The sequence below is a fragment of the Hippichthys cyanospilos genome, chromosome 1, assembly GCF_059441005.1.
Source record: "Hippichthys cyanospilos isolate Australia breed blue-spotted pipefish chromosome 1, RoL_Hcya_1.0, whole genome shotgun sequence".
Lineage (NCBI taxonomy): Eukaryota > Metazoa > Chordata > Actinopteri > Syngnathiformes > Syngnathidae > Hippichthys > Hippichthys cyanospilos.
The window spans coordinates 6434132-6562000 of record NC_142369.1 but is presented as its reverse complement, the minus strand read 5'-3'; the positions used below and the strand labels follow the sequence as shown (position 1 = coordinate 6562000).

The 127869-nt window shown below is 40.9% G+C and overlaps 5 protein-coding genes and 1 non-coding gene across 8 annotated transcripts; all 6 read right to left on the bottom strand.

Annotated features, from left to right (window-relative positions):
* Positions 1-7221: 7221 nt before the first annotated feature.
* On the bottom strand, positions 7222-32869 carry dennd4c (DENN/MADD domain containing 4C). Of its 2 annotated transcripts, XM_088420150.1 has the most exons (34): positions 32614-32869; positions 23702-24014; positions 22850-23102; positions 21814-21883; positions 21543-21712; positions 21139-21380; positions 20995-21061; positions 20849-20907; positions 20521-20665; positions 19454-19629; positions 19269-19369; positions 18789-19013; positions 17542-17687; positions 17328-17366; positions 17036-17166; positions 15958-16090; positions 15670-15876; positions 15462-15590; positions 15252-15399; positions 14950-15054; positions 14732-14851; positions 13919-14050; positions 12819-13849; positions 12538-12730; positions 11797-11894; positions 11546-11721; positions 11308-11463; positions 10592-10784; positions 10403-10513; positions 9927-10064; positions 9729-9846; positions 9037-9193; positions 8895-8959; positions 7222-8802 (listed from the first exon to the last, which is right to left on the bottom strand). In XM_088420150.1, the coding sequence occupies exons 2-34, from the start codon at positions 23998-24000 to the stop codon at positions 8666-8668; spliced, it is 5670 nt and encodes a 1889-aa protein (XP_088276276.1). In that variant the 5' UTR covers positions 24001-24014; positions 32614-32869; the 3' UTR covers positions 7222-8665. The 2 variants fall into 2 exon arrangements, with proteins under 2 accessions (XP_088276276.1, XP_088276283.1); XM_088420157.1 differs by lacking the exon at positions 17328-17366.
* A 304-nt stretch (positions 32870-33173) lies between these two features.
* On the bottom strand, positions 33174-40773 carry haus6 (HAUS augmin-like complex, subunit 6). Its single transcript, XM_088422411.1, has 16 exons — positions 40471-40773; positions 40134-40229; positions 39979-40057; positions 39778-39910; positions 39571-39715; positions 38457-38519; positions 38309-38360; positions 38073-38246; positions 37826-38010; positions 36777-36894; positions 36602-36695; positions 36470-36530; positions 36086-36233; positions 35296-35382; positions 35086-35221; positions 33174-34423 (listed from the first exon to the last, which is right to left on the bottom strand). Exons 1-16 carry the CDS (start codon positions 40590-40592, stop codon positions 33960-33962), a joined length of 2157 nt encoding a protein of 718 aa, XP_088278537.1. The 5' UTR covers positions 40593-40773; the 3' UTR covers positions 33174-33959.
* Positions 36301-36431, bottom strand: LOC148428838 (small Cajal body-specific RNA 8). The gene has a single exon (XR_015867973.1).
* A 622-nt stretch (positions 40774-41395) lies between the features above and the next one.
* plaa (phospholipase A2-activating protein) lies at positions 41396-47799 on the bottom strand. Its single transcript, XM_088419605.1, has 14 exons — positions 47679-47799; positions 46974-47199; positions 46143-46336; positions 45847-46068; positions 45515-45682; positions 44488-44623; positions 43853-44022; positions 43624-43775; positions 42988-43207; positions 42837-42902; positions 42697-42768; positions 42516-42623; positions 42259-42423; positions 41396-42078 (listed from the first exon to the last, which is right to left on the bottom strand). Exons 2-14 carry the CDS (start codon positions 47132-47134, stop codon positions 41510-41512), a joined length of 2403 nt encoding a protein of 800 aa, XP_088275731.1. The 5' UTR covers positions 47135-47199; positions 47679-47799; the 3' UTR covers positions 41396-41509.
* Positions 47800-48000: 201 nt separating this feature from the next.
* rcor2 (REST corepressor 2) lies at positions 48001-57674 on the bottom strand. The gene is made up of 14 exons (XM_088420384.1): positions 57604-57674; positions 55117-55267; positions 54102-54158; positions 53715-53795; positions 53566-53618; positions 53327-53488; positions 53131-53255; positions 52062-52128; positions 51730-51969; positions 51561-51638; positions 51431-51488; positions 50329-50396; positions 50104-50253; positions 48001-49409 (listed from the first exon to the last, which is right to left on the bottom strand). The coding sequence occupies exons 1-14, from the start codon at positions 57661-57663 to the stop codon at positions 49068-49070; spliced, it is 1692 nt and encodes a 563-aa protein (XP_088276510.1). The 5' UTR covers positions 57664-57674; the 3' UTR covers positions 48001-49067.
* Positions 57675-59433: 1759 nt separating this feature from the next.
* On the bottom strand, positions 59434-121790 carry LOC148428834 (protein phosphatase 3 catalytic subunit alpha). 2 transcript variants are annotated; one of them, XM_088411661.1, is made up of 14 exons: positions 121453-121790; positions 94735-94935; positions 86667-86791; positions 85373-85484; positions 85124-85269; positions 83865-84004; positions 81432-81509; positions 79796-79890; positions 72492-72617; positions 72338-72409; positions 70323-70407; positions 68912-69009; positions 65548-65577; positions 59434-59678 (listed from the first exon to the last, which is right to left on the bottom strand). In XM_088411661.1, exons 1-14 carry the CDS (start codon positions 121511-121513, stop codon positions 59482-59484), a joined length of 1566 nt encoding a protein of 521 aa, XP_088267787.1. In that variant the 5' UTR covers positions 121514-121790; the 3' UTR covers positions 59434-59481. The 2 variants fall into 2 exon arrangements, with proteins under 2 accessions (XP_088267787.1, XP_088267795.1); XM_088411669.1 differs by lacking the exon at positions 65548-65577.
* Between the last annotated feature and the right edge of the window lie 6079 nt (positions 121791-127869).

Below are 127869 nucleotides of genomic sequence, written 5' to 3'. Positions count from 1 at the left end.
TTCCAATTGATTTACTTTCAATTTGAAAAGGATCCATCCTGTCACAGCATGAAAAAACTGAGCACCTCCCAGAATCGTCTAGCTGTCACGTTTTGTGGATATGAAGCAAATTGAAAAGGTAGCCTCAGTCCCGTCACCGTCTCTAACTTCCTGTTCTTAAAATAAGTTACAAGAAAAAGGCTTTTTTTTGTTTTTTAATTTCCAGAGTCTTCCGGCCGCCAAAGAAACTTTCATCGTCAACGCGAGCGCCATCAGAAAGCTCCCGTTGCTCGCTTGCATCCGTCCGTCCTCCACCTCTCCTTCCCGCTCTGCCCTTCATCCCTCGCTCCCCTTCTTTATCACACGCCACATAAAAGCCGCTCATCCAGAAAGAACGCGCTTGATAGAAAGAACGTCGGCAAACGGAACGAGAGGATGGCGCCCGCCAAAACTTGAAGAACGCCAACGACCGCTCGGAGAACTTTTGGCCGACCCGATGTGTCCTTTGCCTCGACTAAAGCCTCTTTCCTTCGCCCAAACGCAAAACGTGTTTCTGGTGCCGTTCTTGTTGCCTTTGCCAGCAGCCACGTCTCCGCGCTGATTGATGACGGTTGCCGTCGGTTACCGCGCTGTCCTGCTTTCTGTTTGTGCCACATAACTTCTTTGACTTTTTAAGGTTAAAACACACACTTTTATAGTCTCATATACATGTCTTTCGCCGCCACACACTAAACACACACACACCTTCCAGTTTTCCCAAATAAACAGTACACATGCACACACACCTTATGGTCTTCTATTCACACACAGACACACACACAACATGCAAACACAATTTATACACTCATACACACAGGTTTCTGTCACACACACAGCTACTCAATGTCATACTGCACAATTGCTTACACACACGCATGCAAAACTTGTGTCTTTCACACACATTTTCTGTAGCACACAGATACACACACCTACTCAATGTCACACAGCACAGTTGCTTATACGCATGCACACATGCACATATCTTAGCCTCTGTCTCTCACATACGCACAAAAACACACACACACACATGCGCAACTTACGTTGTTTCAGACACATACACAATTTCTGACACACACACAAATACACCCCCACTCAATATGTCTCTCTCGCTCGCACACACACACATGCACAAAACTTCATCTCTGTCTCACACACACACACACACGCAAGCACGCACACACACTTGCGCTCTTTCAGATGCATACAGTTTCTGACACACAGATACACCCCCACTTAATGTCTCTCTCTCACACACACACACACACACACACACACACACACACTATGTGTCTTAGTCTCTGTCTCTCACATACACACAATATGTGCACACACACATGCATGCACAACTTACGCTCTTTCAGACGCGTATACAATTTTCTGACACACATACGCACAGACCCACTCAATCTCTCTCTCTCTATCATACACACACACCTTATAACCCGTCACACACACACACACATCTATGGGGTACACTAAAATGGTCCCAAATAGTGCAAGAGGTCCCCACAAAGAGTAAAACCCCGAATTGGTCCCCAAACAAAAACCAAGGGTGCACGCAACTCTCTCTCTTTATCTCCCACACTTTACACACGCTCTCACTCACACACACACACATCGTATTGTCTGTCACTCCCACACACACACAGTCATGCACGTGCCCACACACACACACACACACACACACACACACGCACTTCTCTTTCTTTCTCTCCCACTTTAAACTCTCCCTTTCACACACACACATATTCTCGCTCACTCGCCTTTGACACACATATACACCCCCCATAGTCCCTCACACACACACACACTTTACTTTATCAATCAGACACACACACACACCTTAGTCCAAGTGTTCTCAATATGTCGATCACGGTTAATAGTCGATCGCGAAGGTAATATTGGTAGATCATATTAAAAAAAACAAAAAAAACAGGTGCCAACAAAGGGAATAAAAGCTAATGGATGCGCTGCTACTTCCCAGTCAATTTTGATGTTGCCATTTGTTACTTTTGCATCTGTACTTCAACCAATTAAAAAGTCGCCTGCAAGACTCACCAGAGAAAAAATCGACAAGATTTAAATGAGTTCTGATTTCTCAGTCACGGTGCAATGTAAAACTAATGTTGATTCATAAAATCCAAAAAAAAAAAAAAAAACATCACCTGATTCCTAACACTAAAATCCTTAGGAAAGTGGGTGACAATTGTTTTCAGTGGAATGGGCCTCCAAACTTGCCCCTCCAGTAAAGCTGGCCCCCACCTCCAAATTCCCGCAAATCACGCAGGCAGTTAGCATTAGCCACATCGTTTCCAAAATTCGACAAGCGTCTCCGAGGCCGAAGCGAGCCACGGCTAAGGAGCTTTAGAGGAGATTGTGTCATGTTTATTTCATTATTAACGTCTAATCAGCGCCATCCATCACTATGACAGCCACCTAGTGGCAGCCTGCTGTCACCATCCATGCCCAACCACTACTTGGGGTCACATGGGTCCGAGCAGTGCGCAAAAGGCAGCTTTACTTACTTTGGAGCGGAGTGGGGTACCCATGGGGATTTTTAGGTATCATTACTCACGCAGCCTACATTTAAATGCGGATCTGTACTTTGTGCTGCTCATTCAGTCAAAATCGACCAAAACATTTCAATCGTTTGTCCCTACTGAAAAAAATGGAAACACCATTCTTCTCTTTCAATACTACATTGTGCTCATTTTAGTGTGGAATCTTGGGCCACCAGGGGGCAGTAACCACGGGCAAACCGTTCCAAATAAACGCGTGTTTCACAACAAAACGACTCGGCTTTGTTAGCTGTTTCTTTGCTAGCCTTTCCTAGCATGTCAACTGCATTGTTTGCGTTGCATGCTAGCATTAGATTAGCATTTTTCAAACAAGTATTTATGAAGTACAGCGTGAATACTTTTGCTACCTGATTAAAATGAAGCTTGCCGATTGGTCGACAGGAATACTTGCTAAGAGTTTTAAAGGATGGAATCCACAAAACATTCTTGAGAATAATAGTTTTTGTGGAGCCTCACTTGTCTTCAAACGATATTCCGATTAATACTCCAGTCGTGGAAAATGAGTTACGCAGCAAAATACACCCGTTTTAACCATATCAGGGAGCCGCCATTTTGCCACTTGCTGTCGACTGAAAATGACATCACAGTTGCTCAGGTGACAACCAATCACAGTTCTGCAAGCAAACGTCACATGATCAATCATCAGCTGAGGCATGATTGGTTAGTACCTACTGCAACTGTGATGTCATTTTCAGGAGACGGCAAGGGGCAAAATGGCCACCTTCTGAGAAGGATAAAAAAGGGTGGTCAAATTCCACAAACATAACATTAATCCGAATATCACGTTTTGAGCAGTGAATAACATTTTTCAAAGTATCACCAGAGCTAAAATGAAAATAAGAGAGCATTCTCAAACACAAAGTCAACTCCCGTCAAACTCAACAAAAACGCGGGATGTGGCACGGGAAAAGTAGAATGCTGGAAAATTTGACTTGGAAAACTTTATTGATCCGAACGCCAGACAGAATTACAGACTGGGAGCCGGCGCTTTGAAGAGAAGTTTCGCTGTCGTTATCCGACGCTGCTATAATCCATCATATCTGTCAATCAAATTACCATATTTATACACACACGTGCGCGCGCTGAGGCCAAATGATTAGTGCTAGGTTAATTAGCGTTATAATTAATAAGCCAGCGGACGCGCGTGTGTAACGAGCGGTTAAATCATATTCATTCCAACATTGATAAAGCAATAAAAAAAAAGACTTTCAACTAGAAGGGTGGATATCACTTCAGCGCACATCACATAAATCGATGTATTAATTAAGTGTGCGTGAGTGTGTGAACGGCATCGGCCCAGTCGGCTGCGATAAGCAAAGAAAGGGAGGAGGGGAACATGGATGCCATTGAAGGAAAACCGAGAGGGCAAACGGATGCATCTTGGGAGTTTTACTGAAAATAAGATGGAATATTCGCCAAAAAAAACACACCTCATTTGTTTGCAAACAATTGAGTGTAAAGGTCGCGTCGACTTTCTCACCTAAATGGATTTTCAAAATAAAATCGGTAAAAACGCATACAATTTCAAACCAATAACATAACAATCCACGATGAAAAATTAATGCTACGGAAATAGCAGCCGAGGGTGACGTCAGCTAGCTTAGAATTGCCAATGCTGCTATTTTACTATCTTTGGTCCAACAATAATAAAATAGCCGCTTCATGAACAATGTTTCAAAGGTGTTACTTCTAAAATCTCAAAAGCCAATTTTAAAACGGCAAACTCAATATAGCAGTGTATAAAAAGAAGCGGGCACTTTGCTTACATGCTAAATTTCCTGCAGTTGGCTTCATTTAGCAAGTGCGGGCTACTTGATGTAATTTGCTTGTTGTAGAGCGTGCATTAATTGACGTAATAGCAAAATAGCAGCCAAGGCTAACGTCAGCTCGCTTAGGATTGCTAGCGCTGCTATTTTAATGAAGCTGGACAGGTGTTCCCGCAGAATCTCAAAAGCCAGTTTTAAAAACGCAAACTTCACACTGAAATGTAAATAAAGAAGCGGACGTTCAGCATACATGCTAACGTTGGGTCCATCGGCTTCATTCAGCAATTGCGGGCTACTTAATGTAACTTTTGCTGGTCGTGGAGCACACGTCAACATAATAGCATGATGTGATTTGAAGCAGAGCATTTTTGGGCTAGTTAGCATGTCATGCTAACAGCTAACACCAACACCTACGTCGCTATTGATTAAAAAGTAAACCAAGAATACCTTAATTGTTGTCACCGGTAACTGTTAGCTGATAAATAGCACATAAATAATAAATAGTGTGGCTGCTTCTGTAGAAAACGACCTCGTGAGCGCCAAAACTTTTCTCCGCGACTCGGAAGCGGCCAATAGGAAGCAGCGTGGAAATGATAATGTCCTGAGAACCTTGTTGCATGCCACTGTGAGTTATTGGCCCGCGTTAGCCCAGCAAGGTCGAGCCGGGACCTCCCGAGGCCTCCGTCAAGGTGAGCTCAATAAAACACTGGGAAGGTGAAACCTGCCGCCGGTCTTATCGGCCACCATCCCTCCCCGCGCTTCTGTCGTTCTAACGACCGCGATGGAAGGCCGGTGGGGGAGGAGGGCGTAATTCTCGCACCTTTATCGACACAATCGCGGACACCAAGCGCCACACAAAGACAAGCCGCTAATGAAAACGCATGTTAAACCTACCTCCCGTGACCACAAGAGGGCACTAGTGAGAACACATCTTTTTCTACAGTGCTGTGGTTTGTTGGAGGGTGAAATGATGAGATCAATCATGAGTTGTCAGAAGCAACTAATATACTATGGGCACAACATAATAATGATATGGACTCTCGCAATTTAATTGTTTTTAGGGTCAAAGAGAAACACAAAGACCTCATCAGGCCACATGACGCAACAGTGCACTGAACTGCAGGACAAAAAGGACTACGGAATATCTCAAAACGTTTCACTTGTTTGAACTATTATCTTCTGCTTTTATTGAAATTATTACATTTTTGTTGCTTTTGTGATTAGAATACAAATTCACAAAGTAGTAATTACATTTAAATTATATTTAAATACATTCGATCTGCACAAATATATATTTTTTTAATTTATTTTTTTCCTCATGTTAGTGCGACCGCAAAAAGTGAACAACAATATTTTGAGGGACGATTGAACTGTCATTTGACACATAAATGCGAGATCCTCGCAAAAGGTCTAATTGTATGTTAATTTTTTGTGTAAAAGATGACGAGAAACGCAGAGCTGCTGGAGGATCCGCTGCTGATGCGTGTGCGAGTGTTCTTGCGTGCGCGCGCTGACCTTTCGCAGCGTTAGCCGGTCTCAGCCATCACAGGAGGTATTAATGCACTAATCACATTAAACAGAGCATCATTAATCATCTCCGCTCAGCGCTGTCACCGCTACGCAACGCCTAATCAACTCTATTGTTTACGGACACACACTACTCACACACCACAGACGCAAACACACACACAAACGTGCAGATGCAATGGTGTTGGGAATTGCAGTAGCGATAAAGTCCGGGTACAGGAATTAAAAAATGCAGAAAACTGGAAGAAAACCAGTGAGCACTTTTTGACTATCGTTAATGTCACAACTTCTCAGTGAAGTGCTGTAATACGACTTGTATTATGTAGAAGATAAAGAATATATGCCAGCCAGTATTTACTGCGGTCTCCTTGTGTTGCTTCACTGTTATATTTGTTGCTTAAAGAAAAACAACACAGTAACACTGATGCTACTCATTAGCCTGCCTATGGTGTTTGGCATAGGTTGTTAGCACTAAGCTAAACAGACTTTCTATTGATGTAATTTCTTCTCCTGTCTCCCAGCTTTTAAGAGACAAGCAACCTGCCCTCTTTTTCTCTCCATCACCCTTCAACTTTCATCCTCTTCACTCTGCAGGCCCGCTGACTCAGCAGCAGCGTCATTAAGTACGGGCGAAGGGAAAGATGAGCACCTACACACACACACTGCATCTTTAATGATCTCGCACACACACCCAGGGTAGCGCGGTGCCCTCATTATGCCAAATTTATGCATATGCAGCCATTGTTCGTTCGAAGACCCCCCCCCCCCCCCCCCCCGTGCAGACTTATTTAATGTTATATATCCACATACAACATCGAAGAGAAAGAAAATGTGAAATATTTCACGGTGTGTGACTCACTTGTCGCTGTTGATTTGGTCAAACTTTCTCCAGAGACAACGGCTCAAAAACGGTCTGTGGCGTCCCCTGGTGGCCAATGTGCAAACGTCTATGAAACGCATGAATATGAAATGTTATTATTTTTACGTTTCATTTCAATCACTTATAGGTCGTTGTTTTTATATATACGTTCCGAATTACATAAATATAGTTTTTTTTTTTTTTTTTAGATGCTTTAACCCTGTGACCTTTGTTTCCTGACATTTTTCCCCTCCGGCTCTTCATATACTCTGCAAAACACATAAGCATAGAAACATTCAAAGCAAAAACGCAAAACAAAATGATGAAAACCCGTCCATGAGCAGTCACCTTACAACCATTGGCAAACAGGCCCAAGGTGAGAGACTAGAATAAGCCGAACCGACTCACTGGGGCCCCCCTCTGGATCTAGGCCCACCATGCACCCACAGCCCGAAACAAATACAATAACACATTTGTTTTCAGTCCGTCACATACTTGTTTATTGCAGCATATTTCTATGAAGACATTCAATTCCTTACCACAGGACGGTGAGAGATCACTTTTGACAAATCAATACAGGTTTTAAATCTCTCATTAAAAATTAAAACGGTTATTAGTCATTAAAAAAGTTCCTAGAATGACTGCAATCCATATGTCAATAATACAAAAATAAATAGAGAAACTCTTCTTTTTGTTGCTGTTTGCTTTGTTAAGACTCCAAGGTTGACGTCATCTCATCTTCACCGATCAGTTTGCAAAATGGAATGTGTTGGGTTACGGCCGTGCTCCTCTCCGTTGCGGCACTTGGCGTGGAATGTTTTCTAAATTTTAAATCAGCAGTACTAAAAAGCCCCCCCACAAACACGTTTCCAATGTCGCCACTGACGCAGCTTTTGTGTAGCAAGTGTAAAAAAAAAAAAAGCCTTTTCCAACCCAATGTGTCCACAGCGTATTTACTGGGAAAACTCTTGTGAATTTTAAGTAGTGATTGTCTACCTTTTTTACAAGGTGACACTTTACAAGCTTTACTATTCCAACAATAGCTTGAAAAATTGTTAAGACGTGAATCAAACAAAATGGAAAGGTAGACGCATGCCCCCCTTTAAAATATGTATTTATATATACACATGACAAGTGATCTTACAGAGCCCCAGATGTAAAATGGGATGAAAAAAAACAGTGAGAACCTCTGTTCGAAATACTTATTCGTGAGTCTGAAATATTAGTTTCCAGGAAGTAATTACATCTGCATACTGGAAAGACGGTATTTTGTAATGTAGTCTATAATATCTAGTTTCTGTATATTGTTGCCACGATATATTTTTTTTTTCACCAAATGTCACATCTGGAACTCCGTCCTAACTTAAGCTCTTGCTTTTTCTATTTTTAATTCTTTTTAGAAAGTGCACTAAGAACAGTATCTAGCAAACACACACAAATCGTTCATGTTCTGCCCAGTGAATAATCTGTGAACAGGGAAACAGCGCCACTAGCAGGCACTGCTTGGTATTGCATCCTCAGCGAATACTGAAGTACCGTCGAAGCGTTTCCAGTTCACTAGATGACAACTACGGGAAGCCGTTGGGGCATTTATGAATTATCTTTGAATTCCAGCTTAAGGCCTATGTACTATTATTATGCCATTTGTCCTTTACAGCCATTCTAGTAAGACATGTAAATGCTACTGGTGAAACAAAACTGTACTTGTTGACAACTACTACTAACGTACAGCTGTCCTAAAGTTGTGCAGAAATGTCAATGTAATTGAAAAAAAACAAAAAAAAAAAACACATACTTGTGAGCTTACTCTTCTTACCAGTGAGGGAAAAAAAGCACACAAACACATTAAGCTGGATTTCAAGGATGCAGAAAATTATCCAACCGGCTTTCCAAGAACACCCACTTGCCGGAAGGGATTAGATGAACGGGGTGCCGAAACATTTGAGGCACCGCTGGACGCTGGCACTGGGCGGCCGATCCATCTGGTGCAGAGACTTGAGCTGCTCTGCGCTCAGCTCTTCGTAGGCCAGCTGGTACTCCCTGTCGAAAGCCTCTGCGGGGACAGGAAATCGCAAGGTCCATTGAGAACAATGCTGGCAAAAACAAAAAAAACAAAAACAAAGGGCAGAACAAATGTTCGCTCACCGACGTCGATGTTCTCTCGTCCCAACGCCACAAGGGAGAGGAATAATATTTCTCTGTAAATACTCCTGGGGGAGAAAAAAAAAAAATCGAAAAATGGAATGACAGGTAACAGAAAAAACTAAAAGGCAGGAAAAGGGGGTACCTCTGCCGCTTGATGTCCTGCGGGCGGCGTTTGAGCTCCCGGATCAGCAGGTTGATGGGACCGTAGACGTCGTTGGTCTGGATGTTGCGGACGATGGTGTTGAGGAGCGTGCGGATCTCCTGGTGATCCGTCGGCGCCAAGGTCCCCTTCTTTTCCACTAAACAGAACATTTTATTTTTAAATTAAGAGCAAATGAATTGGAACACAAAGGACTTAATGTAATGGTCTCTTGGCTATTTTGTTATATGTAAACTATAACTAGTTTATTTTTTTCAGAGATTTTTTTTTCATGCTTTTTAGTGCCATAAAAGTCTTAACATATACAAAATCAACTTGATAACTTAATGCATGTTCACTCATTCAGTCCCAAAGACGTATTTTTACTCGCAGGAACCCCTGAATGGGCAAATGACACTTCTTTTTGTGTTTATCGTTACAATTGCCAAATATTTTGTTCTAATGTCGTAAAGTTTTGCTTAAATCAACACTTTGAACGCTGTTGCCGTGAAATGACTTGAGAGGAAAATGTAGCGCCATTTTTAATGGCAATGGGCAAGAAAAACGTTTTAAGAGTTCTGATTTGAAAGCAAGGGAAAAAAACTTTTTGTTGGGTGGAAGATTTTTTTTTTTTTTTTTTTTTAAGGTCTGGCATTAAAAGCATCGAAAGAATCTTATTTCCCACTTTCACCCACATAAGGTCCTCCAAAGCAGATAAAGGGGATCCCCGGCCTCTTGGTGGAGGTTGATGTTGTCCCACAGGATCTGGATGTATACTTGCTTACTGTCCTGGGAGAGCGACGCCAGGGAAAGCTACACAAACAGACAAACTTGAACACCTCTGGGAACAAAAGTCAAAACAGAACCAAGCGGTTTTTGGAAGAACATCTGACCTGCTTGCCGTTGTTGCAGTGTTCCGAGGTCAGGATGAGGCCGGGTAGGTGACTGGGCAGGTCCAAGCGTCGGAAATACCACACCAGGTTCCAGAAGATGATGGGGTGCTGACTGAGGAACTTGTGGCTGTAAATTACCTGTTGGGGAAACCGCAAGAAGGTCATATCTCCACCACGTGCCACTGTTTCGAAAGATAACCAACTAAGCGTAGTGGTGATTTTGTAAATACTTTTGCTGTTTGTGAGTGTGCGTTAAGATGTGTAATCGCACCGCGGTTAAACTAAAGGATTACATGCATTGTATATTTAAATACAATAAATAGCTCTTTTTGGTACACTGTTAGATTATTAAAACATTTATAATCACCCAACCTGGAGTTTTTCGAGATAATGCCACGCTGCATAATGCGTATTTTGTGAACTAACGAAGGGCATTCCCAATCTCTGCACAGTCAAGGAGTGGGGCCTCGTCTTACCTGGTCTCCCTCATTCTCCAGAAGCGTCTCCAGTTCCTTGCGCAGCACCAAGGGGCTTAGGTACGGAACGCTGACAGGTTTGGGGTTTGGTTTTTTGGTCGTAATCCCATCCTGTTGATCGGTCACAATGCGGTTTAGGAGGAGGTACTAGGAAGCTTGTTTGGAGCGGCTTTGCATTTTTATACTGACCGACACCTCGTGCAGGCTGCCAGGTAGGCTGGTGGTGGAAACCCCATGACCGGATCGCAGAGGGGAGTCCAGACCCTGTAGCGGGCCACCAACACTGTTGCTGCGTGTCAGCGACGTGCCGCTGAATCTTTTGGCTGAAGCCTGGTGCTCCAGAAGACCCAGTGGGTCAGACTGCGCCGGTTCGGGAACCAGACTGCAAACCGGAAAAAGTACAGGGATGTTTTTTGATAAATAACGGAGATTAGATGACCTAATTCACTACCAGTGCAGGTTTTTATTTGATTATTGAAAATATAAAACAATAAATACAATTGAAAATGAAATAAAGAAAGCAAAAGGTCACCAATTCATATCAAACTCAAAAGGAGTCCAGTCTTATTTACCCCTTTTCCTCGATATAATATTACTTATTTCATAATCAGACTCTGGGTTAAATACAAGCAGTAACGTAATATATCAAAAACAAAACAAAATTCAACAAGTTCTCAAGTCAATGGCTGTATTATTGTTAGATGTCAGAATTTTTTTTTTCAGATTCACTCTGTAAATATTACATAAATTAACACCTTTTACAGCGGGACACGGATGCTTTTAGTTCGTTCTTATCTTAGATTTTTTTTTTTTTCCAATAAACTTTAACGACCCTCTCTGACTTCGAGGGAATCAATTTCTGTCGTCCATAGCCGTCAACGGCAGTGAATGGTTGGCGCGCGTACCTCTTATGTGTTCCAGGACTATGAGCAAGAGTCTCCCTCGGTTCTTCAGGAGGGAAACCGATGTGGTCGTGCGCTTTTATGTCACTCGGAGCCGCTGGATGACCGCCGCTGGAACTGTGAATACTGTCTCCGGAAGCGCTGGGATTCATGTAGAACCTTAAAAGGAAGAACAGCTAAAAATAAGCGCCTAAAAATGCGAAAAGCATTCCGATTTGGAATTCAGGTCACACGATCCTACCCTGTCACAGTGCGCAAGTCGTGAAACTCGATGTGCAGCAGGGGAAGGAAGGCGGCGCCGCAGAAAGGGCAATTCGTATTGAGGTTGGAGTCATTGGCCGTCCATCCCGCCATGATCTCTTCATCGTACACCAGCGCTTCGCAAGAGCGACACTGTGAGCAGCTGGACATCAGCACCTGTGAGGGAGGTGATGATCAAATGTCAAATGAACACGCGATGGAGACGTGAGGCGGCTGCGTTTGAAGTTTCACCTCAAGCGCGTAGTTTTGGAAGATGCTGGAGGAGGAGGCGTGGTGCGAAGAGCCTTGCTCAGAGTCGGGAGCTCTGCCCGCTCGCCCGGGAGTTGCAACTGAGGAGAACAAAAAAAAAGGAGAGACAGAAAGAGATTTGACAACACGTTAACTACACTTAACGTCAAATCGTCCCACAATCAAATGTACATACACTCCCTTGAATTGCATCACAACCCATGAAGAGTTGAAAATGAACCTTTTAAAACAGAGGTCCCCAACCGCTGGTCCGCAGCCCGATCCGTGGATCAACTAGTACCGGGCAGCATGCGCCGCACCCAAAATAATTAGTTTATTCTTTAACAGTTCATTCGTTTGTGTTTCGTTTGGCTTGAGCTTTGTTTATTGGCGCCACCTCTGGCTGCTGTTGATATTACAGTTTGTAGTGAAAAAGGACAGTGTGGCTTCACTTGAGAGCTGACGCTGTCGGTGACATTATGTCACAGAGAGACGTTAAATCTGTCCAAAGTCTGAATCAGAAGATGTTTCCAAATGTTTGACTGGTAAACTGGTCATTTTAATGTGTTTCAAGTGGCCAATGGTGGTCATGGTAGAGCTACAGTAAAGCTACAGTTTATAAACTGTATGATTTCGCAAGATGTTAAACGTTGAATTTGGATATGAGAATTAATTTTTTATGTTGCGTCGGCAATCGTTGGGTTCACGGCTCTCGCCGACACCCGAGTTGACGTTGCGACCCACGCGTGTGCTGCGTCCCTCGGCCCGTGTCGCTGCTGCCGCTGCTGCTGCCGATGCTGGTGCAGCTCTGGTTCAGTCCGTTGGCCACCAAACTCGGGATGGCGCTTCCCTCCGGGCTGTCCTCCAAATCGTGCCCGGTGAACATGTTTTCATCCAGGCTGACGGGGAAGCCTCCCCCGCTTTGACCTTGTTCTTCCTGCGGAAAAAAGAAGACATTAGATCAAAGGAGGAGGAACCGGTCGAAAGCCAAATATGATGAAGGGCATTTATTAAGAAGCCCTCACCTCGTCGTCTGAGTACGAATAAGCTGTGGCGACGGCCACCAACATTTTGCTGGCTACGTTGGCCGCCTGCTTCATCCCGGACTTGAGCACGTCGATTTTGGGCCCCGACAGCAAATTATCAATTTTGATGGCCGAAATGGAGTTGATGACGGAGCCCAGTGAGCCTCCCTGGGAGGACTTGATGAGCGGCGACAGTGACGGCGATCGCACAGCCGGGCCGGCGGTCCTGCTGGCGGGCGGCTTGGTCTTTGCGGCAAAGGTTTTGGAGCGCGTGACGGCGGCGGGGCTGCGTTTGGGCGTGTCGGCCAGCGCAGGAGTTTGCGGCGCAGGCGCGGGAAGGCTGGATCGACGCTCCAGGGACTGTTTGGACTGCGAGCTGTCTTTTTCGTCTCCGTGAGCCTGCTTGAGCTCCATGCTCGTAGACTTGGCGCCCAAGGGGCTTCGCAGACTCATGTACATTTCAATTTCCTCGGCCAGATTGCGGGACACCACGGGGGGCGCGGGGCGAGGGGCTTCCTGGTTGTTTACAGAGTTCGACTCTTGGCTCTCTGACACCAGCAGAGAAAGAGGGTCCGCACCCACTTCCACATCCGCCCTTTCTAGATTCACGGCGCGTACCCCAGACTCCTCCTCATTTGCTTCGCTCTGTTTACTTATCGGTTGTTCCGTCGCTCCCTCAAGCCTGTCCACATCTTTCGCTTCCTTCCCGAAAAACAGTCCCTGAAAGTCTTCGGGTTCTTCCTCCAAGTCCTGAAAAAGAGATTTGGATGCGCCTCCAGGGCTGTGCGCAGTCTGTCCGGTAGAAAGCGCCGCGGCCAGAATGCGGGCGTCTGCGCCGAGCTGGCCGGCCATGTGGTCCACGCCTTTCTCCGAGAGCATCCCGGCCCGCGTTTCGGCGCTGAAACTTCGGCTTCGCTGGGTAAAAGGTTTCTTACGCCGGTCGGATGCGCGGCCGGCTACGGTTGAGGCGTCGTCGTCAGGGAGAGACACGTCATCCGCCTTGCTGTGCCGCCGGAAAAGCTTTCCTTTCACTTTGGGACAATCGTGAACTTTTATTATCATCCCTTGGTTCAACCTCAAGGCTTTATCTTTACTCTCACCTGATTCATTGCCAGCATCAAAGCTTCCTGTGGACAGTTTCACAATACTAGGAACAGATGCGTGCGTGTCAGCGGGACTGGGAGGCTCTCCCACTGCCACGGCACTGTCCACTGATCCAGCAATGTCCGCTCCTGGATGAAAAGTTTGCATCAGACAGACCCAGGCTTAAATACAGATTTTTCCATTTATTTTTTGAACCTATTACTTGTTGTCTTGTTATTATTATTATCATCATTATTATATATGTTATCTTTATTCTTCACTTATTATTGTGCAATAAAGGAAAACCACCATTTTCAAAATGGCAATATTCTTCTGTATAAATACACAGCAATATAGAAATAAACACATTTAAGATCATACCCAAAAGTTTATGGATGATATTGACAAATATGAAAACAAAGGACATTTTCACTATAATTAGGGATGAGCTAGTACCAAAACCAGGCATTGGTATTGAGCAGATGCTTTTTCTTTCAATAAAAGCGATAGCACAGAACCACAATTGAGTGAATCCTTTAATACACTCAAGTGCTTCAAAGTATGACGAAAAGCAGACTAATGGGTTCGGTCCTAGAGATTTTGTTTTGATGGTTCGTGAAATAATCTTGTGGGCTGGATTAAACCTCCTTGCATGCCAGATCAGGCCCACGGGCTGTACATTTAACACCACCGTTATACATCTAAAGAAAATTGTAAATAAGTTATATTTGTATGGCAACTTCTGGAAATCAAAAGCTTTTTGGATGAAGACTTCCTTGTAATGGAAGATGCCCTCTTAACAAAAAACAAAAATTGTTTTTTCCAAATACCGTTTTGCTGCATTCTGGCTTTCCTTCTCTTATCGGTAGGCGGGTCAGCCGAATGAGACTGGTCAGCAATCTCCTGATGCAGCTCATCCTTAGAACCGTAACCTTGATCGGACTGGCTACCTGTAAGTGTCAGAAACAGATGATGGTAAGCAGAGATTCCTACTCGATGACATAACACACATTTGACATCTTTATGATTGGCGTTTTACTTATGCGACCTTGCTTGTGTCCAGAATCTCCCGCATGCTGGAGGTGTTCCTCCATGTTGACGTCCCCCGAGCTGTCAGCGCTGCAGTGACTCAAGCGGTCTGATGACGTGTTTCCTAAAGTCGATTTTAAGAATGACTGCCCCCAAAGATCTACTTTCCCAGCCTCCCGAGAGCTACCCGTTGTTTGGGGTGAAGTGGGGGTCTTACTTGATACATTCTACAACTAATGTTGTAATGGTAGAACGCAACATATTTTTCAACCGAAGCATTAAGCACTTGTGGTTTGGTACATAGATGTCTCAAAGACCCACCTGCGCTTGACACTGTGGCTTTCTTTCTGGATGACGACTGATTGAGCGCGTGCTTGAACTGGGCCACTCCGCGCAGCACGTTGCGAAGCTTGGTCCACATGAAGAGGCCGCTGCGGTTCCGGCTGGGCCACGGGCTCTCTAAGGCTGCCTGCAGAGGAAGCGCACTAGCTCAAGCTTGTGCGGGAACAAGCTACAGATATACGACGAGACCTTGTTGTAATATCCGTATGTGATGGCGTTGGGATGAACGCCGGCTTTCTTCATCTCAACCAGCACTCGCACGGCCATCACGGGAAGACCCCAAACGCCGCAGAGCTGCATAACCACTCTGTAACACACCTGAGAGGAAAGGATAGGTTGAAACGACACCACATACAGTAACGGCTCACTGCAAATGATTTTGAAGACACAAACCTACCTCATCTAACACCTCCACCTCAGTGGTCCTCATTTTCAAGAGTACGTTGTATGCCTGCTGCATGGCGCGACCTTTGGACTTGGCCAGGCGGACGGCGGCCGGCAGGCAGATGAACCACAAGCTGTAGCAGTGGCTGAACAGACAGCGGGCCCACAGCTGAGGGTTGCTGTAGAAGCGCTTGGCCATTTTGTATGCCAGCTTGATTTCCTGGTGGGGTTCAATTGTACACTGTTAAGTCTGAACAGGACGGGCGGGGGGGAGGAGCGGGACCGGAAATGTCGACGACACCTGCTTGGTCCGTTTTGCCAGGAGCGCGGGGCTGCTGGAAAGACTTGCGCCGGCTGCTCGGCTACTGATAGCGGGTCGTAACTCTCTGGGACGGTCAAAAAGCTCCAACTTCAGCCAAGGGAAACCTTTGTAACTGCAGAGCACGGTGAAAAATATTCCAAGTCAACCCATTCACTGACAGCCAAATCAAAATAGATCTTTGACATCATATCCACCAAAGGCAGTTGAGGATTACCGTAATTCTCCAAGTATAAGATACTTTTTTCCCAAAAATGGCCAAAAGTAAGAAACAAGTATATTAAGAATGGTAACTTAAAGATTAGAATTTTATTTCGATACCACTCAAGGAAGATTGATCCGTCAGCGACATAAGCTGAGATTTGACAAACAAATGTACATTTTTATCTTGGCCGTATTCTTACTGACAATAATTACCGTCGTGAGACGAGCTAGAGTGCAAAGTCAGTTGACAGTTAGCGGCCAGTGCCTGCTGCAGCTAACAGCAGCTTGCGTTAGCTGAGGTTGGTTGTTCAGGCATTATTTTCAGTAAAAGAAGCGATCAGACTGGACCAAAGTTCACACACGGATGGTGTGCAACGTCCGGTACTTATGGCAAAATTAACTTGAGCTGCGTTGCAAAGAAAAGAAGAAATAAAACTGCTTTGAGCGCATTCAACGTGACACTGGCGCAGCACTGACTGACCGCTCATAATGTGGGAAATCTGAAACACACCTAACCTGCAACAAATAAATACCTTACGGATATAAACGCGAAAATATGAAGAATTTACAAAGATTATTCTGTTTTGCTAGTTTTAGGTGTGCCCTATATTTCGGTTATATATTGATTAAAGCTGTCCAATTAAATCAAATAATTGACAACTAACTGTATCAAATTAATTGGGTAATCATTTAGAATTATTGTTTGATAAATCCTCAAATTCCATCCAAAGTTGTTATTCAGAATTCTGTAATCCTTCGTGAAAGTTGTTATATTTGTTGAACTTAGCCAAAATAAACCACTTTTAGTTTTCCAGGCATACTGTACGACTGAGTGCAGTTGAAGAGGTTGGCTTACGTATATTTGGGGTGTGGCTCGTCTCCATCCGCAGCCGGAGGCTCGGGAGGCATCACGAACACGGTGTGCTCACTCTTCTGCGACTCATCCAGCTCCAGCAGTCGAGTGTCCTCCGACAACTCCCCCTCCACCTGAAGTGACAATGCTCGGATTTAGGAAACGTCACTCCAGATTTAAAGTAAAAAAAACACAATATGAGTGATTGAAGTTCAGAATTAGGGTACGAAAAGCAGGAACATTAATGCAAATGTTAATTCATATAAAATGGTTAGTATTCAGCAGATTCAATTACCTTGGTGCCTTTGTCCGTGATTTTATACAAGGGAAAAAGCTGCAAGAGGTAGAAATACAGTAAAGGCAAGAGAATGGATCAGAGAAACCCCAGCAGACTACAGTGATGACACTTTTGAAACAAATCGGAGTTAAAAGATTTCGTGTGGAAGGTCGGGTCATACAAAAAAGAGAGGAAGATAAGAAGGGTTCACCCATTGAGGTTTTACAGTCACCTTCTCGACGCAGTCGTCGAAAAATGCCAAGCCGGTGTCTTTATCGCTAACGAAAGTGCATTCCTCGATGAAGCGGATGAATATTTGGGTCTTGGTCAGCTGTGAGTAGAACTTCTGGTGTGCGCGGTCTCTGCTTTTCAGAAAACCTGTGGGGAGGAATGAAAAAACTGGGGATTTTCTGCATGGATGTGAGGACAAAAAAGTACAAATATTTTCATCAAATTGGATTTGCCACAATTCCGCACTTTCAGGGAAAAAAAACCCTTTCATTTGCAATGGTATACTCAACAACCCAGTCACATTATTCTTATTTAATTTACTAAATATTTGGCTCATTTAATTTCCCAGATTTTTCACCGATATGCCACAGCCACATCATTCTATATTTTCCAACTGTTCATTACTATTCCACATCATTCCAGTTTTCAAAACCTTTCTATTTCCTTCCACATTTCTCATCAATATATTTTATAGTGTGCTTTTTTTCCACCGGTATCAAGTTAAATAGGTCTCTTTTTAAAATATCACTTCATTTTACATCCTTCTATAACTTTCAATACAATTTAAATTTCATTCCACATTTCACACAAAAACAGTACTACACATTTTTCACCGTCATGCCCTATCATTCTATATCTTTCTACATCACCTAATACTATTCCACTTCATTCCATACATTTTCATATCATTTCAATGTATTCCACATTTTCCTCCAATATTTTGCAACAACATTCCACATTTGTACAAAATCTTTCAATATCATTTCACATCATTCTATAGCTTTCAATATCATTTCTATTTTATTCTACTTTTCACTGACATACTAAAAATATTTCACCACTCAATCATTCGGTATTTTTCAATGATTTAATACCATTCCACATCATTCAATATCATTTGATCCCCACATTTTTACCAATATACTGCACATTTTTCCACCAATGCCATGCCACATCAGTCTATATTTTTATTCCATTCAACACAATTCCACATCATTCCATGGCTTTCAAAACAATTCCATTCCACATTTTGCACCAATAAGATTCCACAGCTTTCAAAAACATTCAATATAATTCCAAAAGTTTCCACATTTGCTCATCCAACATTCAAACACAATTTCTTCAGAAAATGCATTTTGTAGTCAACATCTAATATTTGATATCTGTTTTGTTTTAAACCTTTACAGCGGCAGTTAGAGTGTGTTTATCTACAGACGGTTACCATGGCACACCCTGGCATTTGTTTACCTTGCAGATCATACAGGGAGTCGGCGGCCGTGGCCTTCTCTGACGGAGCCTGGGTGATGGGCTTGAGGTAGGAGCGGTAGCCTTTCAGAATGGAGGCCATGAAACGCAAAAAGGCCTCCTGGATCTCCATTTCTAGGGCGGTCTTCTTCTTGTGCCAGGTGAAATCGGCCTCAATGGGGGTCATGTCCACCGCGGAGTCCGTCTGCGCCGTTTGACGGACTGAAACTGAGACAGGAGAGTCAAAGACATTTTTGACTGGAGAGTATTTGGTCCATTTGTCCATTTAACCCTTGTGCGGTACTTTGTCCAGTCCTTTACATCAAAGGGAAAGCATTGAAAGAAGACAATAGGGAGATGAAATTTCACCCACATGGTGAACACATGGCACGAGTACTTAGTTATAACCACACCAGGAGTGGCTAAAACAGTGATCGAATGGTGATGAAGAAAATGAGGCAAAAAAACTGCACAAGGTTCTACCTGTAGCCAGCTGGTGGTGCAAGTTGCTCAGGGAGTTGACCAGGCTCTTGCAGGGCTTCTTCGGTAGGTTCTTCCAGTTGTTGTGCTTCTTTTCGTCAGATCTGGAAGTCAACAGGGTCAGCTACAATGTACAGTGTAGGCGTGTTGGAAAACGCAAAAAGGAGTCAAATCAAGCAGCAACGTACAAGTAGATCGTGTTGGTGTCCAGGTCTACGCAGACGACGTCTGGAGGCGGGTCATAAAGGTCGAAGTAGCGGGAGTCGACGCCCACGATAAAAGGACATGGGGCGTTGAGGACCCCTGCGAGGGAAAGCGGGCAAAGGGGGATGTAGGGACACTGCCATTGGAAGGGGAAGATCATCTGGGGGGATAAACACAATCGAGTCACGCCAGAATTGGTCATTTTGCAGAAATAGTACGATTCCTAATTGTCATTTACAACTACTGAAAGCATTTTTCCTCCACAAATCTTCTCTTATATTAAATTGTAATAATTGTTTTCATTGATTGCTGTGACCATTTTATTTTTCAATATTTCTAGCTTCAAATTTAGTTTCTTGCAAAAAAAACAAAACAAAAAAAGATCTTTGAATAAAATAGTAATCCATTTTTTCATTTAGGGCTGCAACTAATGATTTTTCCAAAATCGAGAAATCTGCAACCTTTTTGATTAATCAGATTTAAAATATAATCAGATTTTAAAATAAGATGTTCTGGTTTCCACCCCTTTATTCAAAAAGCTGATGAAGACAAATTAACAACGCAGAAAATACACAAACAAAATACACAAATTCTGATTTAGTGAATTGATTTGGTCGTTATTTTCTAAAATAACAGCAAATGTTTCGTTTCAACTCGACACAAAAATAATCCTTGGTTCGGTCATCGTTTTCCAAAGCAACAGCAAACGTTTGCATCCAAATCAACATGAAGATAATGAGTCTGTTTTCATTGAGGACTACAAAAAAATGGAGGATATTTACTGCTGAAATGAGATGACGTTTTGAGGCATCCAAACGATTAATGGATTAGCAAAAACAATTTCTGATTAATCTATTGTCGATTAATTGATTAATTGTAGCACCTCTATTCGGGATTAAACAATTCCTATGTTTTGTTTTTTTTTTGTGGTTCGAGCATACTATGATAGTTTAACAGGAAATAAATTGGATTCGTTGGCTGTTGATGATTTCGTTTTTTCCTCAATACATATTGCTTCCTCCAGGCAGCTGGGTGATGCTTCTGTACTCACCGCCACCACGGCCTCTGCAACGCCAGTGAGCACCGCCGGCCTGAGCGAGTGCAGCAGAATCTTGCTCTCCATTAGGACAAAGTGCAATAAGGTGGCACAGTTTTCCGAGCCCAAATTGATCAAGAGTGTGCCATAGTCCGCACCGCTGGTGGGAGGAAGAGCAAACAAGGTGACCAGTAAGAAATAGCCCAAGTCGATTCTTGGAATTGTTGTGAATATTGAATAGCGATTCCTGCGTCGGTATCATGACTCATTTTGAGCAAATGTTTTACTGTACTTAAATAAAGCATGAAGGTTTATTTATTCGCAATAAAAGCTCCCAAATTACCTGAGGGGTAAGGGTGTAGAAACAGGCTGGGAGAGGATCAGGTTATCATGTGCAGAGAGCTTCAAAACAAAACATAGTGAGCGATCAGTCAAAAGCAAAACACGCCTTGGAAAGTTGGATCAATGCGAGGATAAAGAATATCTCACTTGGACCAGGATTCGAGGCCGTTGGGGTGACGGAAAGGAAACGTTGTGCATGAAGTGTGAAATGTGCCTGCGGAGAGAAGGGAAAAATATGAAAAGCCAATCGCAAAGGGTGTTGATTTATTGATTATTTTTTAAAAGCTTCACTTTTCAATGGGCAGCGGGTGCGGGCCTGAGACAGACAGCTTGTAGAGGAACATCAAGAATTTGCGGAAGGATTCAAAGAAGGGCCAACGGGAGAGGAGGCAGATGCATTTGTTAGCGTTCAAGGGACGGTTGGGGATCATCTTTTTTTCGACCGAGGTGAGCAGGCCCAAGTGGATCTTCTGCTTCTCACTCAGCAGCTCCACCGGGTACGGCTCGTAGAACTGGATGGCTGAACCGTACACCTGAGTACAAAAAAAAAAACAAAAAAAAAAAACACCAAATGTAACACACAGTACAAGCCACGGAGGAAAAACTATGACATCGTACACAAGCTCTACGTTGACTACCATTATGTGGCCAGTAATAAGGAAATATTTCTCAGAAGGTCTATCAAGATCTCTCACCTTTTCGCCAGAGCCGATGGTCAACACAAACGTGGAAAAGACGGGCAGAGGGTCGCGGGTGTTTGGTGCCCAACATTCGATCTTGGCGCCCATGGGCAAACAGAAGAGAGGGACTGACTCCGACAGGGGGAAAGACTCGTAGTCCTCCTCCGGATAGCGAAATATGAGGCCTGGAGAAAGAGAAAAAGACAAAGCCTTTGGTAATAATGCAAACGCAAAGGTAAATAAACGCTGACGAAAGTTTGTGAACCGGTCTGCAGCTTTGACTCACCAGCTTTGTAAGTGATGGAGTTGGACGCCGATACCGATTTCTTATAACACAGAAACACGCTCGAGCCCCACTGGAGGACGAAAGAAAAAAAAGGTTTGAATTTGACGATAATTTCAGCTAGCTTGCGGCAATACTTAAGAACCTTCAGTTATTTTTAATCATAATGGAGCCATATGGACAAAAGCCCTTTGCCTTATGGAAGACTACATTTCCCTTGAAGGCCAATTCAAGCATCAGATAATTCTAACTCCTACTTGACTGAATAACATTTCTGTTTCCAGTGGCTGTGTAAACTATGAATACAGATGAGGCAATGAAACTAATTGTGTCTAACTTATAGAGTACCTTTGCATTTACTGCAAAGTTTGTCATGTCAGCGTGTAACTGCAAACTACCTGCAAACTAGTATAATATGATGTATATTTAATGCAGCACTGCAAATTTCCGAACCCTCATATTAGCGTTATCGTTTTGATTTGGCTGGTAAAAGCAAATTTAATGCCTACCTACGTCAATTGACATTTTTAAGGGCAAATTAATCACACATTTTATGTTTTAAACGAATAATAATATTTTTCCCATGTTTATTAATTAGCAGAAAATCATATTTTAGTGAGGTAAACATATTTTTCCATTTTTATTTTTCAGTGCAAGTTTTATAATTGATGGTTATTTGATGTTAAAATGACATTCTGTGCTCCTAAATACAGTACAGTAATGGAAACAGTCAGATTGTGATAGTCATTTCCTGCCACTAGAAGGCATTAGTGTAATGGGAACAGTACTGGTACTTTTTTTTTCTCGTTTCAAATTAAATGGAACGACTTAACTTAGTGCTAACTGCTGACAGACAACCTACCAATAGTGACGCCTTCTGGACATTGTATATAAAGATGTTTGCTTCCGTGTAAAGCCTAAATTTTTTGCAAAATCCAGTCACTTAATTTGAATGGTTTTTATGACCAGCGAAAAATCTCAAACACATGATTTGGAAACTACGGCTATTACGTGAAATTTTTAAGTTCATGTGACTCACCATGCCGCAGTTGAGGTTCTTGTCCACCTTGCAGAAAGTATGCGGCGGCGTCTCTCCTTTGCTGGTCACGATGACGCAGATGTCGGTGACTGCCAGGGAGTTTTGCGGCTGGACGGGCGGGGCGCGGCGGAAGGTGATGAAGATGCGCTGCGAGGTGGCCGAGCTGTTGTTGACGTTGGCGCAGCGGCCGTACGGCGTGGCCTGGATGATCTCGCAGCCCTGGATCAGGCGCTCCTTGCCCTCGTACAGAACGCTGGCCACGTGGAAAAAGGGTCGGAACGGTTTGGGGGTTTTCATGATGGTTTGGACTTGTGTTTTTAAAATTCAGTTCAACTTTTAAACGGTTATACTTGAAACACTGAAAAAACACTGAAATAGAAAGCGTCTCCAAACTTTTGACTCCAAAATTTTAACACTTTGAGCACCGCTGAAGTGAAAGCGCCTCACCAAAGAGTGCCGTCAACATTAATTGACGTCAACTAACTACTTTTTGTTTTTAAAATGATAATGGGCGGAGACAAGCTTTGGGCAGCGCTGGTTTGATCATTCATCTGGGAAAAATTTTTAAAAAAATACTAACTATGGTCAGTCAGAATCCTCAGAATTGCCTGGCAATAGAAGAACTAACTAAAAAAAAGAATATTTTTTCCATATATTTTTGTGAGAATTATACTGAGTTTTACTTGTGTAAAATGTTAGGTTTACTTAGTACTGTATTTCCTAGCATTGTCGTCGTTTATCCGTAAAGAAATGCTTTGCCCTTTATTTATTGCTATGAACAACAATAATCATTTTTTTACACTTCTTTCGCCTTATTGACTCTCCTTTTTGTTTTGAGCAACAAACACGTACCCGACGTCAATCAGCGGCGGCTTTCCTCGACCGCGTTTGTAGCAGAGGAAGAGTTCGGGGCTCTTGAGGCTGCCGTGGTTGAGGTTGGCCGGTTGGCCGCCGTGCGTGCTGTCGATGCAGGTGAAGCCTTCGGGCACCGCCTCGCCCGCGGACCTGTTGATGATGGCCAGGTCGGTGATGGGCGCTTTGGGCCCGCTCGACTTGGCCTCGGAAAGGTCGTGCTCCAGCGGCGCCGACTTGTCCGTCAGGCCGGCCACCACAAAGTAGTCGGTTACGCGGTGACCTTTGTCCTCGATCATGGTTGGACGTGCACCTGCGAGGGAAAATGACATTTAGTTAGAACGAAAAGCCATTTTGAACTTACTCTCACAAAATGAATAGTTTAGATTAACCGATTGTTTTTGAAAACTTAAAATGCATTTAGATAGCTAATTACTGTAATTCCCCCTAAATACAAGACCCTTTTTTCACCCCCAAAAGTGAAGGCCAGAAGTATGGGTGTACAGTATACGATAAACGTTAAAGATTCTATTTTTTTTTTTTGACAACACCTGAGGAAAATTGATGCGTCAGCCACATAAGCCGAGTTTTTACACAGATGTGCACTTTTTTGCCGTAGTCTAACTGACAATTATTACCGTAACATGACGAGCTTGATTGCGAATGTCAATTGGCTGTAAATGGTTCACATTTACAAAGATCCCAAACGGTTGGTGCATCCTATAAACAGTAACATAGAAAAAAATAATAATTTGGCCCTAAAATTAAGGGTGCGTTCAATATACAGGTGCCTCCTATATTTGAGGAATTACGGAACATCCAAATGTTCCGAATTTCAGCCTCTCAACTGGAAATATTCTTAAAGTCCCTTCGTCCTGTATCAAAGCAAACTGATTATCATTGTGCTGAATCAAAATAAGACTTTTGCGAAACATTTATTTTGGAAAACAATCACCAATATTTTTGCCGATTTTCTGACTTGTAACAGATCTATCAACAACCAAACAAAAACATTAAAAAAAAAAAACTTTCAATGCCACATTGACAAAGTTTTCTTTGTCAACCAAGAACCCCAATAACTCAGATTTATCGACAAAATAATTGACAGATGAATCGTTTATAAAAAAAGATTGAGGTGCAGTCCAAAAGCAAACTTTAGTGAACATGTAAAAAAGACATTTTTCTTCATGTGTCTGTAGATTCTTGGTCATCAGTGTAATCACAATCCACAAAGTGGATTCTCTTCTTTGAAATTGATGTGAGTTTGTCATACAAAAATGCTCAAAAATGACCAAGACCTTATTTCTGGAATGTTTACAATATACAGTTGCAACAAAATAGAACAATTTGAAAATACTTTACATTTGAAACTTTGCATGGCATTTTTTTAACTATTTATTGAGGGTAAACTCGAAGAACAGTATCAAATTGTTTGTCCTCAACCCATCCGAAATTTTTGGGGGGATGTGAGGATAAGAAAAACGAGCAGGTGTGCCACAGTATCCTAAATATAACCCACCAAAACACAAGAGTGGAAATTATTAACTCATTCACTACCATTGACGACTATAGACATCGAAGATCCATTTTAACTGAGCAGACGGTAAATAGGTTCAATGCTGCACCATAATAGTATTTTTTTTTCTTATTTCCACATCCCATTCCATAATAGCCACAAAATTATGGAAACTTTGAAAAGGCACTGCCACACCAAACACTCACAGCAGCAAAAAAGTGACTTTTTATGGACACAAAGAATCCTGCGACCCTGTACCGGGAAAGCAGGCTGGACGGAAAATACGATGGAGGCAAAAAAAAAAAATGACCCGAAGGTGCTGCTGCACAATGAAACAAGCGTGTGTTGATCGTCAAGAAAGTCACGGGAGATCTTCAGAGAAATGAGGAATGCTGGGAAATGCAGCCGAAGGCGTAAATTCAGAAGTAACCTCTGCTGATATACAAGTCTGAATATAGTGTGTGCAGCGGTGCCATCCAACAGTGCAGCACAATCTGTGTCAAACATTCTGGAAACTAAACTTGACACAATGCATTTACAAAATGTTGTCTCCTTTGACAGAGTTCACTTTTTCCAGCGGTGAGTCAGTGGAGTGAGGAAGTAACTATTTCAATACCCCTGGAAGTCATGGCGCGCTCGATTATTTTTTTGATTTTACTTTACCGAGCACGGATGAAATACTGTTTCATTCTTTAGGCGCAGCTAATCGGATATATTTATTCATTCGGGCCTCAAAGATGGCGCCCTGCCCATTCGTGTCAATGACTCGTTTGAAGTCTTGCAGCTCGACTGGGAGTCCAGGTAGTTGGAAAGGTGCCTGGAATAAGGGACATTCCTTATTCCCCCCTGACAACAATCTCAGGAAAAAGCTCTTACTAGACAGAATTCAGCAAAAACATAAATCCATAAACCACCAACTCTGTACAAATGTATTTTAGCCTGTTAGCATAGCGCTAGCGGACTTAAGGAAAAAAGAATTGAGCAAAAACATAAAACCACTGATTATATGCAAATGTATTATCACCTGTGAGCGTCAAGCTAGCAGACCTCAGGAAAAAGTTCTTACTGAAGAGAATCGAATGAAAACATAATACCATAAACATCAAATCTATGCTCATGTTTTTTAGCCTCTTAGCATTAGGCTAGCATAGTTAGCAAAGTAGGAAAAAAGAGTCTTACTGAAGAGAATTGAACAAAAACATAATGCCATAAACCATCAAATCTACCTAATGTCTGGTGGCCGTTAGCATTAAGCTAGCAGACTTGAGGAAAAAAATCTTACTGAAGAGAATTGAATGAAACATAAATCAATAAACTATCAAATCTATGCTAATGCTAACAGACATTCCATTTATATGAGCTGTTGCTCCATTTGAGTCGCAGTTGTTTGAAGATTCATAGCGACCGTAACGTTGATGCTAATTTCAATTTGTGTGCCTATATGAACTGATGTTAGCACTGAGTTAGCATCATTTTGTTACAAGAAATTACAGCATATGTTTTAAGGGATACGTAACTTATTTAGCCATTTTAAGGAGGAAAAAGAACTCAGGGCTCAGGGATCATTGCTCACCTCTTTTTGGGGTTTGATCATGTGAAGTTGACAAGTTTAGTCTTGAGCATGTCATAGTGTCAGCAATTGTTTTTGAAAAATGAGTTACATTCAGTTTATTGTTAAACATGACCAAAAATGGGTGTAGCATCATTGTGTTGTAAAGCGTTTAAAGGTGTTGAAAACATGCGAGAAGGGTAAAACTATATTTTGATATTATCACGATAAGAGTGCTTCCATGCCACAGTGACTTTGTTTTGGACCCCCTCTTCGTATCGCACAAATAACTCTTTTGTGAGGACCCCATGATAGTCAGGCATCGGCGCCATGGCGACCAAGCCCCAACAATAGCAGGGTGCCTTGACCTTGAGTTACAAAGGAGAAAGTGTACTTTTTTTTTCTTAAAACCATCCACTTTGATGATTTGAAGAAAACCTTCGAGTGGAACAATAATGCAGCGGAGGGGAAGTAGGGTCACCCTGCACTGCCATGCATTATCAACACACTTGAAACATCGAATTTGGGGTGGGGTGGGGGGGTCTCCTGCATGCAATATGTTGTTACAATGGATAGTAACTCTACCTTGGAAAAAAAGAAACATTAACTGCCCAGTCAATGATGTTTGTCTTCTAAAAACAACAACACAGATGCATTAGCCAGTCAATGTTTTTTTTTTTCCATTGTTTGTTCGCATTAAGCTAAACTGACTCTCGGAATAAGTTGTTGATTTATTTAAAAAAAGAAAAAAAAACACGAGTTGAGCTGAGTTCACTGTTGCTTGCGTGTGCGCTTATGTAAAAAAAAATTCTTCGTAGGCTGGGCTAAACTATTAACCGATTTCATATCTCAAATTGCAAAGGCTACATTTTGGGGAAAAAAAAGTTGTTGCCAAATGTGACACAACTCGACCAGTCAGTCAAATTCACAATCACTGCTGTAATCTAAGACGTTGACGTTCCGCTACTGGCCCTAACTTGCTCATGAATGTAGTGATAGATGTGACGAAGATGGGATACAAACAGCAAGCACATGGAACTGTTGGGGGGGGGGGGGGGGGGGGGGGGGGGGCACTGTGATCTCATCTCCTTCACACAAAAGAGCCAAGCAGTTCGTGTGTCTGTTTGTCTGTCCACTTGCAGCAGCTGAGCGTGACACTGGCCACAGGCGTCCTCGCCACGTCACACTTTAACAAGTGATATTTACAGCTCCAGTGAGATGGGGCATTTTAAAATGCATAAAAATTATGTATATAATTTTATATATACATTATATACATAATTTTTATGCAATTATACACATAATTTTTATGCAAAAACAAAAATATCTCAGTCATTGCATAAACTCTTTAAAATAAAATGCCATTCACCATCATCTGTATTCCATATCTGTCAGGACTATGTTTTTGTCTCCTAATATATCTACAAATGTAGTGGTATCCCAAGGCATATTTTATTCAGCAATTCCAGATGCAAGCTTGCCTCGTGTACCGGCGTCCATTTCATTTCTGGCTCCTCTGCTGAAAATTAAATCACAATAGCGCATCCGTATACAACTTAGCAAAATAAAAGCCTCCAACATAGACGAATGACAAAATTTGGCAAAAACGTCGCTTCATGTTCCACTTACTTTGCTCTTCATTTAAAAAGAAAGCTTGTCTTCCTGTAACGGTGTTTAAATGCATTCAATTATATTTGCAATTACAGACAAAAACCCTGTTAAAATCGTACGTACCCCCTTGATGTGTTCGCGTATCCCCATTCGAGAAAAGCTGTACTAAAATAATCAAACAAGAAAACTCATCCTATCTTTGCTCTCTGCTCACCGTGCATACCACCACCTGCACTCCCCATTCCAATCAGTAGTATCAAGCTGTTACCAAAACGCATACGAGCCTTGATTCGTCTTTTCTGCCTCAAAATGAATACTCAGCAAATAAAAATATCAACCGTCAAAATCATCCAAATATCAAAGGAACACATGGTGTCATTCATATGAAGGTCTATGAATTCTTTTAAGTTTCAAGGCACAACTATTATTCATTATGTGAGCAGCACAATTCATCATAACATTATCTGGGTTGATAATGTTTCACCTCCCACAGGAGGTGTTCCACTGACGTCACCGCTTTGTATTTACTCAGCTCAGGTGCGTAAAAAGGAAGCACGGGTGTGAAACGGAGGTCAAGAGGACAACTGTAAAGCACGCAAGGGTTAGGACGATTTTCTCCATTTTATTCTTCATATGAACGAGCAGCTGAGTGAAAAGCTGCTTCTGTATCAGGTGACTTATTTGAATAAGCGACTCGCCGTCCTAAAATGAAACCCTTGCAGATTCAGTGTTGCTCATCTGCTGGTCACGCCTACTTCCTCTCCTCGCCCACCTGACATTTGAGCCTTTTCAAGGCGATCAAGTTCTACGGCGCAGCTTCTGACGACAAAATTTACCCCGACTACATGTAGGTGCAAGTGGCATTCACCGAAAAGATGAAGCTTTTTTTTTTTTTTTTTTTTTTGCTGATGCAAGAGTACACGTATACTCTCCTCCCTTTGAGCTGCTGCTATTCCAGGTAGTGACACGCCTAAGCCAACACGTCAACGCCAAACAGGAAGTCACAGAAAAACAAAAGGATAGGAAAAAATAGTAACTCTGCAGGTTCATTAAATGTTGTTTGCATAGTATAATATTACAGCGTGTTCAAACTGCTACTGTTGCACAGGCTACACATTATCTTCATGAACCACAAAAACATGGTGCGATTGTCAAAGAAGTGAATTTAAATAGTAAATGAATAGTCGAGCACGTAAATTACTCGACTTTGTTTTCCCATGGCTTTAATATATTTTTAAATTACCACACCAGGGTTCTGCGGAGGACAACCTCATCAAGGACAAGACACACCCACAAAACGATCTGTTTGAACTGCTGCCATCAGGCAGACGCTACAGGAGCCTGAGGGCCAGGACTGCCAGGTTGGCAAACAGCTTCTATCCACAAGTCATCAGGATTCTTAACAAATCTCTCACGCACTAACATTACTTACTACATGCATAAATAATATTTTGCACTACATGATATGTGCACTATATTATTGGCACCATTGTTTCTGTTTTGGTTTTGTTGCTATTCTTGTAGCTTATTTATTTATTGCTCGAACATGGAATGCAGTCTGCTACTCAGGGAAGTGAACGGAATAAGAATTTCATTGTGTGGTATATTAATACGATATATATGACGATAAAAATTCTTGAATTTGCTCATTTCAGTCTCAGCGCGCTGCAAAATTACAACCATTTTATCAGCGATTTTCGCCTCATCCGTGAGCTATGGCGAATACATGATGCTCCGCAGTCTATCTGGCTGACCGGAGGCGCTCAAAAACCAGGTGGAGACTGTAAACAAAGTGGGGGAAACGCGGAGGGCTGAGAGCTAGGCTAAAGCTAATAACATTTTGTGCGGTTGTTTGCGAACAGGTTGACAAGTTGGTATATTTACTTGTATACAGGGGGGCTTTCAGTGTACCAAAAGTTCTAATGGTATGGGTATTAGGTATCTGAATTCAAAAGGCAAGAATTGAGTACTCATACCGGTATCGGTCTGAAATAAATGTTATCGAACATTGATATTAAATACAGTTTGTTCTTTGTTTTATTCAATTTGGCATTGCTGTACATCCATATCGAAGGAAGGTCAAATAATCATTAGAGAATTGAGAAAAGTGAGCTTAAAAAAAAAAAATCATGCACTTGACGAATACTCAATATATAAAAATGCAAATAAAAATATTAAACCAAAATGACACATTTTTTGATCAAATTAAAACCAACAAACCTGCTCAAAACAAATTAAAACAAAGCCATTTTAAAAGGCCAATTTGAACAAAAACTATTTATAAATACAATATCCAAAATTATTATAACAAATCCTATATTGAAAGACTATTATCAATCGCGCCAATGTGGCGACAGAGACTCTCCGCGCTTTGCTTTTTAGCCACATTTGCACACAAAATGATGAAGCTACTTCTGCATTACTTCACAACTCAATCCAAATAGCGTGGCGGTTTCATGCATGTGCAATATGTGCATAAAACCAAGGCGCGCAGCGAACGTCATTTTCGGTGGACCGCTTTCGGATGACTTTGAATGGGAAGAAATACAACGCGCCTGAGAGCAAACACCTGCGAGGCCACAATGCAATCAGGCGTCACGAGGGTGGGCCGGCCGTCCGGCCGACAGGGAAGGGAGGGAGTGGAGGTGTTATATTTCCAACTGTTGCATCCCACCGCAAAACTAGGTCAACGTAGAGACGCCGCAACGAGACAGGCAACCAAGGCATGAGCCGAGGGCTGCGAGCCAAAGGGCTTCCCGAGGGACGGTGGATATCGGTCCGTATCAATGACAGTGCGTACAAGATGGTGAATGAACGAAGATGAAGAAATGATCGGATTGGCAGACATTTTTAATTGCGTGATTGCAATTTTTCTCAATGCATTTTAATACACAAATTATGTAGTAAGGGCCTGTCCCAATCCTCAGTGAAGAATAAATAAACAGGTAGGTTAAATAGTTTGGTTCACCTTCATTTTTTTTTTTTTTTTTTTTTAGCTTGCTGATCAGCTCCAAAATCCAAACAGTGCACAATGTTCCCTCATTAGATTGCAATTCGGTAATTGCGGCTTTACTCTATTGCAGATTTTCATTCTATTTCAGGTTTACGTTTTTTTTTTCTTCCTTTGGAGTCAAACCAGTCAAAAAAACATATTTTGTCTATTTATTTTATTTAATAAAAGAAACAAAGTAAAAAAAATGATCACATTTTCAGCTATGCCCATAATTTTATTGAAAGTTAACAGCTCGAGTTTTCTTTCTTTTAAGACACATCAGTTCAGTAAAAAAAAGTGTTTCATGTATTTATTTATTCACAAAGGAAACAAATTACAAAGGGGACAAAAGAAAAAAAAGTTAAAACCTTTTAGTGGACTTTCATTTATGCCCATAATCTTATTGCAGGTTAACCTCACAATTTTTCTTGGTATTTTCCTCCGTTTAAGAACAAACAGACAAAATAATAACGACATGAGGTTTTTCTTCAACAATCAAAAATCATTTTAAAAAATTGAATCAAAAGCAAAAAAGAAATAAATTCAATCTCTAATTCGCGTAACGTAACCCCAGCAATAAATGAGAGAACACTGTGATGCTTTATGTAAATTTGTGCTTTTCTGCAAGTCATTCGTTGGCTCCACTCACAGAGAACTGATCTTCATTTGCAGTGAAGTAAACCAGCTAACGTGGTTTTCGAGTTCTAGTTCTAGTTTTTTTGTCACTCTTAATTGCCTTGGATATTTTTGATGACTAGTTGTTTGACGTCATGGAGAACCAACACACGTGTATATACTGCAATGACACGATGGATTTGGGAATCTCCCAAATTAGTTTTGCAAATATCAAGCTTGAATGATCAATTTTGATTATTTGTGCAATGCATGCAACTTTTTCCAATTTTTTTTTTGGTCGATGCAGTCAATTTGATACTTGATAGTAATTAAATGAAACATCTTTGCTCATCGCGTTGTTGTTAGTTGAGGTGGGGCGGGGGGGTTGTGGCCCTTGCCTGTGACCCCCCCCCGGGGGGGGGGGGGGGGGGCAAGAAACGCCCCTGGGTCAACATAATTGTAGGGAAATAAACAGCATTCGCAGGAACACAAAACGTGCACTTGTGGATACGTGGCTATCTCCACTTTCCGTCGAACAATGGAAGTTGCTAAAGAAGCTCAAGAACCGCACTTGAAATGGCTCAAGTGTCTCCCAAGTGGACGCTAGATAGGAATATGTCGCTACTTACCGGCTGTTTACAGCGCCGTGTGGGACAATGTTGACATGTAAGCAAGTTGCAGTTTAGCCCGCTCGCCGAGTTCCGCACTTCGGACGGGGGCGCTTTCAACTCGACGCTCGGTCCCAAGTGAAAGTTCGCCTAGAGTTGGCCGCACTTTTCAACCGCGGCTCTTCCTCGGGCACGCCGGCGCCATGTTTGTGTCCGCGCTGGTAGTTTAGTTTCTTCCTCCGAAGCTCTCGGGCAGGCAGGACGGAACCGCCCAGAGTCGACAAGAGAAGACGGAGAGACACACACACACACACAGAGGGGCAGTCAAGCTACTTAGCGATTCATTTCCGGTTGAGGATTTCAAAGTAAAGCCATATGCCGGATATGCACTGCTTTCTCTTTTTACAAAAAAAACATGATACTGTACTGCATTCATTTGAGTAGTTTTTAAACCACCTACGAAGCAGTACTTTAATGGTTTTTGTGCGTATTAATAACCCCAAAGTACAGACTCTTGACTTTTATAACTCACACTCATTTGGCACAATAAAAAAAAGCCAGCCAAATACGTACCACAAACATAACAAAAGTTGGGCTTTTAATTATTTATTACCTAAAACATATATTGTCTCAAAACATTTTTTAAATATCACAAGTCATTTTGCTATTTTTCGTTTAGAAACAAGACTGAAAAGCGCTTTTTTGACAATAAAAGTACGTCAACGTCCCTCCCTGAACATCTGAATCCAAAGTACTCGCATTGTGTCATTACATTTGTGTCCCGTTTTAATTCCTTACCAGAATGTTTTCAATTAAAAATAAAAAGCATACACCTCGCATTGCTACCACAGGTTTTTACACAAAGTAGGATGTACAGATGTAGGCATTAAAAGTAATCGGAAAAACAAATATAGAGCAAGCATCTAAAAAAGAATCGGAAGTAACAAAGGACTTCCTAGTGCTAAATTACATCAAACCAGTTTGACTTATCAAGTTCCTTGCAATTTGGGACACGACGTGCTTCCAAATGTGTACCACTGAGACAAAACAAGTTACAATTTGAAGTATTTATTAACATTTGAGTTAATCATAAAACAAAACACTGTATTTTTAATTCATGCCTTCTTTCCAACTTTTCAAATCAAAAAGCATGCACCTTGTAAACGGCGCTAACGTTTCACTGAATCTCCGTCTCCCTGGCTTAAAACAGCTTTAAACAAAGCAGAATGTCTTCTATTCAGAGATGAGTATTTGAACCATGTGAATGCTTCTCTAAACATAAAGGTTGGAATCTGAGGGACCGCCCGCTGCGAACCAGAAGATAATTTGAGTTGATAAAACATACAGTATGTACAAAGCGGTAAGGCTTAAAAGTTTTTATCGTCTATCGGGGAGAAGGTGATGAGAGGAGGGAGGGACTCGAGCTTCTTAAGTGGCGAGGTCTTTTCCAGCGCGTCGATATCGAGCGAAAAAACGGCAGGCACCGACGCTCGCTCGGCGCTCAGAGCCGAAACGTCACATGGCGAAAGAAGGCGCTTGGGTGATCCGCTGGCGTTCGGTACTTCTTCGTCGTCTGCGAGGCTCAGCAGACTGTCGCAGCTGGGCAGTTCGGGCAGCGTTTCCTGATGGAGGCTGAAGGAGCCGGTCGTGTCCAAGGTGCTCCAAAATGGGCGGCGCTCGCCAGTTGGGCTGGCGCGTGAGCTTCCGGGCCGCCGTGCGCCATCGCCGCAAGGCTCACTGAGAGTAGATAGGTGGCTGGAAATACTGCCGTCGTGCTTCTTGGCGTCATCCTCCTCCAGCGCCTTCTGCCAGGAGTTTCTCACATCCTGAACTACAAACGCAAGAGGTTTTATGACAGTTTTATTATTTGTATGATTAACTACACTGCCCCTTGTGGCCAATGCGAGCACACCAGAACAAGAAGATATATATCGGGCCTTTTTTTCTGACACCATAGATCAAATCAGTTATCAAAAAAGTCTTTTTTTTTTTTGTATTTTCTGCATTTTAATGTTTTTGAATCAGCCTCTTGTAGAGTGCCAGTGTATTTAGCATTTTCACTCATCTTTCAAGTCCAACAGAATATTGTCTGCTATGTCTATGTAAACAAGGGTGGTATCATATGAAATAGAGTTCCATTGCTTACTTAGAATTACAAATGTGTAATATCTGTGTCAAATGTATGGCGACACTGCCATCCAGTGGACACAATTATCACCAGAGTGCTCAATTGGTTTAATATTAGGGTCAAGGGTGTCAGGTACCCTCCATTACAAAATAAATAAATAATTTATTATTATTCATCGGCTTCTCATCGATGGCACTGAAAAAGTTAAATATATTTTTGGGCATGCTGGAACAGATTGTTGGCATTTCTACTCATTTCAGTACATAAATGATGAGATGAGTTCTGCGTTACAAGCGCGGGCGCTGAGCAAACTCAACTTTTATTGTACCTTTCTGAAAGAGAAGGAAAAGCAACGGGCAACTCACTCAAACTTTCAGGTGTGCGAGGAATCTGCTTTCTGGTGCTGAAGGGATCGCCGTGTAGGATGTGGAGAATTCCCTCCAGTTCCAAACCAGCCCGCTCGCCGGCCGTCGGACTGGTCGCGGTTACGGCATCTGCAAACTTTGACATGCGTTTGGTACCATGGCTTAGCTGTCCCTTATTTGAACCCCGAAACAAAGAAATAAATATCAGACCTGGTCGGCGAGATTCTCGCATTCCATGTCTAATGTTGGCTTCTTTGATGTTTTTGAAGGACTGAGGCTGGTCATTCTCACGGCGATCTGTGAGCAGGGTCAGAAGAATTTTGCTGTTTTTAATTCAATTCTGAGTTGTTTTGTTCCGTTCTAGTAATATTTTACAGCACATTTGCTCATTCTTATTAGTTTGAAATATTTTATTTTTATTCTATTTATTCTTCATATTATTAATGTGCACCAATTGGTACAGTGCTCCTAATTTTGTTGTATACCTGTGTACAATGAAAATAAAGGGATTCTATTCTAAAAATGCATAATTTCAGTATATTTTTTAACAATGCTTGGATATTTATTATGATTAGATAAATAAATAAAACCACAGTAAGTATTGTGTAATAAAAGCAAAATTATTTTAAAAGCAACCATTCATAAATCAGTTCGCTTGAACCCCTTTTGATAAGTCATAAACCCAATTGATGACGTGGACTTTATTTATTTATTTACTGCTACAAGGGTACCTGCCAATTGAACAATACCACTTGGTAAAAAATTTTTTTTAAAACAGCTTTGCAGTGCAGTATTTCACGCTTCCAAAGAGTGTATTTCGAAGAAAATAGCAAGAAAAAGATGAACTGAAACCAATCGACCATTTTGTTGTTCTTTAATAACAATATTCTCCCTATTTATTTTGCACACATTTTCTTCAAGTTAATTCTAGTGATTTTGCTAGTTCAATAATAACCTTGCCTGCGAGAAGCAAAAGCGTCATGTGACATTGAAACAGCACCTGTTGTAGTTGGGGCGACGGCTCCTGAGGAGGAGACGGAGACGTAGGCGGAGGCGTGTGGAGAAGCCAGTTCAGGGAGGAGTCGGCTCGGGGCGACTCCGTGGCCCCGCCCCCTTGCGGGCACTCTTCTGCTGCCGGGCAACAATCGCTTGCAAACAAAACGTTTTTATTCACCATTTGATGCTAGGAAATAAAAACCGGCGTTTTGAGGCGAAAAGTGTCTGCTCCGTATCTGTCCGTGGTGATTTCTCTCCGCTCACCACAGTCATCAGAGAGCACGGATGCTCTGGGGAGGACTAGTGATGGACAGAGCACTGCTTAGGACTGCCCAGGTATCTGCCTCCCGCCGCGAAAAAAATAAATCAATAAAAAGATGGCAGTTACCTTTTTATGTCTGTGGAAGTATTGCTTTCAGCCTCTGCCAGATGACACTCCGAAGACTTCTCTGCACGGGCATCAGGAGACATGAAAAACCAAGCCGCGTTGCAGTCGCAGTCGTCATTGAACGCCACTCACCGGGGAGCTTAGCAGGAAACTGTGAGAAAACACTACTGGTGTCGCCGGTAGCTTGAAATGACAGGCGAGCCATTGGGGAAAGAAAGCCAAGTGCCTTAAAAAAAAAAAAAAAGCTTTAAAATAAGACTTCGGTTCTAAAAATTGACCCAGTGCTGAGATTCCAAACGCGGCTCACCGGTTCGTCATTGACCAACGGGACTAAAGATGTGCCCGCCCACTTCCTGTCCAACTCCTCTTCCAATTCTTTGATGCCAGTCATCATTTCAGGAATTTCCTCCTTTGAAATCTTTAATCTGGTTCATACAAACACACACGGTAATTGTAAATACAAGTCATGCTTTGTTCAAAGAGCATTATGTGCGCTAATGCTAAAGGCAAGATGAAAAAAGCATCAGCAGGCTTAGAGAAAATTAGCAAGAAGTTACAGAAGTAACAAATATTTACACAAATGCTGTTGTAACATTTACAGACACAGGAAATACAACACTACTCATGGGTATACTTTTTTTAAAAATCTGTGATAACGATTGTCTTAACACAATTCTATACTTAAGCTATTTTCTGCAGTAAAAAAAAATGATTTTGTCAATAATTAATGTGATAACAAAATTCTATTTCATGTACAATTCATAACTAAAAAAAAAACATTTGCCACTTGATGTTGACTTTAGATGACATCATGTGTTCTGAAGGCTGGTCTCACTTTCTGGGTTTGGGTTAAGTGACTTCCACAAGCTAAGCCGTGATTGGTGGTTACCTGGGCCTTAAGTGATGTCATGTTCAGTCGACAGCAATTGGCAAATGTGTTTTTAAAAGTATTCATTGTGTATTCAAATTTTTTGAAGAAACATATCTTTTCACTGCTAAAATGGCTGAATACATAAAGTATCCCCTAAATTAAGTTCAAATATGACACCTCCTTTCCCATACTAGCTTAATGTATACATCGCCATAGAAACACAGAACCACGGCACGGCCGCGGCACGCAGACCGTAGATTTATTTTTGTTTGTTTAACGTTCCTCTTATTTTCATATATTATTTTGACTTTACCGTTATTTTCTGGTTGTTTTAAGTTGTAATTAAAGCTATGTTTAGGTCGTTAAATCCTAAGCTTTCAAATCAATGGATAATCATTTTTATCAAATGTTATTTTAAAATCGAATCGATTTCATGGTGATTAAGATTGTTTCGTATATTTGCCCGGGCCCTTTTGATCGCGTACCTTAGGAGCTCAAGTTCCTGCAGCTGGTGGGCCACCTGCTGCTGTTTTTGCTGCAACTGCGACAGGCTGAGCTGCGGCAGGCCCCCGTGCGGCTCCTCCTTCAGGAGGCGCAGGGAGTGCGTCATCAGCTCCAAGGGGCACAGGAGCTTCAGCTGACCGTCTTCGTACACCGGCCCCGAGGTCAACTGGGAAAACGCGAGGGCGTCACTCAAAAAGACGCGTCCGGTCGGGGCGGCGGCGCACTCACCTGCTGCGAAGATTCCGCCATCCTCTCCAGAAGGCTATTGGGGATTTGCAAGGAGCGGCCGGCGCCGTCCAGAGCGTATTGGTCCACTTCTCCTTCCAGGACGCTTTCTAACACATGTCGGTCCCGCTCGGCGGCAGACAGCATTCCATCCACGTTGGCCCAAAGTGATCGAACCTAAACCCAAGAATTAGTGAGAAACGCAAACAAACTCACACGACTCGCATTTTAAACATTACCGTTTCCGGTTTATCAGCGGATTCCTCTTGGACGGACTCAGCGTCGCAATTTCTGCATAGGAATAAAAATAAAACTGACTAATTGACTGCTGCATTATCATGTAACAATAGCCAGAAATGAGGAAAGAAGGAAAAAAAAAAAACCTACCGGAGTAGCTCATCATACTTCTTATGCTCAGCTGTCAGGTCTCGCAGAGAATTTAACACACCCCTGAAAGACAAAACAAAAACATTCTGACCTCTTGACGGGAGTTTTAGAAGGCCCGTATAAAGGAAATACAACTTTGAATAAATAAGAAAAATCCTGATCAAATAACTTTTTTATGGAGGGTAGCTGACACCCTTGACTAATGCTTACCTAATATAAGCCAATTGAGCACTGTAGTGATAACTGTGACCATTGGATGGCAGTGTTTCCACACTTATAACACAGCTATTATCTACATGCAATTCAAAGTAAAGAATGGAAGTCAATCTTTCACATGATACAACCCATATTTACACAGACATAGCAGAAAATATTCTGCTGGCCTTGAAAGATGAGTGATAATGCTAAATATACTGGTCCTCTCGATTTTCTCTTTTCTGATAACGCTTGGCACTAAAAGAGTTTAAAATGATAATACTTGTTCTTATTTTCCTTCAGTGATGCATTTTTAATAATGACTTGCTCGTTGTGCGATCTCAGCACCTGCCTGCAAATACAATTGGTTTGTAAGAGGGATGGTGACGGTAACACACCCTCATTCTGCCTATACACCGCCTTTGCAAGACTAAATACACACCCACCTTATAAGAGGAGATGTTCACATTACTTTGTTTCATTCCGGTGTGGAGGAAGCCAGATTTCGTACTTTTCCTTTATTAGTTACAAAGTAGAGACCTGGTCCACACTTGCATGCTAGCTTGCATTGTCTGTGCTTGAGTAAATGAAAATTGAAAGCTGGAAAATTTAGTTATTTTTTTTATTTCTAATGTTATTCTTAATTAAATAATTACATTTAAGTTTTATTGACAAATTAATTTGTATTCATAAAATTACAAAAAGGTTTATAAATGATTTATTGGGCACTATTTTATTATACAAGATTTGCAAAAATCTCATCGCGGAAAATCTAAACCATGACATGCTTGTTTTCATGAAATTTGTCATACAATCTTGCCTTGACCAACAGAAAGTGATAAAAAAAACTGCAATTTCAAAACATACAATTAAACAATTATTAAATTAAACATTCAAATTCAGTCACCCAAGAACTCACTGTGTTTTTTCCTGCGCCTCCAGAATAAAGCGATGCTGGTGTGTCATTTCTTTCAATAACTTTTTTTTGGCCACGTGGAGTCTCTTCACCGCCATGTTGTACGAAGACGCCGGCTTCCACACGGCTTCCGGAACCCAGCTTTCGTCTGAACCAAACGTTTGAAGGTGAATCGCAAGAATTTCTCAAGTGTCGTTATTCAGAGCCTACCTGTGGTGAACGTTTTCATTTCCTGCTGCATGACGTGCAAAGCTAAATGGACCATCAAGCTGACGAATTTGGGGCCTCCGGGCGAGAGTAACAACGACGCCAGGACTTTGGAGCCTGGGTATCCCGTTTCAACCTTAAAAAAAAAAAAAAAACAATCAGGACAGAGTGACCACAGCTCGTCCAATACTTTCAAATCCTCACCATTATATCTCGCAGCCAAGCGCACGTCAATTTGCGAAACTCTGCATCTTGTTTAGAGGTAAGGGAAGGCAGGCAAAATCTAAAAAAAAAGTAGGAAAGACAGTTCATGAAAAGAAATCCAGTAGGACACACAGATCCAAATAATGTCTCCTTACTTGTACGTCTGCTGAAAACGCATGGGATTAAGTTTTTCCAACAGGAATTGGATAACTATCTGGAAGGCATCCTTGTTGGGTTTGTCGAACATATTCCTAGTTAGGAAACAATTGAAATAGTTTCGTTTAATTTCAGGAAATGTTGTCTATGCGCTAACATAAAAACACGTGGCTGACAGAAATTTATGTCAAACTCCAATTGGACAAATGAAGCTCCTCAACTCACTTTAGAAGCAAGATGCCACCAAGTGGCGAGCTTCACACATTCAACGCCCAATGGAAATTTACCGCAAAGGTTAACAGAAAATCTCCACCGTGTGAAAAATGCAAAACTTACGGTCCCAAGTTGGTGTGTTTTGAGGCGGTTTTAGTGACTGCAGAAAATGTAGGCTCGAAACCCAGTTCAAGAAGACAAAACCACAGATATTTCCCTTTGTGTTTTTGCGTTTGGCTCGCCATTGTTGCTTCGGAAAAAAAATCCACATCAATACCGAGACGACAAACTTATTTGCTTTGACGACGGCTAGCACAAAAAAAAACAAAAACAGAATTCGACGGTTGTCGATTTAAAAGAACTTCCCTACATTTTCGTCGAAAATGAACAACTGCTCGCAGGGCGTAAACCGCCAAACTTTACAAAAAGAAACTACCCGGATGTAGTTTTCTTCTTCTACGGTTTGCAACGGACACTAGTATGACGTTCTTCCGTTTTGTTTTTGTTTGACAAACGCTCTTAGCGGAGTGGAGTATCATTGCAGTACCACGTACGCTGCAAAAGTAAATCAATTTTTGGTTGCACAATAAGTATTGACTCTAAACCAAGAATGTGTTAAATTTCGTGCCATTAGTGGTAAGGGAATGCAACAATTTTGACGCTGGCCCACAACTGTGTTTTTATGACACACCGATTATACCACCTTCACGTAAACCATCTCCTTCGGGTATTCGTATAGCATGTCTCGTCTCCTACGTGGTGCGACTTATGTATATATTTTATTAGAAAGTACAATGATGATATTTATTTTTCATATTTCTGAATGTAAACAAATTTTTGTTCTAACTCATTTACGCTGACACTAGACAAAGAAATAAACGGGATTCACTATCTTGACTAGAAAGATGCATAAAAATGTCTTTAGGACAGAATGAGTTAACGACAACCAGGAGGAGCAACTACGTCCTGAGATTTCCTCCCCTTTTCACGCGATTAATCCGGCGATTTTTGCGTTCAAACACAGGTGAAGGCCGTTTGCAATTGAAGATTGCCCTTAAGTGAGTCCTTTTATTTATTGCAGAACATACAAGTCAAAGTTTTCACCAAGCGGCGATCATCAAAACAGCTCATCGTTGTCAGAAAGTGATTTTCCATAAAATTGTCATTGCAGTTCTTTTAAAAGCAGTTGACAGCACTCGCCGAGCTTGGAGGGATCGGAAACGGACGAGTAGCGGGAAATTTGCGCGTTGACCCCCAGGGAGCGGGCCAGGTCCTGCGCCGTTCGGTCGGAGGCCACCGTGGTTCCCAGTGCCACCAGCAGCCGAAAGACAGCCTCCTTGTCCTGCACGGTCTCCAGGGCTCGACTGGCCACGGACAGGCACTGGGCTTTGGCCTCCAGGTCCGGTTGGTGGTACAGGCAACCGGCGTAGTTCAGCACTAGGGTGGCCAGGGCAATGTGGATGTTCTTATTGCACACGGCGGCCAGGTCCGCGGCCCGCGACAGGACGGTTTCGCGCTGGGACATGAGCAGCGCTTGGCCGGGCTTGCCGCTGAAGCAGTTGCACAAGATCCGCAGCGCCAGCATCTGATTGGCCGCCCGGCCCTCGGGCCTCATCAGGCTCAGGAGGTGGTTGCAGAGTTGGACGCCCTCCGCCTCGCCGCACAGGGTCTCGTTGACCTTCGGGTGGCGCACGGCCAGCCTGAGAATGTCCAGGACTGGAAACACAATATCTAAAGAGATGGAGAAGAAATCCTCATTTAATACTACGGCACGTGAATCGTGCACAAAAAAAGATGAACAGAGGGCCACAAAATGGCCCGCAAGCCATTGGTTGGACACCACACACATATTTTATTTTTTTTATTTTTTATTTTTTTGGGTGGGTGGGTAATGTAGGAGACGACATATACCTTCAGGCCAGTGCGAGGCCTTCCAGAGGGTGTTGATCTGTTGAATTGTTGGCGGGGACTCGTCTGGGCCACAGACGGACGCCACCAGCCTCTCCAGATTTTCCAGGAAGTCTTCAGAGAGCTTGTGCTCCCGAGGGGCCCCCACATTCAGCTCCCTCAGCTTGCCTGGTTAATAATTGTTTTGTTTTTTTTAAATCCAGATTTGCTGCAAAGATGGCACGAGGCAACGATTTTTGTAAGCAACCAAATACGCTCACCAACAATTTGTGCAATATTGGCTTGCTCAAAGGTCACGCCATCGGTCTTAGGGAAGTAAATATTGGTGCTTTTCTGTCTGAGTGCTGCTGAAGAATAAGCACCTCCACCTGTCGGAGGAAATAAATCCAAAAGGCCGATCTACTTTCTATCTGCATCGGGATGGTTGAGAAAGTGTCTCACCTGTGAAGGGATCTGCCACGCCTTCAGGTGCAACCACTCCAGGCCCAGAACCCGGGATGTAACGACCAGAACCTAGGACCGGTTTTAAGGCCGTGTATATAGGGAACTCAACGTCTCTGTTTTGAAGCTAAATACTGTACCTGTGAAAGGATCGCCTCCAAAATTCGGCCTTCCGTCCGTGGACCCCGGAATGTAACGAGCTCCTCCTGTCAGCCCGATTTAAAAAAAATAAATAAATCCTGGAACCTTTCTGACGCATTTAACGTAGCAAAATGTCTTTTTCTTCCTCACCTGTGAAAGGGTCCCCGCCAGCGGGCTGTGTTGGTCCCACCACGTGTCCTTTGGTATTTTCGATGATGAAATTAGCAACCTGGTCGAGGAACATGGGACTGAGGTCGTTTTTCTGCAAAAAGTTGTGTGCCGTCAGCCAGGGGTCCTCGGACACGTTGTAAGGCAGCTTCATGGACGGACCGCCCTCGTTCACATCAATTGTGAAGACGTAATCGTACTCCTGCGGGGGAAACACAAAGTTTTAAAGGGAAAGTCCACTTCTATGTTCATTTTAAGCAGTAAAATATTTTATTTTGTCTAGAGTTAACGTGCTAATTAAATTACTTTATGTACAATTAAGAAATTTAAGATTTAGCATGGATGCAACTTTCAAAATATATTTTCAAATTTAACTTATTTAATCACTGGTCTATTAAATTGCAATCAGAAAATGGTGAGGAAAAAAGGGCCTCATTTTTTTTATTTTTCAAAGTCCTTCAGCCCTATAAAACACAAAAATACCGCAAATTAACTTTATTTCCATTCGTTTTCGAATGAATTTTTGGGCTTCTTCAAGCATTCATCAAGGGCTCAAGACGACAGGTCAAGCAGTCTTTTCCTTTTCATAATGCCTCCGTTCCTTTTTTGTGGCCTCACCTTTCCTTCATACATGACACTCTTGGAGCTCTGCTGGTTAGATCCACCGACCACATCTCCAATTTTCACCCAGCGGCTGTCACTGACGCTCCACTGGTACGCCTCCACCTTCTGGCCATCTTTAATCAGCCGGGTCTGTCCATCGCGATTCCCTGGGATGAAAATGAGTATTTAAAAAGAAAAACCACCCCGCTAGAACTCTCCTGCTGTTTCGATTAAAACAAAATACCAGGCTCGTTGAGGTGTTCCCGTCCAGGAAGCTCCTCCAATTTGATATCTCCGAGGTCTCCCGTTTTGGGGTCGATGGTGGCATTTGAGAGCTCATCCTCGAAGGCCTGAAGATCCTCAGCGCTTGCCACGCGGTCCTCGGCCTCCGTAAAAACGCGGATGATTCCGTCACTGAGGTGGGACAAAACAGTCAGCCCACAAGACGAAATGAATTATTTTTTTTTTTTAAATTGGACTATAAAACGCCCCGGATTATGATACACACCAACAAAAATTAAAAAGAGAAATTTCATTTTTGTCATGTATTGGTCACAACGGTATAAACCGCAGGCTGTGACAGCAGATGTTTACGTGGATAGATGGTACACGGCAGTTTAAATTTGTATTTTACTGTATATATATATATATATATATATATATATATATATATATATAGACACAGCCTTTTGGAATACTGCACCAACACAACAGTAATATGCCCGATGTGTTTACTAGTGGAGACTGCCACCTGTTGAAGTGTAAAAAAACTGCAGATAAGCTACAAAAGATTATAAGGCGCAGGATTCAAAGCGTGGGTAAAAAGTAGTGGCCTATAAGGCTGAAATTTAAAGTAAATGAAAACTTGAAACGCATTACCTCGCTCCGACAGCAATGTCGCCATTTGGTAGGATACAGCAGCACCACACGGACTGAGCAGGCAGGCGGATCGTCTGCGTACATTCCCCGCTCCTCCATATTCGCACAGTTCGGTCCTCTCCAGTGCTAACAAAATCTAAAAACAAGCACAAAAATTCAACAAGGGTGGGAAATAAAATGTCAGATTATCGTGAACAGGCCTTTATTGAGATTTTATATAAAACAAACATTATACAAACATGCAAAAATCCATCTCTCGTTACCTGTCAAGTTAATGATTTATTTCTTTGAACACAAAATCTCTACTATCATCCCAAAACAGGACACTTTAAGTCGACCATTTTTCTGTGGACAAATATTTATTTATAATTATTTCTTTTTGGGTACAGGTCTGACAGTTTATACTGATTATTTTTGGGCATAAATATTTATTACAAATTAAGCTAATGATTTATTTTTGTGAACAGTAATCCGAAAACAGGATGCCGTTTTTTGAATATTTTTCAGTCAACAAATATTTATTTATAATTATTTCTTTTTGAGAAGAAGTCTGACACTTTATGTTAATTATTTTATGTGAACAAATATTCATCAAAAATTAAGTTAATGATTCATTTTTGTGAACAAATCTCTACTATAACCCCAAAAGAGGATGCCTTATGCTTAATATTTTTCTGTGGACAAATATTTATTTATAATTTATTTTTGAGAACAGGTCTGACACTTAACATTGATTATTTTTTGTGAAAAAAATATTTGCTGATAATGTATTTCTTTTTGAGAATACATTTCTTCTATGATTCAAAAGAAGAACTTTAGACAACTATTTCAATTGTTTCCCAGGGCTTAGGTAGCAGCCAATCACAGCGCAGCTTGCAAATGACACCCTACCAAACTTCGAAAAAGGTCAGCTGTGATTGGTTATTTCCTGAGCCCTTAGCAACTGTGATGTCATTTTCTCTCAATATGAAGTAACAAGCGACTAAAGTGACTATCCCTTTTTATTTTTTTATCGAGGCTGACAAACCTTGACTATTTGGGAAGACGGCGATGCTGTAGATGTAGTTAGTGTGTCCGTAGTACACCTGTGCACATTCTCCTGTCACCAGCCACCTCCTGATGCTGGTGTCATTGCTGCAAGAGAAGAACTCAGTGCTACTGATCACCACAAGTCCTCGCACGCAATCCTCATGACCTAAAACAGAACAAAAAGTCCATTATTTTGATTACAACTGGCAAAGACAATACTTCCAAAAAGCAACCTGCAGTGTTACGTATTTTTCCCTAACGTCTTGCTCAAAAATCATCATCAAAAATAATACGCGATGCCAGACACAAAGCACGAACGAGTTGGGCCACCTGTAAACGTCGTCTCGCATTGTCCTGCTTTCCAAAGCTTTATGGTTCTGTCAGCTGATCCAGAAAGCATGAGTCCTTGCTCGGGCAACATAGCCACCGCCCACACCGCTGCCGAATGGCCCTGCAGCGTCATCATGCACTTTTCACTCAGCCACACTTTGGCGGTGGTGTCCCACGAGCCGCTCAAAAGTGTCCCGAACTTTCCAGAGGACAGAGTACAAACTGTGGAAATATAATATACTTAAGGTGAAAATAGATACGACAAATAATAACGTATTCATTACAGTCGTGCTCACCTGTGTTTTTGTGACCTATAAGAGTGTATAAAGGCTGCGGTTGGTCCAGTGTGAATACACAAATGTTGTTATCGTTGCCCCCGGTGGCAATGAGTCCACGTGGGTACATTTCGCTGGGTGCAATGATGCAAACGCATGATACAAAATTGGAGTGGCCCGACATACATTGCATCTCCGTGAAACCATTGTCGGGGCTGCCGAAATCAGGAAACAAAAAATGTTTTAGAAGATGGAAAAAAAAAGTCCCAAATTAGAGCTGAAAACATTTGAAAGGAGCACGGTGAACACATTAGTGACTGGAAATAAATATTGAACATCAAGTAGTTGCAAAACATTTTTAGCAAAATGTTAGCCAAAATGTTTCGTGATATCTTAGCATTTCAGTTCATTTGATTGGTGAAATCTAACTGAAAGGTGTTGATTTTGGGTGTAGTTTTGAATTAAGTCTTATAACGTGAAAGGAAAACGTACTTTATTTTCAAGCTTTTATTATTTTTCTTTATTGATCTTAACGTCAACAAAAATGTATTGCGACTTTAGGACGACAGATAAACGTGCTTTTTGTTGAGGGACATTTATGCAAAATAATACAAAGATGCACAAAGTAAATTGTACACGCAAAACAATAACAAGTGCTTCAACTGAATGAATGACAAAGCTAATTCGAGTGGCACTTGGACAAAAAGCATTCTGGCAAAATTTACAACACTTTAAAAGAGTGCGATGACAAGCACTTTATTTGGTTTTGCTTCGTGAACGCTTAATAAACATTTTTGGCAGGATAGGCACTTTATAGGCTGATTTGTAGGCTAGCAGGCTAAAGCTAGCTACCTTGAGTTTGGGACCCAGATCCTTCCGGTCCGGTCTCTGGACACAGAAACGAACGCTCCTTCCGGGAAAATAGCAGCAGCGAGACCCCGGACGTCCATTTCGTGGCCCGGAATGGAGCACCTGAGTCTATAAGAGTTGGATGATGCCGTGTTTTCCTCCATTTTGACTGTGAACCCCAGAAGAATCGTGGAAACTTCGACACGACACCGCCGGGGTGGGCTAAAAGCTAGCGGAAGCAGAATTACGTCATCAGGGCTCGACATTTACATGGTTTATTTATTTTTCATGTTTGATTTATTTAGATACAGAATACAAAATAAGTATTTATTTTATAACTATACAGACAAATATACAACAAAAATAAGTGAAACACCCAATTGAGCTCAACGAGTTGGTTGAGACATTGCGATGTCAGTGCACCGGCCATATTGGATGGGGCAGATTCTTAATTCATATTGGAGAAACCTAAACTTAATTCATATATGAGAAACCTAACACAATTTATTTTAGCTTAATCTTATTATTTATGTTTTTCTTCCAATAAAAGTTTTGAGATTACGACTGAGATCAAGCACCAGATCTATTGAACATATTTTGATATTTGAAGCAGTTTTTACATCTCCAAATTTGACTGTCACATATTAAGATAAATTAATGAATCATCACTCTTTACATCTAGATATTAACTACTGAAAAGGCTTTTACCAACACCTGGAACCTTGGGCTTTCACGTAATTCGTAGAGATTCCAGACGATATTCGCCAAACACTTATATTAAATTGAACCCACTCCAAAGGGATAAAAGCATAATCAGCAACGTGAACGCATAGTAATGACGTCGGCCCAAAGTCGTCGCACACTTTTTCAGTTACGCGATTAAAGCTCGTCATTATCTGCAATCACGTTAGACCTATTTCACGTGTATTCGTGTCAAATTCCTTCGAATATTTTATTTTTATACTGTTCTTACGTTGCATGTAAACAAACCAAAACACCATCTGCAACTAACAGTGTGGTAATTTCTTTATTCTAAAAAAAACAAAAACCAAATAGAAACAGAACAATTTCAGATGTACAGGATGCACAAGCAATTTTTTAAGCATGAAAATAAAAAGTAACATTTCAGAAAGGAATCCATAAGCAAGCCAGCTTCAAAGCCAAATGTGACACGATATACTGCAACAATTTGGACCAGGTTCCTAAGCTTTACCTGTATCAAGAAATCTATGCAGCTGTCACAAGAAAGTCAAAGTCTTTTCTTAAACTTTTTCTTCATTTGTGCTTTTAAAGCGAGATTTGACTTTGGCTGAGTAAGTTGTTGGAGACGAGGTAAAGCGGCTCACAACTTAAGTCACACATAAAGGCTCCTTAGTGCTTAGTTATTAATAACAATAACAACAAACTAAACTAATACCTAGCAAAGATCTCATCTTAAATCTAGCTTTGAAAAAAAAAAAAAACTTCATCCAGTTCATCCCATGGCTGCGAGAAGAGGGAGGAAAATTTTCATAGTTTTTTTCCCCTCTCATCCCATCCTGAAAAGTTTTGCCTCAGCTATTCAAAACTGGTCATCATTGTACCTGCTTTTGTCCTCTTTGAGGGTTCCTGTTGGAACACAGAGGCTGTTCATACTATAAGGGGGTAGGTAGTGCTTGGGGGTTTCAAAAATGAAAACGTGTGTGTGTGTGTGTGTGTGTTGAATAGCAGTGGTCTGGAGGTAGGTGTGACAGTGCAGCTAGAATACAAACACTTAAGAGCTGACAGTTGTGACCACAGTGCCCACAAGACTCTGTGAAAACCTTTTATGTGGAACCAGGGTTGCAAATGTCCAAAGTGGGGAAACATTCCGATGGAACGCGAGGGCGTGAACCAGGAATTTCCAATAACTAAGATAGGCTTTTCTCATATTTTTTTCAAAACGCTTGAGTAAAATATTCACTCAGAGGGTAAATCTTAAAAAGTCAATGTGAATTGGATCTTCTCATTTATTCCCATGGAAGGTGTCCAATTTGGATTATTCCCTACTCATCTTCCTAAGCAAATTCCCCTGGAAATGTTGGACCATTTCGCAACCCTTTGGGTGCGTTTCTTCTTTTAGTGCGAGTTGACCTGCTCCACCTTGATCCCCACCAGCGAGGGCGGCATCTGCAGGGCGGCCGAGGGAGACGAGCTGGGAGGAGAGGCCCTGGAGGCGGAGCTTCCGGAGGAGCCCACGGCGGGCCGGATGAGGGGCGGCGGCGGGTGGTGGTTGTGCGGGGCCCGGTTCTGCAGCGGGCGGGTCTGCAGCGGAGGGGGTTGGCGCAGGAGGCTCGGCGGCGCCGAGGGCGGCGCCGGGCGCAGCAAGGGCGGAGGCTGCGACAGGGATGAGGCCGTCTGGCTGGAGGAGTGGGGCGAAGGGCTCCCGGCTGCGTCTGGAGGCGACTCCTCCGTCTTGACCTTGACAAGCAGGCCGAGGAAAACGACAATAAATATCTGTACTCCAAATCACAAGTAGCAGACGAGGAATCTTTGCGAAGCTAGACCGGGACCGCCTTGACCGATAAATCTGTTGAACTCGGTTTGCTCTCTTCCTGCGATAGTCACCAACTTCTATGAACGAGATACCCGCCTTGATTATGTATTATGTCTTTCCAAAACACAATTTATTTTCTAGACTATTTTACTGATCTCGCATAAATCCTGAAAATTCCACAACAGGGTCAAGTAGTAGTATTTTTATTGTCATATGTAACACTAAACGAATGAAATTCTTATTTTGTTCACTTCCCCGAGCAGACTTATATTCCACACAATAGAGCAAATAATAAAGAAGACAATAGTAGGCAATTAAACAGTGAAGCAAACATGGTAAGGCAGCATTTAGCGGTGATGCTGCAGAGACAAATAAAAATACTTGTAAATTCAAGTGAAACTTTGATTTTTTTCCCTAATATTAACAATAAACTCATTAAATCCCAAAGACGTATTTTCATATTTTATAAGAATCAAGCCATTCTCAACCCCAGGTATCTTTTAAAGCATTTAATTTTTGTAAAATCTTGGTTTTGGCTGTATATTCTTTCTGGAATTTTAGTAAGCACCTTTTCCTTGATTTAACTTTTCGGCTTTGCCACCAATGTCCCTTCCTTACCTCATCGTCATGGGCACCACCCTCCGTGGCGGCCGCCATCTCCTCGCCGCCCCTCCTCATGTCCTGGGTGGCCACTTGTTCGGCGGCCCACTCCCTTAGCACCTCGTCTAGGTTGAACCTGCGGCGGTAGCTCACAAAGAACGAGCTGACCTGTGGGCATTTTAGCAAAAGTGACGTGTGTGGCAGAGAGGAAAAAAAAAAAAAAAGGAAGGGGGGGGGGCTCACCTGAGCAGACGTTTTGTTCCCGATCACTTCGGCAATGGCTGTGAAGTCTTTGCCGTAGCGGCGGATCGCTGCAAGAGTTACATCAAACTTTATATCAAACTGTAAAGTCATTTTTGTAAGTGGCTTTCTATTTCATGCTAGCATACAAAAGCACACGGGCTACGATTGCTTGTATTTGGTGGTGTTCATTCACGTCTTCATGCAGCAAAGTGGGAAAAGCCAAAATGAGCATCACAATGCACATTGAAGGAGAATACATATCTATGTGTTTATAGAATTTTTCTTTTCTGGGAGGCTGGAATTGATGAATGTCAGTTCCATTCATTTCAACGGGAAAAGATGAGTAATTTATAATAACTATACTGTTCAGGCTGTCATCACACAGTCATACATTCTTTATCCTCTGTGAAGAGATACAGTCATTTAAAAAAAATCTATTTAATTTGATCAAATTTGTTTAATATATAGTAATATGTGTGTTAATGAAAAAATGTGCACATTAACTACATTTTTTCTGCCAGGCTGGAATGGCAATGATATTCATTAAAAAAAAACAAAAACAAAAAAAACTTTGTAATTATATTACTGTCTTCAAGTTAACTATACAATAAGTCACTGTCAAGTCATATCATATTTACCCTCTATGAGGAAATACTCTTTAATTTTTTAAAATTCTATTTTGTCAAGTTTGCATAAATTATGAATTATGAATATTAATGAACCCCTTATTACAAAAAGCATTTCAAGTTAACCCTATACTGAGCACAGCGGCCGCATTCGGTTGAGAGTCTACACAGGCAAAACGTCCGAAAGCGCCCGCAACAAACATTGCTTTACATTGAACTAACAATTGAAATTTTCTAAAACCCTGAAAACTCTTGCCTGTTTAGAACTTCAAATTAGAAAAACATGTGCCTAATAAATGCCTTTTTTGCCTGTTTAGCCAATCAGCCAAAAGCGAGCGATGTGCCCAATAAAAGGTTAACCATGCTGTTCACAGGTCATCTCAATACATTGCCCTTCCCCCTCTTTGAATACATGAGTCTGTTCATTAGTATTTCATTGTGTATACGTGATCAATTCTCAAGAGGCACTGACACACCTTGCACAGCCAGCAGCTGCTCCTCTGAAGTCCAGCGAGCGTTCATCTTGGGCGTGGGCTGCAAAAGAGGTCAACCCACGTTACTTAGCAGGAAATGGTGACATCCCGTCTTTCAAAAATAAAAGTATACCTCAGTGGGTCTGAAAGTGTTGACGCCTTCATTCAGACTCAGTTTCAAACTACTGTTGCTCTGTTTAATACTCTGAACCTGGGAAGAGGAAGTCAAGAGCGCCTTTGTTGGTACGCAGCCGCGCGCGGGCGGGCGGGCGAGCGAGCGAGCGAGCGAGGACGCCAGTCACCTGTCGCTTGAGTGACACCAGCTGCGTGTCCAGCTGCCTTATCGTCAGCACGCCCGAGTCGTGCGAGGCGGAGAGCGAGGTGATGTCGGCCTGCTCCAGGTGCATGCCCTTGGGCGGCCGGCGCCGCGCTCGGAGCGGGTGGTGGCGGTATTGGGCCCCGATGTTCTCCTTTTTGATGGGGCCGGAGCGACCGGGGATGACCTTGTCCGAGGTGGCGCTGTTGGAGTTCTGTTTGGCTGCCTGTGCGGGGTGTATGTCTTGTGAGCTTTTGGTTTTGCTTTGTGACAAGAGATTCTGTGGTTGTTTTTTTTTTTTTTTCCTCCGATGCTGACCTCCTTCTTGGCGTCGAGCTCGAAGTCGCTGTCGCTACCGGGATCTCCTTCTTCCAGCTCGTCGTTGCTAAATGTGAACAAAGTTTCATCATTTCCGGAAACATTTTGGAGCCCGCAATCGCTCATTCCTATTGATTAATCGAGTTAATTGGTTCACTGCAAGCTTAGTTGAAATGGATTTTTGACATCTATAGTATTCACTGGCAGTAAATGAGTTTATCAGGAAAAAAAAAATATTTAGCGTTGCAAAAATTGTTTTTTTTTTCCTTGATTATGGGTACTTTTTTTTTTTTTTACGTTTTGGTACTTTCAGTTCTTAACTATTAAATAAAAACATTTACAAACAACCAATCACTGCTCAGCTTGTAATTGTCACATGACCAAACTCAGGAAACAGATGGGCTATGATTATTTGTACCCTGAGCAACTGTAATGTGATTTTCAGGCAACAGTCAGTGACAGAATTTTTTTTTTTTTAAAAGTAGCTTTTTAAGCTTAATTCATATTCCACCAATGTGATCAGAATGTCATGTTTCTGCTAGTTAGTAATAAACACTCCTCCTCCTACTGTCTGTGGAAGTGGCGACCTCCGGAAGAGTGCCACCCCCCATGTAATATGATTTAATGATAACTAGACCTACAATTATATTTAAAACATACTGTTGATTGTTAAGAACACATTTATTTGCCAAGTTTTTGAAATTATAATAATTTATCATACTTTTTTTTAATATGAAAAACAGTCTAAATCTTACAGTGTCACTTTAAGCAACATCACATGTAATATTTTGATGTTCTTCACGCTTGTTTTGAGCGATTCACTTATTGGTTTGGTAAGTAAGAGAAGATGCTTGCGAATGCCTTATTTTGATTAACGCACAAAAGTCTGCTTTCATATCGGACTGCAGAATTGAAAGAATATTAACTGTTGAGAGGCTGGAATCAAAGGATTGGGTTCATTTTAATGGCTCTAAACGATTATTTCATCGATATAAGAGTTGTCGATTGATTTGGTAATGGATGACTTGTCAATTAAGCGAATAATTTAAAAGGCACAATTTCTTCTCACCTATCGTCTTTCTCCCTCTTGCTAACCAGCTTCCTAGCTTGGCGGTCCATAACGGAGGTTCTGGTTCTCGTCTTCTTCCAGCTGTAGTAGTACTTGACCAGACTCGAGATCAGCTTGTCGGGAAGCTGAAAACGCACGTCAAATGATTATGCGATGCGTTGGGCCAGGGGCGGCGGGGTCGTTTTTGGCATCTCACCATCTGCTGTATGCGGTGGAAGCTCTTCCCGTGGAAGCTGAAGGCCTGCTCGAACAGCACTTTGTCCTCCACCGTCCACTCGTCGGGAAAGGGCGTGAAGTTGGCCAGGTCGGCCAGCGAGCGTTCCACGTCGTGTTTGTGCCACAGCAGCATGCCCAGGGCCTGGTGGCGGCATCGGCATGCTTCGCTTGAGGGTCTTGGCCGGGACAACACTTCAAGCGCAATCCAATCTACTCTACCTGCTCCATGTTGTAGCCATGTTTTTCTTTGGCCATCAGGATGTATTCGTCCACTGCATGTGACAACACGATGAGCAACGGAGAAACCAGGCGGATACTCACCGAGCGTTATTGCAAGGATGCTTTATGGCCTAAGCGCCAGTGCGTACACATTGCGTCCGACAGCTGACTGTTGGGACACCAGACCAACATGCTCCTCTGGTCCTTCTCGTTGTAACGGGCCGGGCTGTCTGAAATCCAAAGCGAATTTCAAAACTTGCGAAGAAAAAAAAAAAAACGCCAGGTAAAACACTCGGGAAGCTGTCGGTTTTATGACTGTAGTCGCTCAATTTGATCATGAATTCATGTTCCCCGTGAAATGAATTGAAAAGTTGTTCATTCGTTACAGCCTCACCTTGCAGTTAACGTTTATAGCTTGTGCATAAAATAGCTGCTAATAGCTTGTGCATCAACTTCTTAAATAGTCATCAACTATAATAAACCTGTCTTGTAAGCCACCTATTTATTGATATTAGTTTTTGTTTTTGTTTTTTTACCTGGTTTGAACTCAGGGATCTGGGCCTGGTAATCGCCTCCCACTCGAATCATGCTGTCTGTGGAAGAGCAAGAGAGAAATAGAAAGACCTACAGGTAAGAGGAGGATGTGTGTGGGCGTGGTAGACAACATGACCGCCGTTCCAACAAGCAACCGAGCGGGACAGACAGGATTGCGACAAGACAGAATGACACAGAAATACCAAACCTTCCTTGAAAAACACTCCACGCTACAGCAGGCTTAAAAAAAAAATCATATTGACATGACCACAAATTCTGCTCAATTCTCCGAATATTAAGCATTTTCTAAATAGTAATAAACTGTACTTTTGCCCATCTAATTTTTTCTGAAACAGTGAATGCTGTTTGGTAAGTATGGTCAACATGAATTACATCTTACCCATCCCCTTTTAAGCCCTATTAGAAGCAATGGCTGCGAGTATATTCAACTAATTTGAATATTTGCACTCAAAATGCATCACTACTGAATTTTTGTCAAAATTATACATTTTGATGGCAACTCAATCAGGGTCTTTGAGCTCATTGGCGCCCTTTTTTGCAACAGGGTTTATATACATGCTTAATATTAATTATTCCTTTTAAAATTAGCTCCCACTTCAGCTGAATATCCTCTGTATAGCATATGTGCAACTCAGTCAAATTTGACATTTTTTTGACATGTGAGAAAGATTTTAGAAAGTTCTGCAATAATCTTTGTTGCTGTAAACATCAACTCATTCATTGCCATTGACGACAATGGACAATATAAATACTTTGAGTTTTTTTTTTTAATTATTTGTTTGATTTTTTAATTATCTATATTTTAAAAATAATCAGCCTATTAATGTTTATTGGCCTAAAAAAAAACTAAAAAACTGAGGATTTACTAACACAAATGCTCTTTTTTTTACACTAATGTTATTAAGAAAGGTGACACAATGTGAATTCAAGCAATAACATGGCGCGAGTGTGTGTGTGTGTGTGTGTGTGTGTGTGTGTGTGTGTGTTTGTGCGGACCGTGAGCGTGATCCTCATCGCTGCTGTCCTCCTCGGAATGCGGCTGACTGTTGCCGTTGGTTACCGTCTTGGCTCGGCTCCTGGATAGGACGCCGGCCCCCGAGCGCTCCATCACCGAGGGCATGGCTTTGCGAGGACACCACCGCAGACGCTGAACACATTAGTGTTAACACACTTTGGTTATATCTCGTTGCATGGAATACATTTGCAGTCACACTTTGTAAAAAAATAAAATAAATAATAATAATAATAATAAATAAATAAATAAAACTGCAGTCTGTTATAAGATTTTGGTGACATTGTCATCAAAAGACGTCAAGATCATGAAAAAAAAAATTGAACTGCACAATACACAGCAGCTTTGTGCGAGGTCACATGAGGACAACAGCATCCAACCAACTGAAATGCAGAAGAGCTGGGAAAATATCACTCTGGTTCCTAACTTCTCCCAGTTCGCTACCACCTAAAGAAAAAGTCTTTAAAAGCCGAACAGTAGGACAATGCGAGGCTCTCTGAGGGGGTCTTTGTCTCCCATAATGCCCCCTCCCCTCGCAACAGCTGTCACTACAACCCGAGTAATACTTCAAAATCGACATTTACGACATTTCAGTCAATGTTTACGGCTGAAGGGGAATGACGAATCTGCGGACAACTTTTGTTAAGCACAAGGGAGAGTTACTGCGGTAGCCTCGGTCACCCTGACGGTAGCCTCGAGCATAACGATCAATAGACGATTTAATTATTTTTATGATTTTGGGGGGCAAAGTTGGAAAGAACAGATGCCAGGGTTTTAACTATTGTTGCAGATGCATTCGTGTTCAAATAAAATCTTTGAATTATTTACCCCGCAATATCGACGAATGTTTACTAATGGTGCTGATACGTCAACAATGAAAAATGAAGCCATCGAGCATTTTAACAATTAAATCTCCTCTTTGTTGATGGTTATTGCGAGTAGCACAAGTCCATCCCTTTTGTTTTCAGCACACTGAACATCGCCCAAGCAGCCACCGACTCTCGTGCAAGTCATAAAAGTAAAATGTTCCTCCTTGACACAGTAACTTCATTTATTTATTTCATTTTTTGGCGGTGTGACGTCACCTGCCAAAAAGTGGATATTATTTTCGGAAGTGGGGCCGCGATCCTCCTTCCGAGTGCGGCTTGTGTATCCAAACAAGAGTTGGGATGCTAGCGTTAGCCACTTAGCTCGTTTCGGCTAACAGCACCTCCGCGTTACATTAGTAACGTCTACTTCGAGTTGCGAGTCAACATAACAGTCGCGCTGTACCTGCGTGCCTCGTTCCGCTGCCGAGCCCCAAACTTAGTTATGGCCCTCTCTCTTTCACGTCGGCTTTGGCAATCTCTTCAGGCGTGCCAAAATTAAGACTTATTTCCCAACTGACGGTTTATTGCGTCCAATTGAGTACAATGAAGTGGATAGGCGGCGTGGAGCACAAATGGAAGCAGCCGGCGAGCCGCACAGCTCCATCGGAATTGGGAGGTGCTCATCCGCCGCCCGGTGCCTCTCCCAGGCTACCAGTTTAGGCGTTTGGATTGAGGCAGAAGTGGTGCGCGTGTATACTTCGCCGGTAGTTGACCATTCGTCTCGAGGGCCATTTGTGTTCACGTGTGATGAAACGCAGCGATAGGTGTTGAAGACTTTTTGCGAACAAACACAACCATCAATTGGGGACTATTTTCCGGCGTGCCCGCGGAGGGATGCGCCAAGTGTGCGTCTCTGTGCTCAGGCTGGCTGTCCAGGCTTGCACCGATGTATGGGGGGGATTACAAGAGTGTGCCGTTGAGGGGTCGTGACAAGAATCAACAGTTTTATATATATATATATATATATATATATATATATATATATATATATATATATATATATATATATATATATATATATATATATATATATATATATATATATATATATATATGACGGCTTTTTGCTGCCTGCAGTGTTTTGTCTCGTCTCACACCTGAGGCTAGAACACACACGCATCAGCACAAAATACACACACGCGTGTATTTTATTCTATGGCAGAGAGAGAAAGAGAGTTCCATTTTGAGGATGTGTCAATACAAGGGTCCTGAAAAAATGAGACATACTAAAACGGGATCGTCATAATTTCTGATGATATATGTATCAAGCAACATTTTTTACCACATAATGGCAAAACTTCCCTTTGAGTTGGGTTGCCGTTAGCAGTTTAGCTGCCACGGGAAGTAACTGAGTGAGTTAAGGCTTTAACTTTGACAGACTTAATATTCATCTGTCTATCCGGTTGTCTACATAAATTCGGTTAAACACACACTCCTATAAGTACACTCTTGTAGACATTCACATCTACTTATCCATATGTCCGTGCAGATATGCACACTCCTGTACACACGCACACCCCCATACAGACACAAATTTGCATGCACTCTCATATACAAAATATACATCCGGGCATATATCCACACACACGCATAGTATCATACTTGCACAAACACTGCACAAGGTTCATTCTCGACGAGGCCTCCTTCTCCCTCATCCTCCATCCATGCTTGTGTTGCCTTGTCACTCCCCAGGCCTGCATTCCCCTCCCCCCATCCTAAGACAATGCTACTTTCTCTTCCCACCCTTTCACCTCCTGCTCCTCTTCATCCTTCCCTCATACACTCACGTGACGGATTGAAGTCCTCCCGGTTGCTCTCAACGCGGTGGGCGTCGATTGGTTTTCAACTGAGGACAAAAGTCCACTTCACAGGGACTTCGTCTTCGCATGTGCAGGTAAGCGTTGAGTTGGAAATGCGATCGACGGCCTTTGCCGGAGCGCCCTCTTGTGGGGGCGTGTTGAAATAACGCCACCATTTCGTTAGTGCACGTCGCCAAAACGTGCGAGAAAAGGATGGAGTCGACGCAAGACAAGAAGGGTTGTTCAAGTTGAAATTCATGCACAGTTTTATTGAACAGTTATATAAAATACTAATTTTTCATAGTTGCAAGTGCATGCCTCATCTGCCAACAGTTTCGAAGTTAAATTACAAAAAGCAAGGCTTCATGTCGTGTAGTGAATTACTTGGGCACTTAAGCAGTTTCTTAAAAAAGATCAACATAGTTTTGTTTAAAGTATTGAGCAGTATCAAACCTGTAACTGATATACAAAGCAGAGTTCCAAATAATAGTATTAATAATCAATAGGATCGAAGGACCAAATGACAGTTTCTGTGGCACATTTACAAAAACCGAACAAAAGCAGAATCGTGATTTTTTCTTCGTTTTTTTTTTTTTCAATTTGAAACCCGTTATATGACACCAACGGCTAATCATGCATTTTTGAGCTCCACATTGTAACCACACACCTCACAAGAATCGTCAAACATGCTTATTTGGACTGTGTGCACGTACAAGCGCCGCTTAAAAACAGGAGTTGTCGTCATCTTAAAAAAGAAGGCATAGCGCATTGTGGTGTTCCTTGAAAATATGCAGGTAAATGTTTCCAGTATATGTTCACTAAAGAGCAATATAGTTCAAATATTTATATTTCCCATTTTCTTCTTCAGTTCTTTGACTTTTATAAAACATGCATAGGCAGACACTTTATTCTTTTTTTTTTCTTTTTACACAATATAAGTTTTCTATTCTTACTTTGTTCGTAATACTTAAAATGAGAAAATGAACACTCATTTCCAGCAAGCCTTAATAAATCTAACCTTCCCTTCAAAATAAAAAGACAAATGAACATTTTAGCAAATGATAGATGTAAATTCCAGTTATGAAACTCAAGAATAGGTATTCATTATCGAGCCGTTTAGCCATGATACAGAAGAGAGAAAAAAAAAAATTCAGGTCAAAGCACACACCAAAAGAACCTGAGGTAAGCGTAATATGTACATAACCATAAAACGTTCCATTATTTGGCATTTCCACAACATTCTTTTTAAGACTGCCTAATTCATTTCAGAGCTATTTTATAAGAGGAGCAAAAAAAACAAAACAAAAAAAAATCAATAAATAGTTCTTACTTAGTTTATACACCCTTAAATCTTTTAAAAACGCCATCTCATATTCTGTCCTTTTTAGTGCTGTGTTTTTTGTAAACGTACAATAGTTAGTAAGAAGGTAAATGAGCAAGGGTCTTCCAAGAAGAAAAGAACGAAAAAAAAAAAAAAAAGCCCTCCTTATGCGTCTCCCTCTCTCACGTAGCGCGTGCGGAGTGGCGTCCCGCCGCTGTTAGCAATAACTTAGCAGATTTAACCAATAATTCCAAGGCATATCCAAAGACTAGCAAGTGACAAGACACCCCCCCCCCCCCCTTTTTTCCCCCCCGTCCCCAGTGTGACCCATAACATGCCTGACCCCCGCTCGCTCGCCCTCTACTGGATGCCGCCGCTGGTGCTTCCTTTGCTGTCCGTGCCGTTGGTCTCCGAGGACAGCGCCTTGTTGAGCGAGTTGAGGCTGGCGTCGGAGGGCAGCGCGTCCCGCCGCGGCGGCATCCTCTCGTTGATGCGGTCCAGGCCCTTGGCCTCTTCGAAGCTGGTGATCTTGTGCTGGGGCGAGAAACCCTTGATGGCTGCGGGGAAAAGAAAAAGGGGGGGGAGGAAAAAAAAGAGAAAAAAAGAAAGGAAGGTACGTTGTGACTTGCCGCACCACAAAATTGCCTTTGAGAAGTGACATCATCCCACCCGCACTGATTGGATGGTTTCGCTATAGGGCTTTCAAGTTTGGAAGGATGGTTGGGTACTTCCTGGTGGCTAAAAAAAAGTGATGGTTGACTAATAATTGCGCATGTTTTGGCCACAAGTATAGTCAAGTTAGCGATGCTGTCGACAGCGATTGAATATTTTGGTATTTGGCTAAATTCGATCAAATTAACCTGGTATTCGAATTAAAAAAAAATAATCTTTTTTTTTTGCTTGATGAAAGACTCAATACAGACGAAACCAAAAGTAATTCTAAAAAAAATGCACTAAAAATTATTGTATTCGATTATTTATTTTAAAGGGACAGTGTGTAAGATTTAGACCGTTTTTCATTAAAAAATAATGATTGTGAATTACAAAAACTTGAAAATGAATGTGTTCTTAATGACCAACAGTATATTTTAAATAAAATCATAGGTCTAGTTATCATTAAATGATATTACAAGGGGTGTGGCACTTCTCTGGAGGCGGCCATGTTTGTTTTAGCTTCGGGCAATGGGAACTGCGGAAGCTGCAGCACCCCCTGCTGTCAGTCATGGAAAAAACGGTCAAAATCTTACACACTATCCCTTTAAGGAGCCCCGTCATGAAAAGACATATTTTTGGAGCGTTTAACTCATTCGAATGCCAAGGACGTATTTTCACGTTTTTTTGTTTTTTTTTTTAGTATTAGTATTAAATCGATACTTAAGTGCATCAAGGAAATTAATTTCCAGATACTTAAGTATTAAATCGATACTTATAAATTAAAAAAAAATAAAAAACTGTGACTGGGGACCTTGAAAGGTATTTGATTATTTCTAGGCTATTTTATATATATATATATATATATATATATATATATATATATATATATATATATATATATATATATATATAAAAGCACACACAACAACTTCTACATGGCATAAGACTGTGGTGGCTGACAAGGGTAAACGTGCCGCAAAACCCAAAATGCCTTACCACAAAGCAAATATAATCGAAAAAAGCGGCAAGAGAAAATTGCTACAATCACAGAAAAAAAGCACAGGCAAAAAAATGAACAACATGAAAAAATGCTGGAAATATCCAAAACACACAAAAAACAACTGCAGGGGAGAACAAAATGCTGCAAATTCACCCCACAAAATAGAAGTATGTTTTCCTTTATGGGAAAACAAACAAACAAAAAAATTGTACTGCACTAAAACACTATTTATTAAAAAGAAATGACTAAGCGTAAAACTAATTAAACAAAACTAAATCAATGTATTTCCAAAATAACAATTTGTTTTAATATTTAGTAAAGAATTCATATTATCCCAAATAAAAATCTTACACAAATGTATATAAAAATATTTACTGCGAAACAGAAGTTTTCCTTTGTAAAAATAATTGAGTGGAAAAAAAAAAAATCAAGTGCGTGCATGCCGCAAATACTTCATATATTATTAAAAATAACCTAAAGCAAATAAAAGCTAAACTAAAATGAGGCATTTTTGATCAAAATTCAAACTTAAAACCAATAAAAAGTCAAGATAACCAAAAACTAGAAACACATTTAAAATGAACTAAATTGAAAAAGAAGTTAGAATGAAACACTGTCATTATATTACTATTAACTATTTAAAATGATTCTAACTATGAGACACATGAACTGTGGCATTTAATTTTCTTTAAAAGAAAAAAGAGAAAGGAAAATTTGCAGAGATGAATTGAATTCCCGCTCAATCAAAGGGAAAAGATTAAGGCCAAGCAGTGAGAAAAAAAAACAAAAAAAAAAACATGAAAATATACTTCCACTTTGTGGATTTGGTCATTCTGGGGTTTTGTGTATTTGCAGCGTTTCCCCTTTGCATTTATTTTGTTTTTGCGCGTTTTGGTTTTGCACCATTTCTGTGTTTGCAGCGTTTGGCCTTGTCAGGAACCACATTGGAGAACCCGCGAATGTTCGCAACTCCTGTTTTCTTTGTGCTAGTCTAACATTGTAACAGGACAGACAAGAGGATTTGAAAATCCTTCTATGAGCGCTCGGTGGAGCCCGTCTGGCGTCGGGGTGAACGGGTGGCCTTTTGGGAGCGGTCTGAGAATTTGGGCGAGCTGCTCAATTCGCAAATAGGCGCCCGAGGACCCCGAAGAGTCCAGACGGAACCCGGCACGTCACAGGCTGGAAGAAGAAAAGGAGAAAAGGAGGAGGGGGGGGGGGGGGTCATCGGAGACACGGGGGAAAAGAAAAAAGAGGAGTAGCCCACTAAGACATTCACGTCCACAAACTGGAACCACGTTGAGACTTGAGCTGACGCACAAAAGACACTACACAGGAAATCGGGGTGCTAACCACTTGGATCGTCTGCTTGGAGCATGCAGCAAATTGGGGCGCCGGGGGAGGTACAATTAAGTGAAATTTTTACAGCACACGGATTAGTCCAATTAAGAAAATAAAAAAGAAGCCGTTTGAGCATCAATTGACGTTGGCGCGCTACTAATGCAACAATGAAGCACTGAGTAGGAACTAGTAGAATGATATCATGAGCAGTACCAGTAAGACATAGTTGTGTAAACAATTTTGTCACACTAATTACATGAATGAGTCATACTCTACATGGTTGTAGTATGTTGATGACTAATCGAAATCAACAGCCAATTGAATTGGCCAGTAGAAGCTATTTTAATATCAAAAATAAAGTGCCCAAGGACATTAACCAGTTTTTACACACTAAGGAATTGAAACGTGAGACAAAGATGATGACGTTCAAATATTACCTCCCAAAAAATTTGCATATAGTATATATATTTTTTAGATTTAGTCATAAACTAACACAAGAACCATAGAAAAATCCGTACATTGAATTTAGTACTGTTTAATGCCATAACAGTAAGACTACATTTATCTTTCCAAATTAAGAGCAAATTAAATGGAACAATTGGTTAGGTACTTTAGGGAATTTGTAAGATTTGTATTTCTGCAGGCATCCGTACATTGAATTTAGTACTGTTTAATGCCATAACAGTAAGACTACATGTATCTTTCCAAATTAAAAGCAAATTAAATGGAACAATTGGTTAGGTACTTTAGGGAATTTGTGAGATTTGTATTTCTGCAGGCATCCGTACATCGAATTTAGTACTGTTTAATATCATAACAGTAAGACTACATTTATCTTTCCTAATTAGGAGCAAATTAAATGGAACATAAAGCAAGTTATAACTAATTTGGATTATAGTGACTTATTTGCAAGTTGTTTCACACTTTTTTTTTAATCAATGCGCAGTGACATTAGTGACCCACTTCTTTGGCAGATAAGTCAGAAATAAAACGGATGATGTTACGTAATCGATCATCTGGAGTGGTTGAATATAAGAGGTGAGATACCCCTACAAATATAACTCAGCACATGTAATGCTTTTTGATGCAGAGAGAGGAACAGCACCTTTTTATTTTGAAATTAAGAGCAAATGAATTGGAACATAAAGTAATTTATTGCTGAATTGGATTATAGCGCGGCTGATATGTCAACAGTGGCTCATGTGGATTGTGTTGATGTGAAGCAGTGCGGCATATAAATACCGAGGTGGCAGGAGCATTCATTTATTTTCGCTGGTGATGCTCATTGATATCACACGGGATCTTCGACATTCATCCATAAAGTGCACGTTTGTTTTTGTCCAATCAGATTTCAGCCTCTCGGTGTTGCCATATCAACGTTGTCTGATTTTTCAACCCAACATAATTTAAACGAAAAGAAAAAGTAATGTTTTGTTTCGTTTGTTTTTATTGAGCTAGTGGTCGTCAAATTGTGATACTTCTGAGCTGTGCTTGAAGGCAGTTCTATATGTAGGTGAGATTTTAGGGTTTTTAGAGTATCTGCAGTTTTCTTTTCAAATTAAGAGCTAATTAATTGTAAAATTAAACTTTTACACTTCAGGCTCCGAAATTCATTCCAAAAGAAAACGCTAACGTCAACTACTCAGTTCAACCCCCAAAAGCGTCAAAATGAGCCGCCGCGACCGACCCAACGCCCCCGGGGGTCATTTGGGTCCAAGGCGGTGACGGAAATAGACTAAACGCTCAAACGGCTTTGGCTATCAATGGAAATGCTGGTGTTGCTGCATAGCACAGGTCAGACGCAGGTTATTAGCACAGGACACAGCGGGGCCACAGAGGAACCAACAGAGAAGAGGAAGCTGAAAAAGGCTTGACGGGGCCAGCGACGAAGTAACCGCGTAAATAGCAGCTTGGCAAACTACTATTTAGCACGCAGTTGACGTTGTTCTTGCCCAGGTGGCCAAGCAGGGAGCGAATACGAAAAGACGTTCGAGCGTTTGGTCGATATCCTCCGGCGCTGTGACCAAATGCTAAATTTCAAGGATATGGAATAAACGCTCAGACGGCTTTGCATAAGGGGACCAGCTGGAACGTTGAAGCAATAACAAGGCACAACTGCTTGGGTGGTTTCAAAGGGGAAGTTGCTTAGACTGATGGAGGCATTTTAGCGGGATGCTCGTTGCTTATTTTTAATTTTAAGGGCGGGAATGTCCAAATGTCCACTGAGAGATATCGACGGAGAAACTGGGGCAAGGCCGCTCCGCTTTGCGTTTGGAAAATAGGCCTGGAAAATTGAATGATCGAGATTTGCGATTAAAAGAAGATACGTTTTCAAAATACGATAAAGTCATGACTTTTTTTGCTTTAATAGAAGTAGGATAATGTGCTGCTCATTCGAGTGTGCGCACATTGGCCAGCTGGGGGCAGTAGAATACAGATATTTAGTTATACTCCATATACTAGGCATTCAGTATTTAAACTTATGAGCGCAAGTATTTCTTCCAACAAGTGGTGACTGGTGATATACATACAGTTTACATATCCATAGTGTATGTAAACCTATGCCAGAATCTGCCTGATTTAAAACAATACTTAACAAAATATATGTGCTCATAAGTTTATATAGTGTTCCCTCGTTTATCAAGAAATATTTTTAAAAAATTGCAAAGAAAATCTGCGATAGATATGGTCATAAATGAAAATCCAAGTAGTAAAGGTTCTTTTTTTTTTTAAATAAATGAAATTGCTATTTTTTGACTGGTCTGATTAAAAGGAAAAACAATTGCATGAAAAATAAGACATAAACCTGAAATAGAAAAGGTTCTGGTCATAAATAAAAATCTAGTGAAGCTGGATTAGGACTGTACCCACGCAAGGGGCTATGCAAATTTATGAGCACAAATATATTCATAAATTTCGTTCAGTCTTGTTTTAAATCAGAGCCATATTCTGGCCTGGACACCACAACTTGGCTCTGGCTACCACTCAAAATGGCCTCATGTTTTTAGTAACTTGCAATAATATCACTTGTTCTTTGCAGGGGATAAAGAATATGCGCTTGCTTATAAGTCAAAGCATTAAAAAAAACAAACAGATTTGTACAATTATTTTAAAAACGGCGAGCTATTTGAAAACGCCCCTTTTTTCCTAGCTCGGTTTTAGGATGGATTAGGGCGCCCCTAGTGGCACCTGGACATCCCCGCTTTGGCGCCAATGAAAGGGATTCTTGCCGAAAGGTGTGCTGCGGAGTGGTTCCCCTTTCAAACCCGCGTGGCCACGGGGCTTCCTACGTCCGCACGACTCTCTCACAGCGACCACGACGCCACACGTGGTTGGAGCCCAGTCAACCCACACACGCTACTCAAGCACCAGTGAGATGGATGAGAATCCTGCACAACCCCCTGTGCAGTGCAACACAAGAGCTCGTTATTTACCTTCGTCAGCCTCAATAGCTTCAATAGTAGCTGAAGAGAAGAAGAGGGGGGTTGCAAAACCAATGAGAGAGGTGAGCAAAGAGGAGGTCATTTTGTCAATGAGCACAGCCAATGCCGACAACACTCATTATCGCCACATTTCTCGTCACGTTAGCAAAGAGAAGCGAGAGGGAGGATATTGACAGAAAGAGAGATAAACAGAGAGGAGGGGGAGGACGTAAAGTGCTGCGCGGGCCAAAAATAACGTTGATCTCTCGGTATCACCAAAAAAAAGCTCTCTCCCTTACACAGACGCGCACATTGAAAAGAAAAAACACGTAAAAGGAAGGTCTTATAAAAACACACAACCATACCGTTACTTTCATGTAAAAATTCTCACTCATTAAATCACTCACGCGCAGAAAAAAAATCCGATCACATACAAAAAAAACACAAAAACTCTCAAAAAATGTAAAAAAAAAAAAAAAATTCTCACACGTAAAAGAGCAAGCAGCAACAAAAACTCATACGCACACACAAAACAGCTAACATCCTCAAAAAAAAATACTCTTACACTCTTACCCTCTTACCACTCTTATAACCCTAACCCATACAAAACACAAAAAAATTCACTCCCCAATAAAACTGACACCAAAAAAGCTGCAGACCAAATTCATTAATTTGCCAATAAAACATGGTACAATAAACCTCTCACCCACCAAATTTCTCACACAAAAAAAATCTTACACTCCCTAAAATTCTAACACTAAAAAGAGCAAGAAACAAACAAACAAAACGTCACACACAGATGCCTGACAGACACAAAAAAGTTACGGAAAAACCCATTAAAAACTGTGACATAAAACCAAAACCCTAACATAAAAAAAAAAACCCTCCCTAAAACAACACACCGAAAAAAGTAAACAACCAAATTCACACATTAAAAAAACATAGAAAACTAAAACACTGACCAAAAATACATATATTAAACACATGCACATAAAAAAGCCCTCATTCTCCCAAAAGGAGAATAAATCGATCTCAAACAAGCCCAAAAACGAATAATCAAACATTTCACGCATACTTACAGCGAAAAAAAACGTGCACTAATAAAACCTGTCACCCAAAAAAAACGCTCGCAAAGATAAACCTCACACATTTACCTTAAATCCTCTCACATAAAGCAAGACTCACTCACTCACAGGAAGAAAAAAAAACTAGTCTCAACTCACACTGAACGGAAAAAAAATCTCACATGAAGAAACTTCTTATTCCACTACCATTTTTTTGATGAATGTGAGAGATGCCATTTTGTGTGCGTTAAGAGTGATTTTTGGCCTAAGCAGCACCTGATGAGGGATGGATGCGCCTTAACTTTCGGACAGCTTCTCCAAAAGGAGAAGGTGACACGTTAGGGCTGGCCCGGTCCTACCGAGTGTTCTCTCGCACATGAACAGATGAACATGGGTGGATGTGTTCTCGCGTGCGAGCGCCAGGCGGGCGCGTGGGCGCCGCGTCTTTTGATGAGGCCGCATCAAAAGTCCCTCACTTACCGTCCGTCCGTCTGTCTGGGCGACTTGGCTTTGCCGCCCTACTAAGCGGAGAAATGGCACCAAGGGGACAAAAACAGACTGACGGATGAGGGCGATGAAGACGTTAGCGATGCGGAGCGGAGCGGCGCGCCGGCATCCGCTCGTGTCGCGCCATGGTACCCGTGTGCCACGGGAATCCGCCCACCTGGCTCCGCCTCAAATCGGACTTTGACGTCACCGGCTCGTTTTTTTTTTTTTTGGCTTCGCTAGATTGACGCCAAAAGTGGTATACTGGAGTCGGAAGAAGTTTCTTCCGTACGGGGTTCTCACCATTACCATTTCAAACGTTTAAAAATGTCGGGGTAACTCGGATATCAAATTATACTTTTTCTCCTGGAAAATTGGTTTCAATTTGGAATATTTTAAAAGCTGCATCCGACAGTTGGATCAGATACTTATTATTGAGTTTATACTCAATATACTTGTTATTGAGTTTATTTTTATTGTTTATTTTTTTATTTATTTTATTTGATTTTTTGATTTTTTTTTATTCCCCATATATATATATATGTGTATATATATATATATATATATATATATATATATATATATATATATATATATATATATATATAGATAGATAGATAGATAGATAGATAGATAGATAGATAGATAGATAGATAGATAGATAGTATGTAGTGTTCTGGCGCACAAATGTGCATTTTTATATATAGAAATTTTGTGTGTGTTTTTTAAATAAATGTAATATCGCTTATAATTGAAAACAGATCAATTTAACTGCAGACTGACAACCAAAGAAAAAAAATCTATCTATATATCTATATCTATCTATATATATATATATATATATATATATATATATATATATATATATATATATATATATTTTTTTTTTTTTTTTTTTCTAATTTAGAAAAAATATTTTGTTTATTTTATTTTTTTTGTTTATTTTTGTATCATAACAGAATATAGCTATATGCTGGCACAAAAATCAAAACCTTCAAAATTCTAATCCTCATAGATTTTTGCCCCCTGACGATTTATTATTGTAACTACATAAATTGCCTTTTTAAATGAAAAAAAAAATCCTACGTCATTTACAGGTATCCATGATTGGTATACTACACATTTAATTACAATTAGGATTTTGACTGAAAGTTTTGAGAACCCCTGTTTGAACTCTGGTTGCCGGGATACTGTTTTTTTTTTTTTTTTTAAAACCAAACTACTTTCGTGAACAAATCGAATACATTCAACCTTTGAAATCCTGCGAGAGCAGAGCCAAGTGAGAGCGATTCCGGCTTGGATTTATGGATAAAAAGGCAGTCACCTCCCCTTTCATTCATAACCGCAAGTCCATTCCCAACCATCCACTCAACAACAGACATCTACCATTGTTTACTGCTGAGATCCAAACTACTACCTTGCCTTTTGTTTTTTCCCTCAAATAACAACATGACACTTTCTCGTTAGCGAATTGGTGGAGCCGTTTGGAATTCAACATGAGAGAATGAGCGGCACGTCTAAAGTGGTCTCACAAAATGAGGACGGGGAAGGAAGGTGGAAGCCAAATACTTGCGCAAGCAAATCTACCTGCAGTTTCTAGGGAGAGAGGAAAAAAAAAAGAAAGAAGAGATAGATGACATTTGAAAGCCAACCAGTAGAAGACACAAGAAGAACTGACGCCCTTTGAGACGTTCCGATCTTTAGCAGATGGCGCGTTAGCTTGTTAAGCGAGCTTTTTCGAGCAGGGTGTGTCACCCCGCCGGGTGGCGGGCGCGGGACCTGTTAGTGCGCGAGGACGCCAGGTGGCGGCGCATATGCCGGCTTACCGTTCTGCAGCTTCTCCTTGCCGCCAGACAGCACGCCGCTAGGGAGCATGCCAGTCGGGGTGAGTCCCTTCAGCGTCAACACGCTCTCACTCTCCTCTCTGCCGGACGCGAAGGAAAAGCCACGCTTATTTCTACGTCGTCAACAACTTTAGGTGAGAATGCTGGTGATGTTAATGAGAGAAGATGATTTATATGGAAACGAATGTGGAGATAATCAAGAAATACGAAGAAGGCTAAGCTAGCCTAGCCTAGGCTACTCTCACTAGTGAATATAGCCATAAGAAGCTCGTCACTTAACTTAAAGGTAAATCTATCCTTTATATATTTTGGATTTATGTTATTTAATTGTATGCATGCGTATATACTATATTACTTTGATACAAATTTTTAATGTTTGTACAATTTTGATGTTTTTACCTGAGGTTTTACAGGCTTTAGCTAATTAACATAGGTTTGGATTGCCCGCCATACGGCGAATTTGCGTTATGATCCCAACATTGGAACGGATTAATCTCGTAAGTATGTATATACAGTATGTGTGTGTGTGTGTGTGTGTTCGTCTCTGTGTGCCCTGCGATTGGCTGGCAACCAATTCAGGGTGTCCCCCGCCTACTGCTCGAAGCCAGCTGAGATAAGCGCCAGCAAACCTGCCGCCACTGTGGGGATAAGCGGCTCTAGAAAATGGATGGATATATTTATATAAATTTATCAAAACATATTGATAAATATAGTTATAGTATACCAAGTAAAATAATAAAGTCTACTGATTGGCCAAAATGAAAACAAAATGTTTTTTTTTTTAATTCAAACCTACTCTGAAGTTGTGAATAATGCATATACAAGTATCATAAATTTCAGACTGTTGGCGGCTACTTTTTTCTCACGCAATAAACCCCGTGGCTTGTAGTCTACTGTAGTTTTAGTCCTTTTTTTTTAATTAGCTGTTAGCAGTTTGTCTTTTTTTAAATTAGCCACTAGAGGGCAATCTCACAATAATCAAAATTTTGAGTTTGAACTGCTATTTTATTCGCCACAAGGGGACTTTCTCCACTAGTAAATGCAAACAGGGATGTAACTATTATTGTGTTGGTGCAGTACTTTAATAATTCAAGTGTGTCGGTGTTATGATGAAAATATGTTGGTGCTAATCTTGTTTCTAAATGTGCGGGCATGTTCTGTCTGTGTTGAAGGCATGATGTTGCTCTATCCAGGCAGGTTTGAAAAGAGTGTTTGAATAAAAGCAAAAATTGTAAAAAAACCTCCATACGGAAGATCTAGATGAAAATTAGCAGCAAATCTAGAATTTGGGACCAAAAATATTTACTCAAGTTGGTTTTCTATCCCTAACAAATCAAACGGAGCCTTTTTATAGCTTAATATTTTGTTGTTGTTGTTTTATAGTAAATGTTACCTGAGCACAGAGAATACCCGGGCCATTTTTCCAATGGCGCGGATCTTGTTGCGGATGACTTCCTTGCGTGCAGAAGCTGTGGCACCTGCGGGGATAGACGTCACAAACGATCAGACGCTGCTCACGTACGCGCACTTTTGAGTTTGCGGGATGATGTAACGGGTTTTCAGATTGAGCCACACATCACAGCAACGGTGCATACATGCCACCGGTGTTATGTCATCAATCACAATCCCCGGCCGACAGTCTTGTCATGTAATTTCTTTTAAACTTTGGAATTATATATACAGTGGTACCTTAACTTAAAAATGTCAGAACCGGATCACTTGCTGCTGTAGTTGTATAATAAACATAAAAAAAGAGCATATGAGTGCAAACTAACTGGAAATATGTATAAATTCCTTTTTCACTGGCGGGTTTGTCAAGAACAGAGACTCTCCACTCTTCACTTTTATTTTGCCACAGCTACACGTACAGAATGAGAAAGAGCTGCGGTGGGCCACAAATGTTCACGTTCCAGCTCCTGATGTCACTCCCTAGGCCACGCCTCTTAAAGGCTGAACATATTTTACACTTTATGAATGCAGTTTCATTTTTGACCTTCTTTTTATCTTACTGTCTTTTGGAATGCAACAGGATGCTTTGTTTTTATTAGTTTGGTCTTTAGAAAAGCAAATTAATGCTCGCTAATTTGAAATGGAATAAAAAAATGAATTATGGGAGGTCAGCATGGAGTCGACGCCTGCTAGCTTAAATGTATTAGTACAAAATATTTATAATATCAATAATGTCATTTGTTTCTTTAGTCTAGGAAATCATTGCATTTCCTCATCATAATTTTAGTTCGGTGCAATTCTCAAGCATGATCTTTTAAAACATAAAAGTAAATTATATATTGTCAAAATCAATATGTAATTTGAATGAAACATTCAACTTCCCAAGGAAACAAGATGTTGCACACACATGCAACTTCATTGACAGGTTTACCAAAAAACAAAGTATTAAATTAGTAACTTGGAACCAAATAATAAACTTTTCCAAGTGCAATTCTGCATTATTTGGACCCTGACATGAGAAGCACTGCAGTAGATCACTCTTTATTATTTTTGTGAAGAAACTACCTAACTGTTATGCAGTCTGAATTTAAGAACTAAAAAATGTGCATTGACTACCTAACTGTTATGCAGTCTGAATTTAAGAAATAAAAAATGTGCATTGAACGGTGGAATGATGTGAAATGTTTGAATGGCATGAATCTGTGAAGTATTCTGAATATTACAATCGGATGATCTGGGAATGAGTTGAAAACGCGTGCAAAAATGGGCGCCTTCACACAATCGATGCAAACGAGTGATGAAGTCAAGTGATTTTAAAATTTGTAAGTCAGGGTACCACTTTAGTCCTCGTTCCATGTTTTTCCCGATACCAAGGCACAATGACGAGCCCCGATCACAGGTTAGTTTTCTTGTGAAAAGCGGAGGGCAAGCACCTGATAAAGCTGCTGCACACGGCGGCACGGCTCGTGTTTGTACCTTTTTGGGGGGGATATATAAGCTGTCCTTCTCATGAAACACCCCCAGAAGAGGAGACAAGAAAAAGGGGATAGAGAGGTCAGTGGGTGGCTGCGGCATGAAAGAGGCGATGGCGGCGAAGAGGAGAAAGAGCACAAGGAGAGGAAGCAAAGAGAGCACGACAAGCATAAAGAAAAGCGATGCCTTGAACACAAAAAACTCTGGAAAACAGAGAAGAGAAATTAGATGAAGTCAAAACAAGACATCACACCATGAGCGTAGGGAAATGATTATGTGAAAGAAAAATTGGAATTTGAAACATACTGTCATGGCAAACATGGAAAATGAGCACGTGAGTGAAAGAAGCTTTAAGAAGAGATGTAAAAAAAAACAAACAAAAGAATGAACTAAGTATGAGTGAAAAGATATGTGAAGGGGAGAATAAAAATCCTATCCTTGACCACCTGGGGGCGCCACAATACATTCTAACTCGCCCTCGCTTACCATCCAGCTCCTCGTCGGTGGTCAGCTCGTCGTTGGAGCAAATGCTCAAGACGTTCACCAGCATTTCGGTCACTGCCGAAAAAAAAAGAAGAAAATTCTTCATATCTCATCGAGCAATATGAAAACAAGCAGTGGAATACGAAAGCCGGCCCACCCTTCTCGCCGACGAAGGGCAGCGACCAGGTGAAGACGTCCATGAAGTTGGGCAGCCAGTAGGGGTGAGGCGAGCAATTGAACTGTCGGATGTTCATCACGTTGTTCTCGTACTTCAGCACGGCCGCTGCAGAAAATGAATTGATGCCGCATTAATAACTCATTCACTACCATTGACCGATTTACACGTCCATTTGAACTGGACTAGCGTTGACTGAGCTTTCGTAATAAAAATATGTTCATATGTGGCCTCACTAGCCTCAACAATATTTATTTTATGTGTTAGTAAAATATGACTAAAGCAGCAAATTCCACTCATTTTTTCCATCTCAGGAGGCGGCCATTTTTGCCACTTTCAGTCGATTGAAAATGACATCACAGTTGAACCAAACCATCTAAAAAAATGGAACGAGTGAATCAACAGCTTCAATCTTGGATCATAAAAGCTACATTTCCTAATTTGGATTTTAAACCGTGGCGGGCAGAACATTTTGCACCTGATTGCTCCCATTATTTTGGACCAGCTAGCTTGCAAGGATGAATTTTTCAGCTCGATAAGCCCTAACCAGCATAAAGCCTTTTTAGATGAGAGGGGAAAAAAGACAACTTAAAACAGGGTGTTGTGCCATCTGTAGTGGTATCTCAAGGTGTATTTTATTCAGGAACTCGAGAGGATAGTTCAGGGAATACCATCTCTTTTACTACAGGCTCGTAAGCTGGAAAATTGTGTCACTAATGCACATCAATATAAAACGTAACAAAATAAAGTTATAGAGTACAATGTTTAGCAAAGAGTCACTGGAATACAACTTAGCAATGAAACACATAATTTTCCAATTAATTTACTCTTAAATTGAAATGAAAAATGCTGTCGCAGCATTAAAAATGATTGAATTAGATGTTCTGATATCTGCAGAAATGCTGTTAAAATCTCACATACTGCAACTCCATTCGAGAACTGTTGGTTAAAACGAGTGTGGGCACATAGACCATTATTTGACTAAGCATTCCCTTTAATCAAAATGTTGAAATTAACTATATTATCTCTTTAAAAGTATGAAAAATGTTCTAAAACCGCCTTCTTTCACTTTGCGGGAGCCGTGCAACAAAATATCACCTCAAGATTGAAAGGCTGGATGTTTTGTTGTTGTTTTGGGTCATTTTGGTCCTAAATATCACCAGTAATATTACGGGTCCAGTATGTGACCTCGCCCATGATTAAGAGAGGGTGCTAAGGGGCCTGTGAGAGATGCCAAACGCTGCCAGACAAGCAGTCCAGGCGTAAACGGACACCGCTGCTGGGTCACTGCAGGGGACTTTCCCGCCCCCTGGCCCCCCTTTTCGTGGTGGGAATAGCAAGTCATCAGATCTTGGCTCCGCTGGAGGCTTTCACCTCGCTAGCGACACAAAACGGGGTCAAAACGCAACCTGTTAAGTTGAGCTTTGCTTCATCCCGTGTATGCATGTGGGTCTGATCAACGAAGTGATTCCTTTACAGAAATGAACTACAGTATATTGACATTGATCCAGAAACACATTTTTACGCAATTGCTTCAAACTATTCGAAGCTTTTTTTTTTAATGTGTTTAAGAGCAGTTAAGGGATCACACGCATGAAAGCGATTGCCTGCGTGGGTAGCTATTGCATAAACATTACATCGTGCATTAACATCATCAAGACGCCGCTTGATTGAATGCAGCCACGGACGCTGGTGAGGAGGCAGATGGTTAAGGTCAGCGCTCCCTTACAGCGGATTCCCTTTAAAGGAACAGGAACCCCCGACAACCTGCGCCGTACAAAACAAACATGCCCCGCTGTTTATTTTGGATGTTGTAAAAACAAATGTCACTTCTTGGGAGGAGGGCCCGAGCTGCTAAATTTAACGCAACATATCAGCCGCTAGGTGTCTCTGTTCAGCCGACACTGAGAACAGGAGTCGGGAGGGGGTAGCCGATGCCGAGACCGCTGCCACGGCAACACCGAGAGGCACGCCTGCTCATTAATTATTTATTCGGGAGTGCCTCCAGCCTGTTTCCCCGGTAACCAACACTGCTAATACTGCTGCTGTGAGATCCGCGGAGATTCCCAACATCCTGGTCTGACTTCATGCACGTTGCATGTGTCCTAGAGGCCTCCCGGATCAGGTTGCGCGGCTTTGGTTTCGCTGTGTTAAAACGGTGCGCTCCGAAGCGCTGGCTCTCAAACTCTCTACGTTGGCAACTGATGAAGCAACCTGGGAACGAATAGCGGTAATTGATCACTTGAAATGAGAATGGGGTGCTCATTATACTGATTCTGCATTTTCATAACTGATATCACTTTTTATACCCTCCTTAAGCCCAAGACTTGAAAGAAAAAAATATATAAATAAGAACCTTTTTTTTTGAGGGGGGACGACAACACCCTTGACTGGGATTGAATGAGTTGTTAAATGTTACTATGCTAGCTTTCAGTTTTTGATATTGATAGTACTAACCTATTGGGAGCTGCACACGCCTCTCACCGCTTGATGTGTGCACAAACTAATTGTCATTAATTGTAATTTACTACTATTACCAAAGTTTTACTATAGCTCAGTGCTTCTCAATTATATTTCGCAAAGCCCCCTAGTAAAGAGAAAACCTTTTGCACCCTCCCAGAAGCACTGAATATAAATAAGATTGTTATACTGTATATAAAAATTGTATACCTAAACTTGTATCCATTTTATCATTAACAAAAGAAAAAAAGCAGATCAATCATCTTTAAACAACTGTTAAGTATTTTTACAGTTTTTATACAGATTACATCTTAGCCTAAAACAGAATAAAATAATGAAGCGCATGAAAGTGCTCAAAACGGAATGAAAGAATCCTTATTTTATTGCAATTAAAGTTCAGATGACAAAAACAAAGCCTTTTCCCTGGGGTCGTCCGTGCCCCTCCCCCCCGGAGAGTAGGCTATGAAGTAAAAACACTTGTGGTGGAAGTAGATAAGTGCAATTTTATAAATCAGCATGCCAATTTTACTTCTAATAAGCATAAAAAACTAAAAACAATTTATTCCCCAAAAAATTGTTCCCCAGTGTAGTACATTACAATTTAGAGTGTGTTTTTGTAGAGTCCCGAATTATTCCCCAGTACAGTATATTGCAGTTTGGAGAGTGTTTTTATTGAGAAAATAGTGAACCACAAGAGCTGGTGTAATTAGAGGACACAGGAAGTGACTCGAGGAGTCCTGTCTTGTATGCTCGAGAACAACAGAAAAAAGGTGCAGGTGTGAAGCATACTGTATGCATTTCCATAAAACGAAGGACCAATGCAATGAATTATTCTCCAAAAATCGAAATTATTTTCAGTGGAACCTGCTGCAGGGGAGGACAGTTGGAGTGGATGTCGTAAGTCAGTCATTTTAAATTTTTGTTTGATTTTGTTTGTTTTTTATGTGCAAAGCATTTTTGCATGGGGGGGGGGGGGGGGGGGGGAGACTGTGTCTAATCTCATAAACATTTAGGTAGACTTGAATTGGTAGCTCCAGGAGTAGTATATTCAGGAACTCAAGAAGATAGATTGTGCAACATTATCTGTTCATATTTTATTTTTCTGTCAGAAAAAAATAAATAAATAGAGGAGCAATAAGTAAATTGCTTCCTGTTTCAAATAATGTGCTCTTAATCTTGAAAAGAATAAAAAACTACTAATCCTGTAATGACGTTTTAAAAAGGCATAAAATCCGATTTGCTGATACTTGCATGAACCCTGTTATTATCACACGTATCTCCAAAAGCAGTGGTTCTCAAAGTGGGGTCTGACTGCAGGGGGCCATGAAATCATTTGTGTTAAAAATAAAAAAAAATAAAAAAAATATATACATATATATATATATATATATATATATATATATATATATATATATATATATATATATATATATGAGTGAAATTTCCATTTTTTTATGTATTGTTTGTTTTCACAACTCTTCAATAAAACAATCAATACAACCTTTTTAATATATTTTTAACAAAAGTAACAAATATTCTTGCGATCAAATTGAATCTGTTTCTGAAAATAAATGATTGTTTTTATCGTTTCCACAAACAGTTGCAAATTGGGTTCTTGGAAATTTTGCTTTGGAAAAGTCGCCCCTGACTCCAAAGAGTTTGAGAACCCCTTCTCTAAAGTGCCTTCATGCACCCCCAGGAGTATCGGTATTTGAGTATCGTTTCACAATCGTTAAGTCCGCTTCGGTATTGCTTGGCTCGTTTCAAATGTTGTCATTCCAGTCAAAACAGCATCTGTGTCATTATTCCGATGGACATCAAAGCCAGTCATTAACGTCAATGATCACGTCACATATGTTTACATTTCCGCCACGGCTATTATTTGAACCAAGCGTAGCCAGCGAGCTAAAAACTGTACAGCGAGTGACGTCATGGTAAAAAGTCCTGAAGGCACGATAAATATTTGCCGAGACAGACTTCGATTTGCTCCCCGCCCCTTGCGCAACGTTTTTCTTCATGCTCGTGTGACGCGGCGTCCAAGTGGAGGAACAAGGCTGCGGGGAACAGAAGGGAAGCCTGCTAATGGCCAGAGTGATAACAGATGGGCCGGCATCTGTAGCGGGGAATACTCCACAGTTAGGGGGCTGCCGGGAATGAATCCCCCCTTTGAGCGTACCTGCCGCCAAATGATAACGTGCCAGGAAGTGCTTGCTTTGACCTAACTTATGCTCCATCAACTCGTCCCCGCCTCCGAAAACAAGAAGACGTTTATTGGCTTATGTAAGCTCTGACAAATCGAGACCAAAGCCGGCGATAGTGATCCCATGTTTTATTTATTTATTTATTTATATTATCGTCGCTATTGGCGCCGGAAACCTTTTGTGATATTTCGCTTTTATTACAGCCAAGCAGCAAAACCATTATGGGTTGTTGGCTTTCGGGTGCACTCAATAACCATGCAGCAGAAAACATTCCATTAATTTGAAACCGCGAGCAATATTGCCAACTCCCCCCACCTCACTCCCCTACCCCTCAACACACACACACACGGACACACACATACACACAACTGCCCACAACTCCGCCTCCTCCATTGCAGTCTCTTCAGAACCCAACAAGGGAAATTCACAATCAAAGCATGGAACTACGGAACATTTACAAGCTGAAAAACACTGTACAAAACAGCTGAAAAATAATGTCCATCAAAGGGAAAAGACTGTCAATTAAAACAAAGAAAGTCAGTCGTAGCATGATTGTTGTTTTTTTAGTGCGATGGACTGACAATTGGAACTTCATTTCCAAACAACACCGTGTGAACGTGACTGATTTCAGAACAGCACCTATTGCTCACATCGTAGCCTGCTCACTCTGAGAACCAAAAATGGTCAAGTTGGTTAAGTCTTATCGTGAGTATGCTTCCGGGAAGAAGTTCAAAATAAAGCGTACTTGGACAGTTTATTTTGAAGACTTAGCTGACTTCCTCTCGTTTGGCTTTGACGACGATACCGTGGCTTGATAGGCAGTGCATTGTCCCATATGGCTAATAGCAATTCGGAAAAAATAAACCGATTACTCCCCACCCACACAGTGTTTGTTGACCTCTAACAGTAATTGCTAGTGTGCTAATACTAATCGTGATTGCTAAACAGTTAGCGTGAGCGAATTTTGTTACGTATAAAAATTTGATCATAAATAATAAGTAGTTATACCAACGCACAACAACAAACAAAAAATGAGTCCTGTATTTTCCGCAGTATATGGCGCACCTAAAAGCCTACATTTTTTTTAAAAAGTTGATGGTGCGCCTTATAATCAGGTGGATATGGATCAATATTGAGATTGGGATTTGTAGATAGGGAATGAAGTGATAAAGTAAGCTTTACCTGTTTCTTTTGTGTGTTTACAGTTGAACAAGGTTGCTCATATTGACATTGAGTTATTATGCTATTGAGAGTTTAGCATTATTATTTGAGTTATTATTGTTATTACTTTGAGTATTACTATATTGTGATTGAAAAACTTTTAAAATATGTCATTAATTGAGGGCATGCCTTATAATCCAGTGCAATTTATATATGGAAAAAGTTTTAAAATATGTCATTAATTGAGGGTGCGCCTTATAACCCGGTGCGCCTTATAGTGCGGAAAATATGGTAAATATATTCACTCACTTACTCATTTTAACCTCAGCAGATTATACATTTTTTTAAAAATCAATAAATTTGGGGGGTTGGGGGGGATTGATTGCTCATTAGTCAATGGAATAATGAATAGGATAATCATTATAAAAATATTTGATGTTGATAGTCCAAATATAATCTGATATTTGTTCTTTGAGAGGTGCTCATTACTCCTTAGATGAGACCTAGGCTATCTCACGTACTAAAACCAGTGTTTTCAGAAAAAAAAAGTTGTCAGTAACACAGGCAATTAAGATGATTGTCACCTGAGGGGCCGAGTGAAAGTCCATTCATACGCAGTATAAATGTGTGGTTTACCATATCAATGAAATCTACATTTATTAGTAACTGTAGTGAGGATATTCTGTATTGATTCAGGTTTTTTGGCGTTATCCTATGAATACTGATCGCTGCAGAAATGACTACTGTGCAGAAAAGCCAGACTGAGGGCCACCTAACTGCATGCGCGTTAGCATAATTACGCAACAAGTTCTCCCCTACCGCCTGCTCCTTATTGACAGGCGACGCGCCCCCGCCTCTCACAGAAAATCTCATTGGTTCATCGGGCCAACACCCGTCGGGGATTGATGGGACCAACCGATGCCGCCGCCCTCCACTTCAAGATTTATGTGCGCACTTGATTGCCCATCTATCACTGGCTGGGCGAGATGCTCGGATCAGGGGATTCATTACTGAGGCTCGCTTTGTTCAACCAGTGGACCCCATCCACTTGACTGATTAGGTGGGCATCAACAGGACCCAACAAACCGGGGTCTGCAAGATGAAGCTTCGGGGTCTGTTAAATCATTTGCAATGAATAATGTTGTTCCTCTCTAGTGTATGCCTACATATGCTGCCAATAATGCAAATAATAATGCAATCATTTCTTCTTGTCTTTGCATTGGGCCAATTAAGTTATATGATTGTGATGTATGACATCAATCTGACATCACTATCCCTATACAAGGTGTGTGTGTGTGTATATATATATATATATATATATATATATATATATATATATATATATATATATATATATATATATATATATATATATATATATATATATATATATATATACACACACATACACACACACACTTGTGTCAGCAATGGGTTTCTGATTTTCTATAACAAGACACATACCTTTGTTGTTGTAGACATCAAGATAGTTGGGTGCAGAGAAGATGGTGATAAGGGACGGGAAGCCAGTGGTCTGACTCTTTCTGTACATGCGATATCTGGTGAAGAACGAGATGAAGTGAGGACAAGTTGACTTTGAGTCCAATTGGCTGTTAGCCGCTTCCCCTTTGGGATATGATTAGTGTGCTCTCCTGTTTTTTTTTGTTTTTTTTTAATGGTGGCAGTGGCGTGTTTATCTGGTGAGGTGACGCAGAGGCCAGGGGGAGACCCGATTTCATCCCAGGAGATCGTAGCCCTGTTCTAACTCTTGCGTGTGGTGTGAAGTAACCACAAGCAAACACAAGCGAGGCTCACTTGCGACTCTCTAGGAGTCAGTGCTGACTGGGCTTGCTGCATTGTATTCTTCATCCGCAGATGATTTATTCACCGCATCACACCCTTGCAGCAAGTTTGTTTTCTTTTTTCTTTTTTTTTTTAGATGCAGCACTTTCAAAGCAAATGCGACCCTATGGTGGTTGTGGGCCCCCCGGGGATGCAGCCTCATATGTCGAGGTGTCCCATATGACCACGCTAGGGGCCTGAAATGATAAACAAGGGCGCTTGGAGAACCCGAGCATTTAAAAAAGGATCAACAGCTTCAACCTGGGAACATAAAAGCTATAAGGAGGTAGAATCTTTTGTTTTAATCAAATAAATATAAGGTGCTAAATCACATTTTAATAGTGCGTATTAAGGACAGTAAAGTGCCTATTTTGGCTCCTTCATTCACTCTGCTGGGGTAGTTTCCAGCACTCCATGATCCTCATGAGGATAAGTGGTCAAGCTGATGGATGTTAGATGAATGAATGTTAGATGACCGGCAGGGATTCATGACAATGTCATGAAGGCGGCAAGGCAGCCACATGGTGAGAGGTACGGCTTCAGTAAACGAGACGTTTCACTTCCTGGTTACACAAATTAACCTAAAACAACATTACGACAGATATTTTGAAGAAAAATTTCAAAGTCTGTATCAAACTGGTAGCCCTTTGGTTTACTCTGTACCAATGAAGTACCTTTCAGTTTCAAAAAGGTCGGTGATCCCTGTTCTACTGCAAATCCAGAAGATAGTTCATGAAACATCATGTGTTTTATTTCTGGCTCTGATGGAATAATGCTCCTCAATATCAGACTTAAAAAAAATATTTTGCAAAATAGTCACTTCACGATCCAATTAATTATCTCTTAATTTGAAAAGAAACATCTACTGTTCCTCCCGTGGCATTTAGTATTAAATTAGATGTGCTTTTACCTACAGAAACCTGTTAGAATCTCACATACCCCCTGAACTGCTTTAATCTACTTTGCTACTCTGCTTTAATCTGCTTTAATCTTTAATCTAGGGGTACTTGTACCCTCATTTTAGAGCCACTAGTTTAAGAAACTGTCCCCTTGCTAATGTGGTTGAAGTTTTGGGATCACAAAGCCAAAGGCAGATTATATTGACATGATAGAGGTTGATTTCTGAGTGGATTAAAAAAAAATTAACATCCACATGCACTTTCTGGATGTTTAAAATGTATGATATTGTTTTTTTGTCAACCAACGCTAAACAAAGCTGCCAGCCATCACATGATGTGAGAAGACGCCCACAACTCACCCAGCATCCTGCGCTTCATGGGCCCGAATGATAGATAATAAATTATTGTGATGTAGGAAGTCGCAGACGGCAGGGTAGCTGCAACAGGAAAGAAAAAAAAAAAATAACAGTTTATTCTCATATCAAAAAAAGCCAGACTGAGGAGGCACATCACAGGAAATACACTGGACAGTCAAAGTTGAAAGCATAGTGCACTAAAGGCTCCCATTTGTAGCGCAAAACCAGAGGGGACACTTTTAAACAGTGGTTTTTATTTTAAATGGAAGCTTAAATGTCAAGTGTGACACATGAGTCACAGTTTGGTGAAGTGAGCGAGGGGGGAGAAAAAAAACATTGGCTGGCAGTGTTGAGAGTGTGTTTTATGCTAGTGCTGATATTGTCAGAGGGGAGAGAGCAAAAACCTCGATTTAAATCCTCAAATGGTAGCTCGAGCCGGAATGTTTTTCCACAAAGTGAGTGGAATATTGACTTCAAAATAGATCTGCAAAAAATACTGAGCCCTGTTGAGTCGACCTGAGGTATGAATTACAAAATGGTAAGCCGCTTGGCCAAAATGTATTGCATGTCCGTCAAAAACGCTTAAGTAAGATAAAAATAAGACTGGTAAAAGTGAACAGCTTTTTTTTGGTAAAAGTAAAATATATATATTTTTTAAAAAGTAGTCTGGAGTGTCGTGTAAAACCTAGACCTTGGATCTGATTGGATCAGCAGGAATTTTCCATTTTATGCAAATTCTGCAATTGGTTATAATATCATCATCTGCCTATTGATCTTGACATGACAGTTAACACAGTCACTCCAGGGACAGTCAGTATTACCATTTATAGTAAGTCAGAGCTTCTCAGTGTCTGGGTGTATTAAATGTTTATTAATTTTGAGGGTTGAATTACTATTGTTTCCCAATACATTTCAGTGAGTGTCAATTGTACATCAATTTTGGCTAGTCGCAAACCGGGCCTGTACCAAATCCCCTGCAAAAAGCACAGGTTGATTATACAGTAAATGAGTGATTAATCTGCCTATTAGTTGGTAGAGAAATGATTCATCATTTGTTGATTAATCATTAACGAACGAATCGGACACAAAAACTGTTGCTGAAGGAAAGTAATGTAATTAAAAACGGAATAGTTTGCAATGATGCGGTCCCTAATGTGTTGTAAAAAAGGCTAAAATGTTATCTGCTATCATAGAGGATGACGGAGATCTGGGAATAGCTACCGTTGACAAGCTGAAATTCTGATGATTTGGGCCGATTTATAGTTTTAAAAAATTGAAAATTTCGATACATTTTTTCATCCTGATACCATGTTTTTTTTTTTTTTGTTTTTCTTCAATTAGTTCTCCATTTATCATTGCACATATATTTAAACAACATTGGGCCATTTTGTGATCAGGTCGGTGACCGGTTATGATTTATTTATATATTTATCTTCTCTGCAGTGACTGTCTCTAAAAACGGAGTAGAAACTAAGCAAAATGCTACCTTCAGCCGCAATAAAAGAGGCCACTGAGCTTACAGTGTCATCAGCAGATTGTCACAACGATCCAGAAAGACTGGAATCATTACAGAAAAACATACGTCATTGGTAGGGTTTAAAAAAAAAAAAAGGTATTCTTGATTCATGAATCTAGCAAATTGTGCCCAACCTACTAAAACACCGAACAGTTGGACATTTAAAAGTTAATAAAAATAAACTATAAAAGCTTATAGCACATTTTTAGTTGGTCTCTAAATTTAGTGTAGCATTGCCATGGCTGACCACAAACGCGGCATGACATCACCGAAACGGGATGTGTAAAGGCGATACGCAACATTCGCTCGCTGCGGAAGAAAAGGCATACTTGGCCACTGGAGGCATTTGCGACTGCTTGTGCTGGCTCGCCGCAGGCGCGCCACGGCCAAGGAAGCATCACTCAGGCCGTAATGAACGGCGGGGACTGCTGAACGCATTAGCGGGGAGGGCTGCGCCTGCTGGCGACTTGCCAGCTCATTACATTCTGTGGCGGCCCCGGCCCGGCCTGGCCCGGCCCGCTCCTTGCGTTTCCACTGTTTGTTCACTTACTCGACTCTATTGAAGCTAATGTAGGCTACATAAATCCTGCCTGCAGTCTCGCGAGCGACACGCGCGAATTTACAGGGTCAACGATATGAAGATGCAAGAGATGACAATTTGGCAAGAGGGGTATTTATGAGCTAGAGATGGTGATGGATGAGGCCTTTTTCCATTTTGCTGTTCTTACCTTTATGTAGGCTCGAATATTTGGACTGGGTATAGTAAAGTAAAGCTTGATAAAGTATTGCATCATATGCTAGCATTAAGCTGGTGGATTTTTTTTTTCAGGACAGCTATCCATAAAACTGCCAGAATGTGACAAGACCGAAGCAACAACAGGAAGGATGCTGCCTCAACAACCTAGCTTGCAAAAACAAACCTGTAGAAGTAGGAGCAGCCTCGCACTGTGTTATGCGTGAAATGCTCCTGGCTCTTCTCGTTTCCAAAGTCCTCCAGGGGGTCGGACCACAGCAGATCGCACATGGGGCCGTACGCTGGAGGTTCTTTGAATCTGTCTAGCTGCAGATGGAAAGAGCGGACGTCAGCAAATTTGGACATTTGTCCTTCAAGTCTGTCAAGTGGATTTGGAAATTTGTTACATTGATACAGAACCAGAAAAAAGTTTGGAAACGCCTACAACTCCAAATAGTAAGAAGTCAAGAAAGTCAAGGTTTGCACTCTTAAGATGTTATTTTTTGTCTGAAATAGTTGAAGAGACAATGGTCAAATGATGCTATTGGAAAAAAAGAACAAAGGCATGAGAAAATGCAAAATTCAAAATCAAACTGCATTCGAGATCGCTGAAGATTTCTTATTTTCATTTTTGCAGATCGTAGTGTAAAACCAGTTTTTCACCAGTAATGATTTTTTTGGGGGTGGTGCGAATCCATCACTAATGTGTTGTGCAGTTAGCTAGCCATCTTCCCTTTTGATCCTTAATTTTTCCTGTTTTTAAGCTTCGTTTTATATATGTGGAGATTTTTTTACGATTAAAATTGGTCTTGTGTGGTGACATTTGGATTTTTACTTTGCAGAAAATAATACTTCCCCAACAGCAATTGGACGCCGGCGAGACAGCAAACATGCCGCATCATGCACTGAAGTCATTTTAGTGTGAAAAGACTCAAACAGCTGTCCGAGCTTGTCCACGAATACTACAGATCTATGGTCACCGTGGCAACGATAGAAACACTCCTCCTAATTCGAAGCATCTGAATAATGGACATGATTAAATGAGCCTTAATTGCTAGGTAATGGTAGCATCGTTTATCTTTTCATCGTTACAGTCATTTTTTTTAAGACCGCTGGGTGTTGCTTTGCACAAAGGAGAGGTCGCTGACAAACAAAAGATTGCAGATTACTGGACGGACACTGGAATATTGCAGAATCTATGACGCACACTCTCTGATTAGACACCCACAATCCATTTGGAATTATCGAATTAGCCTGAGCACGGCATCCAGGTCTTCAAGCTGTTTTAATTAGAGGAAAGATTCACTGTGCCTGTGCAGCATTTGACAGCGTTCTCGCCTCACTTACTTTCCCTAAAGTATGTTTACCACCGAGGTCCACCCACTATTACAACACACATAGACAAGAAGAAGAAGAAGAAAAAAAAAACTCGAATCGGCCACATACTTTCCTGATGTCGTCAAGATTCGTGATTTCTGGAGAAAGTCCTCCGTGTACACAGAGGAACTGTTGGTTCATAAGTGCAGCCAGGGGAAGGCAGTCGAAGGCGTCCATACACGCGTCATACACCCTCTCCGAATACTTAATTCTACCTGGAATATAAACGCGGGGGGAGGGGCGGGCACAAGCCAAGTCAAACAAGTCTACAAGAAAACACCCGTTGTCACATTTAGGTGTTAACAAAGGACTACTTACATTCCTGCTTAAATGTGAAATACTCTGTTAAATGTCTACATTCGTGGTTCCCACGCAGCAAAAAAAGCGTTTTGGGGTAAAGGATCTTTAAGGCCCACAAGTACAGCACACACTGTGGGCAAAAAAAACAAAAAAAACAACAACAGGCAGTTAAGATACAAAGCATCATGGTCTGTTGAAACATTTTGCGGCCTGTGGTTAACAAAAGCGTTTTGGCGGATGACCGACATATTTTATTCATCAAATCCTAATATGGAAGCAGTAAGCTCTATTGAATGCATGCATTCTAACCCTTTCAGTTTATAAAAATACTCTTGACACTTACAATTTAGGCTACATTAAAAAAAAAAAAAAAAAAAAAAAAGCCCAGAAACATGTAGCCACTATTTATTAACTTCACATTATCAGAAGTGCTGACCTACATTTACAACCTAAATACAAATTTTTGTTCCATTAAAGTATTTTAATTTATTCCCAACAGTCCAGTCTCATCATTTGGTTTCTTTTGCAGCAGCTGCTACCAGTCCAATAACTGCTGTTCGTCGGGTAAGATTTTAGCCTGCGTGTGTTGCCATGTCAACATAACGGGCTGGTGTACTCGGCACAGTTGAGTTCTGTTATATTGAAGTTTTGATATGCTATTGTCGTATAATAACAACATTTTTTTTTCAACATATTCTGAAATCATTATTTGAAAAGGTTGTAGCTTGATGGTTCAAGATAAAGTTATATTGTGTAATCTTGCAGGTGCTTGGTGCATATAAAGGGTTTAAAGTAAAGCCGGGCTATTGACTGAAATTTTCAAATTCAATTTAATTCGATTCACAAGGTCCTGATTCAATTGACTTCATGATTCATTTGATTGATTTTTGATTCAGTTAAAGGGAAAGCCAAACCAAAAGTTCACTTTACAATAAATAACATGTTATATACACCACCACAAGTCGAAACATGGCATTATGATTATTATTGTGTCTGTGGAATATGAAGTAAAACTTTGGGCACCGTTGACGTAGAAAGACGCCGACCGAAACCCATCGACATAACTTATTTAATTATTTATTTTTAGATGGAATCAGGCAGAGAAAAGCTTTGGGAAAAATATATAAGACTAATAACATTCTATGGTGGGCTAGAATGTTCAATTTGCTGGCTGGTTTTCTCTCTTTTTTTTTTTTAAAAGGCTGGCATTACAAGACTCAAGCAGAAAAATCCACCAGCTTCTTTACCATTTTAGGGTGCATCCATCAACTATACCTAAAAAAAATAAATAAAAAATACCCAAACCACTCACTTCAATACTGAAATACCCTCTGTCGACATAGTCCCCCAGGAAAAGGTAGCGCGTGGATGCAGGTGAGCCTCCAACTTCGAACAGCTTCATCAGGTCGAAGAACTGCCCATGGATGTCGCCGCATACTGAAAGTTGAGCACACAAACGTGAGAAAAAGCCGGCCAACACAACACTGGGGGAAGCCATTTGCTTATTTCCATATTTCCAAGCCGGTGCCTGTGTGCGCCACGAGAGAATAATGGTTGCGTTGTTTCACATTTAGGAACAACTGTTCACTGGTGGTTTAATATTCCAACAATTTGTGCCATTCAAAACAGGAATTGTATGTACAGTAGTGCCTTGAAATCCAGTAAGGCAAAGACTTCATTAATATTAATGTAAAAGATGTGTGTTGTATATGTTGGCCTATTCTATAACTGAGTCCTCTGTGAGTACTTTTATTTTTCTATTTTAGTCATTCTAACTTAGTCTTTAATGTTAGTCTTTGAATATTTTGTTTCCCCCCCAGTCTCAACCACGCTTAATTTTAGTCTTCATTAGTATTAGTTTTGTTGGAGTGTTTGCAAAACGGAAAATTGTAAAAAAAAAGGTCATCATGTGAGTAGCAGAAATTGGACCCAGACGTAGACAAGACAATTAAAATTCTTTTTAGTGACAAACTACAATCCTCAACCAAGTGTTAGCCATTCCTTCTTGGGCCAAACCAATGACGGTCCTTCAAAAATCAAGGGATACTTGCCAATTATTTTACACATTTTGTACTGTTTACAACAGTTGTATACATAAAATTGTATCCTTAAATATATATCGAGAAATTTGTTGACAAGCTCATTCTTTGTTGAGCAATGCATAGGAGTTGTGCAACCAATATATAAAATATATGATATTTAATGTTAAGCCCTACTATTTTGGGGGAATAGGTAACCCTAAGTAGTAGTAAAAATCTGCATATATTTGACATAGTGAAGTGCATCTGGAGAAAACATTCTATTTTATTCATTTTTAAAAGTAACCGGCTGATTAATCTGTAACAGTTATCATCATCGGCCTATAAACAAAAAAAAATCCTTATCGTCCAAGCCTGGTTTCCTTTTTCTGTGCAAACGTACAGCAACACCAAAACAAATGTTTTTAAATTAAATAAACAAACGAACGAGATAATCAGTTAGCTTTAGTTATTGTTATCTATGTAAACTGTTGTTTCAGTTAATTTTCTGTTTGAAAAAGCATTTTTATATTTTCTTCACCATCAGTTGAATTTCAGTTGGAGTTATTTAATTTCACTAACCAGAATCACCTTAGCGGAGGGACATAAGTATGACGTGCCATTTCGATTGCAGACCTACTTTTTGTTCTTTGCTCTTTTAGCATATGTCTCTTTCGGCCTACCGAAGACCTTGAAGCCATTCAACAGGCTTGCCAGATTTAATTTGAGCACACCGGGCCTTGCCAAACACATTGAAAGTCCATTGGCGGAAAGCGCTGGAAAACATGTCATCGCCTTCACAGACAGATACCCGCACGGAGAAATCCATCCCCGATGGTGCCGGGAGTCTTTCTACCCTTATTTGAATTCCCCGGAATAATATTAATCCCAGTGGGCTCTCCTTTGGATTTATCCGATACGGCGATTTAACATCACAGCAAACATGTGGAAATGCCTCCTGGTTGGAGAACTGGGACCAACGGCAGGAGACGGGAGCTGCAAATCGTTCAATGCGGATTAGTTTCCCGTAACCTTTGACCTCACACTCCATTACTCCCTGGTGGAGGGCCGCCAAAAAGCTCGGCGTGCGTTTTTTTTTGTGTTTCGCGTCGGCTGCCTTTTGCAGGACAATTCGGCGGAATCGGTAAATTATCGACTGTTACATCTCACCTGGATAAAATCAAAGTGTATATCCTGTTGCGCAAGAGCAATTAGTGGCCTCAAAATTGGATTTTCCTCATCTAAAGTCTCTTTCACTTGAAAACAAAAGTAGCGGAGCAATAGGCTAATTAAGCAGCTAACAACAAGCCCAGTACAGTGAAATGTGTTTATATAGCAGTCTGGCTTTTACTGGCTTTACGACGCGCATCTACAAATAAAAGAAAAAGGCAACCAATTAGTGCGAGCTGTAGAACAGCGTCGAAGAGCAATTAAGTCCCGTTACGAGTCTCACGAGATGGTAAAGAGAATCAACTCTCCTGCAGTGTATCGTAAACCTCCTTGTTACTATTTGTCTTTCATTATAGACACGCCGTGACACACAAAAATAGAGCCTTTGGAGCCTATTTGTGTAAGCCATCTAAAAATGTCCCAACTCTCTTCTGCAGTCAAGCCAGCACTACGACAATGGCGGCGCGCCGGACTATTTTAGATCACTTGTGAAGTTCCTGATGGCCCAAAATTGGCTTCAATAAACCGATTGGAGCTGAAAAGCATTTCAGTGCATCCTGTTACTTTTACTGGCTGGTTGGTTACTCTCAATATGGCGTCAGCAGGAAATGTAATTTATTCCCCTTCAACAAGGTGGGCATTTTTTTTTCCAATTCAAATGTTCAATTTGAATTGATGTTGAGTTCAATTTGAATGCTGATTCCAAAATAAGTACTTTTTTTTAACATATCAGGCTGTCCTTACCCTCCAGATTAGCAAAATCTCACTGATAAACTTTAGTAAGAAGAGTTGATTAGGACTGAACTAATCTACAGCTACGTGGCAACTTGCTTGTCAGATCCAAATGAACTTTGTGGTGAGAAGTGTGTGCAGCTCCCAGTACCTCCCAGCTATGTTAGTTTTGTGTTTGCAACAATTAAAAGGATTCTCGGCTTTCTAATCTCTTCACCTATGCAACCATGGGCACGCCGTTGTAAATTCAAGTTTGTTTTATGCCATTTTTTCCCCCCTCAAAGCTTTTCACTAGGACTGTCACAATAATCACTCGATAGACTTTTTGTCTGATGAGAAAAAATGGACACAATAGTGTTTTTGGACTTGGTAAATGGTCATTTGCATGCGTGTTTGTTTACACACCTGTTCACCGCTGTGTGTATTGGCACTCACAAGCACACACACACACACACGCATAGATACACAGTAGGTGCGGAACGGCTTTTGAAAAACAGTTCAGTTGCGCTTCCCAAAATCGATTCGCATGACTTGTCCATTCTTAAGCACGCGCAACTTTATGTCTCATTTTTCTATGCAGCAGGAGCAATAATCACAAAATAGTCGTTCAGCTAACAGCCATCGCCTACAGTGCTCTTTTCTTACAAATACATTGCCTGTTTATGCACTATATGTTCTATGTTTGCTATGTCCCGGCAGGAAGTTAAAGGGAATGCCAACTGGTACCAGATTTGTCTTGTTTTGAGCAGCAAAATCAACAGTGAGTTGAAGCAGCAGATTCTGTAGAGCTCCAATCTAAGATCTCTGCTGCATCGCGAGAGATTGTTATCAAAATTAAAGTCAGTCTATGTATACTACATAGTTTATTTAATAGATTGAGATTGTAATTAGGAGCACATTAATGAACTCGCTTTGAAAAATCAACCTTTGTTGAGTCAAGACATCTTTTCTACATGACAATTTCATGGGTAGCCAACAATAAGAATAAACCTAAAAACACAACACTATTGTTTATCGCATCCAGAAAAACGTGTTATCGGAAAATTACACATCAGGAAGTTTCTAATCTTTCTGTTTTATTCACATAGATTTATTCAATATATTTTCAGAGAGCATTGCTCAAAAACATGACTAGCTAGAGAAAAAAACTGACCAGGTCTGGATTCTGCATCCAAAAATTAGTTAAGAACAGCTGTCAGACCTCACTCAGCAAAAATGGTGTTTTCCAGTGTTGTTAAAGGTGCAGAAACTTTATATAGCAATTAATCACACTCAGTCCTCGATGTGCATTTCAAACAACTGAGATTCGGGATAATATGGAGGAGTGAGAATAACCGAGATCCAAAAATTGTAGCGCAACAATGCATAAAGAGACTTTCTATTCAGACAAACCACAAGAATTTCCAGGTGATTCATCTTGGTTCATGTTGTGAAGGATGCTTATCGCTATGGAAACGGCTGAGTAATTGAATCTTATATCATTGAGAAAGAAGTAATCTAAAGGGGGGGGGGGGGGGGCAGTGTAATAGTGGCACACTCTTCTACTTTTTCTTGGCAGGGAGACAATGTGTCCGTCACTCGGCTTCAGTCCACCTACAGACATGCGGCGCCCACTCCTTGTCGCTGCAAACGCGAGGCGAGAAGCGAGCCCACATAAGAAGAACAGGTGGGAGTAAATTAACCGCAGCGAGAAACAATTCGTTCTTACCGGAGCCTGCTTTTTGCACTAAAAGCGAGCTCCCCGAAAAGCGGCACATCAGCAGGCTGCAGCTACTGCGAGTGGGCGGGCGGGCATTACACAATGTGGCATCAGAACCTACACAGGCCACTCCAAGGCCGACCGTGCTCGTTGAGCGCCTGAGACCGAGGCCCAATTGGGCTGCGACTGAGGCGCGGTGACAACGAGAACAACGAAGCGCGTTTATGACTACAGGAGCGATTCATACCTCTCCAACATCTCCTCCCGCCTGTGCAAGATAAAATACAAGCCGACGTTATCTACGTGTTTTAGTTTCGTTTTGGTTCCGGAGCTGAGGAGGAGAGATTTTGCACCAAGTTAGCCAGCCAAGTAAAAAGCAACGTTGCATTTATTAACTATAACGTTTTAGAGTAAAAAAATGCTGAAGTGGCCAAAATGTGTGTTTGGGACCACACAGCAATACAATTAATGTCAGTATTAAAAATTCACACGTGGACAGAACTATTGTTATGAATACAGTCCCACAGGGATTGATTTGATTGGAGGAACGCGTGTTAGTGAGAGTGGTGTATTGATACATTATACAGTAAGAGAAAATACATATCACATTCTTACCGATGTTGCGTTTCTTGTAGACTTATGTGAACAACCGTATGCCACGCACTGTGGCGTTTTACCCGTAGAAACAGAAAATAATGCAAAAACGACACAGAGAAATCAATGTATTCAAGTTATGCGAATTTAACAAGTGGCAACACAAAACGTCCGCCGTTGGCTTTAATTCTTGCTACGACAGGTAAGCGGCATTGTTAATCCATTTATACATAAGCATGGCTCCACGCTGGCTGCCCTGTCAGTCTTTAACAAAATGAACTCTTCTCCTTGACATGCGCACACTCAGGGCTGACAACGAAGTGCTCTTAAGTGACCTGATCAGCCTGAAGCTTCAGTTCGTTTTTGCAGTCACGTCAGACAAAAAAAAAAAAAAAAAAAAAACACCCTCCGCTCTCTTCTAACTTTCTCTGCATGACATGTACTCGTGGCAGACAATGAGGCGCTCTAAAGCGGCCACACTAGCAGACTGTCAGTGAATGAAAATATATGTTTTCCAATGGGAAATCTGTGAGTAGCGGGGTATAACTGCACTGTTTGTAAAAGCATGTTGCCTAGTGATATAGCTCCATAAGCTTAGCTGGCAGGCCACTACTGTGCGTGTGCATGTGGGTGACTTGTACTTTAATTGTCATCACCCCCTTACCCCCCCGAAGGGAAAAAAAAAAAAAAAAACACACACACACACCAGCCATCTGGCGTGACCAGGAAGTGAGTGTGTGAGCGCGACAAGCACACAAGGAACGGGAGCAGCGACGTGTTGTGCTCCATTGCGTCCATGCAAAATATTTACATACTAATTCGCCAGCCTTGTGTCATGTGGGAATTGGGCTATGTTTACAGGGCGAGGGGAAGGGAGGGGTGGCCAACATATACGTCACCGCAGCTAATATAAAGGAACTTTTCTTCCTCTCACTTATCACATTTGGTGCCGTCTCATTGCCCCAACTCAGAGCTTACATAAGCGACGCTGTCACTTCCTTTTTTTTCCTCCTCTGAGCTCCATGGTGGCGCCCGAAAAGCCCTTACGGTTCATCAGCAGGAACCTAATCGCAATATATTGAATTTCGTGACCTGGAGTGGGGTTGTGAGAGGGGGGTTAAATAATGTGAGTGAATGATGGGCTGTTGCCATAGATCCTGTGGCAGATTTGAAAAGCATCAAAGAAGCCTCATCAAAAAGTCTAATGGAGGAAGGAGCACTTGACCAAGAAGAAAGGCAACAATAGCGAGAGCCGTGCTCATCAGAAGGTCCCCTGCTCCGAGTGACTTCAATAGATTAATCATTCAAGGTCCTTTTTAGGTGAAAATGATTTTTTTTTAATAATCGTGAACAGCAGTCACAGGCAGGATGTTCTGACTTACACCCTAATAAAAGTTTCAACTGTTGATATATCACAAACTATCATTCGAAATCTAATTTTTCTTGACATTAAAACCATTTCTGGGATTGCTCATGTGATTCTCGCAAGCCGAGCCTTGTTTGGTTGCTACCTGAACCTTGAGCAAATGACTTTGGGTCGACAGCAAGAGGCAAATATGTTAGTACATTTATTAATTTCACATGTAAAATAAGGAAGTTATCAAATTAATTACACACAAAATATTAACAGCTGCGAACGGTTAATTAGGTTTGATAAACACATTCTGCTAACAACCCAGGCTAAATTTATTTCTCTACTGTGGAATAGAAAGGTTGTCTCTCATCTAAGATATATGACTTAAAAATACTTCCTTAGCACAACTGTGCTACTTTCCTATAAAAGCGCTTCTGTGCCATTATGTCATAACTTTGTGCTCGCTAAAAGAGTTTTAAGTGTTTTTTACACCATACAGTCAAGTCAGTCAGTGAGTCAACATTTATGCTTAACGATATCAGTCCATCATTGACTTCTTTTTAAAAAAAATGTGAATTCTCTTTAAAATGAAGAAGAGAAAAGTGACTAACTCTTTCACTGCCCATAGTCTGGTCAAAATGGATTATTGACGTTTACTGCCGTCATTGGCAGAAAATGAGTTACAAAACTGTGAGTTTTTAAAGCATGTGTGAAGAGTATAAAAAAATCTTTGGCCTTTAGGCTCTTTCATTTCAGATGTTCATCCATTGTGGGTTGGCGTGGAACGCATCCAGACATTAACACTTTGAGTGCCATTGATGTAAAAGGACGTCAATGGAAACCTTAATCAGAGGTGTCATTGACATCAATTGACATCCTTGTGAATGCTTGAAATTGATTGGCAGTTTCCCTGTTGTAAAACGTGCTGTCATTAAAAGAGTCTAAACAGAGATTCACAATACTAGCGCAAGTACCCCTGGGCTTATTTAAAGGCACTCCAGTTGAGATTGGTTTCTGCAGGTTATCAGCAAATATGTATAATTTAATACTTTTAATTGCCCTGACGGGAATATTACATTTTCCTTACATTTTTTTTGTTTCAAACTATGAGCAAATTAATGACATTGTGTTGTAGTGACTCCTTTACAAAATGTTTCATGACTTTTTTGTGTAGTTTGCATTGTCATTGGTGGTGGTAGACAAATAATCTTTTGAAGTTGCTGAAAAAAAATCCACTTAGTGATCATTGCACTATATAGCACAATATGTTTTCTGTAATCTATATTGTTTTACCTGTATTTGTCTGTAATGTGTATCTATTTGTCTGTATTTGGTACATGCAGCATCCACTGCAACTTGTGGGCCTGGAAAGGGGGCTCCTTCCACATGTGGTCCCTTCTGAAGGTTTCTGATTTTCCCCAAATTGGGTTTTGGAGTTTTTCCTTCCCCTTCTGGGAGCTTTGACAGGGGATGCTGTTGCGTACCTTACACTGAAAAGATGTCTTTGTATGACTTCTTTTTTTGAAAGAAGTCTCGACATGACCTCTTTTCATCTGTGAAGCCCTTTGAGACTTTGGTGATTCAGGGCTATACAAATCAAATTTGATTGATTGATTGATTGATAGTGATAACACTACAAATGTACTTTCAATGTTTCATATAGTAGACAGATCACTAGGTTTTGGTTTAGGGGTCTTTGGGTGAATAAAACAAATATTTCAAGAGAGGCATCGCTAAAAAAAGGTTGAGATCCACCGCAAAATAATACAACCTGGCGCAGCATACACAATATTTTCAAGCCAAATCCGGTTACCTGTCACTGGGGCCTCAATGTCCAGCAGGTTCTTCTCCGAACGCAGTATGGCAGCGCCCTCTCTGATGAGCCTCAGCGCCACCGCCTCCTCCACGCGTCCTTCCTTGGTCAGGTGGGCCTTCAGCACGTCAACTTTAGGCTTACCCTCGCCGTCGAACACCTCTTTGGCCGTCAGTCGATGACTAGGTGGGAACGGAACGGCTGCGGGCGAGGGGGCAAAATGTTAGACTGCTCTATTTTTAATCCTGCTCATCATTTCCTCCCCAACACATCATTTTTCCATGATTGCTTGTTCATCGCTACCAATGCATGCGTTGAAATGGCGAAAACACTACCGGAACTTGGCTTCACTTCAAAATGAGACTTCACTTTAAGCAAGCTTTGCACATGGAACAGGTGTGCGAGCGTGTACGCTAACGTCCATCCTTCCTGAAGGTGACGTCAGCGGTAACTAGACCTGTGCTTTAGCATCATTTTACTAAGTGAAATGATATTTGGTGTCCCAACTGACCCATTTTATAAATCTATGTAACAGCTGTGTGTTAAAATGACACATTTCTATAGATATAGACACTTGATATTTCTACCACGGTGAAATGAATATATGCCTTCCGTGTGGGAAACCGCTGAATCACCCATCCATCCATCCATGTATCTATCCATCCGTTTTCTAAAGCGACTTATCCAGCTGTCTTTGAGCAGTAGCAGGGGACACAGAGACAAACAACCATTCACACTCACAATCACACCTAAGGGCAGTGCTTCTCAAATAGTGGGGCGGGCCCCCTTGGGAGGGTGAGAGGCGATGCCAGGGGGGGTGCGCGGATGACTTCAGGGAAAAGAATTTGTTTTTGCAAAGTGTAATTGGCATCTTTTTTCAGGCACTTTGATGCACTTGGGTTTTTTATGCTTAGACAAACCTTTAACCTGTATAATGCTGTGAAAATAGTTAAAAGTGGTTAAAAGTTGGTTTATATTGCTTTTTCCTTTTGTCAATGTTAAAAAGGATACAGTTTTAGGTATACTAATACAATTTTTATAGATAATTAATAATTTTATGTATCAGCCGGCGAGTGGGAGAGGGGAAGCAAAATGTTTTTCTTTTTTACCATTTTGGTATGTACCATGGCTTGTGAAGGAAAGAGTGAATTAGGATTAGTCTGTGAAGTTTAGGCCCCTCACATTCAAATTTTTACAGTAAATTGTTCCACAAAATTTCAAAATAACATTATTCTTAAAATTGTACTTGTTTTGTTGTAATTGCAATCTAAAACAAAAGTTCCCCACATGTTCCCACGGTCAGTTGAATCTCTTATCAAGTTAAAAGAAAATTTAAATTATGAACTGTTTAAACGTAATTATTTATTGGCCATTAGGTATTTAAAAGAGGCTTATGCCTATATTGGTCAAAATACCGGATAGCAGTGCCGATAATCAGCCAGGACGATAACTGGTCCATCCCTAATTTGAAATGATTGATTTGAAAACGTTATTGTTTAATCGACATCGATCAAAATGCTCTACTGTGGCTTACTGTTCGCTCTGTTTTCCTTTTTTTTCTTTCCAAAAACTACACAAAAACGTGATCTAAATAAGATTTTGAGATTTACAGAAGGTTATGAAATAAAATTTTGCAATCCTTCCCAAAGTCCAATGCCTAAAAAGCACCGTTCCCTTCAAATGAGTGTGCTCCAAACAAACTGTCCATGTTGAGCAATACTTAACATCATGCCTCCCTTCAGGTATCTGGGGCAATGACAAATCAACGTCTAATATAGACCGACACACGGTCCCGAGACGGCCTCCCCTCAGCACCTGCTGCGCAACTCAAGCCTGAAGTCTAGGACTTCTAACCGGAGGCCTCGGTTACTCTTTTGGCGCAATAATAGATCTTGGGGCCGTGTCATTTTTGAGTCAAGTCTGAAATGGTTAACCGCCTGCTCTTTCGCTGCCGTGGGCACACCCAGTGCAACAATGCGACCCTTTCAGAAGCGGCCGTATTTTCTCGGATGGGAGTTCCCACAGACCTGGGAACGGCGAAGGTGACATAACACTTTGTAAAAGAATAACACTAAACCTTAGCGAGAATAACCCCGGAGAAAGGCGCGCTTGTTGCCCTCAACACATCCTTCTTTCATTGCCTCCAGCCAGGACAGTGGAAAGACTGAACTCTCCCCTTGTGGATTTTTCAATGGCCCTCAATTAACGCTTACTTCTGCCAAAATGTTACACGGCCCATAATAAAGGAAGGCTGGAGGTGAGCGTGTCCCAAGATAAAAATGTGATGGCCAGCATAGCGATAAAAACATGGCATCTGTCAGTACGTTCGCCCATCAGTTTGCGTGTGCCTCGAACAACCTGAAGCGTGGCTCTCAAATGCTCCATTAGTGCCTCGCCCGCATTAATTCAACCATCCGTCCCTTTGCGGATGTGGACGGCGGGCTGCACCGCGGGCTTGAATCTGGTGAGATAGCGGCAGTCGGAATGCACCCGGCTGAGGCGCAATGCCTCGGATGAAATAAAACGACGTTGTCAGTGTATTGATCAGAGAGATGAAGCGAGTTAAAGACCGCAGGCGCGCAGTAATTTCCCCGCTAAGAGCCGGAGAACTCACGGCCAAATGAGAACCGGTGAAAAAGCTGACGGCGCGTGGTGCCGTGGCCCCGAAGGACGTGCGACGCTCGGCTTGTCACTCTCCACCAACCGGGCCGGACTTGACGCAATCGCAACAAAACGTCCGTTCTGAATGCCAAGAAGAAATGGATGAGTTTAGATGTTCTCTTATGAAGCTTAGTCAGCGTGATCGGAACTATAGCTTGAGAGGAATTGCTCCATATGCTAATTGAATACACTGAGGCTCATCCATTCACTGGAGAAGAAAAACTCGGGGGGCTTTTTGATAATGAAACTCTCTGTTAAGAGCCTTGAGTAGGCAAGAAAGCGCTACTCACCTGAAAGCGAGTCACGTTTTCTATTGAAGGACATAGAATAGAATAGAATAGAATAGAATAGAATAGAATTTGTGCAGGTTAAAAAACTAAATCTTGTGCATATCTCTGAGTAGAGTCGTAAACAAATAAGGGAAGACTGAGTAACAATAAACACATAAGTAGGGCTGGGCTAAACTGAATTAATTGGGTAAATTAGTCATTCTTAAGATCGATGATTTGAAAATGAGCTAGATTGAAGTTTTGCAAAAGGAACAGATTGCTGGATGGGTTATAAGTAATTATTAGGTAAGTTATAAGCAGATTTTTTTTTGTACAGGCTATTAAAGCAAAGTTTACATTAAAACTGATTTAAAATCAGTATAAACATTAATGCTGTCTGGATGTTTTGTGGCTAGCCAGCAATGAACATAATGAAGGGGGTGAGAAGTGTAGCTTCAGTAAACAAGATGTTTCACTTCCTGGTTAGAAATATGGGTACCATAACACTCATATTTGATTAAAAAAATGAATTGCCAATGTGCCAAATATAAATTTTGTTGCAGATCTTTAAGCAAGTTATGCACAAACTATGTATAGCTACTTTTTGCACAAGCTATGAATAAGTTTATGAAAATTAGTATGAATTATTGTTGTCTCACCATTTTGCACACGGTTTAAAAAAACCTTTTAACAAATCATACCTTGTTTAGATTAAAAAAAAAATAAATATATATATATATATATATATATATATATATATATATATATATATATATATATATATATATATATATATATATATATATATATATTGTTGTGTTTATTACCCCGATCAAAATCAATTAAAAATAGTCCAGACTGACTGAAAAAAATTGAGCTTTTATTTATGGCCCATATTGTCCAACACTATGTTGAAACACTTATATTAGTGCTGCACTGATGATATATCTATCTTCTAGGAGCAGCACAATAGCCAATTGATGCATTAAAAAAATGTCTCAATTGTATTGAATAACACCATTATATACTGAGAAAAACAATCTGTGAAGTTGAGATTTTTTTATCTTTTGATTTGTTCCCCATACTGTTTAGCTAAACCCAAAAAATAAGCAAATGTTTTTTTTTCATTTTATTTATTTATTTTTTAATTCAAGACCGTGCATGTACAACATTTAGCTGACGACTGCAGCGACTAAACAAAAATGGTGGAACTATTTCCGGTCTATTAAATAAATGTAAAACTTAATGGGAGCACTTGCTAAACTATTGGGGAGGCAGGCTTGAGTGCTGGTGGCCAAAAGGCCACTTAGAAATTTGCGTGCGGCACTTGATGATGCATTAGTGATGGAAGTCGGCCCGAACAAAACGCTTGGCAGAGCGAAGCTTTGTAGCTAAGTGTTTTTGAGTGAGCTGATTACATCTGTGCGCAGTTAGGGAATGATGCGATTCAGCGGGGGATAGCAGCAGGTGCCCTGCACGGATGGGCTGAGGTAGAAAACAGAAAAAGCCGAGAGAAGGGCTGCTGGGAGCGTCGAAGGCAATAAAGACGCAAACGGGAAGTGAACACAAGTGCCGCGAGGGAGCAGTATCAAAGATGACTACCTTCCCCAAAGTGGTAATACGCCCTCCCGCACGACTTTATTTGCCCGTTGCAAGCTTTAATTCATGCGCCAAATTCCGGCACCTGGGGCGAAATTAGCAATCACTTGAGATATAACGTCACAGTCATTTATATTCAACAACCGTCAATATGCTGAATGCAATAATAACGCATCCAGAGAACACTTACTGTACCTTGTCTTATTTTGGAAAAAGACACTGACAATCAGACAACCGGGATGGATAAAGAGACGCCTTTTTTCGCCCGGGTGCGATCTATTGTGGAAGACGTCAAGCGAGGGATTAGCACTTTGCGCTGATGCTTGCTGACGTACAGTAACCAGACAGGCGCCGGATGATGCTGTGAAATGCTGTTAGCCATACATCGAAGCATAATCAGAGCACTTATGAAAACTGCTATCCGACCAGAATCTCAATTGTTTTATTACAATTAGGGATACACAGATTATCGGCAAAGATATTTGGCATTTTGAAGAATAGTGGCAACATATTAATAGTCATGTTATTATATCATATGTTATATTACGTCATATTGTTATGCAAAAGTTTTGACTAGCTACTTTTTTTGCAAAAGCGATAAATGATAAGTTCATGTCAAAACTGATCTGAATATTTTGCACAGGATTTATTTTTGAATAAATTGATCCATTTTTAAATAAATGTTAGTTGGGTTTATTACTTTGATTGAAATGTATTAAGATCGTGATCAAAATGACTTGGGGGGAGTCAAGATTTTGAGTCCCATACTTGCCCAGCCTAATGATCATAAATCAATTAAAACAGTTTAATCTTTAATATTTGATCATTACATGTGGAGCGATTACTGGCCGGGTATGATTATTGGTACCGATATAGGCATCCACCTTTTTTTTTCTTTTTAAACTTCAGGAAACTGTTTGCTTAAACGTTCAATTAACTTTTAATGAGTCATAGTTACTATAGAAAATTATAGTGATTTTTACAGTGCTATTTACATGTTTAAGTTTTCATGTAACTTTTCTAAGACATGCTGATGACCGTGCGTGCTCTCTAAACCTTTTGTTTGACAACAACGTTGAATGTTGTCTAAATTTTACATGAAAAATAAAGAAATTAAAATGAAGATTCTGCAAATCTGAAAAATTCTTTATGAAACAGGCTTAAATACAATTTGACAAAATAAAGATTTGGTGTTTGGAGTTTTGTCGCCAATTTTTCCCCTATGCCAAAAATTATTATTACTAATAATCAGTTTAAATACCAGCCATGTAAAATTGATTTCGGTCTATTCTAATTACTTGATACCGATGTAGTGGTGAGAAAAAGAAGAGGCGCAAACGTCGGACTTTTTTTCTTTGGTTGTTGCAAGAACTGATTCCTCCGAAAAAAACAAGCACGACGTAAACAGCTTAGGTTTTTGATTAATCAGGGATGTCTTGACAAGGTGGCAACAACAACGTTAAAGACGGCATGTGCAAATTGACCAGAAACCCCTGCTTCAATTTGAGCCAGGAAAAACCCTCGTGTAAACGTCAATCATGTAATTTCCCCTGTAACATGGTAAGAAATTGAAGAGCCTTTTTAATTAATTAGAATGACCTGGAGTCAATGTCATAATCAATAACATTTATTAGTGCCTGTTAGCGTATTGCTAACAGTTCTGGACCATTGCGGCTCACATGCGAGCTCTTTGTGAGGCGTCAGCAAGCAGGTGAGGAGATATTAGATGAAAGCGAGTGAAGCGCGTTGCCACGGAAACAGCCCAGCGGAGTCAAAGTCTTAATCTTTTATCCATCAAAGCTTATTATGTGACGCACCAAAGTGTTTCAAGGTTGAGAAAAAAATGGAAGTCGCAAATATGTGCCACACATTCTGTGATGCTAAGTAAACAAAATCGTGGAAACAAGGTATTTCCTAGTTGTAATCACAATGGTATTGTTGTTTCGAATTTGGATTACAGCATTAGCCTTGCTGAGAAGATGAATATTATTTTATCATTTTTTCATCACTAAAAAGTCAAAAATAAGGTCCAACATTCTTAATACAAGGCAGTGCGGCGCTGCCAATATTTTTGAATGGCAAACTCCTCTGAATGTATTTGCAAGTATGTTCAAACATACTTGGAGACTAAATCCCGAAAACATAGTATTTTTCCCCCCATAATGCCACAGGGTTTTGACTTGCCTAAGCAAAAAAAGCAAATGAATAAATAAATAAATTAGCATTTGACCTATATTATACCAATACAGTCGAAAATATGTCTGTTTAGCAAATCAATACAGGATAAATAAAAGGGAATGAATGTTCTGGTTTTGGCATTTAGCCTAGAAGAACATTTTGAATATATCTGGAAATACACTTGAACAGACTTGCAAATACATTCAAACGTATAAATAGACTAAAGGCTAAAAACAGCATTATTTTACCACCCATAAGTGAAGTAAAGCCAAAATTCAAAATGTCAGCCTAATACAAATTTAATTTGGAAAATTAGCCTTTGGCCGCCATTACATGAGTACGCTTGAACGTTCGTTTGATATCAGGTATAAGCATGCATAAATCATTGCAGAAATTATGAGAATAAATGCAGTGTTTTTAGCATGTAGTCTACAAATATGTTCAAAGAAATTTGCAAATACAATCAAACAAATTAGAATGTACAATTGAATGTGCTTGCCAATCAAAAATGTTTACTCGTGCAGCCGAAAGCTTTTGTAAGTTAAACATACTTTCATTCATAAAAAGGGTTATGTTTGGTGATAAAAGACACATAATTTTCAAACATTTGTAGACGGCGAGTACACGGCCGGATAATCGTTTATTACGTGACGGCTTTCCGAGCAACGAGTGGCTGAAAATTTGGTGGATGTGGCCAGCTCCAAATAGCGAAAACCTCTACAATAAAGAATACTTCTGTTGTCAATGACAGCCATCCAAACTGTTACTAGTTATTAAGCTGGACAAGCCATTGTGGCACAGCTGTCAGGCCCATCAAGCTCCGGCAGAAGCCGTCAGTGCTTATGAGACCCGAATGACATGTGAGGGTGAACGTCCGCCGTTAATCCCGATGTTTGCTCAACAGATTTTACCGTAGAGTGCACGCTGGCGGAATGATCAGAAATCCCCTCGATCAATTAGTGCAGCGAGGACAGAAGTGTGGGAGGCGCCGTGTATGCAAAGTAGGGGGGGGGGGGGGGGGGGGGGGGGGGGGGGGGGCAGGAAATACTGTAAGTGGGGGCTGAGTGGTCACTGTGTGAGGGAAGTCCCTGCAGTGGATTCCTGCTGGAGATAGGGTGCGTGCGGCGAGCCATCAGTGGCAGCAGATCAATGACACAGTTAGAGGCCGCCAGGGACCCCTGTCACAGCTGCCATATATGACAGCAGTGACGCTGGGGTAGAGGGCGCACGCCTGAGAGTTCAGTCTGTGAAATGAAATCTCATCCCATACCATGTCATTGCGGACTTTGAAGCTACCGTTTTTACAGTATACAGGCAAGTCCGAATTTAGAGTTACGCGAGGTACCATGTTGGGCCTTATTATGCCACGCAGTAAAAGAAAATAAACATGATGTTGTTTTTCAAAATAAAATGACAACGGTAAAAACCTTTTTCTTGCTTTGTCAAGTAGCATCGGAGCAGAAACCAAGACATGTTAGGCGTGATAGTTTTAGGTAGTCATGTACATAGCAGAAACCCGTTCATGCTAGGACATATAAGTGAACTTTTTAGCCTTGGTAGCAAGTCTAGTATTTTTTTCACCAATTGTAACAAGCTAACACCTGTAGCTTATTGCGAACAATTTCAAAACAGTTTGCTATATTAATGTTAGATTATCTTACACTTGTAAAAGTGACAGGTGGCAATTCAGACAGTAGTAATGTATACTAAATTTAAATCAATTTTACAGGTAAATTACATTTTTATTAATATAGCACTTTTCCTCCTTGAAAGTTAAGTACTCATTCATCGACTGATGGCACAGCATCAGTCGGAACCGGGGGTTCAATATGTTGCCCAAGGATGCTTCAATGTGGTCGCCAGGGTCAGGGATCAAGCCCATAATCTTCCAGTTTGGATACAAGCACGCTACTCCTGAGCCCGATCAAACTTATCATTTGTAGTTTGTGCATAACTGCCTTAAAGAGATACTTGGCTTGGCTTTCCTGCAGTTTTCTGTGCTGAACACAAGTTAAGTCCACTTTGGAAGCAGATGCTGGCACTGCCTCCTCACCGTCAGATGCGGTGCGGGAAGCTCAGGCCAGAATGATGCTCAAAGCGCGCAAGGATTTTAGGACCAAGCTCTGCACTTGCTAACAAGCCACTTTCATTCCGAATGAAAATATTAAAGATCGTTCCGATCCTACTTGCGAAATATGACAAGTTTAAGAAGCGGAGCAAAAGGTCAGCGTCTCTGTAAAGCAGCTTTCAGATTCGCAGGTTTGTAGCCAGGATAACACTCTGGCATTTCCTGTGAAAGCCAATCTGACAGGTCCTGAAGAAGACGTTTCCCGCTGGCTTCGCCTCGCTGAGGTCTGCGCCCGCCCCCTCCCTCCACAATACCGTGACAAAGGATTAGCTTTCATTAGAGACGGAGCTGTAATCAGCTTTGGAGCATAGCAGCAACAGAACAATGGAGGAGGTAGAAAGGATCTGGAAGACGGGGCACAGGTCTGCCTAAACGCTAACAAGAAAGCCAGTGGTACCTAAGAGCGAGACAGCTTCATCTTAAGAAAACTAATTTCAGGACAAATATGGCAGGAATTCGACTAACAACGATTTTGAGGACATCCAAACGTGAACTGTATTGCAGTGTATAGCCTGCAGGGTTGGCACTAGCTGGAAATGATTGGTGGCAGTTGATGAGAGAAGAGTTTGGCCCAGTTTGTTTAATTGAATTTCTATTCAGTCTAGAGCTTTTACTCATCCTCAAACTAAAAGCAGCTTGCAGTGGAAAGAAATGCAAATGCAGTTATAGTGAAGCATGTGGCAAATACTTTCCTTGTCCACTTGAAATAGGTAAACTCATGTGATACAGCGACCGTATATAAATTGCAAGTACTATTTTGACGCATTCAAGCAGCAATATTTCAGAGGAGGGCTACGGTCAAGACAACTTTAATTGAGCCAGGTAAGTTTGAGTCACAAAGGGTCAAGTCAGTCAAGCTGAGAGTCCAAGTCAAGCGAGTCCACAAGGTACGAGTCCAAGTCTTGATAAGATCAAGAGCAAACCTATTTTCACGACCACAAAAGTTTGACTATGGCTGAAAAAGTCTTTTTGCAGAACAAGCAGGTTGCTTCATGTTTGTTTTTTAAGACTTTATGGCTAATGCCAGTTCTTGGTTGTTAAAACCAAATTTTACAATCCAACTGTTGGCTGACGTGTGAAACAAAAAGACTGCATTTTAGCACTTGCAGACAGCTTAATTTTGTTCATGTGAAATACTTGATTTCTTTTGAAGGAACACACTATAGCTTGACCCAATCAAGTCCCTAAAAACAACTGAATAAGTCAAACACAAAGGAGTCAGAGTCAAGTCTAAGACGACAAAAAAACATGTTGAGTCCGGGTCGAGGCCGAGTGTAGACTACTGTACCACAGCCCTGATTCGGACTCACATCTCAACTTCTGCTCTGACGGAACGATGACTCTTGAAAACTGAAAGTAGTAACTTTGCTGGTGCTACCCTTGCGGAGACAAACGGAGTGCAAAATAGTACTGGGTCGTGAATACAAAAGCTGTCTTTCCATCTATGCAATATGACGCCAAACTATCATTTGACGGCATGAAACAGCCAGCAGGAAGTGAGGGATTTGTAGGAACGGTTGTATTCCTGTCAGGGCAAAAAGAGTCTTTTGCACATACACAGACCACCTTTGTGAGTTGGCCTGCCATTCTCCATCAAGCTGTCAACTGGTGCTTGTAGTGGGAGGGACCGACAACACAGTTCTATTGCCAACATATGTCCCCCACTAACCCTGAAGAGCCCAGCCAGTGGTCTTTGTTGTTGTAGTGACAGGGGATGGGGGACGTGCCTGACCACGTCCAGTTCAGCCGGATTTCTCATCACAAAGCTTCCAATAGGCAAGGGCTGATAAAGCAGTCTGATGGTTTCCTGTGGTTTTAAAAAGTCATGGTTTTAATTACCACTAATACTGTCTGTCTCAAGCACTTTTCTTTGTTTTTTTGAGGGGGACGTCTCAACCGGGCCTGCAGAGATAAGTCAAGGAGCCACCGCTTTGAAGTTAATTCAAAACAGAGTTCTTTGTAATCCTTCCTGCTTGCACGATTTTGACTTTTCGATTCCTGCAGAAACCCTGTGAAAATCTCATGTACCTCCCGAAGTACCGTTATGTACCCTAATGTGTACTACTAAACCCATTAGAGAAGTGCTTGTCTATTCCACAGACAAAGGTTTGCACTCTCTACTCCACTATTTTCTGGATTCATTCACAGTTTGCTCGAACATAATAAGCATGAACGGGCGTGATCGCGCCTCTCAAGGAGGGCTCGTTGGCAGCTGAGTTGTGGACATTTCTCCTTTGCCATTACAACGCTCATACTGAAGGGGTGAGGTCGGTCTATATTTGCACCCTCGCTTAATGGACGGCGCATACCGGACCCAAAGATGACCCAAATTAAACACCGACAAGCCTTCAGCCTGAAGATAACACCTGCTTGTCCTTAAGAAAAAATAAATAAATACCGAACTCCAACTATCACGCCGGTCTGTTAATTGGGGCAAGCCCTGCTAAGCATGAGGGAGGAGCACCCTCAGATATGTGAGAAAGCATTTCACTAAAGCATAGCAAAAAAAAAAAAATTGCGTTTCATCGAAGCATGCGTGTTTAGAGGTTGGCTTTTATTTCTGGCATAGAGACAGTGGTTTTTCAGAGGACAGGTGGCGAGGCAATGGGATGGCACAGCCTGTCACCTCCTCCTGCCTCTTGCCAAGACAACAAGAGTGCTAAAAAATCCCCTGTCCCTTAACCATGGCTTCCTGAGCCCCCTTGCCCACGCCCACCTCTCATGCCTTTGGCTGTATCAGGGCCATAATCGTGTGGGCGTGGCAGCTTCTCCGTCTCCTGCCAGGAGTACCCAACAGCCAAGGACTGAAAAGGGGGCGGGGGGCATGACAGGTGTGGCCGATAAACGACTTGTATATCTAACAAGCAAAGGAATTCTGAGTCAGCATCGGATATAACCGAACACGTACACCTTGTCTCGCCATTACCGGCTCCCCGGTGGTGCACCATACAACAGGAGAAGCTGTGACGGAGCCCCTGAAGTAGCTACGATTATGCAAGCCCTGTGGGCTAAAAGGGACTGTAGAGTAAATCATCCTCCTCTGTCGCCAGGCTGACCTCCATACTGCAGAGAGAGCACTTTCCAAATTCACTGGCAGCGTATTATGCAGAAGGCACCATCTGTGCAGGCTTTACCGACAGCCACCAGATTAAAGGTGGTTAGCGTCACATTCGCGAAACGCCGTTCAGTCAGAACAAACCAACGTCACACGGGGCTGGGGCCTTCTTTCGAAAATCCAGGTTGTTGCTGCCCAGGTCATTGCGCTGATCCCTGTGGCTAGCCAGTACATTTATCACTGCGATTAAGGATTTTTTGAGTCCAAACTCTGTCTGCCTCTGCAACTCATTCGTGCAGGGTCGCTAACACTGTGAGCTTGTTGTGTAGTCTAGAACAGCGGTCCCCAACTACTGGTCTGCGGACAGGTACTGGTGTGGGGATCAGAAATAATGTTTTGGAAATTATTTTGTTTAAAAGTTCATACGTTTGTGCTTGATCTTTGATTTTTTTTTTTGGCGCCGCTTCTGGACGCTTTTGAGAACCCTCACCTTAACCCTAACCCTACCTCCCCCACCCCCCCAGTCCGATATTACACAACTGATACAACGCACTAACCGATACCAATACATTATCGAGAATAAAGAGTATCGAGAGCAAGACCAAGAATTTTGAGGGTCAAGCCAGACCAAGATTTCTGGAGGTCGGTCGAGAACGAGACATCGATGCACTAGCATTGGAGATTGAGAGAGAAATTGGTACTCTTGTCTCATTGTCAATTCTGGTCCAGAAAACCAGTATCTGGTGCTAGTCGCTAGTCTCTTTCGGTTCCTGGCAAGCTTAGTGAATGTTCACAGAACTCCTAGTAAATGACTAAACAAGCAATGAAATAGTGAAGAAAGACCACTGTACTATAGATGATAGCTTTTAGCCGAAAGAAGATTAGCATTAGCGCTGCTTGGCCACTGCTGTATCCTGCTGCGCCTCACAAAACAAATATTAGATAAATTGTTGCGCAAGCATGACAACTAAACTAGAAAGGTATAACTAAACCATTTTTCAAAACCTGCTCCAACCCAGGGTGCGCTTGTGGCAACACCCTCAGACAGGAATGCAAATGACTATTTATTGAGTCCACAAAAATTCTCTTTGCTTTTTGTCAAACGTTAAGTCAATTATTAGAGTTGAAACGGATAAGCAATTATTCAAAAGCTGATCAATTATTTTTCATAATTATCATTATTTTCGGTAATGGAATAATTGTTTTGAGTATTGTGTTTAAATTACAGCCCGAGAGCCAATTAGGGCTTGCCATCCACTTTTCAGTGGCCTGCAGCATTTATGAAATATATATTTTGACATGGCCTGATATGTTATTTAAAACAATAAAACGTTGGACAATAAGCAGCGTTAGTGTGCAAGTAAAACCCTAATTTACTAACAGTTTTTTTTAATAACGATTTTATTATCAGCATTTTTGCCTAATTTCTGAAATTTTACATACTGGCAACCAAATAATACCATTTTTTGCAGTTAATTTTAAAAACTTGTTCTATTATTTAAAATTTCAAATTCATCCATTAATTGACAAAATAATCGAAAGGTTACTACATTTTGCGGACTATAAGGCGCACTGGCATATAAGCTGCAGCAGCAAAATATGAGCAATAAAATGATTTTTGTCACGGATAAGCCACACTGGACTATAAGCCGCAGGTAATAACATGAGATGTTTACGAAAAAAAAGAGGGTAAATGACATTTATAGTTTTTTTTATTTCATATTTTTGGAATTGTCTGCCAACAGCAACATCCTCTCTTTATCAGACTGAAAATGCCTGCATGTTTAGTCCCAACATATTTATAGAAAATGGGTTGATGGATGGACATCTGTTAGTTAAATAGCAGTTCAAAATCGAAATCAATACTTCAATAGCATCTTTTTTGTCTCCCTTTGTTTGATAGTTTATTTTCGTGAACATAATAACACAGTCTACATAATTCATATACAATCATAAATACATAAATAAAATCACATATACTCTGTACTATATATAAAACTTACACATCACAAATTTACCCAAAATTTTATACATTCTCTTATTAAATTTAGACATATATATTTTTAAGAATATATTGTTTTAACTCTTTTTGAGCACAGCCATTGATTCACATCTTTTCAGTTCTATTGATAGTTGTTCCATAAATTGACACCTCGAACAGATACACACATTTGCTTGCTGGTGGCCAGCAAAAAAAAAACACACACATAAGACGCACTGAACTATAAGCCGCAGGGCTCAAAACATGAGAAAAAAGTCACGCCTTATAGTCTAAAAACTATGGTAATCGATTATGAAAGTCACCGTTAGTTGCAGCCCTAGCAATTGTCAGAGGCCAAGCCACGTGTTTTACAAATGAGGAGCTAGCTTGACTTAGCCTAGCTTACAGGTTTCTAGAGTTACAATCCGTCGCTTGGTCAGCGACAGAGTTACAGGAATTCCCTCGCACATAGGCAAGAAGAGCCGACGTCACAGACACCGGGATTCGAAATGAGAACACTTGCAAGGAGCTGCTGTGTCCCACCCAGACACTCACACTTGAAATAACCAACCAACCCGACAGCAGCCCCCGATGTCACTCGTCATTTCTTCTTGTAGCCGCTACAGCGTTATTACCGTCTGCTCTTCTGCCCGAAAACGGCCACTCTAAAGATGTCACTTTCACTTTTTCCTCTTTCTCGAGTGTCACGTAAACGTACTTACGGACTTGTTCGGATACCGCGAATGGGGCTTTCGACCATTGTGCGTCTGCTGGTCGGCGTCAGACAACTCCTTTGAGCAAACAAAAAGCAGTCAATGTTTCTGAACTGCCTTTTAAATATGCTCCTCCAAACAATTCCCTTCATTGTAAAGACTAATAGAGCATATGGTAGCTGCCCTAGTAGTTTGCTATTTCACAACACACAGTATTTATTTTCCTTCAAAGCAAATAAGGCTGAAGAGAGACGGGCCTCTATGTATACGCCATCTGTTTGGGCTCAAAAGAAGGGCTGGCTCTAAAACAAACAGAAATGAAAGACGGCTTAATGCAGCTCCCAGATAATGTCGCGTACTGTCTTTTCAAGAAGTATACATGATGGAAAATTTCCATGAATGCGGTTTTGGGGATGGGGGGGGGGAGGCCACGCGGATTTTTCCTGGGCCGACTGCAACCCGAGCACTGGCTTCAAATCACTTAGGTGCACTATACTATCTGCGGGCGGGCCGGCTGATTTGTACTTCGTTTCGGCTGTGCCCAAAGCTTACTGCATTCCTTCGAAAGGCTTGGATTACATTCTATACGGGGAGACGGGCGTTTCGCTATTACGACGCGGTTCTGACAGATAGGTTTTGCACAGGTTTTGCAAAGGTGCAAGTCATCCACTCGAGCTCCGCATCCTCTCCACTTTACCATTTGAACAGTGCTGCGTGATATAGTTCACTTTGGTACACGGGGTGCTAAATGCTTCAAGCGGGATTCGATTTGAAAGTTGAACGATTCAATTCGAATCAGATTACAATTTGATTCAACATAGTACAGGTCTGTTCGAGAGGGTATTGACTTTTTCCTTGTCATTTTACACACACTGAATAAATTTGTTTGCGCTGTCTGTTTCCTTTTTAGACAAGTGCCGCCGAATAGTGCAAAAAAAAAAAAAATGTTCATGGAGAAAAAAAAAAATGTGCCAGCCATGTCTGGGTTAATCTTTGGAACAGCATTTGTTGTTGTATTTGTAGGCATATTTTATTGAGCAACTGCAAGAAGATTATGTAATATCTGTTTTATTTCTGGCTCATCTGCCAGAAAGTTGCGTCGCTGATGACAAAGTGCCTCTGTACAAAATTAAACAAAACACAGGCATATGTTTTGCCAAAGAATCACTTTAACCCAACTTGTCAAGCTCTTGATTCATGTTCCAATTCATTTGCTCTTAATTTAAAAAGAAAACTATTACTGTCACAGCATTAAATTAGTTTTCCTGATATATGCAGAAAACCTGTTAAAATTTCACATATCCACCAAACTGCCCTTACATATTCCCTCTTTGAGAAGCGCTTGGGTCGAACTTGTCTTATTTCAGTGGAAAACATTTCTTGGGTTCATAAACGTTAGGAGTTTGTGCACAGTTTGGGAATGAATCGCTTTGTGAACCGAGGTTTCCTTGTATCTTCATGAAGGGGTGTCACTGCTTGCCGGAATACACACGAGACACAAGCTTGACTGGTTTTACTCTAAAATGGAGTAAGACAGCATCGGGGATCAAACAATTGCGGCGTACAATGCAGGCCTCCCTAGCGACGCTTAGACAGGCAAAGAAGAATAATCAATGGGAGCCGTGGGACATACTAACCTCCACACAATCTGGCTAACGGAGGCTGGCTCTAAGGCGGGCTGATGAGATATGTGATTGCCTGGCAACTGTGGAGGCCAACTCTGAATGAGTGGGCTTCATTTCCAAAGGGGTTGAGACGCTGCGCTCCGCCTAGGGCTCACGGCAAACCGCACTTTATCACATGCGGCTTTGCTGCAAAATTCATTTAACTGCAAAGCAGAGAAATTGAACATACCAGGAGTGAATGGGCGCGTGGCGCTAATGAAATTTCACATCAAGGGCAGATCTGCAGATAGGCACCAAGTCCTGCCTTGACAACAACAACACACATGCGCTTCGGTCACGATTCTGCCTCTTTTCAGCCTCTGCAAAGTTTGTTTTGAGCGAGTGGGCCAGGTCCTCATCTCGCCTCCTGCCACGTGGGCAGGAAAGGCTGAGTGGCCTGGCTCAAATGTTACCAGCCATCTCCCTTTTTTTTCCCTTCTTACTACTCAAGACTAACCTGTAAGCTACCGTAAAATCCCGTGAATAACACGCACCCGTGCAAAACCATCAACGCATCGCGGTTTTAAAAGTCACGTTTTTTTGAGAAACCGTGCAAATATGTAAAAACCGGTGAGTTATTTTCCCCTCCCCCGTCGTTTGCCCTAACAGGCAACTGCACTGTGCAGCTCTCATCGTGTATCATACGCGAGTTCCCCTCTGCTGCAACACTGTCCATTTCCTGCTTTGTGGGCTCTAATATTGATATCAATTTGCTCTAGTGGCTAACTTCTGCGGGTACCGTGGCTAACAAGTTATCGTATGCTACTTTCATGGAGCGTTTATATGGCTTCCTCCCACACCCCAAAAACATGCATGGCATGTGTATTGGACATGCTAAATTTCCTTCGGTGCGATTGGGTGCGTGAATGGTCGTTCGTCTCCACGTGCCCTACGATTGGCTGGCAAACAGTTCAGGGTGTCCCCCACCTACTACCTGAAGTCAGCTGGGATAGGCACCAGCAACATATTGGTCCATCTCTATTCTTTTACACATACCTACGACTAATTTTTAAGTATTTTTAAAACCTTGTTCAAGCAAGAGCATGCATTGTAATTTAATTTGTGCAAGTTATAATTTTTTTTGTAAAATCTTGGGTGCTGCTTAGGTAATTTTAAATGTCTAAAGTTTAGAAGTAAAATTACTAGGGTAGTACAAAGGAGTTGAAAATTTTTGTTTCTTATTAAGTCCCCTGATTTGATTTGGGCTTTATAGTGTGCATATAAATCAGACAGTTGATTCAGTTATTGTGTTTGTTTGTTAATTGTTTGAGTTGAGGACGATGTTTAAAATAAATAACACCATAAATTTCAGACACAATATTGAAGAAAAGCTCAACTTGAAAGGCCCACGGATGGGAATTTGGACACCCGAGACGGTGAGTGATGTCTCGTCATTTTGCGGCTTCCCCCTAATACTCATTTCAAAAGACGGAACAAAAAAATGACGCAACACAAGGCAACCATGATTGGCTGCCTCGCCTCGGCCCTTGCAGCAAATCTGTTGTTTTCATATGGAAATATACATTGGCAAATAAAATCTAAGCGACGTGAGCCTGCATCAGAAAAGGCACACGCACGTCAAGCCGCTAACTTTCCGGCACCACGTGGAACAAGAAGCTTCAGTGGAAGCGGGGCAGCCTGTGATCAGCGAATGCCGAGCAATGTAAATAAACCTTGAGGCCTGCGCTCACCTCCAGCTGTATTTGTATAGCTGGAGTTTCTCTTGTGTCCACACAATGAGCTTAGGGAGCTAACCACACCTGAAAGACGGGAAAACTTCTCCCTCGGGTCCTCATTTCAAATGGCAGGTGAAGAAGGGAGACGGGGGAGAAAAAAAAAAAAACAACGCTACGTAATGGTGGAGCACAAGCCATGTGTAATTAGGGGCTTTTCTCAATTGGCCACATTTTTGCTCATTTGCTTAATGGCTGTGGGATATAAAATATACAAAATCCTGCCTGGTGAAAAACTGCAGCCTCATCTAAATACCATTAAAGCCCTCCAAACCATTAGCAGATTAAAAACAAAACTAGTAAAACTCCAAAGTGCGTCAGTGGAGGAATGCGGCGCTACACCCCTCCTGGACAAGTGGGAATAGCGCAACTTTGACAGCTGATATGCTGTATTTAACAAGCTGAAAGGAATGAAACAAGAGGGGGCCAGCCTTGGCTTCAAACCTCTGCGCACTTCCACCGACAGAAATCCAATCAAAGCTTTGTCATTCGACATTTCCTTGACACGACTACAGTGACATAAAAGTGTGAGAAGGGTTCTCAAAATGAAATTCTTCAACGTGTGTGTATTTCCCGCAGCAGCATGCACAGGCTTGCCCGCCGCAGAATTACACTACAGGTATTTTTCCCCCGTACGGAGCCTCCTCCAGATAGTAAGGGTAAAGTCAGAGGAGTGTTTGCATGCGTGTGTGTGTGTCTTCTGAGGTTACACAAACACTGAGGTGTGGCACCTGCTTCATTAATATTTTAGATTGACAAGCTCGAAAGATGACATCTCTGTCATTGGCTACAGCTCGGAAAAAAAAAAAAAAAAAAAAACTCCAGTACAAGGAATGCTGACATACTGACCTAATTCCATTACAAGTAATGTTCAGCCTGCTATGGATGAGTATACAGTACATAGACTATAGTATGCACTATACTGTTCATTATTTAAAGAATTAATACGCCGTCTCTGCCTCCTTTGGGTGCCTTTTACTTTCTTGAACACGACTCTAAATCATATTAACATGATGCGTCAGAGGAAGTACATTCCCACAAGATGAAAGAATACACGAGTATCGTTGTGCGCTCTGCTTGGTTGTGTTGTTGATCCATGAGTGTTAAAGTAGTGCTTTATAATTAGTCATATCTATGCTATATTTGCCAAAGCATCAATGGCATTTTTTAATGTTAGAATGAGGCTACCTGGGCTTTAATTAAATGAAATTATATAACCTAGTTCAGCATTTGGGGGTTTAAATCTACAATGTTGATTTTTTTTGTTTGTTTTGCCTTGTGAACCGTGCAAGCCATTACCCTAAACTAGCATGTCACAAACTGGGGTATGAGTACCCCTGGGGGTACGAGAAGGCACTTTGAGGTAATGGAAAGTTTAACCGGGTTGCTGAGGGTATCAGAGCGTCTAATTTAATACTTTTTAATGCCAGGATAAGAACATTACGTTTTCTTTTCAAATCAAGAGCAAATAAACTGGAACATAAATTCACTAATAGCTAAAATGTGTTAATGGGACTCCTTTGCAAGAGGTTAAATGCTTTTATTTTGTTATGTTTTATACAGATGGGCATTGTCATTCGTGATGCAATTTTCCGACAGATGAGCCAAAAAAGGCGATGGCTTCTTAAGTGCTTAATCAAAGCATGACCTTTGATTTGACCTTAGCGACTGAAACAGTTTCAAAAAGGTTGGTGAGTACAAAATCCATCATCCCCTTAGTATAATATTGCTCAAGTGCTGTTTTTTAATCACTAAACAATAATAATAATAATCCACTTTGATGCAAATGAAATTGTAAAACTGTCTTTGACTGTCTCACGATTCATTTAGATTACAATTTTCGGGTCCACGATTAGATTCAGAAATGATTTTTGATTCAAAATGATTTTCAATTGAAAATAATTCGATTCAATTAATAGTGAGTTCTGCTTCAATCTAGAAATGTGCAAACAAGCATACGTTTTGTCTGTCTGCTTCGCAAGACAGAAAAACAAAAGGAGTCAAAGTGGTTTTGTTTTGTTTTTACATTCATTACGTTTTAATTCTAAGGAGCGTGCCTCTTTTTCACAAACACAACACGAGAACCACAAGCGCTACTCCAAACAGCCATCTCATCAACGGGCAAGCTGCTCCTTCCGCATTTTGGCGCCGCACGTCCGTTTGTTCACGTGAATTAGCAGGCGTCAAGCACAGAGTCAGATTACAACCTCCGAGCAGAGCCGGCGTTATCCCCCTATATGGAGCTTAATCTGGCCAAATCCGTCGCTTTGCCGTGCCCTAAATCCACAACAGAGCCTAATTCCTCTTTAATCTAATGAGCGCCGAAGGTTCGAAGAGGACGCACCTTCGCAACACAGTGACGCCGAAGACTTGTGTCTACGCTGTACTGACTGGACCAATTGCGGACAGGAAATGTCAAATATAGAATAGTATTGATTTGAAAGCTAGATAGCTTGCTTCTAATGAAGGGTTTCCTTTCCCTATGAAACTAACTCAAGGGAGATGATGTACTAATGAAGCGTGGAGCTGCCGATATTTTTGACAGGGACACCTGTGAATACGTTCAAACATATTTGCAAGTGCGTTTGAACGTATTTGAGTCGGAGTTTTCACAGGGTATTAACTTGCACATGCACAAGTTCAAAAAATGTTTGGGTGGGCCTTTGGCTTAAATTAAACCATTACATTAAAAAAAAAAAAAAGTAAACATGATCAACTTTATGGTTTTATTATTATGCCTGTTTGGGATTAATACCCATAATGCCACAGTGTATGAGCATGTGCAAGTCAATGCGCCATAGCGTGATGGGAATAAATGCTTTTTGTTTTTTTTAATTTACCCTACAAGTACTGTACATTTGAACGGATTTGTGAGTACATTCCAATATATTGCAAATATCTTTGAACCTATTTATCGATGTACTCGTACACTAAGTGCTAAAAACATAGCATTATTTCTCATTATGCCAAATGGTAATAACTTGCACAGAAACGTTAATAAAAAAAAATTAAATAAAAAGAAAAATTGTTGTTTTTTTGGTTGTTTTTTTTTTGCCAGACATTAAACCAATACATTTAAAAATTAAGTAAACATTATTCACGATACACGATTATGGCCAAAATAATACTCACACATATTTTGGTCAATACTGAAATCACTATTATTAATCACGTTATTCATCAACATATCTACGTTATTGCCCTTTTTACACGGCTTCAAGGCTTGATACTTACAAATATTAATAAACTAAAATAAATAAAGTAAATAATTCAAACAAATACACAAGACATGCCAAAAACTTGGCACACAGTGAAACACAGCTAACTTACTTGCTGAGTGCAAACAAATGTAAATTTGTAAAATGCACATTATTTACTTTTAAGAAAATGGTAATCAATCAGAAGTCAAAATGACATTTTTCGGTCACTTCAAACCAAATTTATTCCAATTTTTTGCCAATGGGATTTTTCAAAATGGGTCTCAATTGACAGCGAGCAATGCATATAGTATATTAGGAATCAGGATAGAAACTCAACGCCATGAAAATAATAAATACAGAATAGTAAACGATATATTCGGGAGAGAAAAGAAGATGCGTTTGTCATGCAAACATGTACGAAACAATGCCCCCTGGTGGTTGGATGGAAAAATGCTTGATTTGACTTGTAATCAAAAATTTGTTTGACTTTTAAAAAGTTAATATTGCCGATGATCAGCTTAATTAATCGAGGCAGTCGATATCGCGATCGCGATTAAAATTCGATTAACTGTGCATCCTTATTTATTAGTCAACTTCGCGGCTTTATTATGATGCCTGTTTGGTATTATTACCCATAATTCCACAGGGTATGAGCATGTATAAGTCGTGGTGTGACGCTTTAATGTTTTGCATTTAGCCTACATATACATTTGAAAGTGTTTTTAAGTACATTTAAAAACATTTGCAAATATGTTTGAACCTATTTAAAGATGTACTTGTACACTAAATGCTAAAAACATAGTATTCCCTCCCATAATTCCACACGATATTAACTTCCGCACATTATAAAAATGGCAGCGCTACACTTTTGTACAAGGGAAACGATGTACAGTATCTGCGTATTTACAGTTTATCTCCAGCCATACTAAAAACAAATGCGGGCTAAATCGCGATAGCAACTGCGCTTCTAAGCAATCCAAGTCCACTCCCGACTATAAATAAACTTCCGAAGTCTATTTCGAAATAACAAAATACGGATATTCACGAGGTGATAGACACACAAGCGGAGCATCCGCTGATGATTGGGATCAAATACTGTACGTGGCTCCTGTTCACGATCTGGGCTAAAATTGACTCCGGTTGGTTGGCTGCCGGTTTGCACTTGCTGCCGTCAGCAGGGCCAGCTCTCCAACACGCACGCGCCAGGTGGCCTCCCGGCAAAAGTCAAATTGTCACATGTGATCCGTCTCCGCTCGTGGTGATGCGGAGCCCGGAGCGCCTTCACAGACAAAACGCCATTACTGCCATTTGGAGCGCGGCCGCTGTCAGAACTTGCTGGTGTGCTCAGCTAGAGTTTCTCCAAAGTCATTCGTTAGTTTAGGATTTTATTATCATTTGTGTAATTTTTGACTTTTTTTTTTCCAGTAAATAATAATGAGTTTTTACAGCAGGTTTGTTAGCCTTTATTACTTTATTTTTTTAATTCTTTGTTTTTGAGTTCAGCTTGTATTTGTTTTACTTTGCAGTATTGGAATTAAATTATATTTAATATTTCTAATAAATTGATGAGAATGAAAACAAAGGATATTTTCACTAGATTTAGGACATTAAGCATTTGTGTTATGAACATATGTGACGTACTTTCATTTAGAAATTTAGGATTTTTTTTTGAAAAGGCATTTTTGTTTTTATTTGCTATCATTGATTAGAATGTTTATTGAATTTCACCGTATTTTCCGCACCATAAGGCGCACCTAAAAGCCTTGAATTTTCTCTGAAACTGACAGAGCACCTCATAATCCAGTGTGTCTTATATAGCGCATAAACCACAACATTTCATTTCAAAAAAATAAAATAACTTAATTGCCATGTCAAATCTTGAATTTTTACCTCCGCATTTCAGTTTTGTATTTTAAATGTATTTTTTACAATTACAATGATTTTGCACCTTGTTTGAAATTTTGATATGCTATACGTGCACCAATTTTGAAGAAATTTATACAGGAACAAGGCACAAAAAACGTTTTTGTCAAAGCACCATTTTATAAAATATTTTTTTTAATACAGTGTTTTTTAATTTCAAAAAAACAATATATTTTACTGTTTTTAATGAAATTTGGTTTAAAAAATATTAATATTTAATTGAAGCATAATTATACTATTATAAACTCATGACTGGTCTTGCCATTGATCTAAACATTCTTTTAATGTAATCACAAGGCATTTTCCCCCCATTGTTTAGATAGTATGTTCAACAAATCATCTTCATTTTTCATTTCTGATTGTCCATTAATAAAAGTTTGACTGACTGTTTTGTTGGCATTCCCTTTAGTGGAGCTCCACCTAGTGGATGCATAACGCAACCCCAGCCACTACTGTAACTTCTATTCTATGTGATGTATAATGTGGTGTGCCCTATATATGAAAACAGTTTTAAAAAAGGCCATTTATTGAAAATGTGCCTTATAGTGCGGAAAATATGGTACTTATTTTGCTAGTTTTCATAAACTATGAAAAAAAAATGGAATATACTTGTTTTTTCTACTTTCTTTCTGGTATCATTCAGGCGGCGCACATCACTGGCCTGGGGCAGGATTATAAAATTTCCAAAATCATAACTTCACAAGAGTCCCCAAAAATGGCGTATTTGTGCAACCACTAGCATAGCATCATCAAAATTAGCAAGCGTTTTTTATCACTTTTAATTGGTCAAATTTGTAAAAATAATCCTCATTCTTTCAAATTGACAAATAGCATACTTGCTGGGAAAAAAATATGAATTCATCAAAACATGACTTGAGAGGTTGTGGCCTGAACTGGCCTGAACTGTCATAAACTGTAATTGTTGGGTAAGAAAGTCTCATCAGAAACGCATCAGCGGAAAAGGTCAAGTCGTGCCGTTTCCTGCGCTCCACCTCGCTGCGATTACGACATCTTGAGCAACTCAACTAACAGGAAGGGACACAACCAAGAAACGAACAGATGATGCAAAAAGCTGCTTATTGCATTCTCAGTCACGAGGCCACCGAGCGGTGCCAAACGGATTCCGATTTGCGCTTGCGGCGGGGCCAGATAAGTGGCGGACAAACCAGTGACTTCGCACTTATAGCCTGAAGGAATTTCGGAACGCTGCTTTGTACACACAAAGCAAAGCACCTGTGTTGTCACAATAAGCAAAACACCTTTCACAATGCAATCAACAATCCCTCGTGCCCGAGGAACTTGGAATCACTATTAAGCATTTTCAGAACGTGAACAAAAACGTGTTCGATATTTAAGCTGGAAGCCAACACGTGACACGGGGAAATATATCGTCAGATCATCTCGACTATATTGTTAAATCTCTTCAAAAGCCATCGTTGTCATATCTATTTTTAATTAGCCTTCAAGTAGCTGAAGACTGTCATGGGGGGGTGATCTTTTGAAATATTCACAAGGAAAAAAAAAAAAGCAACCAAGACATGATGTGTCTGTCCTTTAACGCTCAGCGATGGGAGAATTTGGCACGCTTTTGCATTTCGGACTGAAGAATCAAATGAGTCTATTCACGACCGAGTCTTTTATGGGACATTTTTTTCGGGGTGCCACTTCCAATGCGATACCGATGTTACAGCCTCGAGTATTGTCCGATGCCGATTCAATACCAGCAGGAATGATACGTGCTTTTTTTTATGTTATAGTAGGAAATGTTGGGAGACTAGATCTTGCGATACTAGTAAAAAAAAAAAAAAACGTAATCAGCAACAGTAGGGATGAGAAAACGGGTACAGGCCATTGGAGGGGACCACTTGGTGAACACGGAAATTTTTACAGGCAGGCGAGAAAAGGATAGAAAACCAAGAAGCGATGACAAAGACAAAGTAAATGTGTTTGATATTTTTTTTGTTTGTTTTGAAGCATGAAATTCAAAATAAAATTGACTATTATGTTGCTATGGTAAAAAAAAAACAACAAAAAAACATTTCGACACACACAAAAAAAATTGCCAATTGGTCCCATTCCATTTGCCCATCCACCAAATATGACCAATTTTCCAAATACTTGATTCACGTAAACTAAACCTCAAACAGATAAGAACCGACTCTTCAGTACGCTCACTCGCAATGCTGTGCTGAGATTTTGAACAGACATTTTTTTTTTCGCTGATCTCAGGCCAACATATTACACTACAATCAGATAGGAAAACCCCTGATTTTTGCATCAATTCAACTGACCCTGTACTGCTCCTTCTGGCGTGCACATCTAGGGGGCAGTATAATACAAAAATATACATTACATGTCACTATCAAATTTGTCCAGATGGGCTTTGCATTCATTTCACAGTTGATGGTTCTTGACAACACGATGCAGGCGGATTTTTCAGGAGCTCCCAGATATGCTTTACAAGAGAAATTTTCAAAATTGCATTACACGTCATTTTCGCCGTGGAGACAGAAAGTGATTGGCAACATAAGATGGCCAAGGTTGTTTAACTTCTCCCATCAGCAAGTAAGCAAAATCAATAGTCCTCCTATTCATAAGTCTGTGATATATTGTACATGGGAAAAGTCACAGAAACTGTGTGTTCTGCAGAAATATTAGACTGTCTATGCAGAGGATAAGGAAAATACCTCCGTGAAGTGTTAAATTATCTTTCGGCCAGCAATGCTCCACAGAAGCTTCCGACACCGATACCATTTGTGAGCCCGTTTGCAGGTTATGCAATATTTGTTAGCATTATGCTAGCGAGAGAATTCCAACACATATTTGTCAATTTGAATACTTTGTCCACAAACTGAAATTTCAAGGGGAAATGCCGTTTGAAGCTTATGAGTCTTCTCTCTTTCTTCAACTCTGAGCTGGTTCGATAACACAAGTGTGCGCAAACACACACTCACACACACACGCACACACACAAGCCCCCTCTTGTAGGACAGATTGGAACAAAGTGTGGCACGTCACACTCAGTTTGAGACACAAAAAAAACTGAAATGGGGCGGGGATCGGGATTTCTGTGTAGGTGTGTGTGTATGCGTGAGTGTGTCTGTGGAGTGGGGGGGCTAATCCTTGTCAGCATGAGAGGAAAACTCGCATGCAACTGGCTGCATTGCTTCTGTGCGCACACAAACCGATTGTGATCTTTGCTGCGTTCTTCTGCTAGATTGCAAAGGTGGAATAACTACAACCCACCCCCCCGCGTCCTAAACAAACAAAAAAATATTCAAGCAACTGCAGGGTGAGAAAAGACGCGGTTAAAAAAAAAATAAAAAAAAAACTATGGTCGGCGGTGCATGCCAAATGAGCCGCCAAGTCGCCCTTGCAACGCTCGTGCACATCATACTTGCAGGTTGCAACGGTGACTGGCGAAATCGGCGAAAGAGGACAACGAGGCTCGGTAGGGAGCCCGATCGGGTCTACCCAGTCCGAGCGAGCCTCACTTCCTCGTACGGAGCCGCTGTCACCACCCTTCTTCTTCCTCCACAGCCAGCCAACCATCTCGACCGTGAATCCGTCTCGGGGGGGAGGGAAAAATGTCAAAGAGCAAATTCAGTACTCACATTTCACCACCCTGTCCGTCGTCGATAACTTGGGCTCGTCATTCGGCTTGTTTTCGGACATTTCCAGTGTGAAACAATATTTGAGCTCGAGCGGAAAGTAGGCGGAAAACGCTTGTTGGCCGCGTCGCTCTCGCCGGACAAGTCTCTTGGTGCTTCCAGCCGAGGAAAGGAAAGACAGCGCCGGGGGGCTCAGTCGCTCCTGTCAGCGGCCAAAAATACAGCGACGAGGTTTACGGGTTTTCGGTTTCACTGCTCCGTCCGGCTGCGAGGTCTGATTTACTGTTACTCCGCTTACAGTTGCCTCAACGCAACGCGGAGAGAGACGGAGAAGGAGAGCGAGGGCGCATGCAAACCTGCTGGTACGTTCAGCCCGCCCACCCGGAAAACAAAGCGCTCCTATTGGCGCAAAGCGCGCATCGCCGCGGCCCAGTATTGTTTCTATCAAAAATTGCACGATACTTGATGAACATCCGTAAAGGAAATCCAGGTTTTACAACAGCTTGTTTAAACAATGAAACAAAAAATTATAAATGTCATTTAAAACAACTTTTTCACCAGCTCAAAAAACGGATTAATCGAAGCGTGTTTCAAAGTTGATAAATTGATTATGATATTTTTCTCAAGCGCCTCATTACCTTTGTTGATTTTTTTAGGCTCATGTAACAACCAATCACAGCTAAGCTTAAGCTTGTGAACGTCACATGACGAAACACAGAAAACAGGTGAGCCCTGATTGGCTGTTACCTAAGTTCTTCGTAACTGAGGTGGAGTTTTCGGATGAGAGAATGTGATATGCTTTTTTATAAAAAAACATTAACTGTACATAAAAAATAATGAGCTTTCCAAGTATGAGACTATATACCATTTATACTGCTTAAAATGTCAGTTTTTTTTTATTTTTGTTTTTTTTTTAAACCCAGAAACAAGTGCATCATGAGTGCAAATTGTTACCAGTGCCTTTAGCTATGTGATGGCGTTTATAGGCTACAGCAAGTATAACATTTTGTTTATAAATGTATTTCTTCTACATGGAAAGTAATTAAGTTAACAAACCCCTCAGACAACATAAAAATGTTTTACTGCTAAAAATGCAGAAGTGAAATTTCTTTATTTGAGTTTTTTTGTGCGTGTGTTTTTGTTGTTGTTGAACATAGATAAAATAAGTTTTGAAAATCCAAGGTCGAGGCCTCGATTCAGTTCTTTTTTTTTGTAAGAACTCCCATTTGCAGAAAAACACAAATCAAACCTTCGCAACATAATACTCAGTTTCATTATGTTTCACGCTTCAAAACTGTATTTCCTAGAAATTAGCGTGAAAAAACAACCCATCACCGCTTTTTTTTTCATCGTGGTCCCCTCCTATTGGTCCGTACCCCAAAATATGTTGCACATTATCCCCTTAATAATTAAGGAAAAAAATCCTGAAACGTAGATTAATAATTGAGACGTTAGGAAGATTGATGATGGAACTATTTTTTTTTTTAAATGTTAAACAAAAGATCATCTCTCTTCATATCATGCTACTGACAATGATATTTGTCTTCACGAAGAAGACACACATTTTTTAAATCTGTATGATGTGCAAAATTACGTACATCAATTAGATGTTGGGATTGATCAAGTCCCCATGAAAAATTCACTCCAACATGCAATTTGACTCAGTAAAGTCGGCCAGTACGCCAGTTGGAGAAATTAACCAATTGGCCGTCTCCAAACCTTTGCTTCTAATTGATCTGCTGCAAGACTTGGAAAGACTGCGGGTAATTCAATCTGCGTTGTTTATATGCGCCCCCTGGAAATGAAGAGACGGCAGATTCCAGCCACTTGATTTGATTAACTATCTTTTGCTGAAGGGACAAATGCCGGGCAATCCTTTAAACCCCTTTTTCCATGCATCCATCCATTCATCCATCCGCGTATGATGACGTGCACATCGTGACTCCCGATGGCAATGCATTCTTGGCGTTTCCAATCATTCCTAGCTCATTGTGCTCAAGATTGATGGCTTCATCAGCTTCTGCCATTGATCGTCAACTCTGCTAAAAAGGGCATGGCAATAAGTTCCCATGAGGCCAATAACTGCCTCCGAGCTCTCTTTAATTTGCTTCTTTTTTTTTTTTTTTTTTGCTAAAGATTGCATCTGGTCAAGCTCAGACAGCTCATTGCTCCTTCACTTCCCTGCAAAAAAAATTCCGGCTGGCTGACTCCAAAATAAAGTGCGCTCCATTAATCCAATTCCTGTGCAAAGGCTGCCATTTTGCAACGTGAGGTAGAGACAAGTGCGACGTGCCCCCCCTTTGCTAACCAGAAGCAACCCAATTGAAATCATGCATGCCTTCTTTGCATACAGCGGAATCACAAGAGTTGAATACTAATTACACATTGAGGATGCTGTGGTTAAAATGGTGCACTCGGTGGCGGATGTAATGATTCTCTTGGCTGTGACGTAGGATTCTTTTCTGTCCAATCAGATTTCAGTCTTTTGTGTTGCCGTGTCATCATAATCTGCTCACGGATTTCAGAAACAACAGTGATGGTCCATGACATTTTTTCAGAAACTTGAAGTTGCCAAAGTGGGGTTTACATTTTTGACGTAAAAAAATTGAGAATATTTAACTAATTCACTCCTAACCCGATCAAAACATGTCTTTTGTTTCTATAGTTGTCAATGAAGCCCGGTAAAAATGAATCAATGTCCTCAACAGCACTGAATATTTTAAATACTGTATGTTCAGAGGTAAATGCAAGTATGTTCGGTCTAGGGTTTGTGCAGCTTTCCTGAAAAGACAAATCGGTTTCAATATGTAGGGTGTGAAATGATTCGACGATTCAATTTGAAAGTTATAAATACGATCAAACGTATCGACAAATACACTGATACATACTCGCAAATATGATGTGCTTGACAGCTGAATGCTAAAAATATAGCACTTTTTCACTAAAAATATTTGTGTGGAACATTTAGCCCACATTTTAAAAATACATTTAAAAAATTAAGTAAATAAATATTGTTGATTAGTCATTTTTATGGTTTTAATTTAAGTCCATTTGGAATTTTTTCTTATAATGTCCACGTTGTATGTGCATATCAATACTTAATATGGGAAAAAATGTTATGTTTTTAGCATTTAGCCGAAAAATAAGTTGAACAATGTGTCAGTTTTGGGCATTTTTCCCACAAGGCCACAGGGTATGCAAATGTGCACTTCAATAGCCAATGGCAATGTATGAAATAATCCTATTTTTTTGGCATTAAGCCTAAAAATACATTCAAACATATTGCAAGCACATTCAAACACACTTGCAACTACGTTCGAACATACTTGAAGAATAAATGCTGAAAAATTAGCACTTTTTGCGCTACATTGACAGCTTAATTATTCTATATTAAAAATATATTAAAAATATATTAAATATATATTTTATATATATATATATATATATATATATATATATATATATATATATATATATATATATATATATATATATATATTATAGGTATACCTAAAACTGTATCGAAAAACTACTTTTTTACAGTGTTTCTACAGGTTAGTCTAAAACTGAAAAAATAACCTACATCAAAGTGCCTGAAATAAAAAATAAAAAGATGCCAATCCTTATTTTATTGCAATTGCACTTCACATGGCAAAAACAAGGCGCCCACCCAGGCATCACCCCACTATTTGAAAAGGACTGCTTTAACCAATCAGACATCATATTTATCCTCCCTCGATGATGTCGGCATTTTTCTATCCTGATTGGTTGTCCAGAGAACAACCTCTAACGGTAGAAATGTATGTTTTATATGAATGTTTTCAATAATCGCAACTGAAGTGGTTCCTCTTTGGAAGGTCCAACTGGCAAATTCAAGGCCCGCCCCTGAATGACATCATTTCGAAGACAGAAGAGCGTTTACGCAGTCCGAGTAATTACGAATCTAAATGAAGCTTTGAAGCTATTATCAGCTGTTCCTGGTCTATAAAAGCCCATCTCTTCTCTCCAAACTTTCTGTGATGCATCGGCTCATTGAGAATTGTCCCTCCGGGGAAATTTGGACAGTGTTGCAGCTGGAGCAAACTTATTTATCTCCCTTAACAACAGAGTTAATTGAGAATGAGATTGCAGACGGAGAGTGAAAGAAATGGACGGAGAACGACAGACGAGACATTTTTCAATGGCCTGTTGGCACCGTTCCTCAAAGTGGGCGGGGTTTTCATGACGGGATCCGCTAGGCTTCCCCCTTGTCCGGCATCCAATTAATCAAGTCATGATGCATCAGTGATTTGGGCCGTCAGCGCAGCGGCACTGTCGATAAATAGGGGACGGATCGCTCCCCTGCTTCCCGCGCCGGCTGAATCACTCACAGAACCTGCGTCACACCCACCAGTGACTCGTAGGCCCTGGCACCACGCTTCTTTGTTAATTAGCTGTGAACTGCTCCGGAGGGGGAAACTGAATTATTCACACTGGAGCACAACTAGCATACAAATATAGAAATAACAACAAAATGTCCTGGCGATTGATCAACAACGCTGGTGTCAAATTCGAGGTCCGGAGGCCAGAGCGGCAAGCTAGATTACTTTTGCGTCCTGTTAAAGCAATAGTTTGTCTACTTCACGTTTCACGCTGAGATTTGTTTTCATTTTATCAGAAAATGTTCAAAGAACTCCGTCACTTTGACAGTTGTTTAAAAAGGAGGATTTCAAGTTGTTTAATGCCACTCTCGATTCAAAAATAAACAATGAAAAAAAATAAACAATGATAATGAGCATCAAAGACAACCACACAACAGTCTGCTAGCTTAATGCTAACAAAACTGACTAATCCGTTTTTGTGGAGTATTTTGTGGACTGAGATGGGTTTTTTTTGTCCCCACTACGCCATTTCTTTCGCCTTATGACACATCCAACATGGCCGTGCGTCTATACATGCGTCACCGTTTACGTCACTATAATGCTGGTCTGCTATTGGTCGGCGTCAAGGTCAAAATGGCCGCAAGCTAAAGACTGTATCTCGTCTTGAGTGATTAAAATAATGTATTTATTGCACATTTTACTGCTTAATTCAAACTTGAATGTTAGCTATGGGTCCCAAGATTGCTAGTGATGTTAAAGAGATAAGGAAGATGGTTTTTACGGAAACGAAGCTGGAGATAATCAAATACGAACAAGGCTAAGCTAGCCAAGCCTATGCTAGGCTACCCTCACTAGGGAATATGGCCATAACAAGCTCGTCACTCACTCAAAGGTAAACAAATTCTTTCTAATTTTTTTTTTATGATGTTACTGTACTATTTTAAAACCAATTTTTAATTTGTATGTTAAATTTTGATGTTTTTACCTGAGGTTTAACACGCACTAGCTATTTAACATTGGATTGCTCACGATACGGCAAATTCGCGTTATGATACCAAACGCGGAACGGATTGATCTCGTAAACCAGGGCCCACTGCGTATACTCTATATACAGTGTTGTGTGTGTGTGTGTGTGTGTGTGTGTGTATGTATATATATATATATATATATATATATATATATATATATATATATATATATATATATATATATATATATATATATATATATATATATATGTGTACACATATACAAATAATGAGGTGATTACAAATTTATGATTCAGTCATAAAGGCCATCTGAGGGGAAAGCATAAGTGCAATATGGCCTGCACTGAAAATGAGTTTGACACCATACAGCGTTTGTGTCCTCTGCCCTGTGCCTCATTGTGTTGATTACCAGTCCGAACACACGTTGTCCTTATTTAACATTTCACCGGCTGGCAGCAAACATGGCCAAGTGCCACTTGGCATTTACATGGACTCTGCACTCCTATCAAGATGCTAGCGTGTGCTCTTAAGTCGCACAGAGGAGGCTTGATAAATACAAATCGGCCCACATTAGAAAGGCCACTTGTGGATACTACAAATTTGATTTAGTAGACATTGAACTCAATTGGTTTGCTTCCTTTTTTTTGAGTCAGCCCCACTCAGATTTCATTTATTGGAGAGAATTTTAAGGTAAATATGGACGGTGTAATAAAAAAGCTGCATCAAATAAATCTGACTTTTTAGCCTTCTTTTTTAGCCATGTAGTTAAAACATGAAAATACGTAGCTGGCATTGAATGAGTTCATTTACTAAAGTAAATAGTAAATGAACTCTACACACGCATCTTAATTGAGTACTAATGTAATCAATTACATATATAGATAGTCCTTTCTTTAATTTGTCATTCATTCTGTACCAGCAAATTTTAGACCCTCCTTTAGCCAAAGACTTGAAAATTTTTTGAAAAAAAATTTAAGTACAAAAGATTGAAGGTCCTTAAAAAGGTAAAAAAAAAACACCTCTAAAGGGATTGAATGAATTAAACACACAACCAGGTCATATTGACCCAA

Excerpts from the sequence above, each read along its gene's own strand:
- rcor2 (XM_088420384.1), bottom strand. The coding sequence starts at position 57,663 with ATGGAGGATGAGGGAGAAGGAGGCCTCGTCGAGAATGAACCTTGTGCA. Across the intron at positions 51,970-52,061 it reads AGCTCGACGCCAAGAAGGAG|GCAGCCAAACAGAACTCCAA; the intron begins GTCAGCATCGGA and ends CACCCCGCACAG. Across the intron at positions 50,254-50,328 it reads GGAACAAAACGTCTGCTCAG|GTCAGCTCGTTCTTTGTGAG; the intron begins GTGAGCCCCCCC and ends AAATGCCCACAG.
- LOC148428834 (XM_088411661.1), bottom strand. The coding sequence starts at position 121,513 with ATGTCCGAAAACAAGCCGAATGACGAGCCCAAGTTATCGACGACGGAC. Across the intron at positions 84,005-85,123 it reads ATCTTGACGACATCAGGAAA|CTAGACAGATTCAAAGAACC; the intron begins GTATGTGGCCGA and ends TTCCATCTGCAG. Across the intron at positions 65,578-68,911 it reads CAAGGAGAAGCTGCAGAACG|CTACTATTGAAGCTATTGAG; the intron begins GTAAGCCGGCAT and ends TCTTCTCTTCAG.
- plaa (XM_088419605.1), bottom strand. The coding sequence starts at position 47,134 with ATGGAGGAAAACACGGCATCATCCAACTCTTATAGACTCAGGTGCTCC. Across the intron at positions 42,769-42,836 it reads TGGAGGCGATCCTTTCACAG|GTTCTGGTCGTTACATCCCG; the intron begins GTACAGTATTTA and ends AACCGGTCCTAG. Across the intron at positions 42,424-42,515 it reads CAATATTGCACAAATTGTTG|GCAAGCTGAGGGAGCTGAAT; the intron begins GTGAGCGTATTT and ends ATTATTAACCAG.
- dennd4c (XM_088420150.1), bottom strand. The coding sequence starts at position 24,000 with ATGATCGAGGACAAAGGTCACCGCGTAACCGACTACTTTGTGGTGGCC. Across the intron at positions 19,370-19,453 it reads GACACCAACACGATCTACTT|ATCTGACGAAAAGAAGCACA; the intron begins GTACGTTGCTGC and ends GTTGACTTCCAG. Across the intron at positions 14,051-14,731 it reads AGCCAGAATGCAGCAAAACG|GAGCGGACATTGCTGGATCA; the intron begins GTATTTGGAAAA and ends CTTTTCATCCAG.
- haus6 (XM_088422411.1), bottom strand. The coding sequence starts at position 40,592 with ATGGCGAGCCAAACGCAAAAACACAAAGGGAAATATCTGTGGTTTTGT. Across the intron at positions 40,058-40,133 it reads CGTTTTCAGCAGACGTACAA|ATTTTGCCTGCCTTCCCTTA; the intron begins GTAAGGAGACAT and ends CTTTTTTTTTAG. Across the intron at positions 38,011-38,072 it reads TGGCGGAATCTTCGCAGCAG|TTGACCTCGGGGCCGGTGTA; the intron begins GTGAGTGCGCCG and ends GCGTTTTCCCAG.